Raw genomic sequence first — 144,179 nt, 5'->3', positions numbered from 1 at the left:
CACCAGTCATCAGCTTCTTCGGACAACATATGCGTACCATACCTCACTTTCAGGTTCTCACCATAATCAATGACTCTGAAAATCCGTTCGATCTCCTTCATCCACTTCTGAGCACCTTCAGGATCATGCGTACCCTTGACCAACGGAGGATTGTTCCTCTGAAAATTCCCCAGTTGTTTATCAGCACCAATCCCTGCTCCTCCGGCATTTCCTCCCAGCACACCAGCAATCATGCCCAGAGCCTCCGCGATAGCATCATCGTTTCTTCCTCCTCTTCCAGCCATTGCTCTGCTTAAGTCACAAACAATTTAATCAGAACAAAAGTATCGACAAGTTAACTCGTACTAGTCGCATACACATGAAAGACTGACACTAAGACTCTGGTCACAACGACCGACCAGGCTCTGATACCACTATTGTAATACCCTTCTAACCCCGCGGCAAATTAAATAAGTTTATTCAGAGTACATGAAAATAAGGGTGCCATAATTCAAAATAAATTAAAACATCATTCAGTCATGGCATGCATTCACTGAGGCAATCATCATCAAATAAACATTTCATGTCAACACAGCGGAAATTAAATCGTACAGATTAAGTTTTACATCTTTAAAACTAATCCTTCAAAACATCAAAACACAGCCAGAGTTATAAACCATAAACTCGAAAATATCGCGTCCCCAGTGTTACAAATATCATAGTATGACACTTGACGCTAACTACATAACTGACTCATGAGCTAATCCTCACCGAGTCGAACAGCCGCTATCCTCAATCTGAAAATGACAACATGTAAGGGTGAGTCTCATCATAATTAACAAATGTTATAAGGTTATAAATCAATAACACATCATAGCTGCATCGTTCACCCAATTGTTTCATAAACAGACATTCAGACAAGTTTCGTCATCACAAACAATCAACCAACACATCATCAATATTCATAACACTGGAATACATCCAATCATGTTATAAAAGTATGCATATGTATGAACTGACACTATTCATGTGGTACCAACATCATCAAATGGGAATAACCCATGACCGATCCAACATCATCAAGATACAGCCCTGCCAGCACAGATTCCACACAATGGGAATCATGCCCTTTATTGATCCAACACATCATCATGGATACAGCATCATCAATGAATATGAATGAATGCAATCATACATGAACATACTTATACCATCGTCAAGTCTATGAGTAACGTCATCAAATACTCATTTCATCATAATCATCATCATCATCATCAAGCATGTTATTATATATATATATGCATCATTCAATCACAATCACATCATTAATCATCAAATAGATTATTTTATAAGGTTCCTTTAGATCGAAGCAGCACACAAAACGGACCAACGGTTCAAAAGTTATGAACTATACAAGATACATCATTTTTCAAAAACCTTCAGTGGTAATCGGTTACCCAAAGGCCAGTAATCGGTTACCCTGACTCACGAAACACATCCCCCTGATTTTTGTATGGGTAATCGGTTACCCTGCTTTCAGTAACCGATTACCGGCTCCCAGAAAGCAATCTTTCTCCTTTTTCACTGCAGTAATCGGTTACCCTGCCCCCAGTAACCGGTTACTGCGTACCTGCAACCCTAAATTCTACAGAAAACAGCATTCTACACATTCCAAACTCACTCAAATCATATCAGTACGAACTTAAGGAAATGGAATGCACATACAACACGAAATACACATCATAATACACCAATTACACGTCAATTGAAGCCATAACAACACAAACATCATAGATTCAAACAGCAAGATCAATTATCATACAATTTAACTCAATCCCTAAATTTATCATATGACTCAATCGATTCGAATTCTACATCTATTCAGTACTATCAACCCTTAACCCGATAATATATGCTAATCAGATAAGTCCCCCCTTACCTTAGCCAAATTCTTGAATTGGTCTTCTCCTCTTTGGTTCTCCTTCACGTTCTTCAGCTCTCCCTCTTTCAGCTTCTCTTTTTCACGTTCTCCCTTCCTTTCTCTTGTTTCCCTTATTTTATGAAGAACATAAAATTAGAAATGGGCTCCTTCACAATTACACCCCCACATTACTAATTCCACCATATGGCCCAACAACTTAACATTTTATTTTTTTCCACATAATTTGATAAAATGCTAATTTCCAATAATTAATTTAGAACTTAATTAAATAAGAATTTTCGGGATGTTACATAGCTCAGCTGACACTTGCTTGTTGGGTTAAGGGAGTTGTTGGTCCAGGGTTCAAATCCTAACAACAACGTTTATTTGTAAACAAGTTGTTGATACTTATAAATCATTAACTTTCAAAAAAAAAAAAGAAGAAACGGGACAGCAATGATGCTCAACATGGAAACACACGGAAAATCAAGTCAAACACGCACAAACACGACAACAAAGTTCCACAATATAGTAAATTACAAGCATGCATGCATGAGGTGAATTTCAAATAACAAATTACACGTTTAAAGCACAACGGGACAACAATGACACCACTCATGGAAACTTACAGAAAACCGCGCCGAAACCGAAATTTAAGCACACAATTCACAATCAAATGTTTTATCAAATGCAAGTGAACACTCATCAATTTTGGAAAGTGAGGCATGGTATAAAATCCAATTTCGGGCAACAATGATGTGCTATAACAAAATCAACCGAAATCGACATTAACCTTCATAATTCTGTGCAAAAAGCTCAAGTAACGGTTCATGGAAAATTGTCCACAAATGCAAGCAAGTCGATAACACAAAAATTCACATGAAAAACAAGTTCAAGCATATTGATCATTTAATTCAAGAATGAACAATGATTCACAACAAATTTCACATATTCAAGAATCGGACGGATTCACATATTCAAGCAAAATCAACTCACGACTTCAAGCATTTTTCTAAGAGGCGACACGACAACACAATTGGTTCTCATCAAAATGATTCAACAACATCTCAATAACTATCAACAAACAAGCATTGATTATCAAGTAAAATCCATCATCAACAATAACAAAAAATTCACATCAAGACTTTAATTCCACGATTAAACATATTCAAGCAATTTGACACTATCACAATACCAACAACAATTATCAATAATTTCTCAAAACTCAAGTTCAAATAACGTCATCATCATCATCAATTAATAATAAAAATTGCATAAGATCATCCATTATCAACACTTTAGTTCTCATGTTATCATTAATTAATAACAACAACAACAAAATTCAAACAAGAATCAAGAATTATTTCATGTAACAACAATTATCTTCATCACAAAATTAATCATGATTCAAGAAGTTACCAGAGCAAAATCTAAGAGGAGATCGAAGGAGAAATGTCTACGGCTAAAATTTGCAATTGGAGAAGGGAAGAGCACCGTCGGAAATCGCAAAAAGGACGGGAGGCAGCTAGAAAACCCGCGGCGGAGTAGAGGACACGAACCGCAGCTTCGCGCGGCAAGGAGCGGTGGTGATCGGGAGTGTGTCGTCGGAGGGCTTGGTCACGGTGGAGGGAGGTGATCAGAAATGGAGGAGAAGATTTGAAGATCCTTGAGTTTTGATTTTAATTCTTGAGTTTGAATGTGTGTTCTTGATGAATTTTGGAAAAATGATATGAAGTTGTTGTTGTTCTTAGTGAAAGAGTGATTTGATTTGAGATAATGAAGAGAAAGAAGAGCGAATGTGTTTGTGAATTAGGGGAAAAGTGTGAATTAATGAGAAAAATGAGGGAAAAAAGATATTTATAGTGGGTTTGAATTTTGAATTCCAAATTTCCCTCCTAAACGCATTTTGAGCTAAAATATCAAGGAATCAATTTTTGGTGTGAAAGTCAGAATTGGGACCAACGACAAATCTAAGATGATGAAATTTGTGAACCGTTGCCGCCACAATAGACTCAATCCGATAAACGGTGAAGAAGTTATACGCGTCTGAAAGGTGAGAAATTCATCTAGTCATTTGAGGCGGAAAACTTAATTGTGCCGAATTTTCGTGCGTACCGCTCAAAGAACGCGATGAAACTCAATCTTCCGATAAAAATACGAATCCAAGATTTGAAGATAAATCGAAGCCGACCAAATTTGTGAAAGAATGCTACTGGAATGGGATCGATACGATAAAAAATGAGGGAGTTATGCAATTTTGAATCTTGTCACACAGTGCCCGAAAAACGCATTTCGACGGATAAATCATGATGCTTTTGCAATATTCAGCAATTTCTGGTGTAGAGTTGGCCTTAGGCCCCAACATACAAAATGTCAGGGACATCGAGACAGAATTTCTGTTAAAATTTCTACCAGATTGGATAAACTATGCAAGAGTTATGAATTTTTTATCATCCAGAAGGCAGCGGTTCAACACATTTTTTCATTGTAAAACTTCAAGTAAATTGCGAATTCGGGGATCTTCTTCACAGAAACAATTGTCGACCCCAGCACATGAAATGTGGTAGACATTAAGACAAAACTTTTGGCATATGGCTTGCTTCAAAATGACTCAATTGGCGGAAGTTATGAATTTTCAAACATCCGAAAGACAGTGGAACGGTAAATTCAAATCTCATGTAATTTGCACTTTCAGACATTTTCCTTAAAGAATTGGCTTCTGGCCCGATCACGAAAGACATAGAGAACGTTGAAACTATCCCGGTATTTCGATAACCAAGCCCATACGACATTTCATTCGGAAGTTACGAATTTTGCACTTACACCGTAAAAATAGACTTTGCACTAAACTGTCTTGAAACAGACTTATGCCCTGTTGTTAGCTTGGATTGGCGAATTGTTGAAGACTTATGCCCTGTTGTTTCCCAAATTGGCACTATAGAGAGAGCTTATGCTCTGTTGGTACCTCATGCATTGAATTGATGTTAGTCTCATAGCATGATATTGAAGAGTTGATATGATGTTGTGTTGTATGATTGAATTATAAATGGTGTGCCATGAAGTGATGAATTATTGTTGATAATATGCATTGTATATTCATCGCATACTTATGATTATATAATTTATTATATTGTTGTGATATCTCACCCTTTTGTTGGAAATGATGCTTTATACGGCATCATGCAGATAATCAGGAGTAGCTCGAGGTTGCAAAGTCTAGGAGAGGTTGCTCTTCTTGTTTTATGAGTAGTCGTCTGTGCTCTGATACGTTACACCAGAGGGGATGAACGCTTGTCTGTTTTTCACATGTTGACGTTTTAATTTTGTTTATTTGTTGGAGTATTAAGAACTCCCTTTTATTGAATAAGTGTTGCTATTGTATTGTTGAGAATTTTTAAGAGAATAATATGTTTATTTCTATTGCGTTAATGAAGCTAAAGTTGAGAACTATATAGAATTGTTATTGGTTCATCCAAATTGATGTGTTATGTATCTATCTATGCATGATTGAATGAGTTTTTATAAGTTTCAAGGTGTAGCATCCTAATTATTGTGTTTTAATTTATGAAATTAAATTACTCTAATTTTATTAATTTATTATTGGGGAATTAGAGTGTTACATTTGCCCGCGACAGCGAGAAACCATGTAGGTGGTGTTTTGAGGTAGTTTAGGAGTCCTGCTCATGTGAGGTGAGATGCTTTGATAGTGACAATCACTCGTGTGTTAGGAATTTAGTGAGTATGGTGCTCTTAGGGGTGTAGAGAATGTGTATGATTTAAGATGTGTCCTTCTCCCCTTTAGGAGATGCCTTTATAGAGGCCTTCAAGCCTAGGGTTTGAGTCCCCCTTAGTAGCATCAACCGCTCCCTTCTTATCAGGGGAAATTATTGACCATCTATCTTTCAGGAGTTAATAGAGACCCCCTCCTTCTTGATTGATGCGTTAAGGGTACCTCTGGATGGGTCTCCGATTTATCGCATGGGCAACATGATTCCAGGGCGAGGGCTCCCTTGTTTAGGACTTCCACAAATATAACACTACATAATCCCTCCAGCATGAGAGCTTTTCTAAGGACAAAATATTTTTAAACTCCTTTTATACTTAAAGCGTGCGCCTCTCCATATCAGTGATTTCTTTAGTCAAGGTGACCATGCTCAAGAGTAATCCCCTCAGCTAGGGCAAGTCCATCGATTGAAGGCACCAATATTTAAAGGGAGAGACCCTCATATAGGGGTGAGTCCCTCAGCTAAAGGCATTTATTAAAAGGGTGAATGGACTATGAAAGAACATGCCTACTTTTAGATGAGTTTCTGATTCGTCAAAACGTCAATCACTTCTGAAATCTTAAGTGGTTAAGTGGGAAAAAGGAATGGTGGCATTTAATGCACCTTAAAATGCAGCTTCATGGGGAAAACATTTCGTTTTAGTTCTTACACGTGTCTTCCAAGTGTGGAGACTTTCCCATTTCTTGTGGCAGTTCCCTTATTAGGTGAACATATAGCCACTTGTCTTTGGGATTCCCTATATTATTTTGCAAAAACCTTTTATTTTCCTTTTCCATTTCTCTTTTCATAGAAGCATTTCAGGGTTTAGACATTTGATTGTTTTTAACCTTTTCCTAAGGGTGTTTCTTGTCATGATTACCTGTATAGGCTGCGAGGATACCATTTTAAGGATCCAACGAATATGATCGCTTTAATGGGCGACAAGGATCCCACGATTTAATCGCCTCAATGGGCGGCAAGGATTCTACTTAAGGATCCATAATTTTTTATCGCCTCATTGGGTGACAAGGATGCCACTTAAGGATCCATCCATTTGATTTCCTCAATGGGAGACAAGGACCCCACATAAGTATCTGGCGTTTGATCACCTCTTTGGGTCATAAGGATATCCCACTTAAGGATCCATCAATTTAATAACCTCAATAGAAAGCAAAGATCTCACTCAAGAATCTAACAATTGATCGCCTTGTTGGGCTGCAAGGATCCCACTTAAGGATCTAGCAATTTGACCGCCTCATTGGGCGGCAATATCCCATTTAAGGATCCGGAAATTTGACCACCTCAATGAGAGGCAAAGATATTACTTAAGGATCCAGCAATTTGATCGCCTCGATGGGAGGCAAGGATCCCACTTAAGGATCCAAAGATTTATCACCTCATTGGCCATTAAGGATCTAGTCAATTATTTGCCTCATTAGACGACAAGGATCCCACTTAAGGATCAGATTATTGATCGCCTCATTGGGTGGCAAGGATCCTACTTAAGTATCCAACATTTGATTTTCTCTTTAGGTGGCAATTGTAACACCCTAATTTCCCCATCGATATTTAAATAAAAATCAGAGTAACTAAAATTTCAATCAACATGAATTAGGATGCTGCATCTTCAACATCAAACAATTTGCTTAAACATTCAACATCAAACAATTTGCTTAAACAATTTGCTTACTCAATTATCAAGTGTTAAGAGAAAGAGTTCGCTGAGAAATGTACGTATGACACCACACTTTAAAAATGTTTGTATTTCTATTTACAGAATCGAAATGTCTTTTAATTTCCTTTACTTTTTCGCCTAGTCTTTCTTTTGATTCAAGTGTCTTTATTTCTTTTGACAAGTTGTTACATTCTTGGACTTTACATTTCTGAAATTTACATTCTTTTACATCTTCGTCAAAGTTCTATTTACGTTTATAACAAGTTTATTTTCAGTTGTGTACTTTGTTAGTTTATTTCACAAGTTATTTATACGTTCATACCATAACCAAGTTTTCAAAGCGAAAAAAAAGACCAAAGAATATGAACCAAATTATCTTGAAAGACAACTCTTTGACTATGTTCTAGGATCAATCTAGTCGATCCTGCGAGTAACCAAACTATATTTATAGTTTGGAGGACTAGCAGTTGTTTATTGGAAATCACCGTAAACAAATTGGCACGCCCAGTGGGACAGTGTCAAAACGTTTGTCATTAATTTGTTGTTTGTTTTTGTTTAGAATATATCAAGACCTTGTATGAACCTTAGGAACGGTAAATTAACCAACAGTGCGCAACCGATTCCTAAACAAAGGTACAACAAGAAAATGGTCAATTCGACCAGTGGAAGGGGAAACCAAGATCCCCCACAAGGGTCAGGAACAGTAGCATCAAGTACTACAAAACGTTTCGACTTCTATGCCAGAAGCACAGGAGATAACCACTTCGACAGGGTCTGCGGCCATAAGTATTTCCCAGGCCATGCCCGAAAATACATCGGTGCCAACAGGGACAATGCCAGTCTCTAGTTCGACTACCGTGCCTCCCTTTACAGGCACAACTGAAATACCACATTTTTTGACAAATTTTGCAAGTCAATTACATACCCCAAGGCCATCAACAACATTCGAGAGTTGGAGACCTTGGTACCCTTATGGAATGCCACCATCATATATGGCATGATTACAAGGTGCAGGACCTACTTACACTCAACCTGGTACGGCGACATTTTCGCCTAATGCCGGTTCAGTAGGTCGAAGTGTACAAAATCCAGGCCCATTAGGCCAAATGCCTACCTTAACTACAAATAATCAAGAAGCATTTAGGCACGAGATGGATGCTAGCAATCACGATATGGTTGGTGTCCTTGCTCGAGAAATGGGTTCGATTTTTTCTCCCTTAATAACAAACATTGTCAGGACTAACCAGGATAACGTAGAAACATACCAAAAGGTATCTTCACAAATAGGACGTATGGCAGATTTCTTTGGAGCCCCTCAAACGTCTACTAGACGAAGGAATAACCAGGCTACCGTTCGAGAAGACGAACCAATCTTGACACCTGTTCAAGATTTAGTTCAGCCACCTAGGCAAAGACCCGGTGAAAGAAATCAAGTGATAGATTTAGAAAATCAAAACCGAAGGACCAATACTGGTCAACAAGAAGTTCTCGAAGAACAACCTAGGCTAGTCGTAGTTAATAGGGACAAACATCCAGATGAAGTATTACACAGGGTTAGGAGAGACAATATGGCGACAGAAAATAACCTAACCACCCTGATAGAAAGAATTATGTCCAATAATGGCCTTAATACTAGACTTCGACGTCCAAATTACACTTCCCCTGTAGCGGAGTATATTCTGCAGACTGAACTACCAAGGGGTACCAAAGTACCCAAATTTACAAAATTTTCAGGGGATACTAGTGAATCAAGTGTGGAACACAAAGTCCGATATTTGACAGAGGCTGGTGATTTAGCAGGTAACGAAAATTTGAGAATTAAATATTTCCCTAGTTCGCTAACAAAAAATGTTTTCACATGGTTCACCACCTTACCTCCAAATTCCATAGACGCTTGGGCACACTTGGAGAGGATGTTCCATGAACAATTCTACATGGGACAAACCAAGATTAGTTTGAAAGAGTTGGCTAGCATTAAGAGGAAATTCACAGAGCCTATAGACGACTACTTGAATAGGTTCCGTTTGCTGAAATCAAGATGCTTCACAGTTGTTCCGGAAAATGAATTAGTCGAAATGGCTGCAGGCGATTTGGACTACTCAATTAGAAAGAAATTGGATACTCAATATTTGAGAGATATGGCCCAGCTGGCAGATAGGGTTCGACAAGTCGAACGATTGAAAGCTGAAAAGGCCAGAGCAAACAAGAATTACAAGAAGGAGAGAGTAGCATATATTGAGGCTGAAGATGCTGAAGGTGAAACCTTCGAAGATTCATATGGTTTCGAAGAAGTCGAAATAGACTTAGCTGAATTAAAAGAAGCACCTCCATACTCTTGTAAACTGCTCACCCCTTCGAATGGGAAAAATCCTGTCAAAAATGACAAGAACGATAAATTCCCAAAGAAAACATACATTTTTGACGTCACTAAATGTGACGAAATCTTTGATTTATTAGTAAAAGATGGCCAGATGATAGTGCCTCCCAATTCCAAAGTTCCTCCATTGGAACAACAGAAGAAACGAGGTTTTTGTAAATATCATGGATTTCTAGGCCATAAAACCTCACAATGCTTTCTTTTCAGGGATCTAATTCAAAATGCTATAAAGGATGGTCGTTTGAAGTTCGCTGATAAAGGAAAGAACAACATGAAGGTCGATGTTGATCCCCTCAATGTCGCTGACACCAACTATGCTGAACCAGTCGACATCAATATGATGGATGTGTCTGAAGCTGACATCGCAGAATGGGAGATGATTTCGACAGGAAAACAAGCTACTGAGAGCCTAAGCAACAATGTAATCTTCAATACTGATGTTGAAGATTCATTCGAGTCAAATACCACTGAAGGTCTTAAAGAGAAAACTAGTGAGGCCACTGAAGACCTCAGGGTGAAGCTCCAAGAGATAATAATTTCTGAAGTTCCCCCAGCAGGAGTCAATATGGTGAACATTGGGCAACCTTTATCTGAAATCGAGGAACTAGAGAAGTGTCTGGTGAAAGAAAGAGAAAAAGGAAACTATGGAAATCCACGGGCAAATGAAAGGTTGAAAGATTATCTATAGAGGTGTCACGAGAAAAATGCTGGACGAATGCTAATGTGTCCAAGGTGCTCGATAATGCTGAATCGAAGGGTCCAAGCTAACTATGAAAGGGCCCAACGAAACAAGATGCAGGGGCACTGGAGGCACGGAAATCAGTTGCTGAAGGTTTGCCCAAGGCCTGGAGAAAGTATTGTAAGTTTCCTGGTTCGATGTCATAAGGCAAAGACATAAATCATTATGTGTCCCAGGTGTGGGGCAGTATATGATAATCTGATGGTGGAATCATTCGAAAGGATATCATTCTCTATAGGTTGGGATGTTCAAGGAGTCAATCCCAACATGTACATGTTCGACAATCGAACACCATCAAGAAGGCCTGATAGCCCTCATCCCAAGGCTCGCAGAGTGACATTCAAACTCCCCACAGAAGTACCCATGGATAGATGGACACAAGCTGGCGCAGGGAATAACAAATGGCAAAGCTGGGACCAAGGCGGACGAACTCCAATGGCTTATAGAAAGCAGTTCCAGACGTCAAATCGAGAGATGTACATGCTTGAGAATTACAAAGGTAGGAACCCGATGTCCAGATCTCAATGGAGGAGACACCAGAGAATGAAGAAAGCCCAGAAAGAATCCAAGACGAAGGATGTTAGAGAATCCAGCAGCACCAAAGTCCCAATGCAGGGGGCAAAGTCAAGCAAACCTCCGGTAGAACGCAAATTGTTCAGTTCTGAAAATGAAAAAGAAGAGGAAAATATGCAGTCTAGTCCTTGGAAAGAAGACGACAGGATGACTAATGATTTCGATTCAGACGGAGTGTCGTCTATAAATTTCAACTGCAATGTGGTGTCAGTCCTTCCCCATGAATTTTACCAAGAGACGGAAGTCGAAGATTGCGAGGAAGCTGACGAACAAGAAATGGCGAAACACAGACCAGTGTGTTACTATGTGCTAAATAATGGGGTTGTCGAAGAACAGAATGCGTTCTTTGAAAGACCCGATCAAGGTATGAGGAATCATCTGAAACCCCTTTACATAAGAGCCAAAATTGAAAATGTGGGCATTAACGAGGTCCTAGTTGATGGAGGGGCAGCAGTAAACCTAATGCCCCAATATATGCTGAAAAGGATTGGTATGTTCGTGTTATACCCCAAAATTTGCCCGCATCTTTTTTCAAGAAAACTCCAATCTGAAAATTAAGAGTCTCATATAATCATGGATTTTTATTTCAACAAATATCCTGACATATGAAATACTTAGTTTTTAGAATTTTTCTTATACAGTAATTTGGCTTGCAGTTGAATTTATTCTTACGCAAACGCCAAATACTGTTTATTACTTCACACATGCTATTTATTTATTTACAGATAAATAGTACTGACACAATTGGTACAGAGTTAAATCTTTTTGCAAGCGCAGAATCAGGAAACTCAGACTGTACTGGTAACAAGTAGATTATTATTATCTTTTGTTTCCCACTAATTTTTGTACTATATTCCCTTATTTTCAAAAATCTTTTCAAATCTCTTTTTCAAAAATCAAATCCTAACTTTATTCTCCACATCTCTCTTTTTCCCAACACTATCATACACTTTCTTTCAAATCTTACTTCCACTCAAAATTTTCCTTTTGTACGGAATCACATCATTCCCCAACGTCTCTATCCTCCTTTCCATTCTATAAATACCTCCCACTTTCTTCCATAAAATCTCACATCAAATTCTAATTCATCTCTCAAATTTCTACTTCATAATCCATCCTTTCTTCTTCCCCGACAAAATGGCGAAGCGGTGGGAAACGTGTTTTCTTATGGTCATCACCATTGCTACGGTGATCATGACTTTCTTCTGCCTGCATAGTCCTGAAGAGTGTGGACCTGCAATGGTTGCACTCCCAATCATCTACATGTTATTGTTCATAGCATGGGTCATTAACCGTCATTCTTAAAATTTGCCGTATTTCTTATTTCTTAAATGTACCGTTTATTCGTCGTACTGTTCAATGTAGTATGTAATATTTGTACTGTCAGTATTAAATGTTGTACTATTTGTCATAATATTGCTTAAATACTCAGATAATATTTTGTGTGTTTTCTGCCAGTCAAATATTCATTTTTCTGTGCATTAAATGATTTTCAGGGTTATTATCGGTAATTTTGCCCGCATACCGTAAATATTAGTTATCTATTATGTCTGTGTTTTTAACAAGTCATGTAAATAATTTTCATTTTTCACATAAAACAAAAACAACAAAAAAGAAAATTAACTTTGACTGTTGATTTTTCACTCTAACTGCTACGTCAATACCTGAACAGTCAGTCGACAACCAAACAGCTGGCAGTACAATTCTCAGTGTTTTGTACCATCAATCAAATCAATCTTTCACAATTCAAAATTCCAAGATTTTTTGTGCTAGAAGTCTTCTGAATATCACGCGATTAGCAGAAACTCAGCACTGCACAAAAATCAGGTACGCTTAACTGTCTCCTACATAAACAGTCCCTAACTACGGTTTTCTTGTTTTTACAGGAGAAACAAGTTTTTGAGAGCTCAAATGGATTTCATACACATCCATATATCTCAAAGTACCATCATACAAATTTTCAAACTTCAATTCGCTCAGACGCACCGTCAGCAGCTCAAACAGTCAACAGACGACCCGTTTGACCAAAAAAGTCAACAGACAGTCAAAAATGAAATTTTTTGTCAAAGTCCATATTTTGTCAAAGGATTCATCATTTGATCATTGGATGATCATAATTCATCAAGGAAAGATCAAAAATCAACAAAACCCTAAGATTCAAAATTAGGGTTTTTGCCTGAAAAGTCAACTCAACTTTGACTGATCATAACTCTCTCATCCTTCATCCAAAAAATTCAAACCAAAGCTTATTTTGAAGGAAATTCAATTATCTTTCAAATGCCATTGATCCCATGGTCATTGGATTCACCATTTGAAAAATATGACCAAAGACATTACAGGTCATTTTCAAAGTCAACAAAAAGACACTTTTTTCAAAAGGACACACAAGGAGCATCAAAAATCATTTTGACATGAGACCAAAGACATTGGTTAGAGGACTCTTTGAGGTTTCCAAAAAGTGCAAGATCTCCTTCATATGACAAAAATTGGGGGATTTACACCTTGTTGAAGTTGGCTAAATTTTGGGAAAATGCATGAAATCAACATTGCTCAAAAATGTATTTTTTCCAAATGGGGCCAAGTTTTCATGGTTCAAACATCTTTGCCATGTTATTATGGGCCTCCCACGACCAAGACAAGGCCCACACCTTTTTTATCCATTTTTGGCATAATTTTATCTTATTTTAAGATTAAATTAAAAGGAAAATGAATGGATAAAGAGTAGCTTACAAATCAAGCATGACTCACCCAAGGAATCTTCATTTTTCTGCAGCCAAATGAGGTACAAGGCAAGAGAAGTAAAGGAGAGGAAGACTTGGTTAATTATTCAAGGATTTTTAATATTTAAAAATCAAACTTTCAACCAAGCAATCAATGCTCTTAGCTTCACTTCCAAGCAGCCTTTGGCCTATAAATGAAGCTGAATACATCAACAACAAGGGACACACGAAAATATATCAAGAGCATAGCCATCAACTTCACAAAATTCTCAAAAAATCTCATAACTTATGTAATTTTCGTTTTCATATTTCCAGCCACTATCAATACAAAATAATCATCCTATTACTCTTGTATAACATCATAGGTAAGGATTGACTCATAACATGTGAATGAAACAACCTTAAACATGCTCACGATCATCTTCATGTTCATAACCATGTAGCTTTCGTTTTCGTGTGAATGCTTAACTATAATACAAACTAATCATTTGAATGGACTTATGGCATGACATAGAGTAGATTCGAACGATTACATGCAAGTTCTAACGTGGTTTTGAAGCTCTACCATTTTTGAGCTTCAAAGATGTAAACCTTTCGTTTTCTATGATAGAGGCCCCAAATGAAAAAACCAATACCACCAATGAACTCAGAACATCCTAATTAGGGGATCTGGGTTGCTTTTATTGTTTGGAACTAACGATTTTGCAGGTCTCTAAAAGTATGGAAAAAGCAAAGGAAATCCGCAGGTAATGTTGTAGGTAAATCCGCAGCAAATTCCATAGGTAAATTGAAGAAGATGATGAATAGTGATGAGGACCCTTTGACTGCACGCGTGGCCTGTCCTCATCTTTCTATTCGCCAGTCAACTGCACGTGGGTCCCACGCTGGACTCTCAAAGTCAGCATAATCACATGTTATTCCTCTAACCATGTGCATCATGTGATTTGCAATCTGAACCACAAGATCCACTAACCAGCTCATCCAACGCTCCAGACAAGTGATCCTCACCATGGACATCACTTAGTTTCCACACCTGATCGTATCCTTTTATTCTTTTTATTTCTATTTTAATTTTCTTTGCAAAATTATTTAAAAATAGTTTTAAAAATCCAAAAAATATACAAAAAATATTTTTAGACTTCTAAAATAATATATTATTTTCTGAAATAAAAATATTTTATTTTTCTTCATAATTTCAATATTTTGCATAATTAATTAGTATATATTTATATATTTGCTTTTTTAATTATTCTAACCAATCAAAAAATCATTAAAAAATTGTTCTTTATATAAAATATTGTTTATATATTATAAACTAATTTTGTACATATTTTGAATAATTTTCTCTTTAAGTTTTAATTACTTGTATAATTATTTGCATAATTATGTTTTAATTAACTTAAATCAATTTCAAATCAATTCCAAAAATTCCAAAAAAAATTAGTTTTGTTTTAAAATTAATTTAAAATATTTTGTACATATTTTAAACTTAATTTCTAGGTTTAAATCTATTTTCATCTTTTTTCTTCATTTTAATTTAATTAATCATGCATTAATTATAATTAAAATCAATCATAAAAAAATCCAAAAACATGCCTTTTATTTTTCTTGCAATTTCAATTCCTAGATAAATGTATAGGATGTCAAATTCATGTAAATAGGCTAGTTTACATTTCCTGCACAATCGATGTAATAGCGTAGATTTACTTTCCGCACTTTACATTTCCGCATTTTAATTTCCAGCAAAATATAAACTGCGTGTATGTCAAAGATAAAATTGAACCGTTAGATCACTAACTTCAAAGATAAAATATCTGAATCCAAACACAATCACACTTGCACCTCTTAAGGTAATCCCTTCTCATTCTTTTCAAAATCAAAGTCAAAATTCCACTGTTTTGAGTACAAAATCGAACCTTGCGTTTATATCCGGTGAAAGGATAGATTTTTAAAGGAAATAAGGATAAAGACCTTACAACTCAGGGTAGACCTCCTAGTTTGCTTGCTCAAATCAAAACAAACAAAATTCTCATACACTGTTGTTTTTCAAAACAAAACTTTCAAAAAAGACAATACTTTGTATACATCCAAACACGGATCATTACAAAGTTAACGTTCTTTTCAAAACATCTTTCGAAAGATAAACAAGCATTTTGTATACATCCACACACGGATCATTACAAAATTCAATTTACAAAAGTATTTGAAACCACCTATGAGCATTCTAAAGCAATTGAAAAGTGATCGAAAAACAAGTGAGCTAAGCAAACTTAAGAGCCCATGGATAACCATGGATACAAAGGGTGCTAACACCTTCCCTTTGTATAACCTACCCCCTTACCCAGAATTTCTTAAAGGTCTTTTTTCTGTTTCTTTTATAAACCTTTCCTTAATTGGATAAAATAAAAGGTCGGTGGCGACTCTGTGAATTTTCAAAAATGCGAAAGCATTAAGCGATAAAAAAGAGTCAGTTCACGTATCTCTACAGAACAGAGGTATGGCCCGGGATTAAAAAACGGAGGTCAACAGAACTGGCGACTCTGCTGGGGAAATACTTTCAAAAACAAAATGTTTTCAAAAGGGGTTACCTTAAGAGAATAGATCACTTCGATGTTTTCAATTGTTTGACTTGATTGCTCTATTTTTCAAAGGTTTGTTTGGGTATTTTGCTTGTGTGAAAGATTTTAACCCGAATCTCGAGATACCTTAAGTATATGACAATAGACCAAGGAAACTGTACGGCATGTACCGATACGGTTGATCTGGTAGTCATCGTTAGTGCGATACTTTGGTTTATACTGATGTCCCTTGAAAACGATCAAGGAGTATATTAGGCTTCCGAAATGTCATTAAAGACTAATTTGTCTCAGAACCTTTTTAGTTGAACTTGACTTGTGGCCTATTAAGTGGCTAGCTTTGAAATTGATCGAAGTTAGTTATCCTCGAGGAATATTTTGATCGGTCGCTCGAGCGCCGTATGGGACGTCAAAGTCTAGTTCATAGTCATTGACTGCCCCTCGATCTACCAATGTATCTTGGGACGTCCGACGCTGGCCGAGCTAATTGCAGTCCCTTCAACCGTGCATCTCAAGCTCAAGTACTACACAGCCAAAGGACAAGTTGCAACGCTCAACGATGACATCGAAGCGGCCAGAAGGTGTTACGAAGCCTTCGCCAAAGGCCTCAACTCTATAAAAGCTTCCTCCTAGGACAAAGCAGCATGCAATGCGGGTCCCTAGCCCAATAAATCTATGCCCCGCATCGACACCATCGACCTAGACAGCCGCTTCCACAAAGAATTTGAAAGAAAAGCAGATGCAAAGACACCAGAGGAAGGTCTCCGACCAGAGGATTTAAAGTCGGTACAGACCTGTCCAAACTAGCCAGAAGGCAACTCAAGGCCTGCCTCTGGGAGAACGCCGACCTCTTCGCATGGAGCGCGACCGAGATGCCCGGCCTCGATCCAGAAGTAGCGTGCCACCACCTGAAGATCGATCCTGCGTGCAAAGTTGTCGCCCAAAGGAGAAGAAAGCAATCCCCGGAAAAAACGGTTGCTGCCGAACTAGCTGTTAGGGACCTAAGAGGCTAAATTCATATCGGAAGCCAATTACACTACTTGGCTCTCCAATGTTGTACTTGTAAAGAAATCTAATGGAAAATGGCGCATGTGCATTGACTATACCGACCTTAATAGGGGTTTCCCTAAAGACGCTTAACCCCTGCCTAGCATAGATAAATTAGTCGATAATTCCGCAGGTTTCAAACTTTTATCATTCATGAACGCATATTCTGGGTACAACCAAATACCCATGTCTAAAACGGACAAGAAATACACGACTGTCATGACCGAGTCGAGCAACTACTACTATAACGTAATGCTCTTCGATCTGAAAAATGTCGGAGCTACATACCAACGAATGATGAACAAAGTATTCCAGGCTGAGATCGGCGACATGCTCGAAGTCTACATGGACAACATGATTGTCAAGTCCCAAGAGGAGACCGATGATGCCGCTCACCTCAAGAAGGTCTTCGAATAATCCCGGAAGTGCAAGATGAGGTTTAACCCCGAAAAATGCACCTTCGGAGTCCGAGCAGGAAAATTCCTCGGTTTTTACCTAACGGAACGAGGGATCGAGGCAAATCCGGACAAATGCAGAGCCTTCTCCGAGTTCCCAATGCCAAACTCCAAGAAATCCATCCAATCCCTAAACGGAATACTCACATCACTATCCAGATTCGCAGCCAAGTCGGCCCAGCATGCCCTCCCCCTTTTCAAACTCCTCTGAAAGGAGACAGCTTTCGAATGGACGGATGAATGCGAGCGCGCTTTGTCCCAACTCAAACAAGCCCTCTCACGTCCACCCGTACTCTCGAGACCCAAAACCGGGGAAATCCTCTATCTCTACCTGGCCGTCGCAATCGAGGCAGTCAGCGCCGCTCTCATCAGAGAAACCCCTGAAGACCAAAGGCCCATTTACTTTACGAGCAAAGCGCTCCAAGGCCCAGAAATCAGGTACCAGCAGATCGAGAAATTCGCCCTCGTACTGATCACAGCAGCCAGGAGGCTGAGGCACTACTTCTTGGCACACACCGTAGTCGTGGGCACTGAACAGTCCATAAAACAGCTGCTAGGTTGCCCCGATATGGCCGGAAGGATGCTCCGCTGGTCCCTAGAACTCTCAGAGTTCGATATAAAGTACGAGGGGAGAAAGGCGCTAAAAGCACAAGTCCTAGCGGACTTTGTAGCCGAAATGGCCTTCCCAGACACGTCAACATGCAGCGCTTAGAATGGACCTTATACATAGATGGGGCTTCCAGCTCATCCAGAAGCGAAGCAGGCATCATTTTTGAAAACGGAGAAGGAACGCTAATAGAAGTATCGCTATCGCTCTCTTTCCTGACCTCTAACAACCAAGCGGAATACGAAGCACTACTCGCAGGGCTACGTCTCGCTAATGATCTAGACGCCGAGGAGATCGAAGTGTTCACCAATTCCCAATTGGTAGTTCACACATCTCGAGAGAATACCAAGTCAAAAGCGACCATCTCGCCGAATACCTGAACCTCGTGCGCTGAAAGATGGCCCGGTTCAAAAGCGCCAAAGTACAACATATCCCGAGAGAACACAATTCTCTAGCGGATGTCCTGTCGAAACTAGCTAGCACGAGGAAGAAAGGGGGCAATAAATCCGTGATTTAGGAAATACTGCCCAGACCCAGCACCGAGCCTCCGGTCGAGATAACGCTCGTCAGCGCGATCGGAGACGCGTCTTGCTGGATGACCCCCGTGTACGATTATCTCACGAACGATCTCCTGTTGAGCGACCTTAAAGAAGCCTCTGTAATTAGGAGAAGAGCCTGCTCATACGTCCTAGTCGAGGACCGACTCTACCGACGAGGATTATCCATACCCCTCCTTAAATGCGTTGACGAGGGCAAGGCCCCCACATACTCCGAGAAATACACGAAGGAATCAACTCCAAACACCTGGGGGGAAGATCCCTCGCCAGGAAAACACTCTGAGCCGGATACTATTGGCCCTCCTTGCAGCATGACGCTAAAGAATACGTAAAGAAATGTGACAAGTGCCAATGCTTTGGGGACATGCACCTCGCGCCCCCCAACGAACTCAAGTCTTTGTTATCTCCCTGGCCGTTTGCTTAGTGGGGCATGGACCTCCTTGGCCCATTCATGACCGGAAGCAATCAGAACAAATACCTCATAGTTGCGGTCGACTACTTCACCAAATGGATCGAAGGCGAACCATTGGCCAAAATCACATCTCTAAATGTACTACGTTTCTACAAAAGAAACATCCTCGCCCGTTTCGGAATACCCCTAGCTATCATCACTAACAACGGCACCCAGTTCACCGACGGGTGCTTCCAGGAATTCGTGACGAAGTTAGGAACTAAGCAACACTTCGCATCAGTTGAACACCTCCAGACGAACGGGCAAGTCGAGACCGCTAACAGAGTTATTCTAAGAGGCATCAAAAGAAGACTGGACGAAATTAAAAAGGGATGGGTCGAGGAGCTACACAGCATCCTCTGAGCCTACCGCACCACCCCCCATTCCACAACCGGGGAGACTCCCCTTCGACTTACATACGGGACAGAGGCCGTAATCCCCGTTGAAGTACATGTGCCCACCAGGCGCATCGAAGAACCCCTCGAAATAGAGGGAAACCTCGAGGCAATTAGAGAAGAGCTCGACCTGGTCGAAAAAATCCGAGCAGGAGCCGCCATGCGTGAAGCTTCACTCAAACAAAAAATCGCCCTAAGACACGACGCAAAGGTCATTAAAAGGGAATTCGAGGTAGACAGCCTAGTGCTCAAAAGAAACCACAAAGATTCCCGAGAGGGCAAACTGGCCGCAAATTGGGGAGGCCCCTATCGTGTCCGGGCAAAGACCGAAAACGGGGCATATCATTTGGAAAATCTACAAGGAGAAGAACTCGCTCGACATTGGAACGCTGAAAAGTTCAAGCAATATTACAGCTGAAACACAGGTGCGGCCCGGGTACACGCCGAGCACCTCCAGATGAAACAAAAAGACAGACGCCCGCTCTCTTAATCGAGCAGACTCCTTGTCCTTCGGGGGCCACGAATACCGAGCGTTCCCGTCGTAAACAAGTACCATGGCGACAGAACGCCCCGATCGCGAGGGGACCGTTCATGCCATGAGGCTCAGAACTCAGCACAACGAGGTCTGAGACTCACCCTCGCCAGGCACATGTCCCCGGCAATCGACCACAGTTCCACACACTTGGCGATCAATACACTACAGTTGAGAAAATCTTCCAATTAGGCAAAAACAAATATTCACGCGAAAATCACAACATCAACAACAGTACTTTATTCATCATCCATGAGAGTTACAAAAGACACATCAAATAAAAGAAAAACGCATTATTCTTCCCGACGGGAGAACTCCTCCGAATGAAGGTACTGATACCAGTCCTCATCCCACTCAGTCTCAGAACCATCAACGTTGATCACGACTCTCACGCCTGAAGATTGAGCCTGTGCATCCGAGCCATGGTCCCCCTGGGGACGAGAAGCAGAACCGGTCGAAACCTTCTTCTTCTCCTTCATCGCCTTCACTCCGCGAGAGCATGAGGTTGAAGAAGCCTTTCTTCCCTTAGCACCACCCATTCCTGCGCAAAAATGAAGAAACAAAGGTCCATGAGACCTCCTTTTATAGAAGAAGAAAGGGGACAAAAACGATTGGGAAACGGTCAAGTCATTAAAGGACAAAGAAATTGGAAACCAGCGACACGCCGTCCAAGAAGTCAGAACGCATGCACATAAACTTCGAAGAAACGAGCACAATAAACAAAGGCGTTAAACATAAAGTACTTACAAATTAAAACGGACACGTAACCCGATAAGTGTGCCCGACTACGGCCGTGACGGCCAAGCCGGTAATATCATTACAAATCAAAAACGGGGATTCTTCAACTCCACCCCATAAGTGTGCCCGACTACGACCGTGATGGCCCGGTGCCCTCAGTCACCAACTCCACCCCAGGATTCTTCAACTTGAGCTGGGTCACGGTAGAGTTGTAGGTGTCTTCGGCAGCAGCAACACAGTCACCCCCCAAGACTCTCATATACTAGATCAAATCCGCCCGAGTCAAGAGGGCCCTCTCCTCCTCCGTCTCGTCCTCAGCAGGAGCATAAGACCGACAAAGGGAAGCCTCTTTCACCGAGGAAGACAGCATCGCTCCATACAGAGTCCGGGAGAGCAAAGTGTATTGGCCCTGCACGTCCGCCAGAGCGTCCTCCTTAGCACTCAACCGAGCCTTCACGGCCACCAGCTCCTCAGACTGCTCCTTCAACTCCCGATCTCGCTCCTCCAGGGCAGACGCCTTAGCCCTGGCCTCTTCCTCGAGCCTCCTCACAGCTTCCACGGACAAGGGTGCCGAACAGGCATAGAGAGTGGCAAGCTCGAGAACCCTGACCACAGCAGCAGCATCTTGCACCAAGAAACGTTGACGGACAGACGGATCCAGGCCTTCAATGTGGAGGGACTCCGCCCGAGGAATAGTTAGAGAAGGCCCTCCCTTGAAGAATCGGGGCTGAAGGAAACATGAGGGCAGAGTAAAGACATCTCCAGCCTTCTCCTGGGTCAAATCCACAGCCTCGACCCTCTGTCGCTTGTGACGGACCAGAGCATCTGGATCTGGCTGCTGACGAAGGGGAGAAGGAAGTACCACGACCGGCCTCAAAGATTCTCCCTGGTCGGAAGCCCGCAACAGAGACCCAGCGGCAGCCGGGGAGGAAGAGGAAGTGCCAGAGCCTATCATCGGGGACCTCTGCACAACGGCTAGATGAGGCCCCGCACTCTTCTTAACAGCCGCTTTAACCTTGCTCGCCTATTTGAGCATCCTCTCATGACGCGCCTTGTCCATCGATTCTGAAAAAGAAAAAGAAAACACGTCAAGACTCAGCCCGTCATAAATCATTACCATAAAGAGGGACTTGAACACAAAACTAAAAAGAAAAAGGGGAAGATACCTGTAGCAACCTGCCCTAAAAATTAAAATTTAGAGTCGCCACCTATTTTACCAGGGCGAATAGGAAACCCTACACAGTTAAGAGATTCGGGGTAAGTTATTATATTCGGGTCAAGGAAAGATGTTAGGCACCCTTAACCCTTTCCTAAGGTTTTGAGTTTAAGGCAAAGGTTTATGGCTAAAAGTGTTAAGGTTTATAGCTAAGAAAATTAATAGGGCGAAAAGTGAGATTTGAATTAATTGAGATTTTGGGGAAGGGGACTCGCCTTGGTTATCCAAGTGCCTACGTACCTCCTTATGGAGGATCAGAGTCAACGTAGTTCGGGGGCAGGGTTGTACGCCTTAGAATTAGTGTAACACCCTTCTAAACCCCGCGGAAAATTAATATTAAAATCAGAGTAAAACATGAAGAAGGGTATTACAACTCCAATAAAATAAATAAATATTCATGTCAAGCCATATAAGGAACGATAAACCAAAATTATTCAGGTAGCATGTTAACACAGCGGAATATTCTTAACAACTGAATAATCAAACAACCGGAGTCATAGACTCACAATTCATCCATAAACCATAAACAAACAGAAGTTTATCAAACAACTCTAAAATAACGTTCCCGGTGTTACACGACCAGAGCATGACACAGACCCAACTGACTCTAACGAGTTACTTGACGAGCTAATCCTCACCAAGTACACAAGCTACTCCTCAATCTGAAAAATAACAACAGTAAGGGTGAGTTTCATTCGCATTAACAAATGTTATAGGAATATAAACAATACAACTTCATCCATACGTTAATCACCCAAATCAATTATATTCCGATAGCATAGCAACATTTATCAAATACAGTCATTCATACCAAAATACACACAAATCGCAACATTGGACAACTTCCATTCATGTTACAATTATACACGACAACCTAATGCAATGCAACTAAATGCATGTGGTACCAATCATGGGATAACCCATCTCACCGATCCACCACCATAAAGATTCGGCTACTTCTCTCACCAATTCCACACAATGGGAATTAGCTACCGCTGTCCCACCACCATAAGGGATACAGCCCACAACATGATTATGAAATGCATGCATCACATACCGCATGCTAATCATCAACACCAAACAACTGAATAATCATAATCATCAATCAATGCAATAACAATATAAACCACCACAACCAGTTAAATCAAGTGTTTTAAATTAAATTCGAGTCACAACTCAACCACTATTTTATTGCATAAATCACTGAATTAGTCTCACTATGTTCGAAACGGCACATCAAACAGACTAACAGTTAAAAAGTTATACATCGTTAAACTTTAACCAAAATCCCAAATAGCACAGCACGCGGCGCCAACATCCACACGCGGCGCGAAGCGAGGAAAAGTTACGCCTTCGCGGCGCCAACACCTACACGCGGCGCGAAGCGAGGAAAAGTTACGCCTTCGCGGCGCCAACACAGGTACGCGGCGCGACCTGTGCGTATCAAAACATCCTGACATTCAGCCCACCTGTTCGCGGCGCCACCCTGTGCACGCGGCGCGAACCGGTGATTTTAGAACCCAACCTGCAGAAAACAGCATTCTATCCTTCCCAATTGCTCTCAAATCATACCAGTACGAATTTCGGAAAAATAAACCACACATACGACATAAATTGCACGTTTACACATACTTCTAATCATGTTTAACATCATTATTCTTCACCAATCATCATTCACAACCTAATTGAATCAAAGTTCTATAAACCCCAAAACCCCAAACCGACATATAATCCAATTCGAAATCCTAACATACAAATTCCATCGAATCATTCATACAACCCATAATAGAGGTTAATGAGAAGAATCCCCCCTTACCTCGATGTCGAATTCTTGGATGCTCTTTCTCTTCGCACTTGCTCTTCTCCTTCACGTTCAATCTTCTCTTCTTCCTTTTGGTTCTTTTTTCACAAAATACTCCTCTTTTCTATTTTTATGAAAATATAACTTTATTTTAGAAAAAGGGCTTTGCAACTGATACACCCCCCAACTGTTACTTACAACACTGGCCCATTAGCCTTATTTCATCCCTATTCTCAAATAATTCCATTTAATTCTAATATTTAATAAAAAATTAATTAAATTAAATAAAGAATTTTATGGGGTGTTCAACCCTCCCCCACTAGAAAAGTTTTCGTCCTCGAAAACATACCTTAGGCAAAGAGTTCTGGGTAGGAGTCCTTCATCTGGCTCTCCAATTCCCATGTAACATTTCCACCGGCTGGTCCTCCCCAAGCTACCCTGACCAACGCTATCTCCTTGCCACGCAATTGTTTCACCTTCCGATCTTCTATCCTCTTAGGCAAAGCTTCAACTGTCAGATTATCCTTTACTTGTACATCATCCACTTGGATGACATGTGACGGATCAGCAATGTATTTCCTCAACTGCGACACATGGAATACATCATGCAGATTCGCAAGTGTCGGTGGTAACGCAATGCGATACGCCACCTCTCCCACTCTTTCTGAAATCTGGAACGGACCAATAAAACGCGGAGTCAACTTCCTTGACTTTAGAGCTCGTCCGATACCAGTCATAGGTGTAACTCTCATAAACATGTGATCTCCTTCTTGAAACTCAAGAGTTCTCCGTCTCTTGTCATGATAACTCTTCTGACGACTCTGAGAAGCCTTCATCTTCTCCTGAATCATCTTAATCTTTTCTGTCGTTTCTTGAACAATCTCTGGTCCAATCACCGCACTTTCGCCAGATTCATACCAACATAAAGGCGTTCTACATCTCCGACCATACAAAGCTTCAAACGGAGCCATACCAATGCTCGAGTGAAAACTATTATTGTAGGTAAATTCGATCAAGGGTAGATAACTATCCCAAGTACCACCTCTTTCCAACACACAAGCACGCAATAAATCTTCTAGCGATTGAATAGTTCTTTCCGTCTGTCCATCCGTCTGCGGATGATAAGCAGAACTCAGTCTCAGCTTAGTACCCAAAGCCTTCTGCAACCCTTCCCAAAATTTGGATGTAAACCTTGGATCTCTATCTGACACGATACTCGAAGGAATACCATGTAAACTCACTATCTTCTCAATGTACAATTGAGCCAGCTTCTCCATTGAGTAATCCATTCTCATTGGTATAAAGTGAGCAGACTTAGTCAACCTATCCACTATGACCCAAATGGCTTCATAGTTCTTCACCGTTCTCGGCAATCCAGAAACAAAATCCATAGATATACTATCCCACTTCCATTCCGGAATAAATAACGGTTGCATAGCTCCATATGGTTTCTGATGCTCAACCTTCGACTTCTGACAAGTTAAACAAGCATAGACGAATTCAGCTATTTCTTTCTTCATTCCAGGCCACCAAAACAGCTTCTTCAAATCATGATACATCTTGGTCGCACCAGGATGTATGCTCAATCCACTACGATGTCCTTCTTCGAGAATACTCTTCCTCAATTCAGAAACATTAGGAACACAAACACGATTACCAAACCTTATAATACCATTCTCGTCGATTCTGAATTCACCTCCCTTGCCTTGGTTAATTAGAGTCAATTTATCCACTAACTCTACATCAACTTTCTGACCCTCTCGAATCTCTTCCAGAATGCCACTAGTCAACTTCAGCATGCCCAACTTAACACTGACAGGAGTGTCTTCGCATACTAAACTCAAATCTCGGAATTGTTCAATTAAATCCAATTCTCTCGCCATAAGCATAGACATATGCAAGGACTTCCTACTCAAAGCATCGGCAACCACGTTTGCTTTACCCGGATGGTAATTCAGCCCAAAATCATAATCCTTGAGGAACTCTAACCATCTCCTTTGCCTCATATTCAGCTCTTTTTGATCAAATAGATACTTCAGGCTCTTGTGGTCACTAAACACTTCAAACCTCGAACCATACAGATAGTGTCTCCACAATTTCAACACAAATACCACTGCTGCCAACTCTAAGTCATGAGTCGGATAGTTTCTCTCATGTACCTTGAGTTGCCTCGACGCATAAGCGACTACCTGTTGATTCTGCATTAGTACACCTCCTAATCCCAACAATGAAGCATCACAATATACAACAAAAGATTCTGCCGGATTCGGCAAAACCAAGATCGGCGTACTAGTCAATCTCCTTTTCAATTCTTGGAATCCTTCTTCACATTTCGAATTCCAGATGAATGCTTGACCCTTCCTAGTCAACTTAGTTAACGGTAACGCTAACTTCGAGAAACCTTCAATGAACTTTCTATAGTAACCCGCAAGACCAAGGAAACTACGGATTTCGGAAACTGACTTCGGAGCTTCCCATTGAGACACTGCTTCTACTTTCGTTGGGTCAACGGCAATACCATCTTTAGAAATTACATGCCCAAGAAAGCTTACTTCACTTAGCCAGAACTCACACTTTGACAGTTTCGCATAAAGTTTCTTTTCCTTCAGTAGTTCTAATACCACTCTCAGATGCTCTGCATGTTCTTCTTCACTCTTAGAATATATTAGAATATCATCGATAAATACCACCACAAACTGATCCAGATAAGGATGGAAGATCCTATTCATATACTCCATGAAAACCCCCGGCGCATTAGTTACTCCAAATGGCATCACTGTATACTCGTAATGACCATACCTTGTTCTAAATGCCGTTTTCTGAATATCGTCCGTCTTCACCCGAATCTGATGATATCCCGACCTCAAGTCAATTTTGCTAAACACACTCGCACCAACCAGTTGATCCATTAAATCATCAATCCTCGGTAATGGATACCGATTCTTGATAGTAACTTTATTCAGCTGTCTATAATCCACACACAGTCTCATAGAGCCTTCTTTCTTCTTTACCAACAACACCGGCGCACCCCACGGCGACACACTAGGACGAATGAATTCTTTTTCCAGTAACTCTTCCAGTTGACTCTTCAATTCTGCTAATTCGGATGCCGACATACGATACGGCGCCATCGACACCGGACTAGTTCCAGGAACTAACTCAATAGCAAATTCTACCTCCCTCTCTGGCGGTAACTCTCTTACATCTTCTGGAAAAACTTCTGGAGATTCACATACTACTGGTAAATCACTACTCACCGCTTTCTCCTTCACTTCCATGGATGCAATCAACATAAATACGGCGGCCCCGTCCTTCATGGCTTCATCCACTTGTTTAGCAGTCATTGCTAAATCCTCGACACTGACATCTTCAGGAAAAATAACTGTCTTCGTGAAACAGTTGATATGAACCCGATTAAATTGCAACCAATTCATACCCAGGATGACATCAAGTTGTTCCAACGGAAGGCATACTAAGTCCATTCCGAACTCTCTACCAAAAATATCAATTGGACAGTTCAAACAGGCAAACGAAGTAGTCACTGAACCCGACGCAGGAGTGTCAATGATCATACTTCCATGAATATCAGATATTTCCAAGTTCAGACGTTTAGCACAATCCAATGAAATAAACGAGTGAGTTGCTCCAGTATCTATTATTGCAATTAAAGGAGTGCCATGGATAAAACACGTACCTTTAATCAATCGATCATCTGGAGTAGTCTCTGAACCTGATAAAGCGAAAACTTTACCCCCATCTTGATTCTTCTTTGGCTTAGGACACTGTGGACTGATATGGCCCTCTTCACCACAATTATAAAAAGTCACCGTCCTTCCCTTGCAGTCAACAGCAATGTGGCCTGCTTTACCACACCTGTAGCACTTCTTCTCTTCGCTTTTGCACTCGTGAACACGATGTCCAGGTTCCCCACACTTAAAGCACTTAACAGGAGCACTAGAGTCTCCCCCACTAGGCTTCTTCCAACTTCCAGCTTTATAGTTACCTCTACCATATGGTTTACCACGGTCCATAGGCTTCTTCCCTTTCTTGTCAACTAACTCGCGAGAGTGAGATGACTTCAGCTTGAGGTTATCCTCTTCATAGATCCTACTACAGTCCACCAAATCTGTAAACCGACGAATCCTCTGGTACCTGATTCCCTGCTTAATTTCATCACGGAGACCATTCTCGAACTTAACACACTTCGAAAATTCGCTCGCTTCATCATTGTTATAGTGAACATAGTATTTGGCCAGCTCAACAAACTTTGAAGCATATTCCGGTACCGTCATGTTACCTTGTGTCAGCTCCAAAAACTCAACTTCTTTCTTGCCCCGAATATCCTCAGGAAAGTACCTCCTCAGGAATTCTTGCCTGAATACAGCCCAAGTAATCGCTACACCTGCAGATTCAAGTTCATCTCTACTAGCCAACCACCAATCATCAGCTTCTTCAGACAGCATGTGAGTCCCATACCTCACCTTCAGATTCTCAGCACAATCGATCACTCGGAAGATTCTTTCAATTTCCTTCAGCCACTTCTGAGCGCCTTCGGGATCGTGCGTGCCTTTGAACAAAGGAGGATTGTTCCTCTGAAAACTGTTCAGCTGCCTGTCAGCACCAATACCAGCTCCATTGGCATTCCCTCCCAACACACCAGCAATCATGCCTAGAGCCTCAGCGATCGCGTCGTCGTTTCTTCCTCCTCTTCCGGCCATTGTTCTGCTAAATATCAGACAATATTCATTAGAACAAGAAGTATCGACAGTGTCAACCTTACACTAGTCGTATACGAAGGATTAACCGACTCTAAGACTCTGACTCAAACGACCGACTATGCTCTGATACCACTATTGTAACACCCTTCTAAACCCCGCGGAAAATTAATATTAAAATCAGAGTAAAACATGAAGAAGGGTATTACAACTCCAATAAAATAAATAAATATTCATGTCACGCCATATAAGGAACGATAAACCAAAATTATTCAGGTAGCATGTTAACACAGCGGAATATTCTTAACAACTGAATAATCAAACAACCGGAGTCATAGACTCACAATTCATCCATAAACCATAAACAAACAGAAGTTTATCAAACAACTCTAAAATAACGTTCCCGGTGTTACACGACCAGAGCATGACACAGACCCAACTGACTCTAACGAGTTACTTGACGAGCTAATCCTCACCAAGTACACAAGCTACTCCTCAATCTGAAAAATAACAACAGTAAGGGTGAGTTTCATTCGCATTAACAAATGTTATAGGAATATAAACAATACAACTTCATCCATACGTTAATCACCCAAATCAATTATATTCCGATAGCATAGCAACATTTATCAAATACAGTCATTCATACCAAAATACACACAAATCGCAACATTGGACAACTTCCATTCATGTTACAATTATACACGACAACCTAATGCAATGCAACTAAATGCATGTGGTACCAATCATGGGATAACCCATCTCACCGATCCACCACCATAAAGATTCGGCTACTTCTCTCACCAATTCCACACAATGGGAATTAGCTACCGCTGTCCCACCACCATAAGGGATACAGCCCACAACATGATTATGAAATGCATGCATCACATACCGCATGCTAATCATCAACACCAAACAACTGAATAATCATAATCATCAACCAATGCAATAACAATATAAACCACCACAACCAGTTAAATCAAGTGTTTTAAATTAAATTCGAGTCACAACTCAACCACTATTTTATTGTATAAATCACTGAATTAGTCTCACTATGTTCGAAACGGCACATCAAACAGACTAACAGTTAAAAAGTTATACATCGTTAAACTTTAACAAAAATCCCAAACAGCACAGCACGCGGCGCCAACATCCACACGCGGCGCGAAGCGAGGAAAAGTTACGCCTTCGCGGCGCCAACACCTACACGCGGCGCGAAGCGAGGAAAAGTTACGCCTTCGCGGCGCCAACACCTACACGCGGCGCGAAGCGAGGAAAAGTTACGCCTTCGTGGCGCCAACACAGGTACGCGGCGCGACCTGTGCGTATCAAAACATCCTGACATTCAGCCCACCTGTTCGCGGCGCCACCCTGTGCACGCGGCGCGAACCGGTGATTTCAGAACCCAACCTGCAGAAAACAGCATTCTATCCTTCCCAATTGCTCTCAAATCATACCAGTACGAATTTCGGAAAAATAAACCACACATACGCCATAAATTGCACGTTTACACATACTTCTAATCATGTTTAACATCATTATTCTTCACCAATCATCATTCACAACCTAATTGAATCAAAGTTCTATAAACCCCAAAACCCCAAACCGACATATAATCCAATTCGAAATCCTAACATACAAATTCCATCGAATCATTCATACAACCCATAATAGAGGTTAATGAGAAGAATCCCCCCTTACCTCGATGTCGAATTCTTGGATGCTCTTTCTCTTCGCACTTGCTCTTCTCCCAATTTCACGTTCAATCTTCTCTTCTCCCTTTTGGTTCTTTTTTCACAAAATACTCCTCTTTTCTATTTTTATGAAAATATAACTTTATTTTAGAAAAAGGGCTTTGCAACTGATACACCCCCCAACTGTTACTTACAACACTGGCCCATTAGCCTTATTTCATCCCTATTCTCAAATAATTCCATTTAATTCTAATATTTAATAAAAAATTAATTAAATTAAATAAAGAATTTTATGGGGTGTTACAATTAGTATGAATGTGTTGAAGGTATTTTGAATTACCTTATCGTAGTTTTTGAAATTCGAAGTTTGCAAGGTATTTTGAATTACCTTATCGCAGTTTTGAAAATCCGTAGTTTGAAGATAAAAAAAGTGTTTTAAATATAGCGTACAACCCTGATTTTGATTTGTTCTATTAATCGCAATGATCAATAGGTTTGATCACCATAATTAACAGATTTAATGAAGGATTTCTAACAATTCTAATCGATAGATTCGATTATCACTAATAGCAAATAAGTGTATTTTAAATATTAAATTATTAATTTTATCGTTACTCCTCATAATCAATAGATTTGATTACAAATAATAACGAATTGATAAAGAGAAATATGCTAATTATCGTAACCAATAAGATGGTTAAAACCTTTTAGCAAAATAAAATCCTATTTAAATTTAATTAATTAAATAATTAGATAATCAATTATTACCCATCGCGATCAATAAATTTAATCAAAACGAATAATAAATTTAATTTTAATGTTTATCATATTTTAATATAATTAAAAAAATTAGATTATAAATATAAATAAACATTAAAAAGTTAATTAAATAATTATAGTTAAATAATTAAAATAAACTAGGAATTAGAGAATTGGATTCAGTGTGGTTAGCCTGTGGGTGCATGCTATGCACCCTTTAATCCTATATGTTAGATCTGAGTGGTTGGAGATCTAATGGATAGGTGCTGATGGTACATGGTGAACCATAGGGTTTAGGGCGCGCTGAATCAGGAAAGGTTTTTTTCAGTTAAAAAATAATACTGGAGGGAGGGTTCGAACCCATGACCTTCCCCTCCCATACGCTCCTTCTCACCATCCAACCAAACACGTTAATCTGTTTATAACACACGCTCATAACAAAATATAGAAAACATGATAACATTGGAAACGGACGCGCGCGAAATTCAAATAGACGAACCAGACGAGGACACCTCATCATCTTCCCCAAACAAACCTGTAAAATCCTGTAAATTTAGCTACGAATTCGCTAGGAATTTTCTTCGTAGAAATTCAACTTATTCACAACGAATAGCACATACGCGTAAATAAATATTTCGCGACCCCCTTATCCTCTTCGTCTGAACCCCCTGAACCCAAATATACCCCCAATTCCTTTGAATTTCACTCCTAATGAAAAACCCCAATTTCACACCCAAGAACCCTAATTCGGCCTTCAATGGCGAAACACGTTTGAACCATGTAAACTCCAATTGAACGATCCAGAAACATTCACAGCATTAAAACAAAGCATGACATACAATCAATTTCACCTAAAGATGCATGAATTACTCTAACCGATTCAAAGTTTAGAACGACATACCTGGGCTTATATGGAGGTTATCTGGGGGTGTTGATGCAGCGTGATGATCCAAACACCTTCAGAATCCTTCAAGGAACGTTTTGCAATCCTTAGATTCTCTTGCAACTGCTTAATTCTCAAAACTCGAAAGCAAGTTCTTGATGAATTTTTATCGTTCTTGAATATGATCACTGCCCAGAATTTCGTCCCCTAATCCTATGCCATGTCTTCACTACTTATAGAAGAGTGAATTAGGTTAAAAAACTGAGCCCAATCTCCATAATTCATGTGATTGATATTTGATTGGGATTTGAATAAAAATCTTTCTAAATTGGACTCATATTGCTTCTTCCCTTTCCAATCTTTTTATGAACGAATTTGTATTGAAAATATGCAATAAGTATTGATTGGAATTGGCCATTATGATTCCCATAATCAAATATTTGATTTTTCTTTGATTTATATAACTTTAAATCATTATTTAAATGAATAAAAATCATATAAAATCAAATAAAAATGCTATAATTCGTGGAAAATGAATTTGATAGCTTGGATAAGTTGTGGACCAAAATTAAACCTTAAAAAGTTAGGCCTATTAGCAAGAAAATCCAATTTGAATCCCTTTTACTTCACATTTTTCCTTCAAAATTGCCCAACTTTGACAAGGCATATCTCCCTCAATTTTTAAGATATGAAGGAGTTCTAGGACGTTTTGGAAACCTCAATATGTCCTCTACAAGCCACTTTGGAACATATTTTTCATTTGAGAATTTTATATTGATGATATGCCCTTTGACAAAAACTGCTTTTGGTTGACTTTTGAAAAGGACTTGTAATCTTTTGTACCATATCTCCCAAATGAAGCATTTATGGCCTTGGCATGTGAGACACAAAGTTGTAGAGAATCCAATTTCCTTCAAAATAGGCTTTGAGTGAGAAATTTCTGATGTTCCACGTGAAAGTTATGCCTGGTCAAAGTACATTTAACTTTTTAGACCAAAACCCTAATTTAGTAACTATGCCCTTGGTTGATTTTGAAGCTTTTCCTTGATGGATCAAATGATGAATGATACTTCATAATATTGTTGTTAACCAAAAATCAGGATATTTGACTATACTTTTACCATAGTTGACTTTTAGGTCAAACTAGTCGACTGTAGATCATCTGAGCCATTGAATGAGCAATCCTTGGAATTGAGACTTGACTTTTGACATGGAAATATCTTGAAGCATAATGAGCCATATGAGATCCATTGGGAACCTTGATTTATCACAGATACGGTCCTCCTCAGCAGGGATAAGGATCGACCACCCGTTCCTGGAGGCGTCCCCGGCTGGATCCACGTAACCCCCGATCTCCATGAAGATGTCCGAGCCATCCTCCACGAAATAAATTTCAATATCAAGTGCCTCTTGAAGCACCCAAGCCGACAAAGGCACCTCCTGCTGGGCCGGGGGAGTCGAGGACAACGAGCCCGACGTTGACGGACGCCCTACTTCGACCATGTTCACCTGAAAAACAGGGGAGAATAGTGAATTCGACAGTTCAATCAAATCCACCCTTCCACCACCGTTCAAAGTGAAAGGGCGCACCAACAGTCCGGGGGCCGAATGACCCCCCGACCTTGCCCTTCTCTAGGAAAACAGACGTCGAGCAGAAGAAGACTCGCGCCAAAGGGAAGGGCAAAAAACCACGCTACGTCACTATGATCCATTTTCTGGAAAAAACCTAAGGACACACTAACGCGTGATCAAAACTCCAAAACAACAATAAAAGAACCAGAAGACGGCTCTAAACAAAGGATTCAATCGCATACAACCGTCAACGACGGAGAAACCAGCCACCTCCGCCGTCTACCACCAACAAGCTCCTAAATCTTCCTCAAAATCATTCCTAAAAGTCTACCCTAACCACATGCAAACGATTTCTAAAAACAATCAAAGCATGGAAAGCTAAAAATAGAGGGAAAAACGAACTTACAAGTAGGATTCTGAAGGAAGAAATGGACATTGAAGAAGGAACGTTGCGGCGGGGCTCACGATCGGCGGAGAAGAGTAGAGAGCGAAGAAGAATTTGAAAATTTTGGGGAAAATGATAACCCTTGATATTTATAGGCAATTGAGAGCCTCACGTGCGCCGCGCTTCCTAACTCTCGACCTAATCCTTCTTATCCCCGGAAGCTCAGGACCGACCTCCCTCGGAAACGCCTAGCCCGCTCCCCCGGAAGGTCTCCTCGGACCCTCTAAAGTCGTCACTCCCACGAGCAGAAGCAACGACTTAGGGGGCTCCTGTTCTGGACCGGTCCAATCATTCTTATTGGGCCAATCCAGCCTTCGGCCCATGGTACTCTGGACGCGCGCAGCCTCCCCCGGTCAACCCCAGGCAAACACCAGACATAACCGAGCGCGGGAGAACCTCGTGCTCGGTAGCAGACAGCTCGTGCGTCGTCTAGATTCGCGCCTTGCAAAGCGGAGCCAATTTCGCTCAGGACAATCCTATAAATAGCCCTCTAACCTCAGAGGGCAAGGTAATCTTTTCTTACCCCAAAATCTCTCACTTTGTTGTAACTTGTGGATCACATACTTATTTTGGCAAATATAGAGAAAACATAATCAGAATTGAATCTTACAGCCATCAAATCCAACTAACTAGAACAATTGGTTGGCCTTTACATATAGCTACTACTTGAGCTTTGTGATATGAATCATACAGCTCAAGATATGAAAACTGAAACTGAAAAGAACTTGAATACCATGGGAGGAAGCCATAATGTTTACAGTTCAGAAGCATGAAAAATATCTGATTACTTAACAAGAAACAATTCAACTAGAAAAATGCAGCTTGATCTTGTGAAAGAAAATATACACAGACATACCGATGATACACCAACAAAAGAGACACTCTCTAAGAGATTTTCCTCAGCTACAACGTTAATATATCAAAAGTGGCTTAAATGAATCATCAACAAAGATATATGAAAACATGTTGAAATTCAAAAAGTACTATATTCCTTCAGTCAACGAGGTAATGAAAAATTCAAGGCATGCTGATTAGATTACTTCATGCATTGTATTTAAAGCATCATGCAACTTGGTAACCTCTTGTGCATCTTCCTCTTCCAAATCAGTCTATAATCAATTAAAATCTTATAAGCTTATGCTATTAAAAGTTGCAACAGTAAGCCAGCCATTAAAATGGTAATTGATAGATTTGATAATGAAACAAAAAGCAACACAATTATCATAACAAACACTAACAGTAAGTAGTTGCGGCAATTACATTTTACGCCAATCTCAACAAAACAAAAAGCAGACAATTATCAAAAGCAAAGTAGATACATAATGTTGTGCTTAGCAAGAAAATGTCATTGGCATTATCAAGAAAACCATCACGCTCTCCAATTCTGGCAGTTATTGTATCGCGCAAACCCTGAATACCCTGATGTGGAAAAAAGAACAATTTCAAGGCTCATCCAGTGTCCAGTGAAGGGATGATAATCAAATAAACCAAATTAGACAACCCCATAAATACCTGACTATGATTATAAGCACCAGTTGCTCTCCCAAGAATTTGATCCACAATCTGCCTAGCTCTATTGAGTCAGCACTGCGCAGAGAAGCTCCTTAATCCTTTTCTGTTCTTCTTCATCACCCAAGCAAGTGTTAAGAAGAAGTACATCTTGTCCCCTAAATGGCAGATAGAACCATTTATGTTCAAAATCAAGCCATGTGTACATTAAAGAGGAAAACTGGTAGATTTTATAAACAAAAAACTACAAATTTCAGTCAATGAAACTAGACTTACGCAGAGACTGCCAAAATATGAAAATCGGACAGAGGATTCCATGCAACACAACTTCGCCAACCTCCCACCGTCTCAAACATCGGCCTGTTTCAACCTCCCAGACACGGACTATTCCATCACTTGAACCTATGCCAACATCGAGAAAGTGAGGATACACACATCAATCATCTTCTTATCGAAACCAAAATAGGTTACCAACATCTTGAACCTAGAAACTTGTAGGTGAAGGATTTAGATACGTATGTATTAATAAAACAAGGAATAACCAACCTAGTTGTTAGAAGTAAGTGGGTCATACTTATTACTAACCTTGTATTTCTCATAAGTAGAGTCCTTTACTAAGACCCTCTAGCTTCTTCACTGCTATTGCGCTTGAATCAGCTAAAGTTCCTTTGTTGGAAAATGTTAGATTTGAAAATATGTCAGATTTGTATATAATATCCTTCTATTATCATGACAAGCAAAAGAAAAATACATGTTATAGCTGTTATGACAATCTATATGTTGATTCATTAGTTATGAGATATTGATGAAAATATTATACCTTAAAATTTACCAGTTATCACTAATGAGGTAACTGTTCTCCATCCCTTGATGCATCTTACTCTAATACGATTTGATCTTGATAAAACCATGGATACTTCAATGTGATGTTTCATGCTCTTTCAGGCTGGCATATTTTTTCTAAGGAATAATGATAAAAGAATTATTGTTACATCTATGTACAGTAGCGAGAGCCGTAACCAGAAAGAGAGAACCAACCATAGTTCCTGCTACTATTAAAAAAATGGAACCGACCAAATATGTATCAAATATCATTCCAAATGAAACTGATATGAGTATGAAAAAACAAAAGCCAAACTGAAACAAAACAAAAATTAAAAGAACTTGGTTGAGACTTTTCATCAAACACCTTGTGTGCAAGATGAAAAACTCTTTACTTTGAAAGCAATTAGTAGCAAGGACAGAGCACCAATCAACAATAATACCAACACAACAACAATTCTGCAACACAGAATCGAACAGAAGAGAAGAAGAGGGAAACTCTCAAAAAAATGAGAACTCACCAAAACACGCGAGAACAACCGGAAACGTTGCTACTGTGAGTCCACCACGCCAAGATCCACGCGTCTCTCTGTCTTGACAATTGTTTCTCTACCAATCGAGCACGCCGTCGGACACGCTTCCCTGACCAGAATTACGTCACCACTGCATTTTGGGGATGAAGAGAATCTGAGGGGTTTTGGGTGGAGGCGATTGAGTTTGAGAGGGAGGGTGAAGGTGGAAGATAGGGTTTTGGTTTTAGGAGATAAGAGGGATGTGGTATTTACCTTTTCAACGTTTTTTTTTTTTGTATTTAAAATAAATTAGAAAAAAATAATTAAGGAGAGGGAAACTTAAAAAAATAGAGGGAAGTTCTGGTGGGTATATTTTTTGAGTTTGGGCCACAGTTTTTAGTCAAAATTATAAGGCCGCGGTTTTCCTCTGCGGCTTAAAATATCCGCAGTTGTATAACCGTGGTAATTGAAGTAAAGGCCACAGTTTCATACTCCAGATTCAATATTTTATAACATAATTCTACGCTTTTAAAACCCTGGCCAAATCATATATGTGGCCACAGTTTCTGAGCTGTAGAAAATTTTAGCGCGGCCGTAGGTTAAAAATGTAGTAGTGACCACACCATTAACTTTAGGAGTTGCTTTCTTTCATTTCAATTTTGTACCCGATTTGTTAATTTCCGGCACATTTCTTATTTTTATTGTTTAGTTTGTTTAATTTAATTAACATGTGGTCTTTAATTGCAGTTACCATGTTTAATTTGTTTACGCTTAATTTCATGTTCGGTTAAATAGTTTAGAGTCTGGTACATGAGGACCGTCGTCTCCGACTAGACTCGGTAATTATTGTGTTGGCTTAATTATTATTATAAAATTATGTTTTGGTTTATGTTTTTAATATTAATTTAGGTAACCTTGTCACGAGAGTGAAAGGTTACCTACCACGATTTCGTCACGAGAGTGAGAGATCTATTAAGGTTCGAACCGACATTGCGAGAGCGTGGGGATCGAGCCAGATAGTAAAAACTATGCATTGATTCTAAACACAGCGAGAGCTCTTTAGGATTAATTTGAACTTGTTTAGTTTTTAAAACGCGTTCCTTGATTTAAATGGGCGAGCAAGAGCAAAATCCTACGGTTAAGGAGCGTGACTTTATTCAAAACCACGAGAGTGTGAGGTTTAGTCTTTAAGCTAATATTTTCTACTAAATATGTTTTTGATATTTTTATAAACCAACGAGCTACAGAGTCTCTGACGTACGCGGAATACACATTCTGGTCTCTCTTTTCTTATTATTCGTCTTAATCTTTATTTTATTTAAGTTTTAGTTATTAGTTTCCCCTTAATCATTTATTCATTATCCCTAGCTTTACAAAGCGACAATAGATTACAGTAGGTTGACTTTGGTCTCTGTGGGTTTGACAATCTTTTATATTACTTCGATACATCTGTGCGTTTGTGGACGCATGTTTTTGGCGCCGTAGCCGGGGACCAATTTAGTCAATTTCGTAACTCCGTTGTTACACCATATAGACTAAGGCATTATTAAAATTAAAAAAAAAATTTATATATATATATATATATATATATATATATATATATATATATATATATATATATATATATATATATATATAATTATCTTATAATCCTAGGTAGATGTATCACCCAAATTTTTTCTACAACTCCCACTCCCAATATCTTTAAGAACCGCACCCGAATTTCCCTTATGATTACCATTCCCAGTATCTCGAGGAATCACAAGAACCTCATAAATCCGACCTCGAAATACTAATGGAGGATTTCAAAGCGTCACTTACTCACTCTCACCCAAATATCAACCGGTACATATATTCTTCAATTAATGAGTTTATAATTATTAAATATTTTGACATCAAATATCAACTTCCTTCCGCACCTAAAATCTTAAAATTTAATTGGTGTTTTCCTAGTCATAATTGGATTAAGTGCAACACATATGAAGTTTCAAGAGGAAATCCTTAAATATCAATTAGTGGCGACATTTTTAAAAATAATTTAGGAACACTTTTTGGAGCTTTCTCAGACAAGACTGGAGTTTACACCTTCTTTCAAATTGAATTGCGTAGAATCATACTTGTTCTCAAATATGCTAATAGGAGGAATTAGAGAAAAAAATTCCTTGAAAATGATTCAATGCTAGTCATTCATGCATTTTTTAATGTGATATTATTCTTTGACATCTTTTAATTAAATAGAATAATACTTTATACATTATGTGCTTCTTTAGATTCAAGATACCTCCAATTTTTAGAGAGAAAAATGCGCGTGTAAATAAATTAGCGAATGCAAGTTTTTGAATGTTTATAGGGATCAAATTCACTTCTTATTTATGTTTTTGAATGTCTTTTCAGGATCGATTAACAATTATCATTTTTGCTAATTGTTTGATAGTTTAAATTTTATGTCAGTCTTTTTTATTTAATAATTTATTTTTATTAAAAAATACTTATAAAGATTAAATTTACATATGGGGACATTACAATTTTTTTTTTTTTTGCATATACATCCAATTGAATTATTCTAAAATGACCCTTTTTAGATTAGTTGAAAATATAACTCTAAATATAAATATTCTATTTGACACAATTTAACTGAATACATGTGAAAAAAATAGATATAATCCAAATTAATCTCTAATTATAAATTATAAACCAAATTAATCTCTAATTATAAATCATAAACCAAATTATTTGATGCAATCCAAACATTCAAATTATTTGATGTAATACAAACTGAACTTAATTTGAAATGACTTTTTGTTTAAGCTTAATACCCCACCCTCCAGTTAGACCCCAAGAACTAGATTGTCCATGAGTTTCATGTGGGGTTCATTCATAGAGTAGAATAACTACAAAGTCAAATTTGATGGTGCCAATTATTTATGCTTTTGAAAAAAAAATGCTTTTGGAAAAAAATAGATATAATTCTCTTTCTATTCACTTTAGAAATATTTTTTTTGGATGGGTTGAATATGTATTTTTTCTTTTATTGTTTGATAGGTTAGATTTTTAGAGGATCTCTATATAGAGTGAAAAACACATTTGAAAATTTTTAATATTTTTTAGATATGTATGTATTCAATTTTTAATTTGAAGTGTTTTCGAAAATGCATATTCAAAGTATTCCAATATTTTATTTTCAGGGATTTTCGAATATACATATCCGAAATAATTAATATTTTAAATTTTTTTTGATTTTATTTAAAAAATTTATTTATAATATAGTTATAATATAATTAAAGTGAGTTATTATTAATAAATAATAACTTAAATTTATAATTAAAAACTATATATTAAAGTAAATTTATGATATGAAATTAAACAATGAATTCAATAATTAAATAAATATTTTTATAAAATAAAATCAAAATAAAAAAAATTAGGATCTTGATTAGTGCAATTAATTAAACAATTAATATAATTGATTCACCTTTATTTTAATTTTTTATCAAATATTAAGTTATTTCGAAAATGCATATTTGAAAAATTCCAAGATTAAAATATTGGAATATTTCGAAAATGCATATATGAAAAAAAATTTGCAAATGAAATTGAATTTGGTGAATTCGGAGATATATCTTCGAAAAACACCTTTAAAAAAACGAAATGTGGGACATTAGGAGATGCATCTCCGAATTCTAAAAACAAAAGGGCTACACCATATTTTGCCCCAGGACGAATTAAAAAACAAGATACTAATGTGTTGGCTTTTTTCTATTTTTTATGATTACAAGAAAATGCCACAAAATTTTTAAAATTTTGTCAATAATGGATATTGAATACATGACCTTTAGCATGATAGTAGAAACTCTTACCACTAGACCGTTTGTTGTTGTTTATTTTTTTACTAGCTTGCATATAGATATATTATATAACTTCTATTTGTTTTCCAAATTAATTTTACACAATTTTTATTATACATGAGTATTATTTATTATTTATTACATGAGTCTTATTTTACATGTGTACTATTTATTCCAAAATAAATATGTTAATATTGTATAGTATATATTCAAAAAATTAAAACGTTAATTTATATAGTATATTATAATTTAATTGAAATTAAAAATTAAACAATTATTAAACATGTAAAATTATACAGTACTAAATTTACTGTAAAATATATTATAACAAACATTATTTACTGTACTAAACATGTAAAATTAAACATAGTATGTTATAACAAACATTATTTACTGTACTAATTTTTTTTTCAAATTGATTTAAACTACTGTACTAAATTTTTTTCAATTGAATTTAAGATTTAATTTCTTTACGTTATTGTTTATAGATATATTTTGTTTTAACTGAAAGTAAATAATTTTTAATTATATTAAACTGAAATATGCCAACTCAATTAATATATAACTTATTAACTAAACAAGTAATATACAACACTAAACAAATAAATAACATTAACTAATATATATATTACTTAATTTGTTTTCATTAACTATCATATTTATTTATTTATTAAATATTATATTAATAGTTATATTAACTAATATTAAAAGTTTTAAAAGATTGTAATATTGTAAAAGAAATAAATCTTAAAAAAATAGTAAAAAAATTATTTATAGTAAAGGAATTAATATATTTTAAATATATATTACATAACTACTATTTATTTTACAAATTAATTTTACATAAGAATTATTATACATGTTTTAAACATATATTATTTAAAAACTGAATATACATATATTAAATATGAGAATTAAATCATATTTTTAGTAATAGATTTCAGTTTAAATAATAAATTAATTTTAAAAATTATAATGAATATATGAAATATGGTTGAATAACTCATGTAAAATTAATTTAGGAAATAAATAGTTGTTATGTATTATATCCATTTTGATTTTGATGAAAGATATTAAACAAGTGATACAAATGGCTTATTGGTAGGGGATTATGCTACCAACCAAATGGTCATGGTTCATTGGTAGAGTTTTAAAATTTTTAACCTTTACAATTTCCAAAAGGTAAAAAAAAAAAAGTTTCCATACCTTAGAAAATAAAAAAAACCACGAAAAAAAGCAAAAAAAAAATCCACGTGGCAGAGTCTCCTAAAAATATATAGAGGTGAAAAAAAAAAAAATCCCTAGATTTTATACCTCATAACAATATTTTTTATATATAGATCCATTCTAAAATAACCCGTTTTTAAATTAGTTCATAAAATATCACTGTAAATATAATTATCTATTTGACACAGTTTAAATGAATACAATAGAAAAAAATAGATATAATCCAAATTGATCTCTAATTATAAATCATAAACCAAATTATTTGATGTAATGCAAACTGCAATTAACTTAGAATGACTTTTTGTTTAAATCTAATACCCCCAGTCTCAGACCCAAGAACTAGCTTGTGGGGTTCATGAGTTTAATATGGGGCTCATTTATATTAGGGTTGGACAATCGGTCGGGTTTGGTCAATTTCGAATTTAAAATTTAAATTTGACGCAAACTATAGTTTTATTTTTAAGGCCTAATTTCAATAAAGTTTCAGTTTTTGACGGATCAATAAAATCGGTTTGGCGGGTATATCGAATTGGTTTAATCAATTTAAATTATTTTAATAAATCTATAAAAATAACTTATCTTTTATAAAATTCACAAACATTTACTTTTTAATTTTTTAAAAATTATCAAAATTTTAAAATAATATAAAATATATATTTTTTATTATTGAAAGAAAGTTATTATTACATGATAATATTTTAAATATTTTTGACATTAATTTGATTATTATCATACTTTAAACCACAAATTAAATAGTATTCAAAACTTCATATTGCCTATGTATTATTGTGAGTACACAATGTCACAATATTGAGTAATTAGATAATAAAAACAAATACTCCCCCTATTCTAAAATATCTGTCACATTTGTAAAAATTATTAATATGTCACATTTTCAAAAATTATTTGTTCCAAAATAAGTGTCACTTTTAGTTCCCAATCCAATTTTAGTTTCCCTCTAATTAATATTCTTAATTTACTATTTCTCTCGCATTGTATTAATGATAATAAAAATACACCAATAACAAATAAGGATAATTTAGTAACATTCTCTCTTTTCTCTCTTTTATTTAGCACATGTTCTTAATCTCTGTGAAAGTATCAACTATGACACTTATTTTGGGACGGAGGGAGTATTAATTACGTTCGGTTGAGTTCAGTTTTTGACGGGTTTAAAATAATCATTCGAGTCCGACCTCGATTGAAACAACTCTATACTATCCGAATTAAACAGCCGAATCAACCCGACACCCGACCCAACCAAATAGAGATGACAATTTGGCTCATATCCTATGGATACCTACAAAAAAGACCTATAACAAATAGGGTAAAAAAACCCTGCAAAAACCCACCCCGTACATGCTTTACATATTTCTATAATATTATTTATATTATTCTGTAAAAATATACGTTTATCAATTTAAAAAAAAAAATATCGCTATTAAAGTATTCATCATTTGAATAAAAATGTTTATTTAATGCTTAATTCAACAATAACATCCATAATTTTTGTAATATTTTTTAAAAAAACTTAAATTATATGGTATCTTATAATTAATTGATTTAATTTTAGTACATATGCGGATAAACAAGTACGGATACAAATATGAACATTGATGTCCACACAGGTTTAAGACGGGTATTATTTTTTCAATCCGCGGATATAAGACGGGTATTATAGTACTCTGTCCATTGTCATCCTACGACCTAACCCGTTTGTACAAAAGAGACAATCGGTTTTAATCATACCGTTCAAATTTGTCCACCCCTATTTCATACGCGGTAGAATAGCTACAAAGTCAATTTTAATGGTGTCTAGGTTTTAACAAGAGCAAAAGTGCCAAGGGGAAGTAACATTTATAACAACTGACAATTGCTTCAAATTAACAATTGGATGGGGAATTTTTCAATCTCCATGAAGAAAAAGGGAATGTCTGCCATAAAACCTAACAGATGCATACATAGCTTGAGTCAAATGCATAAAATGTTTTTAGCCCCTAGAAGAAGCTGTACAACACACGCCACAACTACAACATAACAGAACCCATAAAAACTCAGCAGTTTTGCAGTCACACATTATGGTCCTCTCTTCCGCCGCTTAGGCTCCACCTGCAATTCAACACTTCAATATTATTAAATATTCAAAATGCAGAGGTGAATCAACTCACTCATATGGACCCTGAAGTTCCAACAAAAGCCACGCACTGGTCAAAAGAAACTAAATCTATGTGCTCTCATTTAAGAAATGCGGAGACTCCAATAAATATATATAAACTATCTTCAAGAACTTACTAAAATAACCTAAAATAAATTTACGACGGCATCACAAATTATTTCATACTCTTTTGGACTCTCTTTCACAAGTATTTATTAATGGTATATGATAAACCTAAATAAATTCTAACTAAGCATTTCAAAACAACCCATTTTCCATCAATAGAACAGTGAAGTTTTTAAAAGCCTCTATAATTGTATATAGTACAAGAAATCAAGCTCTTACTATCACCCCATACCATATTCAGTAGTGCAATATGCAAAGGATGCACCAAAGATAGAATTATACCTAGTTTAATGACTTCCAAGCAGACATAATTTGTTTTAAATAAACAATTTTATTTGCTATTCACAGACACACACACACAGAGCAAAACTTCACTACATAGCTTTAAATACATAGTTATTACATTTAAAAGAAAAAGTTATATAGCTAAATGTGACTAGAAATCTAACTTTATAATAGATACCTTGCATATACGTATGTTAAACAAATTAAACCAAGAACCAACTTAATGCCCCTAAGTATTAAAAGTGCGTGTGGGTAAGAGGTAAGTGGTTTGTAGTAGTCAAGTCATGATGGTGGAGATTTTATACTCACTTCACATAAATTCTTCTAGAGGCTAGTTTAAGTAACTATACAAACATATGAATGTGAGTTAAGTATTCGCAAAAAAGAATGAAAATTAGCTGATCAGTAATTTCAGCCTACAATAAGGCATGAGACAAACAGTGAGTATTTGAAATATTTCTAAGAACTCGTGAAAGTGGAAGGAAAAAGAACATGCCTACAGGCTACATCTACAACCCCGCACTCAAAATCTTGAAAAGAAGATAATAATTCGTAGCACAAATTTTTAAATATATAAATATATTAGTCACGTCAACATTTTTGTAGAAACCAAATCTTGATGAAACCGTAAAACCTCTACCAAAATTTATATGTAGTTATGTACATTTATTCATTTAAATTGTTTTTGGAAATTACCATATATACACAGGTTTATACCCAAGTAATAAAGGAAATATTAAGATTAATGTAGCAGAATAAAAGTGTGAACCTGAGTAAGCATGATAATAATAAGAGATACTAAGAAGTAAGCAGCCCTCAATTTGTTCATCAAAAGATAAGGAGGTTTCCAGCTTAATCCTTTGGAAACATTTGTTATGAGATTAGTTCCTCAAAGATTGAAAGGTCCACATTATTTCTCAATATGATTTTTCACCACACTAATTCGTCAAAATACAAATTGTCGTCAAATTCATCCTTTAATATAACCCTTTTGAATAGAAGAATTCAGTTACAATTGACAAACCAATGACTCAGACATATGCTGTGAAAACCAAGTAATAAGAACAAAGATGTAAAACGAAAATGAAACCACTAACTCTCAAATATGGTGTAAGGTTTCTCTCTTTTCCCCTCCCCTCCAAACTCCCAACTGAAACCTAAATGCTACACAAATGTTACACTACCCACTGTTACTCAATAATGTCCCCTCTTTGTCCTCTCTCACAACAGATGTCGGGGTAGGAACAATGGACATCAAGCTACTGACTCAGACATATGCTGTGAAAAACAAGTAATAAGAACAAAGGTGTAAAAAATTGTTACTGGATGGAAGAAATCACCTTGCTATCAGATCCAGGTGATGAAGAAAATGTAGTTTGCGGCTTCTTTATATCGTCATCCGATGAACATTCAGCACAAACAAAATGGTCCAATTTCTTTGCTTCTTCAATAGTCACGCCTACGCAAGCAGGATGGTACCTACAAGAAACCTACAAAGATTGAAATTTCTGTTTCATAAAAACAAGCAAATAAAGAAACACAATAACACGATTCTTGGACACACTACGTAGATTTAACACACTTTTCATTCACAATCTTATATGATATAGACAAATGTATCGGCAGATAACCTTCAGCGCTACTATCCATCTAATGAACACAAGGAACAAGCCATTCAATTTATATAGTCTCACTAGTAAACGAACAATTCTATACTCTCAATCAAAATGCTACACATTAAGACTATATATAGACCAAACAGAGACAATTACAGAAACTTAGCGCATAATAAGTCAAAACTATTCGACTAAAACATCTCAATTATTCTCCTTATCAACTTAGGACCAATAATGACCTCGAAAGTCTTAAAACCTTTTAGCCTGATTTCACATATGCTGCCAAAAACTACAATTAATTAGTATAGAAAAAGTAACCGCGAATACAATAGAGTGAATTTCGTTTACCAATCCTTGCACCCCTCGCATTGTACCATGAGATCATCCGGGTTATACGGCATTTCACATTTGCAATACCTTCAAAACACAAACCAAACAAACATAATTCAAAACCCATTACAGTTACAAAAAAAAGCGGTTACAAAAACAAAAGAAAACTCACACGGCAACACGGTCAGGAGTGAAAGCCCCAGTAGCAGCCTTATACTCAAATCTACAATAATAATCCTCAGACCCTACATTCTCAAGCTTAGTATAATTCTTAAAAGTGTGAACAACGCATTTGCCTTCAATAGTGTGCGCACTCTGAACATCATAATGGTCAGAAAGAAAAAGCTCTTTAGCACCATGAAACTGTCTCCGACCACCAATCGATTCCTCAGGTCTGTAATACCATCTCACGCGCACTCTCACATTGTTCCTGTTGTCTTGCTCGATCTTCTCTACGTGAGCTACGTACGGCGGTTTTGATGTGTCCGTAGGTCGCATCAGAACACATTCTCCGACTGAAAAAACAATACAAGATTAACAAGAAACGAAATCATGAAGAAACATAGGGTTTATTGTTGTTGGTGTTTTTGGTTACCTCTTACGATCTTGTTTGTGCCTCTGATTGTGTATGAGTCTAAATCCTTTTTGCCTGGTCTCGTTTTCGCCATGTGAAATGAAATGAATAAACAACTCTGTTTGATTTATTTTTTATTTTTCACTTTCCCCTTTCAATTTTTCAACAACAAGGGAAAAAGAACCCTAAGATATAGTGGTGTGTGTCATGTGATTGTGACGCTTCGCCTGAGTTTTTATTATTACAGATGGAACGCGGTTCTTCCCGTTGTATTATTTCACACCGTTTTAGATTTTGATAAGCAACGTTTCACCGTTTTCTAATTTCTTCTCCTTAGTTAGACTCAATGCAAACCACTTTGTTCATTCTTTTTACATGCTATCTTTTCTTGTATAAGATTTTTTTTACTCTATAGTTATAGGTTTTTTTTTTTTCTGTATTAGTTATAGATTTTTTTTTTGTATTTATAGGTTTCTTTTGGTTGTTGGTTAGATTTATATATTTCTAATTTCTAAGATTATTTTTTAATTGTTTGGGTTTCAAAATGCGAACGCGCATATTATATATTGAATCAATAAATTAAAGAGACGCCATCATTTTTGCTAAAAGAAATATTGGATCTTAATTTTTAGACTAATCGGGCGTATTGGTTGGGTATTTTCTATATTTTTTAAAGTGGGGAGAGTTGTAATGCCTAATTATTTGATTGTGAATTATTTGGTGAAATTGTGATTTATTTGTGAATTTGTGTTGTTCGAGGGGTGTATGTCTAAAAATGTAGGAACACGAGGGTGTGGCTAGACATTAGTGTTTATGCTATTTTATTAGAAGTTAAATAATAATAATAATAATAATAATAGAAAAAAAGATTAAATAATTACTTTGACCTATGTTAGTATAAGAAATAGTGGGAGTGTTATTTGTTAAGCCCATTAGTGAGGTATAAGTTAGTAAGGGGTTAACTAAAAGAGAAAAGAGAATTGGGAAGAGGGAAGTTAGACATAACATAAAAAAGAGAAGTTATCGTAGAAGGGGAGAAGAGGCACAAAGAGGTTGTTGCACCCTCAAATTTGCCCTCACATTTTAATGACAAATTGAGACAAGCTGTCTCCCCACACTCATAGGAGTCTCAAAAGCTCAAGGTTGTACAAGAGTTGAGCATATTTACACCATTCCTAGGCAATGGGCCTCTAGCTAGGGTTTTGGTTTCTCCCAAGAAAATGGAACTTCCAAGGCCTCAAGTGGACTTAATAGTGCTTCACATGTCTCAAAGTACCTCCATGCCAAGTTTCAAGCCTCACAGTGCAAGATTGCCCAGCCAATTGCTCAAATGATCGACAGTCGATTGTGTTGGACCCAAAGTCAACTATGGTCAATATAGAGTCAAACTTCATCATTTTTGGTCAACATCAAGGTTTTAAACTTATATTCATAATTTGATCAAGGGTTGATCATGATTCATTAAGAAAACCTCAAAGCTCATCAAAAGTCAAAGTTACTAAATTCGGGTTTTCTAAGGCAAAGTCAACTAAACTTTGACCACACATAACTTTCACATGCTTCATCATAAATTTCTCAACCAAAGCTCAATCTGAAGGAAATTTGATTCTCTACAACTTTGTCTCTCTAAAAGCAAGGCAAGAAATGCTTCATTTGAGAGATATAGGTCAAAACATTACATGTCATCTTAAAAATCAACAAAGACACATCTTTTGTCAAAGCAATTTACATGAAGGTAAAAGCTCCAAATGGGAAAGGGACCAACAAGAGGTTTTAGTAGACATCTTAAGGTTTCTAAAGAGCTCAAGATCACTTTCATATGATAAGAATTGACCAGGTTATAGTTGGTGCAAGTTAAGCTATTTTTGAGAAATGCATGAAACTTCAATTGTGCAATTGAGTTTCTTGACTAATGGGCCTAAGATTTGGATCTCAAACATGATCATAATTTAAATAAAGACCTCTAAATTCATCCTCATATTTTTGTGACCTTTATTTATATTTATTTGAATTTTTATTCAATTAAAAACCAAATAAATTAAATAAAATGCAAAATAAATGGATTAAATTGCATGGCTTTGTTTATAATCATATGGAGGCCCAAAGAATACATCTTGAAGTCTGAAAATTCGTTGGTTCATGTTATGAAGGGATATTATCCAAAATTAGAAAGAAATCATATAATTTTCAATCAAATTTTTATCTCTTCAATTACATGATATCCAAGCCCATGAATTAACCTGATCTCTCCTCCTATATATACTCAACATCATCAAAGGCAAAGACATGAATGCTAGCCAAGAGAATAGGGTTCTAAGAGAAGGAAAATTTCAAGAAACTAGGGCAAGTGGGAAATTTCTCCTCAGCAACTTTCAATCTCTTCCAGCCATCCCAATTCACTCCTGAGGTGTTAAAGGGTAAGATTGAACCAAGAACTAGGCTTTATAAAACCTGGAACATGCATATTGTGTTCATCATATCCATTCATGTTTTGATTTATGTATCTTACATTTTGTTGTGTTTTAATTCAAACTAACCATGTAATGGAGTTCCTGACACAGTTTAGAGAAGATTTGAATCATTGGTTTGAAGCTTTAACGCGTAGAACGTGAGTTGCCATTATTAGGGCAAGAAACCTTGCATTCTTCATATTCATATTTGCAGGCACTTTCAGGGAAAAACAATGCCACCATTGAACTTGCAGGGGTCGAATTAGTGGATCTGGGTTATTAGTTCATTCGTTTTGGTTGATTTTTGCAGGTTTCCAAGAATGAGCTCCTCAGAGGGGATAACCGGAACTGTAAAGTTCTGGTGGCTTTGTTTTGTTAACTTATTGACCTAATGCGTGGCACATACGCGTGTTCTGATTTGGCCACTCAATAGCGTTGGGGCCCAGTTTGACTCACTTTTCGAATTCACCAAATTAACACGCGTTTTCTTATTTATTGATTGGTTTTGGTTTAATATCAAGTAACAATTGCAACGCAAGTGGTAAGAGAGAAAGGCTATGACTATAAGGGCGTGGGTTCGATCCCAGCGTCCTTTGTTCTTGTTTTCACTCGAATTTTCTCACGTTTTCCTTTCTTCTTCTTCTTCTTTAATTAATTAACCTCTAATTGATTTTTAACCATTAATCAAACCATTAACAAAATAGGATTAGGGTTAATCAACCAATTAATTTTCCCTTCTAATTTTTTTTAATTAATTTTAATTGAATTAGTTAGGATATTTAATTAGTTTAATCATTAGAAAGTCATAAAAAAAATACAATAAAAATTAGGTTTTTTTAGGTGGTTTAATTAACTTATTTGACATAATTTCTTAATTAACTTAGTCATTAGGATTTCATTAGTTTTTAGGATTGTTAATTAAAATTAATTAGATATTAGGGTTTAATTATAGTCAATTAGGTTTAATTTATACATAATTAACTAATTAGGTAAACAATTAATTAGATTTAAGTTTATTTTTATAATTAACTTATAATTAGGGTTTTAATTAGTATTAACATTAGAATTCTCCTTAGCCCTAATTCTCCTTTCTTTCAAGACTTCAATCATCTCCCGACTTTTTAATTCATTTGCTATTTAAATTTCCTCGCATTTTTTTCATATAATGTAACTGCTTATGGGATGTAATAGTAATTAGGACTTTTACTTTTCGCACTTTATTTTTCCGCAAGGGTTTTTTGATTATGTATATGTCCCAAAGCCTTGTAATAGTAATTAGGGTTTACATTCCGCACTTTACTTTCTGTACTCTTTATAACTACTACATGTATGATTAATAAGACTGTATGACAAGACTAATAATTGAACATAGCTAACCATAATTCAAGATAAATAACTGAATCAACACACTTGCACACTTTCACCTTTAGGGTAGCCTCTTTGTTGCCTTACGATTAAAATGATCATGTCCCTCGAACGTAGGGATATCTTAGCAAAAGTTGCCCATGAATAATCATCATAGTCCCTTCGATATAAAGATCATAGTCCCTCAATAACCCTCTGAGTTGCCTTCACATCCAATAGATAGGATTTCCTACCAATTAATGTCATGGATAATACTATCTCCAAAAGAAAACATAATAAAATAGGAAAGACAATTACTTAGTGGGTAGGTGCTCCTAATTGCTTGCTCACACTCAAACTCATTTTCACACCTCACACTTTCAAAACAAATATTTTCATAAAATACTTTGTATACATTCTTGAGGAATGTTACAAGAATTATTACAAAGTATGCCTTACTATTACCCCCCAAACTCAAAATCTTTAAAAAAGGTTTTTCATGTTCTTTTATGTCTTTCCTAATGAAATTTGATAAAATAAAAGTCGGTGGCGACTCTTGCTAACCGCAACATGTTTTGTGAAAAATAAAACAAAAAGTCTGTTCTCCCACCGTATTATAGAGGCTATAGCAAGGAATTCATTGTAAGAGTAAGCAATCACCAATTCAAGGTAAGAGTGGGGTTCTAACTCTATAAGAATAGTTATGATGATTAGTAGATAGGAATGGTGTTTTGATATCTATGTTGATGTTCTTAGATTTTGAATAGGAAATCCATAGAATTGATAAAATGATGCATATTTGATGATAATTCCTTGTTGCTATGTGATGTATATGTGTTGCATGGTTTCTATCTCATGAAATTTGGCCTTGTTGTTGGTTTTCATAAAATTCCATGTTTTGACCAAAAATTCGGTGACGAAAGTGACGTCGTAGAATTGCGTTTATGATCCCAATTGATGTTATATGAATAGAGGAACATTAATATATGATTATTTTGTAAACATGACTATTTAAGATGGGTTTTTTGGGGGGGGGGGGAGTAGCTTGGACAGTAGTTATCCCGTAGCAGAAATTTTCTCCATAATCGCCATTTCGCTTAGCGAGCTAGCTTCGCATAGCGAGACTTGAGAGAGAAAATTTTATATTTTTCAAAACTGAATCGGGTCCTGTATACTAATGATTTATCATGAGTTTTAGAGAATTTTCCATAATTTTCTAGAATCGTTTGAATGGTCTTTGAGCCGAGTTTTATGAAAACCGAATACTTGAATTTTTTAAGTTTATGCATTAGAATGGATGATTGTGTTGAGAAAGACATTATGAACCCTGTTTGCTGACTTTTGTTTACAAGTATATGATGTGGTTGTATGATGACGATGAGCTGATGGCATATATTGGCGTTTGTAGAAGGCTTTTGCATTGTGGTTGCATAACTGTGTTGTTGCATGTCGGTGTCGCATACATTGCATTGTTGAGGGCCTATGCTTTATTGTTGGCCTTGGTGGGCAAGTTGTTGTGGGCTTATGCCTTGTTGCTGCCTCTATTTATTGGAATTATGTTGAGGGCTCATGCCCTGTTGGTACCACATGCATTTGAGTCGATGGTTGTCTCATTGTATTTTACAACAAATGAAGTGATAATAAGTTGTTTGTGTTGAATACTTGCATTCTACATGTTGATGGATGATGATAATTTTGTGAAGTTGGTGAGATGTGTATGACTTTATTCTTCATATGCTTTTTATGATATGCTTCTTTATATTATTATGATATCTCACCTCTTCTGTTTGAATGTTGTCTCTACGTGGATAACGTGCATGTGATCAGGAGTAAAGGATGGTTTCCTTCCGTTAGTTCAAGTCGGCGTCATTGCTCTAATACGTAACATTAGGGGGGTGAACGCTTGCTTGTTTCTTTGTTGAATTTTAAATTATTGTTGGAGCCATCTTGAATCTTGATGTTGGCAATTGTTGAATTAAGTTGTTATGTTGATTTAAATTGAATCATGAATATTTTTTGATGCGTAATAAAAGTTGTTTTGAAGACTATGTTATTTTGATTGGTTCATCTGACTTAAATGTGTTATGTATTCGTTAATAATTGCGAGCAAATGCCTATGTTTTGAAGAATGTGTCATCCTAGTTTTGTGATGAAATTTTTACTCTGATTTTATTATTATTTGCGGGGGTAAATTAGGGTGTTACAAAGGCCACATATGCCTTTTTTTGACACATCAGTGTCTCTAAAGGGAGAAAGTGGATGTAAGGACCAGTTTCATTGATTTGAAAAAGGCAGGACAATTTTCGTGAGTTGATTAAAACACGAGGACCAAAAGTCTATTTAAGCCTTTTTTTTACATGCTAACTTCTCTTGTATATAAATTATTATTGTTAATGCCTTGCATTATGTGATTGGCATTTATGTTTGGCTAAAATATAGTAGCAGCAATATGTAATAGGATGTATAGAACTTGCAAATATAAACATGTACAGAACAGGTACAACAGTAAGATGTTCTATGGAATATTGAGACATGCTCTGTGACAACATGTCTTATGAGATGTCATATGCAGAAACTCATGACATCGCGCCTGCTAATCTGAAATATGAAGATTCAATATGTAATCAACAGATGCAGAATATTCTATGGAATATTATGCAATCATATGTGGCGCAGATTTAAAGGTCAAGAGAATCAAGTCAAAATATTGAAGATTATGTAGTCTCTAATTATGGAGACAATTTAGGAAACTTATGATTAAAAACCTTTCTTTTGGAAGAAGTTTTCTGCTAATTTGTAACAGCAAATAAGGCTGTGATTGAAGCCCAAGTCCAGTTAGGAATAGGTTATAAATAGAATGCTTTGTAACCTAGTTTAATAAGCAAGCCAAGTATTGAAAAGATGTAATCATTAGGGTTTGTTAAGGTAGAGCACCCGAGTTGTGGGATGGCTGCCATGTCCTTCTTAAAACCTGTAGGTAAGAGAAGTATTGTCCTCACTCGAATCCTGTAGGTAAGAGTTGAGTGATTTTTTTCTTGATCAAAGCTGTTAAGCAAGATCAAGTTGTTTGTCTTGAAGTGTGTCTTCAGTTTCTTAGTTGGTGTTAGCACTGTTTGTGATTGAAGGGATTTGAGGGGGGCCTCATACCTAGGCGATTCTTAGGTAGAAGTATATCACGGGTAGTATTAAGTGATTAGATCGTAAACTGGTTGTTTGCTGAGGGTCTATGAATTGATTCTATTTAGTGGACTTGTCCCTGGCTTGGTAGCCCCCTGAGTAGGATTGTGAATCTGAACTGGGTAAATAATTCATTGTGTTATTTATTTTCTGCACTGATTTATTAATCTGTCCAGTAATGGATGTCATAACATCGAAGACGACATCAGGGATTACTTCCAGAGCCAGTGTGTTTATTGAACCACCCCAGATCAAAATTTGCATGTGATAACTGGGTTATGATTATGCATAAATGGTTCCAGAAAGTTTATGATCTGTTAGCATTCAAGTGTTGAACCAAAATTGAAGATGATCCTATTTTATCATTGTAGTTTGTATAACAGACTAGATGTCACGACATTCTATATGACATTTGGGTTCTATCATACCAGAATTTCAATTATCATTATTATTATCAAATAGTTTTTTTTACTCTATAGTTATAAGGTTTTTTTTGTATTAGTTATAGGTTTTTGCTTGGATGATTTTAAGTTAGGTGTTGTTTGTTAGATTTACGTCACACATTCTATAAAAAAATTAAAATATCTTTTGTATTGTTTGGATTTCAAAATGCGAACATGCATATTATACATTGAATCAATAAATTAAAGAGACACCATCATTTTTGCTAAATGAAAGATTGAATTTTAATTTTTAAACTAACTGTACGCATTATTTGTGTATTTTCTATATTTTATTATAATAGGGTGTTTTGTTTATGTATTTTCTGTGTTGTTATAAAAAGGTCTGAATTTTAATCTTAGGATTAATTCTGGGTAGTTTTTTCACATATAGTCAAATAAGTTAGAAGAAATTTTACATTTTTAATGAACCTTACATTATACGTCATTTAATAAATCAATCTCACAAGTATCATTTAAAAAAAGTCAATCTCACAATAAATCATACGCATCTGACATTCAATAATAAGATCAAATATTCAAACAAAAATGTTGTTCATAGAATACAACAAATCATAATACAAAATGTCATAATATTTATATTAAAATACAAAGTAAAATGCAATTATTGTGTATATATGATGTCCATGTTTCTCCTATGTCTCTTGTTCTACAACGCATGTCGTGCCTCTATTAGGATGACCTATAGAGTGACCCTTTCAAGAGATGCCTTCCTGAAATTTGCTCTTGGTTTGGGCCTCTCTCAATAGCCACAATACGTGACATGCAGGCAACACATCCACGACGTGGTCCCCCCTTGTCTGTTCCTTTTCTAGGATCTCCTGGTAAAATTATGTATGTATTAGTAGGTTTCTCAATTATACTTGAAATTATGTTAGTAATTTCTTAAGGATAAAGTAAATAGCAGCAGAAATAAAGACAATGAAATAAATATAAAAAATTAAAAAGGATAAGGGTTAGGGAGATTGTACCAAAGATTTATCCAGGTTCGGCCGAACGTTGGCCTACTCTTGTCCCCAAGATATCTTCTTGAGATTTCTACTATAACTTTGAGCTTTTACAAGTTATACCCCCGAACCTTAATACAATCCGATCTTAAGATTTTACGCAAGCTTATTCCCAATCAAAATGAAAGATTTTACTCGGGCTAAGCTAACAAATCATTTATAGATTTTCCAAACTTATATCAATAACCAAACAAAGCTTTTTTCGACAAAGTTCTAGAAACAAAAATAGAAATTTTATTACTGGTTTATCTCACAAACCAAACTCAATTTCTCAAGAGTATCGCACTCTTGAGAATTATAAAAACATCACAACCAATACAATTTCTTCCTTACAAACATTGTTTCAGTCAAAAACACCAAAGCAACTTTAATGAAATAAAATTATTTATATAGAGAGAAAGAGAGAAAATAGAGAGATAAATTTGAAAGAAAATGTAAAGCTTCAGAAAATTGCATGAAATGAATCAATCGTTGGTTGTTTGTCCTAATCGACTGGATGATCGAATTTAATCGATTACCTTTACCCAATATGAAAAGATTGGATAGCAAACTGTTATAAGTCATTAAGATGTTGGCCTAGCCGTTTTGGTTAATTATTTTCGACTCCTCTAATGGATTGGTTTAATGCCCCAATTGTTTGGTCAGATTAAAAAAGTATTTAAATCGATTGGTAAAAAGTATTTAAATCGATTGGTGTAATGTCCTAATTGATTGTATGGTTCAAAAAAGCCTTTAAAAAAATAGATAGTTTCTTAATCACCTGGCTTAATTTTGAAAATATTTTCAAGAAATAAAAGATGTTAAAAAAGACTTTAATATTTATTGTTTGCTTTCAAAATCTCATTTGAAATTTTAAATAATTTAAAATATAAAAATAAATAAAATATTTAACTTGATTGAAAACAAAAAAATTCCCCTCCACCAAGAAGGTTACATTGTATTAGATAAGATAATTGAAATTTGGTTAATTTTGGACAATAAAATTTATATTCAGAAAATGATACAAACAATATTTTATTTTTCATGAGCTAATTAATTATTCTATTATTTTATTTACTATCTTTTCACATCTATGTTACATCTTGTACTGGTTCTTTTTATTTTTAATTATGCACATAGAACTTTCACTCTCCATTGTTCAAATTTAGGCTTCCGAGAGATGTCTCAGGAATTGCAAAATGAGATTTCAAACCAATCCAACATTGGTAATAATCATGATCCAGGAACGGAGATTCGAGAGCCAATCGGCTGATACGGGGAATCAAACTCGATTCAAACATAAAAGCCATTGTGTCCGTGATCTTGTGAGGACCAACATCATTCCCACGCGCAATGGTGGCCTGTACAGAAGATAAACATATTCGAACATTGAATCCAAGGTTTTTTCAGTTGTGAGAATGAAAGGACAGAACCTACAAGTATGGTCTCAATGCCGATGGTTCGGAAAAGCCATACCTCATATGACTTGGTATCAGGACCATGAGGAGTCATGCAGTTATGAAGACTTGCACCACCAGGAAGAAATCCATCAACCTTTGCCTGTAAAAAACAAATATGCATATACAAGGTTTGCACTAATCGGTCAGGTTAGTTCTCATTACGGTCGTTTAGATTCAAATTTGATTGATAAATACACAATTAAAGAGTTAATATTGACAAGTCAAATGCCATTCAAAGCATTGATTAGAAGTCAAATTTGAATATAATATACCTCATAGTTACCATGAATGAGACCCATAAATTCACTCATGCAATTGCGATGATAATATGGCGGACGGAAGGTATGCTCAGCAACAAGCCACCTTGGTGGAAAAATAACAAAATCAAGCAATGCCACGCCAGGTTTATCGGTTGGTGCTGTCAACACTGTATAATACAACTATTACAAACAAACAGACAAAAGAATTTCTAGAAGAAAAGAGAAAGAAATGGGGTTAAGGGAAAGTTATTTTAAAATTTGCTTACCAGTATTAATTGATGGATCACCGTGATCGTACAGCACTGTATTATAAGGGCAAAATTTGCTTAGGTCATACTGCAAATGAAAAGAACAGTAGCCATAATGTAGAATTCATAAAATTTTTCTGAATATTATTTCTAAAGAACAATCACTAAATTGTTTGTTTAAGGTCTGATTAATATAGACCGAATATAATATGTACTTATAGTTACAAAATACACAATCATATCCACAACACATAACAATCACAATGGATAAATTTTTCACACGATACACGCATTATAGGATAACTATACGAGTCATTTTCTTGGTGCGCAATTTTGTTTGATGTGCTTGGATATAACAATATAAAATTAACTGCAATGTGCTCAGTAGAGTGCAATGGGTTGCACTAAGTCAAGGTAGGCTTCAAAAGGTAGAAAGTTTCCTAATTTCAAACTGAGGTTTCAGAAGATGCACCTTAAACTTGATATGTGGTTGGGAAGGAAGAAATTCAATGATTAGATTCTTGTCAATGAACCAATATGCTTGATTTGGAGAGGATGTGAGGGAGGGAGCTTCAACAGAGATTTCTAACAGCAAATTTTAGCAACCGACGAAAACAGGATGTAAGGAAATTTGGAAGTTGTTATTGTGACAAAGGGAAGAGGAAGTTGTAGCCGGTGATTATAGTTCAAGATGATATTCAAGTAAAAGGCATAATGGTTGTCACAACTGCAAGAGATTCGTCTGAAATGAAGGTGGACTACAAAGCCAATGAGGTGAAGCGAGTGACAGTAATCGAAATCTACTGCCTTATATGGCATAGTCATTATATTTAAACAGTACATGACTCACCTTATATGGAACATAATTACCATGCCAAGCAACAACATTGAAGGGAGAAAAATCTTGTACGGCAGTAAATAGTTCACCGCCAAACTTTTGCACTATAGTGTATCCAGGATATGATTTATCTTCAAACCATGCTGTAGGGGCAAGGAAGTCCCTTGGGGAAGCAAGACCATTAGCGCCTAAAATATAAACAAAATTCATTTTTAACTATACATATCATGCATTATTAAGCAACAAATATGCTTAAATTTATCAGCTTCGGAGAAGAATAGGTACCTATTGGTCCTAGATCAGGAAGTTGAAAATGAGTACCGAAAATTTCAGCTACATAGCCACGGGAGGGACCATCAGGCAGATCCACGCTGAAACGAAAACCTTGAGGTATTATAGCAATATCACCAGGGGAAACTTTCAACCTTCCACATTCAGTAGTGATGAAGAGTCCTGCAAATTCAGAAAAAGGTAATTCATATAAAGGAAGCACTAATAGTTCATTGAGTGCAGATCAACAGGGAAACAATACGATAAGAAGACAAGCACAGTGCAATAATCCCAAAGCCTAAAACACAATTTTCTCAGTTAAGAATCAATGAGGAAGCAATGTTGTGTTTACTTACTTCCTTGTTGGGGAACTATCAAGAAATCTCCATCAGCATTACAAAAGGCACAATTGTCCATTGATTTGTTAGCAGTGTACCTATAAGTGATACATTATTTCCCCATTTATAGAAGTTGCTAATGTTACTTTCAAAATTCAGTTTTATCATACTGAAAATTACTAGTGTCTTGCTTACACTAAGATACAGAAATTTATCATACCGAATCGAAAAAAGATTAATTAATTAATTAATTAAAGATAAACATAAAGAAGGTAATTAGTTACATGTGAATAGCATATCCATGGCGCATGAATGAACTGCCAGAACCACACACGGTAGATAAGCCATCAATGAAATCCGTGGGTAAATCAGGTATATCTGGTGGTTTCCATCGAAGCTGAGTTGGATTTGTAGAACTGTTTGAGTCATTGAACTCACTCAAAATTCTCCGATTAGTCGGAACCCGAGGTTTGAACGGTTCGTGAGTCACCGATGGTTTTATCCGATAAAGCCAACTAGATCACAAAAGGAAAAACTAAATTAATAATATGTGTAACTAAAAATAGAAATTAAAAAAATGTTGTGAAAGATGATTGAATTAACCTGAAGAGGTTGTGAGAACGAGGGGTAGTAAAGGAGGTGCCGGATATTTGTTCGGCGTAGAGGCCGAAAGGGCATAGGAGGGGGCTGTTTTGTTGAACTGGGAGAGCTCCGGCAATGGCCTCCGAGGAGAAGTGGTTGCTGAAGCCGGATTGGTAATTGAAGTCGTCGCCGGAGATCGAGTTCTCCATGTGAGAGAAGAAGTAAAGACAAGACGAGTTTGGATTAAGGATGCTGAGTGACGCTGCTCTGACTGAAACTAGTGTTTGTTTATTTGAAAAAGTTTGTTGCGTGATTCAAATACTTACTCAACTTCAAATCTTAGAACGTGAACTCGGTATTTGGATATTTTAAGACAAACATGGAACGGATTGGTGCAAAAGTTTCAATACTATTTTCAAACTTATCTTTATATATAATCTTATTGATAACATTGTTTATTAAGATAAATAATAATCCTTCCTTCTCATAAAAATTATAAAAATGTTCTTTAATAATTGTATTAGAAATCAAAATAAAAGAGTATAAAAAGGAAGATTAATAGTGATAGAGGGCATATTAAAAAAAATTGTATTAATGTTGCATTGATATTGTAAAATGACTTATAATTTGGGATAAATTTTTTCTGCGTCTTATAATTTGGAGCAGAGAGAGTAGGCTGGAAATGAGTAGAGTCGAGTCGTACTTGCCTCAGCTCAGTTCGACTCGTTAAGAATTGGCCGAGTTTGAGTTTATGACGAACTTTTTTTTCAGCTCAAACTCGACTCATTAAGAATTGACTGAATTCGAGTTCGAGTTTATCACGAACTTTTTTTCAGCTCAAACTCGACTTGTTAGAAGTTCATGAATATCTCGGTTCAACTCGTTAGGTTTATCTTGTTAGGTTCAACTCGCTTATTTCACGGACTTAAAAGTAATTTTTTTAAAATCTATTTATATATATATATATATATATATATATATATATATATATATATATATATATATATATATATATATATATGACATTTTAAATTAATATTTTTTAAATAGAAAATATTGAAACAAAATAAAAGTTATAAGATTGGAATTTATACGATGCTAATTTTATTTGTATAATTATTTGTAGAAATATTTTGCTCACTTGAGAATATAAATTATCAATTAAAACCATTAGATTAAAATAAAATATGACACTAAGATTTAGAGCAATTATGTAAACATACTCTTAAAGATAATATAATTTATCTCATATATAATCGAATTGACTCATGAATCGAACGAGTCGAACTACGTATAGTTCAAGTTCAGTTCATTTTGTTAACGAACTTAGTTTTTATCTCATACTCAATTCATTTGGTTCATGAAACTAGTTCAACGATTTAATCGATTGTGTGCAGGAGTTAGCTTGAGCTAAGTGGGGGAGAAGCTTTGCTTCTCGGATATGTTTCAGTTATAAGGTGTTGGTTCAGTGTGCTGCTGATGGAGACAGTGCATGTATCGTTGAGGTTTCGTTGTTTCCCGAATCCGAAGGTGACATGGATTCAAGATTTTGTGTGTCAATCAAGTCAGAGCTCCTCGAGGGAGGATGATCAAACATTGTTGATGTTTACTTCTCGGAGAGTGAAGAGCAATGTAACGGTTGTTGATATACGAGTAGAGTGTTAATCTCTGATGTTTCCTGAAAGTGATTGTTAAGTGAAAATGATAATTTTAGAAGATGAGATCTAGAAAGTTGCGAAGTTTCAGCGCTGTTTGTGGACTGTAGAGTTATCAGTTTGAGTAGCTCATGCGTATGATGTCGATGTTGAATGGTGGTAGAGTGATAGATTGTTGTAGACCTTGTCATGGGATCCTTATGAGGAATTGTAAAAGTTGTTGAAGTTGTTAGAATGTTTTGAATCGCGAGCTAGAACCAGAAATGCGAGGAGGTGAGTACGATTTCAATAATAGTAAGTGTTGGTACTAGTACAAAGGAATTTTATCCTGATGTTATCGTAAGGTGTAATAGTATGTTGCTGCATGACGTCGGTGTTTGCATTTTTGGATAACCCTGGAAATTTATATCTCATGTTTTGAGTATCAGATTGATGTTCTCTTTGAACCTGTGAAGAGATAAGAATATGGTCTATCCTATGAAGTGTTTCCAAATACAGTAGATGCATTCCTATATGGAGGAACTCTGAAGTTGGTTACAGAACTAGATGCTTTTGGGCATAAATGGTTGTTATCGCAGTCGTGCGAGACGAGGTCAAGTGTGAAAGTATTGGAGAAGCGTATAAAGATGCATCTAATGTTGATTAACAATGATAAGAATGAAGATGTCCTTTTAAGGGAAGATGCTTTAAGAAGAATTAGAGTCGTGTTTGTAAAGCCAAAGTGGTGACATGGATAAAAGAAGAATTTGGAGAGGTTCCATCATCAAACCAATGTGAAACGGCATTGTTGAGATTGCAATTGAAACGAGACGAAGGGTAATGTACTGGTATAGTAGTAATTTTTTAGTTGAAAAAGACTTAATTGAGTGTTGGTGTCTCATCGACAAGATCGAATGAGAGGAAAATTGTGGGAATATTTGTAAACCTCGAAGTAGATTATTGGATTATGGTGCTACAGGTGACTTGAATACCAGTTCTAAGAGAATGCTATTATAGTTTGGTAACGATGGTTTATGCTCTGTTATGGTTGTCGGCTATCTATTGACAAATTAAGGAACTGATCACCCTTAATCTCTTGTTGATAGTAGACGGGATCGTATTGGATAAGTTAGACTTGTCCTGCTATCATAATAGTATGTAAAGTGATTGAGGAATTATATCGTGAGGATAGTCGCTCATCAGTTGTGTGAATTAATGGAGAAGTGATTAGGAAGAATTGAGACGTATTGAACAATTCAGAGTAATGGGTTTATATGCGAGCGAATGTCGCCAAGTGAAAGATTGAGAATATCAAGTGAACAACGATTTTTATGGTAGATGTTAAAAAAAGTTTGAAACTAGATTGAAACTTGTAAACCAGATAGTTGACGGAAATTTGGACGAGGACGCGATTTAAGGTGGATGATCAGAGTTGCACAAGTGAAGCGTGATGTGGAATAGTTTCTATGAGTGTATGACTCATTAGAGGTGAAGGATTAAGATATTAGAAGCCTATGGGAAGGATATGTCTTGAACTACACGTTTGATTTGGTGGATTGTTGATATAAGAATGTTGTGTCAAGGCACTATGTTTCTAGTAAATAGTTGTTGATTTTATAAGAAGATTATGGTGGTTGTTGGTCGATGGTGAGCTATTGTTTACAATGATTTCTAGTAAAACAACCGCTAGTCTTCTAAATTATTAAATATATTCTGGTTACTTATAGGATCGACTAGATTGATCCTAGGACATGTGTCTTAAAGTTTATAGTCTTTATGGTTGAGTTCATATTGTAAATGTATGTGATCGGTCACCAATTCTACTTGTTTTCTATCTATCATTTGGCAAGAATCGATCACTTAGGTAACAATATGGTTTGTCTTTTCATTATTTACTTAAGTTATTTTATCGTTTTGTGAAGTTTTTTGTTTAAGTCTGTTATTTGAATTCAAGTGGAATAGTTGCCTTTAAATTCTTGGTTTGATAGTTGTTTGTGATTTCAGATGCAATTGAGGCGCACCAAAAGAAGTAGACGGAAAAATTCCATAAATTCGTGATTTTCCAAGACATCCCGTGTCAAGAAAAGATGAAAAAAACAAATGACACGGGCGCCCGTGTCAATTGACACGGCCGTGTCATTGTTGCTGATGGAAAACATGGAAGTAAAAGATTGGACAGAAGCTTACATGGGCACCCGTGTCAATTGACACGCCCGTGTCAATTTGGCTAGACAAAAGGATGAAAGGGCGTGTGGGGGCAAAAGCTGACACGGGCGCCCGTGTCAGCAGTTACGGATAGATTTTCAGCTTTTTCAGTTTTTGCAAATTTTGACTCATTAAGGGCATTTTTGACATTCTGCATCTCTAAAGAACAACCTAACACTATTTAGACCTAGTTTTTGAAAAGCATTAGGATTATCTTGGATCATATTGAAGATTTCTACGAAGAAGAGAAGAGCAATCAAGGGTTTGGAAAAGGGAGGTCATCAAGAGCAGAAGCAATTGAAGATTGAAGCAATCCTCATCTCTTGTAATGTTTAACTTTGAATTTGTATTTTCTTTGAATATTATGAGTAGCTAAACCCCCCAATGCTAGGGGGTGTCCCTGAATTGCCATTGTTATGAACCATATTTTCATTAGTTTATGTTATTGAAGTTTTATGAGTTTATCTTTATTGTGCAAAAGTCTTAATGCCTTTTCTATCGGACAAATAGTTTTCGGATTTACGGTTGAGATTTAGGTCGGACAAACCAACTCAACACAATTTGCACAATAATTCTATGGCAAAATTGCTTAGGAATGGGGATTTAATCATAGTAACCGTTTAATTCTTGATAAATATTATTATAGTGCTTGATGTTATCTCTAATAGCTAAGGAATTAGGATTAGAGATAAACACCAAAGATTTTCCGTTAAAGAATTAAGGAAAATAACCCTTAAGGTTCGGTAGTAAACTCTTATAACAACATTTCATAAATTGTGAAATAAAGGTTATCTCAAGGCAATTTAAACACCCAACCCTAGCATACTTCTTAATCTCTTTAAACCGTTATTTTATAATTGATTTTATTTGTTACCATTTAGTATAATTTCTAAACAAACACCAAAACCCCCATGATATTTTGTTCAATTGAATAATTAAGAAACTCGTATTTCCTACGCAGTCCTCGAGTTCGATACCTGGTATTAACCCCTTTTAAACTACATCGGTGAAAATAGTACGCTTGCTAATTTTTCGATCAGTATATTTTGAATGTGTAACAGACTTAAAGGCAATGCAAATTGTAAGAACAGAATCTGAATAAAAGACTTTAAAAGATTTCGATTGTAATGATAAAGGACAAAATAAAGGACTATATAAAGGACAAGATTCAAAAGAAAAAGAAAAGTATTTGTAAATGACGTAAATTTATAAAACTGAGACTGAATGTAAAAATGCAATTGGTGTTACACGTACATTCTCAATGAAACTCTTTCTCTTTCGCTTGGTACTTGAGTGATTTTTTGAATAATTTGTACAAAATGAACACCCCCCTGAATCCTACCACTAAGATCCTTATTTATACTAATTCGACCCTAACGGTCTTATGCTAATAGAATGCCACGTTGTCTCCTTGAATGCGTCTCGATTGTCTGATGTGTCCACGTGTCTTTCCAATCAAATCTAATATTTTGAAATTCAAAACGTTCCCGCTCGAAGCTTTAAAATGTGAAACAATGTGACTTTGCCAACACATATTTCTCAGAAATATTTCAAAATATTCTAAGTCTTTTCAACTTTTCGCTTTCGAGGATATTATAACTTCTGTCTTGCTTCGACTTAGGATAGACTTTAATCTTTTAAATAAACTTTAAAATGGCCTTTTAAAGCCATCCATCTTCGAAGTACACAGCTCCTTTTTAAAACATTTTACTGTCAAACCTTAAGATCACCAATCCTTTAACTGATGATCCTTTGTCTGATAATTTCTCGAGTGCGTATTTACTCGTTTCTTTTATTTATCTAGCAAAGGTTTTCTTTTGAAGGATAGAATTACAATTTCGATGGTTTTCTTTTTTGCAGTTCCTACTCAACAACAAGTGTCTCAACCTATTTTCTCAACCAACTCAGATGCTGAATGTGACGATGCTTTAGCGAAGGATCAAAAAGTTAGCTCTGACGAAGCAATACTTCCAAATCATGAAATAATACTTCGTGACGATTCATCTCCAGAAATCCTATATTCAGATCAAGATGTTGAGATGGAAGACAATCCACAATTATCTAATGTTGACGAAGGAGACGAACAGTCAACTGGGAGCAAGGAAAATGACCCTATCACCGAAGACAAAACTAATAATGAAGCTTCGAGTAAGCCCGAGACGACGGAGGAAATGAACCAACCTTTTGGCAAGATTACACAACCTGCAACAACGTTTGCCAACACTCCTCGAATTCCAACTCAGGCTGAGCTTGACAAACTCAAAGCTACAGACCCTGCAAGCTTTCTTAAAGCTATGTTGAGTGCAAGGAGCAACTCATCTGAAAAAGGTGGAGATTCCTCGACAACTTCAGGTGAAAAGACTTCAGAATCATCCAGCCAAAGCCTTCTTCATCAAATCAAAGAGAATGTTTTTGATGTGGGCTTGATTCATGCTGTGAGAAACAGCGTTAACATCTGTTTTGGCCTTAAAGACTTATTGAAGAAAATAGATGTGTTAACTATTTAGGAGGAGGTTTCTGAAGTGTTAATCTCACTGAGTTTTCTAATTGACCAACTTCAATCAGATCACCTTCGAAAACAAGATGTTTCCAACAAGATAGTTGATAGAACAAATGTTCAAACTTCTTCGTGGGATACTGCCAGCGCTTCGAATGCCAAAGTTGAGACTATGCAGATCCAAAAATCGAAGTATGAAGCATAACATGCAACTATTGAGAAGAATATTAAGTCATGGGAACAAAAAATCGAAGAATTGAAGCAAAAGATACAAGCTGGGAAGGATCGTCAGGAAGAGATCCGACAACTCTGCCATCAAGAGCTAGACAAAGAAGTACAAACTGGTATTCAACAAATCGAAAAGGCCCAACAATTGGAGACCGAAATCGAAGAGTTGAAGAAACAACATATTATAATCGAGTGTAACCTGGTTGTGTCTGCTTTATAATATGCTCAATTGAAAGCCAACCTCCCCAATGACTTTGATATTTAGACATCTAGTTTCCCTTTCAAACTTTTAAATTCCAAACTGGCTTTTGTGTCTTATCTTACTTTATGTTCGAATACTTTTGTGGATGAATTTTATTTTCTGGATTTGTAATATCGAAATATTGTCATTTTGGCACTTTTTCCTTAAAGTACACCATTTTGGCTGCGCACCACCTTACTGTTATTTCGCCATTATGCTAATTTCTTGCAGGAATGGTTTGTACTTCTTCAAGTACTTTCCATTTACTTTTAGGATCCTTCGATCCTTTGCTAATTCTTTTATCTCATATGTGTAGCAGTGAAATTGGTGAGACTAAAGCCATGGGAAAGACTTAGCTCATTTTGTTTCAAACAGAGTCGCCGTTGCGCTTTAATGTTTCCAAAAAGGAATAGGAGAAAGAGTGAATAAAACCCACAAAAGTTTTTAAAATCAAAACTAATAAACTTACCAGAGATTTGGGTAAGGGGGTTTGTTATACAAGGGGAAGGTTTTAAGCATCCTTCATATCCATGGTACTCCATGGTGTCATACTCCAAAATTTGTCCACACTTTTCGAAATTTCAAAACTATTTCGAAAAATTGAATTTTATAAAATTTCGGGTTCATTTAATTGACATCCTGAATTTTATAAATATTCAATTTAAAAGTCTATTTTAAAATATAATAGTTTACTCCTAAATTATTTATATTTTAATAAATAGCAAAGTGATGGCCGATAGGGGTGGACATGAAGTAATCACCCGATACTAACCGACCGAACCGAAAGCAAAATTTATCAATGGGTCGAGTTAGTTCGGGTGAACGGGTTGAGCGGGTGGTTTAAGTGGGTAATGTAAGGTAAGTTAGGTCGGATTCGGTTGAAATTTTTGGACCCGTCGGAATCCGAAACCGACCGATGCTATTTTATTACTACTGTTATACTCCTTCTTTCGATCCAAAATGTGAGACCCAATACTGGGATTTACAGCCCAATTATCTCAGTTAAAAGCTCTAAGTTCAGAGTTTTCTAAGTTCCTAACCTAACCCTAAATGGAAGATGCAAGCTTCGGCGGCCATCCTCTCCCTCGCTCACCCCCAAAAGTGAAACCCTTCTTCGATTCAAACCAACCCAACAACAAGTCTACGCCATCCTGAATCTGAATCTGGTAGGTATTCTAATATGTTCATATTTGTTCTTCTTTGTCTACTAAACCCTAAGTTACTGTATTTCTTATTTTTTTCTAATTTTCTTTCTAATCCTTTGAATGAAATTTGAACATTCAGGTTTTATGTTATTTCAAGAGTTCTTTGAGTCAGTTAAAGGTTAGTATTTTGGTTATGTTTTAAAAGCTTTATAGTCTTTTTATTATGTTCTAATAACTCCATTGTTGTTCTTTTTTATGGAGAAAACTAAGGAGCTGGAGAAATGCAAGGAGCTGGAGAGATTGAAGGAGCTTGAAATTTGCAAAATAACTGTAAGTTTATGTTTTAATTTATGAATGTTTATGTGTGTTTATTTTTGTGGCCAAGTAGCTTAATTTGTTTATGTTTCTGTAAGTTTATGAAACATTTTTGTATGGCACTAATATTTGGTGGACTTTTGTGAACCTTTAGGGTTAGCAAAGCCTAAGATTAAGATTAAGTCAGACCTGTTTTGATTTAATTTGTGCTTTTATTTCAAGGTTCAACAAAGTGTTTCAAGATTCAACAAAATGGTTTAATGAAGGGTGATTCCTCTTTCAAGGTAATAGTTGTTAAGGCTGTGAATCAACCTTTGATTGTTATCTTCTATAAGGTTCTGTTTATTCTCTCACAGTTGTTTTGTTTTATAGTTTGTATAATCTTGTTGCAGCTTGAAAGAGCACTAAAGTTTTCAGAAATTAAAGGCCTTTGAGGATGTTTCCTATTTCTTTGTCTGTTATGGTAGAACTTGTGTATTTTCCTCAGCTTGTTTGTAAATCTGGTTTACTATCACAATATTGTAGATTGACTATTGTCTTGTTCTCTATGCAGTAAAAACTTGTTTACGATGTGAGGGGTTTTCTGGTCAAAAGCCAATGACAGCAACTCACACCTCAGTAAGCTAACTTTTATACTGCAATTAGCTTATAGTTTATACATGTCCTAATCCCTATCACATTCCAAAGATCACTTTAGATCTTAAAGTGCTTTCTATTTCAATAATGTTGTTTGCATTTATCTAAATTGTATGATGAAAGCATGCTTAATGTGATTTTAATTATTCCATTGCAAGTGTTTCTTTGTTTATTATGCTTATTGCATGAATGTTTTCTTGTGTTTGTTATAGTACTTTTCCTTTTACCCATATCTCTTCCTAACAAGTTGTAGAATATGTTTCTGATAAACTACTTTAAAGAATTAGTAGTCCTAAAGCTGAAGAAATTATTAGAATTTTTTTCCACAATTGGGTTGTTTAGGTAAATTCAACTCTCCTCCTTTATTATTTTTTTAAGGTTTTAATTTGGCCTATTTTAATGACTTGTAAAATATTTTATTTCTTCATTTGGATTTATGGTTTTATGATAAACCAATAAAGATGTGTTTTTTTTCCTTATACGTTAATGGATGCTTTATAAGAATTTATGAGCTTTAATGATGGGGGTACTCAAATTAAATATTGGTAATTTATTCAATATAAATTTAGCATTTAACATAATTATTATTTTTTAATAAAAGTGTTATTATTACTATTGATCAGTCTCTATTTAACTTTTGAATTTTATCATTAATATTTGATCATTTACTCTACTAATTTATCATTGATATAATTATTATTTTTTTGTAACTTTTGAATTTTATTCATTATTGATTTATACTTTTGTTAACTATTATTTACTGATGTTAAAATTTTTTATGACAGGTATTGCATGAATGAGTTGGATGAATCATGGATAGAACATTTTATCTCACATTAGATTTTAATATCTTATGAATTGTAAATTGTAATAGTATTATAGACTTAAATATTATATTTTTACTATTTTTTCTAATGTTTAAATTAAAATAATTTTAGTTAAGGTTTTCTAGGTTTTATCAGATTTAAGAAAAAACATTAAATGAAAGTTTTAAAAAAATAGTTTAAATTCTTTTTATGATATTTTAGTCAAAATAATTTAATTACAAATTTTAACAATGCTTTGAGTTGGGCTAAAATTTTAAACCGGCCCAACAGTTGAAAGCAAAATTAACAAGTAAAAAATATAAAAAATTCAGATTGGGCTTAAAATTAAAAACGACCCAATAATAAATTAACCGAAAAAAACCGATATTGCTGCCCGAACCGCTTAAACCCGAACCCGAAAAAACCGATTGGACCAACGGTCGGAAGTTGGGCCCAACCATCTCACCCGTGGGTTGGTTCGGTTCAGGATTTTGGGCCCGAATCCGAACCGAACCGAACCGTTGTCCACCCCTAATGGCCGATACTTCATATACTTTCAATTGGTTTTTTTTTTTAATTTTGAACAAATAATATAGCACGATTGGTAAGAAAGTAAGGTTTGAAACTACATGGTCTCAGGTTCAAATCACACTTCTAACATTTTTTCTTTTATTTGCTTCTGACTTTAGTTTAATTTTATATTCAAAAAATCACAAAATTGTTTTTTTTATTAATTAAATTGAATTTTCGTTTTCTATTTTTAAGCTATTTGTAAATTATATTTTTTTCATTAAATCTTGATTTTATGCACTTTTATCATTAGTTAATTAAATCACAAAATACTAAAAAAGGTTGTTTCTTTTTTCTATGTTTAGAATATCATTGATTTTTTAAAATTGATTACTTTTTATCCCATTAATTTTCTTACCATTAATATTAACCTAATTGTTCATTCTAAATAGGTCCCAAAAAGAGACCGTTCAGACAACAATTAACCCTCATTCCTCCACCGTCAATTTTATTCTAACACTAACAATCAACCCGATTTCTAACCCTTACCACCTCACGCACAGGAACAACAAAAAAAAACACATTTATTTTCTCTAAAATCTCTCTCACACGGTACAACCTCCGCACACCAAAATAAACTTCTGTTACACCTTATTTCAATTGTTTCTCTGGTCAAAAGCAAATTGACATCCACTCTCACCAACATTTTAACATTTGTACATATTGTAACATATCCATAAAAAAACCTTGAAAAAAATCTCTTCATGTTGTCTTTACAATAACCCAAAAAAACCATCTTCATGACTCTATGGTCCTTCCCTTCAAACTATAGCCTTTATCATCACTCAACTGTCAAACAACTCAAACTCTCTCAAGTTTTCAAAACACTGCCAAACCATCAAATAAAATATGTATTAAAATAATATAACTTGTGCAAGTTTTGTTATTGTTATTTTCGCAGGAAGAAATAGAGGAAAAAAGATTCAAAGACTATGAAGCGCCGACACGCCATTCATAAGGCGTGTCGCCGCGTCGGACACGTGTCAGACACGGATATTCGTACGACACGCGTACGACACGTATCTGACACATTTTTGCAGTGTCCAATAAAAAATAATAATTTAATTATAGCGGACACAGATACGACACCTTGTTTTAAATAAAGGACACACCAAACTCAAAAAAAAATTAGATTTAAAAAAAAAAAAACTCAACTCAATAATTATCAGATTTTTATTTATAAAAATAATAGAGTTTTTTTTACCTTTCTTATTTCACTTCTCTACTATAAAATAACACAATTACGATTTCTTATTTTGTTCTTATTTCACGGTTTAGAGGTTGATTTTATCAATATGGAGTGACTATGATATGGTTTGTATTATTTTATTTTGGTGTATTTATGTTTTTTTTACTGAAAATACTAAGTTTAAATATATATAAATTTTGCTTCTCGTTTTAGACTTTTTATAAATTGTGCTCATATATTACATTATTATTATAATATATAAAATATATATAGTCGTGTCTGTGTCCTATGTTTCATATATTAGCGGGGTCTTCGTATTCGTATCCGTGTCGTATCCCGTGTCCGTGTCCGAACTTCATAGTTCAAAGATATCAAAAAAAAAAGGAGATAAATTCCTATAGGACTGCTCGCCGTTCAACAACTGCGGTGCCGTCCTCCAACACGCGGAGCCACCGCTCCGCAAGCGCTCAGCCTTGCCCTCACCCGATCACAACAGCTCACCCAAAACTTCAACAACCATCTCAATAATTTCACAAACCTTGAGATAACAACTAACAAGAACAGCGATGTATTTGTTTTAACTTGCTCCTAACATCATGACTCGTACAAAGTTTGTATTTTTGCAGAAAAAAGAGAAAAGGAGAAGGATATCACACATCCCTCCAACCACCGGATAACACTCTTCGACGAATTTACGGTCGATCGTCGACGACCACCCAGATCCGAAGCTGAGCCACCGAAGAAAACAGATCCGCACCCTTCAACAGCCATCGGACTAGCTCCTTCCGATCCCGAATCGCAGCACCAACATCCGGTTGCAGCCACCAAACAACTCTTCGCCGATCTCGGGTCCAAGCCACCATGAAAACACCGGTAATCCTCTTTCCATTTTTTTCGTTAAACCAGTTCCATGAGTTTTATTTGTTTTTGATATGTAAGAAATGGTTATGTGTGATTTGAGAAAGAAAAGCTGTGAGAGAGAAGAAGAAAGATCTAGAAAAATTCTACCTTTTGTTTCATGATTAGTTGTTCATGCTTGTGTTATATATATATATATATATATATATATATATATATATATATATATATATATATATATATATATATATATATATATATATATATATATATATATATATATATATATATATATATATATATATATATATATATATATATATATATTTGAAAAGTCAAAGATAATGGGTGGAAACGTGTGAAATTGAATGTCTCTTTACTACTTGTTACTAATCTTCTCTTCATGTTTTATTTCTACTATTATTTGAATTAATCTACTTTAATTAGTCCATGCATAAAGTGCTAAAAATATGTTCTTTTTAATTAGTTTTTATTAGTTTAACAAAAATCCAAAATATGCATTTAAGTCTTGTAAATAAAATCACATGTACATAAATTACTAATTGATTAACTAATAAATTAAAAAGACAAAAACATATTCTTTTTAAGTTAAAATTCACTCAACCAATCAAATTTCTTTCAATTTGAATTAAATATGATCATTATTTAGATTTTTTCGGTAATTTTAATCTATATTCGTATTTTTATCATTTTCTCATACATTATTTTGGTGTTTTATTACTAACTCTTTGTTTTGTATGCGAGGTACTATCGTCTTTGAACTATTGGACTATTTTATGGATATTTGCAAATTACGCCCAATGCTTGTATATTTTATTTTCTATTTGGGGTTTGTAATAATTTTTATCCCCGTTTGTTAAATTTGTAATCCCCTCCCCGAAGCCCTGTAATAGTTAGGATCTTTACTTTTCTGCCTTTATTTTTCTGCACTGTATTAATCGTATGCTTGTGTGTTAGTAAATTAGGGTGTGAAAGAACTTAAAATTTTGACTTAGATCACTAACCCCAAAAAGATAAAATACTCGAACATAATACACTCGCACACACTCACCTCTAGGGTACGCCCCTCTTGGTTGCCTTACGAATAATGGTCGTGTCCCTCGAATATAGAGGTACCTATAGCAAACGTCCCTAAATCAAAAAATCATCAAAGATCATGGTCCCGCGATGACCCTCGAAGTTGCCTACGAATACATGATCTTGACCCTTGATTGCTACCTACGAAAAAGATGATTTGTCCCTTCGAATTTGCTAAAGGTACCTCTATCATGTTGCCTTCAATGACCATCGATGTCCCTTAAACACGTCCAATAGATAGGACTACCTACCCACAAATGGTATGATTAGCCCTATCCCTTAAATGAAAGTAGAAAGTATAGGAAAGACCAAACATAGGGTAAGTAGCCCTTAATTTGCTTGCTCAACAAAACATCTTTTCTCACCACTTGATTTTTCAAACAAAATTTCAAAAATACTCCGCATACATCCTTGAGGACCGACACAAGGATCATTGCGAAATCTTGCCTTACTATTGGCACCTTTTGTCAAAGCGCACACACACATACACACTATGCTTTTTCAAGATTTTCAAACAAAACAAAACGAGCTAAGCAAACTAAGAGCCCGTAAATAACTACGGATGAAAAGGGTGCTACCACCTTCCCTTTTCATAACTTACCGCCCGAACTCAAACTCTTTTCTTAAAAGGTCTTTCCTGTACTTTTATACCTTTCCTAATAATTGGACAAAATAAAAGTCGGTGGCGACTCTTGCTCACCGCAACATTGTTTGCAAAAATTAAAGTCAGTTCTCCCACCGTGTTACAGAATTGGCCTCGGGAAACATTTAACTGCCGCGTGGTGTCATTAAGCACTAATTCGCTCCTACAACCCTAGTTGAATTTGACTTTAGCCAATAGGAAGTAGCGAGATGGCTGGCTTTGGTTCCGGCCGAAGTTGGTTGATACTCAAAGCTACACTCATATGGATCGGACTTTCAAGATGTTTTCGGTCGGTGATACGATTACTGAACTGAAATAATGCCTTCGAGAAAGATCAAGGATATGAGCTCCCTAGAACCCGATCTTTATTTAGGAAAGGTTGAGCCAACTAAACTTCAGTGGGGAGGGTACTTACCTATGGATTCCATGCAAGCCTTTAAACTTAAGGAAACTTGTTTGACTTGCTTGTGTGTGCTACTAACCCTTTGATTTCCTTGCAGGTTTTATTTGTAGGACTTACTTTTCCATACTACCTTATGCTTTTACATAACCTGTTGACTAAACTTTTTCAAGGATCTTAGGGATTTAGAACGCATAATTTCCAGGTACTATTATGGAAGGACTATCAAGAGCCTAAATTTTTATCAAGGGGCAAGAGGATTTATTTTCCTCTAGCCAGATGCTTTTCAAACTTGAAAGTAAAATAAACTTCTATCAAGGGGCAAGAGGATTCATTTTCCTCTAGCCAGATGCCTTCAAACTCAAAGGTACAGTTCTTATCAAGGGGCAAGAGGACTTATTTTCTTATAGCTATATGCCTTCAAACTCAAAAGTACCGTACCCCGAATCAGAGGCTATGACCCACTTGATATGGTGAGCTTGATTCTTATAGAAGGACGTTCAAAGACGAAAGTCAAAATTCTTCAGACAAATCTGCAACCAAGTTCAATCTTTAATGTTGCAAATTGGATTCCATAAAGATCCTTGGAAACATTGCATATGCATTTACATACATATAATTGCATAACAGGTTTCCAGATAACGAGTTTCTCATCTTCTTCCTCAAATCCCTAAAGCTGGATACTTACAACTCCTGCGTGGCTTCGTCGGTATCTTCCCTTAGGAATAATCCGCAGTTTCAAATACGAACGCTCGGTTTGTTTTTCAATATGGGGCACTTGGCCATTCGGTTGATGATTGTCAGCCATTCAGAGACAAGATTCAAGACATAATTGATGCAAATGTTATCACATTCACACCTGCAAGCCAGATTTGAAGTTCTCCTTCGACTCAACGGATCTTTTGAAGCAATAAGTACATACGGAGAAAATATCCCCAATGTTGAAAATCTCTATATCATCATGCATGTTCATGTGTAATATTTCTTGTTTTTGTTCAATACTATTTATATGCAATACTTGTTTGCTTTTGAACTATAATAATAATGCACTGTATATGTTTGTCTTGAAAAAAATCATTCGCTCTCGCTCTAATATGTTTTTCTTTGCTTGTGATGCCAAACTCTCGGCGATAAAGCATGATAACTCCGAAGAGAGAATGACGAACACATAATACCCATAACCTCAATTGGTGTGCTTTCGAGTAAAAACATGTTGATGATGTACAAGCATTGTTTCAAATCCCTAAACATTGGAGATATAAGGAAGTTAATCCCTTGTCAACCCCTTTGAGCCTTGAAGTAGGAGTTTCTTTTCTATATTAAAAACCCCCATATTTAACCTAGGGGCAGGGTAGTGTTCAGTTAACCTGATTGAGTGTTCAAAATTCATCAGGAGCTCGCATCTAAGGATACAACAATGGTTATCCTTTAAAAGATTGAGGAAAGTCAAAACCGCAATGGTTATCCCTCACATTAGGAGGTCAAAATATGACAATACCACAACGGCTATCCCTCGTCAACCAAGAAATGAGGCAGTCACATTCTTTCCAACAAATCAAAGACGACTCAGGATCATACGACTTGTTCAAAAAAAAGAAAAGAATGAAACAAAAAAATAAAGCCCGCTAAGTCAACAAACTTGAAAACAAGTGACTTAGGAAAAATATAGACATCCTGCTGGACTTCAAACCTGAAACTCAAAAGAATTTGTCCAAGCAAAAGTTAGGGAATAATGAAAGGATTGCGAAACAGAAAGATCCTTAACAAAAGAACAAAGTCATGTGACTATAAATTCAAGATCGTGTGATCAGACACCAAGAATAAAAAGTAAGTGACTGCCATGTCCAAACACCTCATTGGTTCCTCAATCATCTCAAACTCCCCTTGAAGGATGAATGCTCGCATCGAGTTAACTGAACTTAGGTTGGAGAATATCACGAAGGGGGTGGGCACCAATAAAATTTTGAGCCTAAAAATCCTTTTATCTAAAAAAACCGTGAACCTGGCCACGTTACAACTCTCAAAAGTCCTAATTGAAGCAGGGGTAATTCGAAAGCATTCTGTAACGAGAATACAGTAAACTGACTCCTATGAGTTTTTCTAAACATTTGAGTTGGTATCACACCACCTTTTACAAAAATCGATGCTTCGACATCCTTTCAAAAATTTCCTCTTTAAACTTCAAGACAAACATGGACTTTGCATTAAAAGTATATTTCTTATACTAAACATTCTTTGCATATGAACAAGTAATGGACACCAGGAAAGTTTACATCATGAGCTGCAGTTGAAAAGTTTAATCCTCTCAAGGGACAAGTTGTCTTCAGAACTCCATTGAGTTCGAGAGAGGATATCTCAAATTCTGATCACCCTCAGGGGCAAAAGCAGTTGAATACCCTTTTGAGTAAGAATTCATATATCCGGGGCAATCAGGTCAAGACTCGAAGACTCTCTTAGAAGTGTTGATTAATAAGGGGCATTGTTCCTAAACTCATGATACTGGGGCAGGTTGCTTATGATAGCACAAGACTCAGAAAGTCCTCCCGACAGACAAAGTCGCTTAAAAAATGCGTCAAAAGCAGAAATATTTCCCACCACTGACTCAGTTGGCTAAAACGCCAATATGTACAAAGGGCATGATGTGTTATTGTCCAATTCATCTGGGGCATTCAAGTCGAGATTCAAATAATCTCTCAAAGGCGTTGAACAGTCAGGGATTTATTTTTCCCGCAAAACACTTATACAATTTACTGTCATCATTAACAATATTTTGTATTCATACACCATATACCTCATAGCATATGCATAACATTCTCATTCATTTAAAAAAAACAGTCATCATGCAATTCATACATCATGACATTGCATAAAACTAACTTTGTCTTTCAGGTCGACCAATCGGTTAAGCAGGTATCACCAACAAATCAAATACAGCATAAATGTATGGCTTCTCCAAATATAGCCTAGTGTATAGCTCGCCTAATGTACGGCCTCTCCTTATGTAGCCTAATGTATGGCTCACCTAATGTATGGCACCTTCTGATACAGCCTAATGTATGGCTCGCCTAATGTATGGCCCCTTTTAAAATAGCCTAGTGCATGGCTCGCCTAATGTATGGCCTCTCCTTATGTAGCCTAAGGTATGGCTCGCCTAATGTACGACCTCTCCTAATGTAGCCTAATGTATGGCTCGCCTAATGTATGGCACCTTCTGATACAGCCTAATGTATGGCTCGCCTAATGTATGGCACCTTATGATACAACCTAATGTATGGCTCGCCTAATGTATGGCTCCTCTCGACATTTCCTAATGGACGACGCATTCTGGTATAGTCTAATGAATGACTCAGGCTAGTACAACCTGATGTAAGGTTCCTTCTTTTATTCTGACAAATGCCTAGTGTATGGCTCATCTTGACCTTCTGGAAGGTATGTCCCTTCAGACTTCTGACAAGTATCTCTTTTAGACGGCATCCGCAAGCCCGTCTCCGACAACATCTTATCAAACTCAATGAATGGCATCTTTAAGCCTATTCATACACCAACAATGGAGTCACAAATGATCATGACAATGGAGTCACAAATGATCATAACAATGGAGTCACAAATGATCACCGACAATGGAGTCACAAATTGATCATGACAATGGAGTCAAAATGATCACGCCAATGGAGCCACCGACAATGGAGTCACAATTGATCACGACAATGGAGTCAAAATGATCACGACAGTGGAGCCACCGACAATGGAGCTACCGACAATGGAGCCACAATTGATCACGACAATGGAGTCAAAGTGATCATGACAATAATGCCACCAATACAGTCCCGATTCTTAGTAACAAGAGGTGGTAAAGACAATGGAGTCAATGATGTAATCTTAAGACTTCGGCAATAGAGCCAACAATTCAATTCAGAAACAATTCAGAGGAGATTGAGGATAAGCAAGTCAGATACAGCCCAACAAACGGTTCATTCTGATGTTCTCGTATACTCATCATCTTCAGATGCAGTCTAATGTACGACTACACTCTGACCTTCATACTATCAAAAGACCTGTGGCATCTTTAAGCCCACCTCCAACAGCATCCTGTCAATCCAACTAATGGCATCTTTAAGCCCATTGAAACCATCAATAGCACTACTCCCTGCACCAGCAAGTGCAAATTTTTGGGTATTTTAGTGTTCAATCCTCTTTCACCTTTAGATCCCGAGTGGCGAATACGTCAATCTACATCTTCAGGTTTAAGAAGATTGAACAAGGGCAGTTCTCATACCCTAAAATTTGCCCACACTTTTATAAATTTCAAAACTATTTCAAAAAATTGAATTTTTATAAAATATCGGGTTCATTTAATTGACATCCTGAATTTAATAAATATTCAATTTAAAAGTCTATTTTAAAATATAATAGTTTACTCTTAAATTATTTATATTTTAATAAATAGCAAAATGCTGGCCGATACTTCATATACTTTCAAATGGCTTTTTATTTTGAACAAATAATATAGCATAATTGGTAAGAAAGTAAGGTTTGTAGTTACATGATCTCAGGTTCAAATCCCACTTCTAACATTTTTTCCTTTTATTTACTTCTGACTTTAGTTTAATTTTATATTCAAAAAATCACAAAATACTAAAAAATGTTGTTTCTTTTTTCTATGTTTAGAATATCATTGATTTTTTAAAATTGATTAGTTTTTATCCCATTAATTTTCTTACCATTAATATCAACCTAATTGTTCATTATAAATAGGTCCCAAAAAGAGGCCATTTAGACAACAATTAACCATCATTCCACCACCGTCAATTTCATTCTAACACTAACAATCAACCCTATTTCTAACCCTTACCTCCTCACACACAGGAACAACAAAAAAAACCTTTATTTTCTCTAAAATCTCTCTCACACGGTACAACCTCCGCACACCAAAATAAACTTCTGTTACACCTTGTTTCAATTGTTTCTCTGGTCAAAACCAAATTGACATCCACTCTCACCAACATTTTAACATTTGTACATATTGTAACATATCCATAAAAGAACCTTGAAAAAATCTCTCCATGTTGTCTTTACAATAACCGTGTTGGTGCACAATGAATAAAGATGATGACAAAGAGAATAACGGTGCAAAGATTAATGAGAGAGAATATTATTGTATATTCTACTTGCGTTCTCTACTATTAATGATAGCTACTACAAGACTACTTATACAAAAAGCAAATTGCCACCTCAACCCTAAAAGCTAAACTTAGTGTACAAGTTTAGGGTACAAACCATACAGTACTAGGAAATACTAAAGTACCCTTACTAAACTTAACAGCTACGCTAACAAACTCAACTCCAGAACATCAGAAGTTTTACTGCTTCTGACTAATAACAACTTTTGAATATTGAATTACTCTTCAATACCATCCCTTAATTCATATTCAGCTAGCCAAAATCTACAACACCAACTCCATCCCTCAAACGGATAAGGTGTTCAGTCTTGACATCCTTCATCAGAACATCTGCAAGTTTCTTCTGGTTGCTACAATGTGCAACTTCTGATACTCCATTTAGAATTGCAGATTTCTCCTTAAAAACCCATCTGACGCTGATGGTTTCCTTCTCCTTTAGAAGCTTAGTTAACTTCCAAGTCTTGTTTCCTTCTAAAGCCTCAAGTTCTTCTTTTATGGCATTCAGCCAACCTTTCTTCTCGAGTGCTTCTTCAATATCCAATAGTTCAGAATCTCCTTCTGATTCTGGAGCCATATCTCCTTCTGGATTTTCTTCGGAAGTTTGACTACCACCAGAAGTTCCACCTTTGTTAACTTCTGGGTCTTGTTCAAAACCACCACCTTTAGAAGTTGGATCGCCTTCAGAAGCTCTGCCTTCAGAAGTTCCAACTTCATAGTCTTTTCTTTCAGAATCATGACCACCGTCAGAAGCTGGACTACCTTCAGAAGCTCCGCTTTCAGAAGTTCCACCTTCAACGTCATGATTAACACCAGAAACATGATCATCTTTAGAAGCTTGTCCTCCAGACTCTACATCTTCAGAGTTTTCCCTTCCAGAAGCATGACCACCACCAGATTCTTGATCAAAATTTGGATCAGAATCAAATTCACCATCTGACTCATCTTCAGAGTCTCCAGAAGATTCTTCATCTTCTGACTCTAACTCTTCTTCAGAACTTTCAAGTTCTGACTCATCTTCAGAAGCAGAATCTTCTTCAGATTCTGACTCATCTTCTGATTCTCCCTCAGACTCAGAATCACCTTCAGAGTCTGACCCGCCTTCAGAACTTTCAAGTTCTGACTTATCTTCAGAAGCAAAATATTCTTCAGATTCTGGCTCATCTTCTGATTCTCCTGTCATACCCCAAATTTGTCCCACCCTTATTTATCTGGCTTATAATTCATATACATACATCACTTAGATCATGGCCCAATTCATGCATTCATATCATGATTACTGTTTCAAAAAAGGTGCTCCTGACGCAAAGAACTTCTGATTAAATATAAAGATCCGAGGTCTGGCCTTATGGCATTATTCTTCTAAGAGCACTCTTGAATCAGGGTTTCCTCACCTTCAAGTCAGAGCGTTGGTTAGAAAATACAAACCTACTGTTCATCTGATTATTCCAAATTAGGGTTTCTTGACCAAAGTCAACACAGTTGACTTTTTGGTCAACACACTGATCAAGAGTTGATTTTATGAAGAGAGATCGTATGATGACTGTGTGGAGGCGTTCAATTGATTTCCATTGGTCAGAAACTGATTAATTGGGAATGTCACTAAGATCGGAGAAAAATCAGAACAGTTGACTTTTGGGTCAAAATCGGGTTAATCACTCAAATATTGGCTTTTGGTGGAAAATCGGTCAAGAAAAGTCAAACGATGAATAAAATCAAGAGTTTGACAAAAGTTGCCAAAAATAGAAAAAATCAAAAATGGAAAGTTTCATACTTAGAAAATATTTTGGCTCTTAAAAGCATGATGAACAGTCCACTTCAGCCCTGATTTACACGTGTCAAAAGGCCTTATTTTAGAAAGCCCCCAACATAAAAAATGTTCAGATCATGGCATGCTACAATTCTCTAGTTGAAAGTTTTTTTCATTTGAATAATGGTTGAGAAGGTAAAGAGGTTTGAAGTTGGAACTTTTTCTTTTGAACCAAGTCACATTGCTGGGCAAGTTCCAGGCCACGCGTAAGCATTTTGACAAACATGTGGAGTGTCAACTTTGGAGCTGATTCCAGATAAATACGAGAGTCCATTGATTACAAACTTGACACCCATCAACTCTCCTACATGCCCTCTACACAATGAAACAAGAATTAAGTCGATTGAGTGGGTATTGAATCAATTTTGAAGCTTCAAAGTCGCACCCTCACACTGGCCAAGGTTCAGCATCTGGCAGGCCAAAATCCAGGTCACGCGCGTAGCATTGTGTCAAACACCTGGCGTACCATTTTGGATATCAATTTTAGGACTCTACAAATCTCCATTGGGATTCATCTTGGTATCAAATTTCTCCTTGACATGCCCTCTTTCCAAAGAGCTATGTATTGTGATAATTGAGTGCACATGAACCAAGATAGAGAGTTCTAAAGTCATGCCCTGGCCAAGCTGCGTGTCTGCCACCAATATGAAGCCAGGCTAAGACAAGCGCGCAGGTCCCATGATTAATTGTGTGTCATCATATTCCAGCTCACTTTTGAAGGGTTTGTGACCTTTGTCTTGCAATAGTTTCAACATGAAATTTGCCCTACCAAATTATCTCTTTACATTGATCCTAAACTTGAGTGGTTTTATGGCCCATGGAAGAAGTTCTAAGTATGCAAAGTGGGCTAGTTGGTTGACATGGTATGCTCAACATTAGCTACACACCATAGTTCTTATCTCACTACCATTTGCCATTTCAAGCCATGCACACTCTGTTCACGTGAAAATAAAAGGAAAATACTACACTGCAACAACACCACACCATAACACATGCACCCCATGCTCACTATATAAAAACGGAAACCTTCACAAATCAAAGGACTCTTTTTTTTCCTTCTCCATTTTTCTCAAAGCATTCTCTCCTCACCCTCCTTCCTCTCGGTTCTCTCCCTCTCTTCCATTTCTCACCTTCAAAAAGTTTGTTACACCTTGTAACAAACTTTAACAAACTCAACCATCAACCTCCATTGTTCTCCCTCCTTCAATCACCACCACCATAACCACCACTCTCCACCACCATCATCATCACCGTGGCCTAACTTCTCTCACAACGTCATCACCTTCACCTTGTAACCACCGTGGCAACAACCATCACTTCCATCATCATCATCAAGCACCTCTATCAATCTTCACCACTGCAAGCATAATCATCATCATTATCGTCCAAGAATCAAGAGTGGAGGCGAGCTTCGTAGATCTTTCTATTGCTTTGACTCAAGAACGCTCCAAGTAAGCTGCTACTATTCTCTCACATGTAGCTCTAGTTGTTAACAGCTTGTACGCATCTGTATGAGGCTCATAATGATTTTGCATCTTGATTCATTTTTCTTACTGAGTGCTGGTGATTTGGATGATTAGATCGTATAATTAAGAGCTGTGTGTTCCTGTGAACGTTTTGACATGCCTAGGTTTCGTTTTAGTGAAGAACGCTCAAGTTAGGGTTTTACATTTTGTTTCGGTTCATATGATAGAAAGGTTATTAGTGAAATTGGAGGCCAGATCCACGTTCTACACTAAAATCTGAGGGGGGCGGTGGTGGTTTGGTTAGGTTTTAGGCATGTGACGGCGGTTCGTGGCGGTGATTCCGCCGGAGAAGACGACCGGAGTGGTATCTCCGGCGTCTGAGTCTTCTGTCCTTTTCTATCCCAGATTGCGCGCGTGGCACTTCATCATTGGTTAAGTTTCCCAGCTTATTGCGTTTTGTCGTTTTCGATATGATTGGATCTGCATGTGTGGTTTTCTGATTGGCTTGTGAATGTTCTTTTGTCTTATTCATTTAAAATCCTTGTGACCAATTGATATTAACATTGCATGTAGGTCACGTTATAAAAAGCCATATAATAAATAACAGAACCATTGCGCTGAAATGAATAAATGCTGAATCAAGTGAATAAAAATAGAAGTAGGTGGAATAGATAGTATGGGCCACGAATTACATGGGCCTGGAACCTTTCTGAATCGTACCCCTCCCCTGCCGGCACACCTACAACCTTGTGAACATGAGCCTGAGCGCCTTGCTCTTTCCACCCCCTGTAATTAGGCCCAGATGCGCTCTTAACATAGTTTTAGTTCATTTTTCAATTTCTATTACACCTCCACCTGTTAGATTTAAATTTTACTTTGATTTTTGTTTTGCTTTTATTATAGTTCATAATTCCAATTTTAAATCAAATAAAAAATACATAAAAATTGTTTAGATATTTTAGGTTGATTAAATAATTGCCTTGATTTTTGTTAATTGTTCTTAATTGTTTTAATCCTTTTAATAAATCTTTTTCTTCAATATGTTTGAATTTCCTTTGATTAACACTTTTTGCAAATAATTCTTTAGTAGACTTAGGAATTACTTTTAGTCTCGATTTTTTTAGAACTAAGTGATATATGTGTGTTTGTGAATGCCAATTTGTTTGCTATAGTTCTCAATTTTATTTGTCGCATATTGATTTTCCTTTGCCTGTTCCATGTATAGTGTATAGTTCTTTTATTATTTTTGATCCCCTTGTATAGACAACTTAGATTAGAATTTAGAAATAGTTCCCTTCTTTCATTCTTTTTCTTTTCAGCTTTTAAAATACTTAATAAATACCGACAAGGATCATATCGTTGCTATCTTTCATAGTAGGAAAGAAATGATTGGGGCGTAGGCCTCGATGTATGTTCTTTTCTACTTAGCGGAAAAGAAATGATTGAGGTGTGAGGCCTCGGTGTATTTCTTTACCGCTATTTAGAGAAACGATTGTGGCGTAGGCCTCGATGTGCATTCTCTAAATATTCACAACAAAAAACTTCTTTTTGTTTTTCTTTTACTTAGCGGAAAAGAAATGATTGAGGTGTGAGACCTCGGTGTATTTCTTAGTCGCTATTTAGAGAAACGATTAAGGTGTAGGCCTTGATGTGCATTCTCTAAATACTCACAAAACAAAAACCCTTTTTTGGTATGATCTAAGTCACAAATAAATTCCCTTAAAAAACACCAACCAAAAACACTTAAAACACTAATGAATGGTTAGACTTAAAACAAAGTAAGGAAGTGATGCGAAGCCTTGTAGTGGGTCTTTGTCATCATGGAATTACCCTAAAAGATACAAACCAATCATTTCTTTTTCTTTTGCCTCGTTGGCATCTAAGGGCACTGTTAGTTCCGCTCGATCGCATCGTAGGTCGTCCCTTATGCAAGAACGCGAACGTTAATTCCGCCCAACTAAAAAACACAAAAACAAACAAAAAATCGTGAGCCGAGCTACGGTAACTCTGATTCCTGAAAAGGATACGTAGGCAGCGGGGTAGGGCCCGTGCGAGTACAATTCTTTATTTCCCCTACATTCTGCATTCATTCGCATATAGACATAGACATAGTACACACCCTTTAGATAGAAACAAACATAGGTGGATACCATCGAGTACGATGGGCGTGAGGGGTGCTAACACCTTCCCCTTGCGTAACCGACTCCAGTACCTTGATTCTCTGGTCGTAAGACCCTGTTCCTTCCTTTTCCAGGTTCTCTGATATTCCTTTCCCTTATGGGATAAATATATTGGTGGCGACTCTGTTCATTTTTCGCGAGCGTGCGACAGCTGGCGACTCTGCTGGGGATGTTGATAGACCTGTGCTGGTCCATTCTTAGCGAGTCAATCCTAGCCTTCGTTTGTTTCGTTTATTGGGTGTTTCTTTATTTACTTATGTGTTTGCTTCATTTGTATATATGCTTGCATATCATATTTATTTCTTGCTTGCATATCATGTTTACTTTCCGCATGCATCTGGACTATATTATGGGTCCCCGTGGGGGCCACATATTTTTCCTGATTTGTTTTACAGGTGGGGGGGTTTTTGTGAGGTAAAATGCCGACTACCCAGGCCAGTGATACTTAGGATTAGTGTGGATGCCCATGTCAACTCCCGTAGCGTTTGATACGATCGAGCTTGACATGGGGTACCACAACCAGGCGAGGTTCTTTCATGGAACATTGTGTCTGGCACGTTTGTGCCTCAAAAACATTGTACCCCATGGGAATCGTTAACCCTGGTGACCATTAGGAACCACTTGTCCGTGTCTAGACTTCATACCTGTGAAATTGGGGTGGGACAGGAAACCTTGGCTCCTACATACCATTGCTCCTTCATAGTTGAGGTCGGACCTTTATTTGGTCTGTTCTCATGGTTCTTGATATTCATGTGTTTCCAAAAAAGATGCCGGACCTTTGATCTTGTGACGCCCGATTCTGCTCAGAGACAACGCCACAAATCTCTTATGTTGGGAGAAACCCCATTGCATCATTTTCATCATGGCATATTTAATTTCCAAAAAAAAAGGAGTAGAAAAGATGTAAGAAAAAAAAAGCAACAAAAAAAAATAGTATTATCTCTCATATGCATGCCATTTTTCAGGGTATCTGAGGTTATTACTTTTCATTCAGGATGACTAACAACGTGACCGCTACCAGAGAAGCTACAAGGCGTACTCACACTTACAGTTTCCATCGTTAAGGCATGATTCAGTTGGGACAGTTAGGTGGATTAATTACTGGTCATAATAAAACAGTGTTCACTGAGAATTATGGCAACATCTTGACTCTTTTGTACTCACATGTCGACGAATGGGCTTTATCTACTCTTCTCCAGTTCTATGATCCCGACTTGCGTTGTTTCACCTTCTCAGGCTATCAGTTGGCTCCCACTCTCGAGGAGTACTCTCATTTTCTCAATATCAAGGTTCAACGCAAGGTTCCTTTTGTTTGTGTCCCAGAGGAGCCTGATTTGGATTACATTGCCAACGCTCTTTATTTGAGCATAGGAGACGTTCATGAAAATTGGAAGAAGAATGGTAACACTCATGGTTTCTATATGAGTTTCTTGATTGAAAAGGCCCAAGAGTTGGCTAACAAAAAGATGTGGGAAGCTTTCAACGCCCTTCTGGCCGTTCTGATTTATGGGATCGTGATGTTCCCTAACATTCACAAGTTCGTTGATTTGGCCGCTATATGTCTTTTTGTGGATAAGAATCCGGTCCCTACTCTGCTAGTCGATATGTACTATTCCATTCACTCTCGATATGGTAAAGGAGGAGCCATACGAAATTGTTTGTCGTTGTTATACACCTGGTTTAAGTCCCACTTACCTGCAAGTGGTCCTTTCGTTACTTCCACTCAAAAGTGGTCTCAAAGGATCATGGGGCTTACTGCAAACGACATTGTCTGAACCATTCTCTTGTCATACTTCTCCTTTCCCTTCTGATGTTTCTCCTCATCAGAATAGAAGACTTATGACTTCTGCGACCTACCATGTTTTTTTAGCTTCTGGTCCTTCTTGACAAAAGAAGCTTTCAGAGCTTGCTCAACTTCCCTTTCAGAAGTTCTTTCAGTCAGACGCAACTCTTACGCCTCTAGACTACTTTGCAGCTCTTCTATTCTCATGGTGTCCAGATCTTTAGAATGTTCAATGGCTACAACAGTGTAATCAAATAGAGGGGTCAATGATCTCAATACCTTCTCTATTATTACTTGTTCAGAAAGAGTTTCTCCACAAGCCTTCATCTCATTAGTGATCAAAATCACTCTAGAGATATACTCAGAAACTTTCTCATTGTTCTTCATGTTGAGATTCTCATATTGCTTTCTTAGGGATTGAAGCTTCACCTTCTTCACTGATACGTCACCACCGTAACACCTGACCAGTATATCCCACGCCTCCTTTGACGTCATAGAATCAGCAATCTTCTCAAACACATTCACATCCACACACTGATGGATGAAGAACAACGCCTTTTGATCTCTCTTCCTCGTTTCTCTTTGCGCATCTCTTTGTTCTTTTGTTGCATCCGCTGCAACCGGAACATATCCTTCAGTGACAAGATCTAGAACATCTTGAGCACCAAATAATACACGCATTTGAATCATCCATCTATTCCAGTTTTTGCCATCAAGAACTGGAAGTTTGGTATTCAAGTTGCTTCCACTCATCTTTAAACTTGTGCAGAAAAATAGATTTCACTCACACTCACACAGTGTTTCCCAACCCACAAACAACCAAGAAAAATGTGATTCAACACAACTTTGTTTCCCTGAAACAAAATCAATCACACAGTCACACAAACTCACGTTCACTCGTGTTTCCCTGTGTTTGGAACCGGAGCTCTAGATACCAATTGTTGGTGCACAATGAATAAAGATGATGACAAAGAGAATAACGGCGCAAAGATTAATGAGAGGGAATAATATTGTATATTCTACTTGCGTTCTCTACTATTAATGATAGCTACTACAAGACTATTTATACAAAAAGCAAATTGCCACCCCAGCCCTAAAAGCTAAACTTAGTGAACAAGTTTAGGGTACAAACCGTACCGTACTAAGAAATACTAAAGTACCCTTACTAAACTTAACAGCTACGCTAACTAACTCAACTCCAAAACATCAGAAGTTTTACTGCTTCTGACTAACAACATCTGAATATTGAATTACTCTTCAATAAACCGAAAAAAAACATCTTCATGACTCTATATGGTCCTTCCCTTCAAACTATAGCCTTTACCTTCACTAAATTATCAAACAACTCAAACTCTTTCAAGTTTTCAAAACACTGCCAAACCATCAAATAAAATATGTGTTAAAATAATATAACTTGTGCAAGTTTTGTTATTGTTATTTTTGCAGGAAGAAATAGAGGAAAAAAGATTCAAAGATATAAAAAAAAAAGAGATAAATTCCTACCGCACTGCTCATCGTTCAACCACTGCGGCGCCGTCCTCCAACACGCAGGGCCACCGCTCCGCAAGCGCTCAACCTTGCTCTCACTCGATCACAACAGCTCACCCAAAACTTCAATAACCATATCAATAATTCACAAACCTTGAAATAACAACAACTAACAAGAACAACATTGAATTTTTTTTACTTTCTCCTAACATCATGACTCGTACAACGTTTGTATTTTTGCAGAAAAAAGAGAAAAGGAGAAGGACGTCACACATCCCTCCAACCACCGGATAACACTCTCCGATGAAGTTACGGCCGACGACCACCCGGATCCGAAGCTGCACCACCGACGAAAACAGATCCGCACCCTCCACCAGCCATCGGACCAGCTCCTTCCGATCCCGAATCACCGCACCATCATCCGGTTGCAGCCACCAAACAACTCATCGTCGATCTCCGGTCCAAGCCACCATGAAAACACCGGTAATCCTCTTTCCATTTTTTCATTAAACCAGTGCCATGAGTTTTATTTGTTTTTGATATGTAAGAAATGGTTATGTGTGATTTGAGAGAGAAAAGCTGCGAGAGAGAAGAAGAAAGATCTAGAAAAATTCCACCTTTTGTTTCACGATTAGTTTTCATGCTTGTGTTATATATTTTTTATTTTTTTAATCAAATTGCCACGTGTCAGTCACTAAGTGGCTCTTGTCCAATTTTGAAAATTCAAAGATTATGGGGTGGAAACGTGTGAAATTGAATGTTTCTTTACTGCTTGTTACAAATCTTCTCTTCATGTTTTTTTTTGACACAAACAAAATCAACTCATATCATTAATCAACAAAGTAGCAATACAAGGAGGAATCACATTAAACCAACTACGCCTAGTCCAAGAATCGGCCGCCTTAGCTAAGGAATGGGCAACCGAGTTCGCTTGGCGTTTTACAAACTTAACCTCAAAGTTAGGAAAATTAAGCAACAAACTACGAATTGAAGAAATAATAAAACTAAATTCGGACAAACCAGAGATGCCCGAATGAATAGCTTGGATAGTACTTTGCGAATCACTCTCGAAGGTAACCTTTTCCATATGAAGGTCGATAACACTAAGGATAGCCTCTTTAATAGCCAATGCTTCCGCCTCAATAATAGGAAAAGATCCAAAATCCCATGCTGCTCCCCCACACACAAAGTTACCAAAGTGATTTCGAATACACCATCCTCTATTCGTAGTGCCCCTACTAGTATTAAAACCCGCATCAACATTGCACTTCATACTTGTAATACGGTGAACTGACTTTATATCGAAATGTATCGGATAGCAAGAGTCGCCACCGACTTTTATTTTATCCAATAAGAAAGGCTAAAAGAACAGGAAAAGACCTTTTGAAAAGATTTTGAGTTCGGGGGGTAAGTTATACAAAGGGAAGGTGTAAAGCACCCTTTGCATCCATGGTTATCCATGGGCTCTTAATTGCTTAGCTCACTTGTTCGTTTGAATTGTTTGAAATGTTTGAAAAGATTTTCGAAGAAGAACTTTAGCTTGCAAATAAGCGTAGTCTTTTGGAATTTGATTTTGAAAAGAGTGGGAAAAAGATTTTGAATTTAGAGCAAGCAATTAGTAGCAACTACCCTAAGTTTTGAAATTTGTCCTTTTAGCTTTTCAGGGCGAAAGAGTCTATCCATACCATAAGAGGGCAGGAAGTCTTTCAATTGGATGTACGGGTCATCGAGAATAATCGCTCGCCATAAGACTGTCCCATGCCATAAAGAGGGCAGGTAGTCTAAGGGAAGGATATAATAGTCATTTGATTTTCTTAGGCATCATGCGAGAACACCTTAGCAATTGGGACAATCATTTTATAAGGCAACATCTAGGGAGTTTCAATAGCTTTGAAGGCGACAGGCAACATTGCTTTAGGTATCCTCGGAATCGAGGGACTTGACTATTTAGTACACTTAGAGGCAACAGGCAACCATTAAGGCAACAACTAAGGCAACATTATAAGGCAACAAGAGGGGTTACCCTAAAGGTGTGTGGGTGCATAATCACGTGGTTCAGTTCGAATATTTAATCTTGTATGATTAGTGATCTAACGCTTGATTGATGACGTTGCACTCCCTAATTTACTAACCACGCAATTAAAATCACACGGAAATTAAAGGCGGAAAGATAAATGCCCTATGCTATTACAATAAACACCTGCGGGGAAGGGGAATGAAAGCAGAAAATAAGAGGGAATAATAATTAGTTTAAACATCTTGATCTTGAGCCTTGATCTTCCTCTAACCCTTGATTGACTCTGGTCATCTGAGAATTAATAGAAAATAATGGGGTGAGTGTAGAGCCAATTCATTAACAGATGAAGTAAAATCTAGTTGAACCTACAAGGCAAAGATTAAAATAAAACTTAAATAAAGGAAAGGATTGGAACTTAGATTTTCGATTGCCCTGGCGCGTAGTCGGAAGATTTTTAATTAACCCTAACAGTGATTAATGATCATGAAGAAATCAGGGTTTAAGGCATAAAATAAAATCAGGGTTTAAGAAATTTATTATTATAAAGAAAATTTGATATTACAAAAAAAAAAGTTTTCGATTAAATAATATAAATGGTTATAAAAATATTTTAATTACTGAACAACATATTAAAACTAAATTTATTAAAACAAAAAAAAGGAAAAAAGAAAAGATAAAGAGAAGAAATATAAATAAGTAGAAAATTAAATAAAAAAAATAAAAACTAAAACAAACTTAGCTGGGCGCGTGATCCAGTGTGAGAAGCATCTGAGGGTCTACCATGGACATCCTTTTCTGGGCGCTTGGATTTAAGCTTGTTGAAGATCTGATGGTGACGAGAAGAGATGCACCATAGGCGTGATTTGATGCGTTGCACTGGATTGTCAAGGAATGATTTTGAAAAAACTTGTCACGCAGAGGATTCGAACAAGGGTTCCTCCAGTCACCATGTTCTCCACTTTACCATCCAGGCTGTGCGTTTCAACTGTTAATAAAATAAACCAGACGAATAAAATATATATTAATTGGTGAATACCCAAAAGTCAAAGATCAGATGCGTGGGCCCCCCTGTAGTTGCGCGTGACCAATCAGAGTTGGCAAGAGAATCTGGTTCGTTGACCAACCAATGAGGGCGCTCCGTGTATGGTCAAAGAGTCTCCCCTTTACTGTTCACCTCCTTCATCGTTTGAGCACTAGGATTTGCTACGATTTTGTTGCGATTTAGCCATGGATTCTGCATCAAGTTTTCGTAGCCATTCCTGTAAAATTAAAAAAGCTCAAAGAACAACGTTAAACACAAAACCTATGCGCCCAGATCTCATATTCAAGGTCCCACGAGTTCATTAGAGGGATCGTTTTGGATTGAATCCGCTCATAACCTCCAGAACGCGAGCTTGACATAGTCTTGCCCTAACAATGGTGTCTCACCATTCCTACATGAAAGCTTGCGTATAATAGATCTAAATGCCTCCAAACATCATCACGAACACGTACAGATACATGAAATCAATTAAAATAGCGTCAGTTAAAAATTTGAATCTTAAAGAAGCTTGCAAACCGTGAGTTTGTTGGAGAGGACGATCTGGAACGCTTTGGCTATGGAAATCGATCCAATCTCACTCTATATCAGATCAGGAATACAATGCAAGGCTTGAGATTTCTTGAGGCAGGCTGCAAAGTAAAATTGGAGAGTGCAACTTTGAATGGAATTCTTTAACTTCAAACCCTAATGTTATGGCCTCTTTTCTCCAAGATTTTTTTTCTCCTCTCTCCTCTACTGATCTTAGGTATATATATGAGGACCAAATTAGGTAAAAAGTTTAAGGAAAGAATGGACTAATTTGTGAGGAAAAGATTGATTGGAAAAAATGCAAATTTGATTGAAATTTGATTTATATTCTTTCTAATTTTGGCCTTGAATGATCCAATCTCTCTCCATTTACCATGTGCACGAAATTTGATTGAGTTTTGGAGTAAATATAGATTGGATTTGATACCAAACAAATTTCTTTCAAATCTTTTTGATTTTCTTTAATTTTATTGAACTTTTAATGAATAAAAAATTCTATAAAATTAATTTAAACCAAATAAATTCGTGGCCAATGATTTATGGGCTCCTAATATCATAAGGAAGAAGTTTGGATCTCAAAAATATGGGCCCATTTCCAAAAAGTTTCAAGTTTTCTCCACATTTTCCCTCCAAAATGACCCAACTTTGACAGGGCATATCTCCCTCAATTTTTGAGGTATGGAAGTGTTCTAGGACTTTTTAGAAACCTTAGTGAGTCCTCTAACCAGTGCCTTTGGTGTTGCACCCCAAAATTTGCCCATCTAATTTTATTCTTTATCTGACCTATGGTTTCTCATTAATTTGCATATGCATCTCCATTAGGCCATTAACACATCATACATTCATTAATCAATAACTTGGTATTGGGATAAAAGATTTTGAATTATTAAGGCTTCATATTGATTTTGAGGTGTACATATCAAATAAAAACTGATTCATTTGGCTCTCCTCTGTGCTTTGAACTGGGACTTAGAGAGTTTATGGCTGTTCCTATGGATTAAGGGTTTTCATCATTATGTAAGGCCTAATTCATGTAAGTCTCGTTGAAGATTGAATTATCTGATTATTAGGACTACAAGACATATTTAAGAGGAAGATTGGAAACATGCAGGAACTTATGAATCGTTTCAAGCTAGAAGATATTTGATAGAATTGTTACTTTTTATCAAAGTCAATCATGGGAGGATGACTTTTCAAGCATAGTTCTTCTTAAGACTTATGGTTTTCATCATATTTGTTGATACTCATTCAAGGTTCTAAAGAACAAAAGAGAATTTGAATTTTGGAAGGAGGAAAATACATGTCCAAACGTCATGTTTGAGAAAGATAGCCTTGCATTACAAATTCAACACATTTCAAAGTTTTATTCCAATCCCATTACAAGATAAACTATTACATATTTTGGGTTTCAAATCTATTTCAGTACAAGGCCATTTCCAATATAAACATTTCCAAATATTACACCATCAAGACAAACTACACAAAATGCGCCCTTAGCCTACTGTCTCCAATCCTAAACTCCCATCAATTTTTGTGTTTGCCTCCTTGATTCCATCTTACAAGTCCTTTTTAAAACTCCAGGCCATGTTTCAACTAGAACCTGCAAAAAGAAACAATTAAACTACAAAACCACTTAACCAAAACATTCACTCAAAAAGACAAAACTTGCTGCATAAAACCAAACAGTCACAGTTCAATCATTCATCAAATTATTATCTATCAAAATACTAAGATCCACCGAAATTGAGAAGAAATCAATTACATGGTCAACTCTCAAGACATACATGCTGCCAGTTCACGATCAATAACCAGTGCATAACCTCACAAGTTCAGTACAGAATCTCATGTTTTAGACAATATCTCACATTCAGGAAAATTCATTTCACATGTTTAAGTATTCCTGATATCAAAGGTGTATATATCTAACAGCTTGCAGCAAAATCCAATATTCAAGGTTCAAAAGCAGAGAAAAATAATAACAGTTCCATTTCATAACTAACTTCCAAATTCACATTACCACCAGTTATGATTTACTAACGTTCCTAACTGTCATTTAAGCCATAACTAATTCCTAACAAATTAGTAACTAACCAACCATCCCCTAACAGATTTGTAACAACCTAGGACTTCCCTAACTATCAACTAACAGAAACCTAACTGACTAACCGAATCAGTTACTTCTCTATAACCTCCAACAGAATCTCTAACAGAATTACAACAAGAGGAGGAGAGTGGCAATTGAAACAGAAAGAGATAATTGAAAATCAGAAGGTATAATTAACCTGGAATCACAGAACCTTTCCTCAACCTCTATATATCATCAGCATCTCCACCATTTTTGGGCTCTCTCGACACCACTTCCACCTTGACTCAACCATTTTCTTCAATCTCTTCACTCTTCCCATTCAACCATTCTTCTCTCATCATTTCATCATTAGCTCCACAACCCTTCTTCAATCACATTCTTCACTTCTCAACTCCACGATTCTTGATTCATTCTCCATCTTCGGAGCCACTCACCAACATTCTTCACTTCCATTTTCCTTCACTTCACCATTTTCAATCTCTCCACGACTCCACACCATTATCTTCACCATATCTTCATCATCTTCGAATCTCCCTCACTTTCTCTGCATCTACACTTCAATCATCCTCTTCAAACCTCTTTCAACCAATTCTCAAAATCTCTCTGCAACAACATCATCACACCATCAATAATCATCACGGATTCAACATTCATCACACTCCCCATAACCATTCACTCTCCACGCTTCATACCTCACTTTCTTCCTCAATCTTCAGATACAGACTCAATCTTCACCTACAGAACCTTCAACCGTGCTTCAATCTTCATCATAACAACCACCTTCATCCCTCAACCTCGCGCACAACAGCAAGACAATTCAATAGAAGAAGCTCAAAGTAAGAGAAGAAGAGCTGAACAAGAAAGAAAGAGGGAGTTTCAGAGGTCACCTGAAGAACTTCACCGAGCCCTCGCGTCGTTCTTTGCCCTCGCGTCGTTCTTCGCCCATCGCCAAAACGCAACTCAGTAATTCCCAGTGCAAGCTCATCAATCATCATCACTGATTCAGATTCGCCTCAATCATCGACATCCTCTATCGGCCATCAGTGTAGTTGAAACTCCATCTCACTTCAAGACTCCGCAAAGCCATACGGGTTCATCTTCAATCGTTGTTCATCGATCGGCACAAGCGTTGTAACACTCGAAGAATGAATACGCGTAAGAGATGAGTGGAGACGAGCGATTGAGAGAGGGAGACTCGAGAGGCAGTGCGATTGAGAGTCTAGACGGAGAGCAATTTGAGCGGAGGAACGAAAGATAGAGAACTATGGCCGGGATTTCGATCGAAAAAGGACATCACCGCCGCGCCGCCGTCGGAGGGAACGAGAGAAAGAGAACGAGAGTGAGGGAGTTGAATCTGTGGAAGGCGAAAGGTCATACACTAACCCTAATTTCCCTTTTTCCTATTTTTTATTTTATTAAATTCATTTCTTTTTAATAAAACCAATAATTAAAAGCTGAATAAATGTAACTTGGATCAACACTATAATCACTATGGGCCATACGATATGCTTATCTTCACCCCACTGGCCTATTGCACCCCTTCTCTTTAAAACAAAAATCTGTAACAAAAACTATTGGGCTTCTCTTCATGGGCCTTGCACCCAACTTACTATTCACGCCCCTGTATTCATTTTACACCCTCCTGATTCACATAATTAACTAGCAATTTAGTATTTTTACTTAGATTCTTTCATTGTTTCTTTTAGGTAATAAAATGCTGGCTTTTCCCTATTAATCCTTAGATTCTAATACAACTTTTTTGACATAAAAAATGTATATAAAAAATAATAGTTTAGGCTTTTATTTCATTTCTTTTTGCTTGATTAAAATCATGTACTTTTGTCATAAAAAAACCATAAAAAATAAATAGCCCTTTTAATTCGATTTCGCACTGTTTTTTGCATCGTTCGCCTTCATGTCTTGTACCATGTTTTCAAGTGTTTATGTTAGCCACTTTACATTAATTTTGGTATCGTTATTTACTTGTAATTTCGATCTCCGCTTATGCTTATATTTTCATGCCGCTTTTTGCTCCTAACCATTAGGTAGAAACCATGACAACATTAAGACTTAGAAGTTCCCTTCATCATATTAGGCTAGTTTTCATCTTAGGCTAGTTTTGTTTCCTTTTTTCTCTTTCGACTTTAAAGTACTTAACAAAGGAAGAGGCGAATCACATTAAAAGTGGGAGAGAAACGAGTGGGATTTATTCCCTAATCTGTTTCTCGAACACTTAGTGAAAGAGAAATGAGTGGGATTAATTCCCTAATCTGTTTCTCGATCACTACTTAGAGAAATGAGTGGGATTCATTCCCTAATCTGTTTCTTAATCAATAGAGAAATGAGTGGGATTCATTCCCTAATCTGTTTCTCGGTTATGCAGAGAAATGAGTGGGATTCATTCCCTAATCTGTTTCTCTGACATCATACATTCTATGTGATTCAACTCGCAGATTAAAATCCCTTAAAAAACACTCAACCAAAAACATTTAAAACACTTAATAAAGGCTCAGACCTAAACAAAGTAATGAAGTGGTGCGAAGCCTTGTATTGGGTTTTGTTCATCACGAAGTTACATAAAAAACACAAACCAATATTCTCTTCTCTCTCTTGCCTCCGAGGCATTCTTTCTCTTGCCTTCAGGGCATTCTTTCTCCTAATCGGACACGTTATTTCCGCTCCATTCCCAGCTTAAGACTCCAGAGGTCGAGCAGCGGAGTGCGAATGTAACTTCGTCCACTAAAAAACACAAAAACAAACAAAAACTAAAGAGCCGAACTACGGCGCTCTGATTCCTGAAAAGGATACGTAGGCATTGGGTCGCGGGGCCTAAGCGAGCACAATTATTTATAAACCTTATTTCCCCCGTGTTTCTTTTCTTTCATTTGCATGCATTCCCTTAGCAATTAAGCTTTAGATTTATACACCCTTTAGATAGCAACAAACATAGGTGGATACCATCGAGTACGATGGGCGTGAGGGGTGCTAGCACCTTCCCCTTGCGTAACCGACTCCCGTACCCTATCTCTGGTCGAAAGACCTCGTTCTTATTCATCTTAGGTTTTCTGATATTCCTTTCCCTCTTTGGGATAAATATATTGGTGGCGACTCTGTTCATCATTTCGCGAGCGTGCGACAGCTGGCGACTCTGCTGGGGATGTGATAGACCTGTGCTGGTCCATCCTTAGCGAGTCGATCCTAGCCTATCCGTTTGTTTGCTTATTCATTGGGTGTGCTATATTTTGTCTATGCGTTGCATTTATTTACTTTATATTTGCATGTCATGATTATTTCCTGCTTGCATATCATATTTACCTTCCCGCATTCTGGACTGGATTTAGGCCCCCATCGGGGTCACATATTTTCTCTGTTTGCAGGTTGGGTGGGATGTTTCTATGAGGTAAAAGGCCCAATACCCAGGCCAGAGTTGACACATAGGACACCTAGGATAGAGTGGATAGTCATGACGCCAACAGAATGTCAGGTTCTGTTGATTGCGATCATGAGACCCACGACCAGCCGAGGTTCAAATGAGATACCGTTGTTGGCATGTATTTGCGACAATGATGGTGTTTCAGGAGAACTGATAACGCTGGAAGCCATTGACCTACCTGGACCTAGATTCACCTGTGAGTGGGGTGGGATATACATAACAGGTACCGTTGGTGACTATTCATGTTCTGTTGGTGACTATTGGTTCTCTTGGTATTTAAAAAGGCGTCGAACCTTTGATCCCGAGACATTTGACTTATACAGAAGCTATACATCAGTTATATATCAGAATCAACGTCGAACCTCTGAATCTGGAGGGTTCAACCACCTTTGACTTATACAGAAGTTCTACATCAGTCATCTATCAGAATCAACGTCGAACCTCTGAATCTGGAGGGTTCGACCATCTTTGACTTATGCACCGCCTATTTATCCAGAAAGCAACGTTGAACCTCTGAATCTGGAGGGTTCGACCATATCTTATTGACCATGAGAAGCTGCTATCCAAGAGGCCATGATCCTTGATCCTGATTTATGATACATTTGCATCATCATTAACATTTTGCATTCATGCATATGCATCCATGGTTACCAATACTCTTACATTCTTCCTCTCCATCAAATCAGACAAGACAATTCCTCCACACCGATATCTGACGAGAGCTCATAGAAAAAGAATCATGGAGAATTACAAACAAGATCAATCTACTATCAGAAAACCCCATGCCTCCTAAAGGGGCACCTTCCACCGTTGAAGCCTAAAGACTTTGTGTTCGTCAGGGAACATTTCATTTGCATCAAAATAAGGCCAAGCTTGCCATTGTATATATTTCTCAAGCACTTTCAAATGTATTACTTTTGTTGTTATCAAGTACTTTTCATTGTAAGAAATTCATTCTGTTTGAATATATAAAAATAATGTAATATACATGTTTTACTCAAATCATTTCATCTTTGTCATTATGTTCACTGATACTTCACTCATTTGTCTTAAGCAACTAAAAAAGGAGAATGATGAAAAATCAAAAACACATGAACTACTAACTGTATGCTTTTGGAACAAGATCCTGCTGAGGATGTACAGGCATTGTTTCAATTCCTAAACACCGGAGTTATAAGGGAGTGAAACCTTCGTAAACCCCTTTGAGCCTATGGAGTAGTAGTTTCTTTTCAAAAAATGCAAAACCCTCAATCTTTACCAGGGGCAGGGTAGTATTCAGTTAGTGCGACCGAGCGCTCAACTTTCAGGTATTCCATCAGAGGATCAATCATATTCTATTTCTCACAACAAAGAAGAAGAGCATAATCCACAATGGATGTCTCTCATTCACTGAGAAGAAGGCAGTCACAACCTTTTCATCAAGTCAATCATCAAAGTCATACAACTTGTTCCCGAACGAGACAAAAAGAATAAAAAAAGAAAGTTATGAATCATGATCAAAAGGAAAAAAAGAAAGAAGCAATAGCCCGCTAAGTCAAAAAAAATAATAAAGCTTTGAAGCAAATGACTTAGGCAAAAATTAGGGCATATCCCGCTGGACAACGAAAACCCAAAATCAAGAGAAACTTTTGTCCAGGCAAAAATTAGGGAAAGCAAAAGAACAAAAATCCTCCAAGGGACAAGTTGTCATGATCATCAACGAAAGCACCAAAGGGTGGCTGCCATCTCCATCAAAGTTGCAAAAGATCCTCATCCATTACAATCCTTCCTGAAAGGTGAACATTCGTGTCAAGCTAACTGAACGTAGGACTGGAGAACATCACGAAGAGGGTTGGGTTAAGTAGAACTTGAGCCTTTATCCTTTGTTTCTTAAACCGTGAACCCGACCACGTTACAACCCTCAAAAGTCCTAATTGAAGTAGGGTTCGTTCCGAAAGCATACAAACTGTAAAATCATGTCAAACTGACTCCTAATGTTGCTGTGTCATTTGTGTTAGTATCAGTACAACCTTTTGACAAATAAAATTCTTTCCTTTGAGATTAACATGTGCATTGCATTCTCATTATCCTTTTCAAAACAGAATTGTCTCTAAACTTGAAAATAAGTACTTGATACCAAGGAAAGTTCAACATTGAAATTCCATCGAGTAATCCTACAAAGGCAAAGGTTGGTCATCCAAAGGCAAATACTTGAAGCATCCATCTGGTGGAACAATTCCTTTCAATCTGGGGCAATCATTCCATGATCAACACTGGGGCAGACCATTGCACATCTCCATGATTCAAGCATTATCAAAGTTCTATCTCAAGGGATCTTACAAGCTGGGGCAAGATAGTAACAATTCATCTCTTCATCTTCAACCAAGTGTCAGATATCGAGACAAGTGTCGAGGGGTCAATCCAAACACCTCACCTTCACCAACAATTTCGCAAGCAACGAAATTCCCATAAAGGCATCCTCCACTCACTCCTTGTATCTTGGAAACAATCATTCCATTCATAATCATACATACATCATGCATAATCATTGCATTTTCATTATCATTTCATCCGCATGATCCGATCATCAACAAAACAGGTGCATCCACCCTATCTTGAATCAAGCTGAGTTGAGAACTCCACCTGATCTATTCCACGCAAAGCAGAAACCCTGAACAATCGATCAGTACACTACATATAGAATTCATTGCATTGCATCTCCAAAAGTGCATGAGATAAATCAAACATTTGCATGTGAAGCATAAGCCAAGTTACTCACCAGATGAGATCCCTATAAAGCGTTCAATTGATAGTCCACTGGATCACTCAGAGTTACCATTGTGGTGTCATCTCCCAAAGTCAATCATGTTCATCATTCTTCAACCCAGAGTTGATGTTTTTGTGTTCAACCCAGAGTTGACTCTCCTTTCATCTTTTAACCCCGAGTTAATTATCTTTTCCCACTTAACCCAGAGTTGACGGTTATCTTTTATTCAACCCAGAGTTGATCCTTTTCCCACTCAACCCAGAGTTGACGGTTATCTTTTTGTTTTCTCTCAACCCAGAGTTGACGATTATCTTTTGTATTTCTCACTCAACCCAGAGTTGACGGTCATCTTTTCTCTTTCCCACTCAACCCAGAGTTGACGGTTATTTCTTATTGACTTCTCTTTTCCCGCTCAACCCAGAGTTGACGGTTACCTTTTGTCTTTTCCCACTCAACCCAGAGTTGACGGTTATCTTTTATTCAATCCAGAATTGATTTCTTCTTTTCCCACTCAACCCAGAGTTGACAGTCACCTTTTGTTTTTCCCACTCAACCCAGAGTTGACGGTTATCTTTTCTTTTGTTCAACCCAGAGTTGATCTTTCTTTTCCTCCTCAACCCAGAGTTGACGGTTATCTTTTATTCAACCCAGAGTTGATCCTTGTCTTTCTTTCCCACTCAACCCAGAGTTGATCCTTGTCTTCCTTTCCCACTCAACCCAGAGTTGACGGTTATCTTTTCTCTTTCCCACTCAACCAAGAGTTGACGGTCATCCTTTGTTCAATCAAGAATTGACTTCTTTGCCTTTTCCCACTCAACCCAGAGTTGACGGTTATCTTTTATTCAACCCAGAGTTGATCCTTTTCCCACTCAACCCAGAGTTGACGGTTATCTTTTTGTTTTCTCTCAACCCAGAGTTGACGATTATCTTTTGTATTTCTCACTCAACCCAGAGTTGACGGTCATCTTTTCTCTTTCCCACTCAACCCAGAGTTGACGGTTATTTCTTATTGACTTCTCTTTTCCCGCTCAACCCAGAGTTGACGGAAATCTTTTGTCTTTCCCACTCAACCCAGAGTTGACGGTTATCTTTTGTCTTTTCCCACTCAACCCAGAGTTGACGGTTATCTTTTTCCTTTTCCCACTCAACCCAGAGTTGACGGTCATCCTTTGTTCAATTCAGAATTGACTTCTCTTGTCTTTCCCACTCAACCCAGAGTTGACGGTTATCTTTTCTCTTTTCTCACTCAACCCAGAGTTGACGGTTATCTTTTGTCCTTCCCACTCAACCCAGAGTTGACGGTTATCTTTTATCATTTCCCACTCAACCCAGAGTTGACGGTTATTTCTAATTGTTCATATTTCCCTTTTTCAACCCAGAGCTGATGTTCTTACTTTCTTTCTCAACCCAGAGTTGATGCCTATATCTTGTCCCACTAATACTAATTTCCCTTTCCGTTCTCAACCCAGAGTCGATATTTACCTCTTATTCAACCCCGAGTTGACTTCCCTTTATTCTTCAACCCAGAGTTGACCCACTTTTCTTCTTCAACCCAGAGTTGAGTTCTATTTCATTTCTAACCCAGAGTTAATTTATTCAATCCAGAATTGATACACTTTTCCTCAGGGGAGTTGACACCATTTCTTCCCCAGTGGGTTCTATCTCTCATCAGGCAAATTTTCAGGTTCTCTTGATATTTAATCTTCTTCTACCTTGAACGCTCGAAAGGCTAGCGCCAATCTCTCTTTCAGGTTCAAGATGATTAAATAGGGGCAGCTGTTGCACCCCAAAATTTGCCCATCTAATTTTATTCTTTATCTGACCTATGGTTTCTCATTAATTTGCATATGCATCTCCATTAGGCCATTAACACATCATACATTCATTAATCAATAACTTGGTATTGGGATAAAAGATTTTGAATTATTAAGGCTTCATATTGATTTTGAGGTGTACATATCAAATAAAAACTGATTCATTTGGCTCTCCTCTGTGCTTTGAACTGGGACTTAGAGAGTTTATGGCTGTTCCTATGGATTAAGGGTTTTCATCATTATGTAAGGCCTAATTCATGTAAGTCTCGTTGAAGATTGAATTATCTGATTATTAGGACTACAAGACATATTTAAGAGGAAGATTGGAAACATGCAGGAACTTATGAATCGTTTCAAGCTAGAAGATATTTGATAGAATTGTTACTTTTTATCAAAGTCAATCATGGGAGGATGACTTTTCAAGCATAGTTCTTCTTAAGACTTATGGTTTTCATCATATTTGTTGATACTCATTCAAGGTTCTAAAGAACAAAAGAGAATTTGAATTTTGGAAGGAGGAAAATACATGTCCAAACGTCATGTTTGAGAAAGATAGCCTTGCATTACAAATTCAACACATTTCAAAGTTTTATTCCAATCCCATTACAAGATAAACTATTACATATTTTGGGTTTCAAATCTATTTCAGTACAAGGCCATTTCCAATATAAACATTTCCAAATATTACACCATCAAGACAAACTACACAAAATGCGCCCTTAGCCTACTGTCTCCAATCCTAAACTCCCATCAATTTTTGTGTTTGCCTCCTTGATTCCATCTTACAAGTCCTTTTTAAAACTCCAGGCCATGTTTCAACTAGAACCTGCAAAAAGAAACAATTAAACTACAAAACCACTTAACCAAAACATTCACTCAAAAAGACAAAACTTGCTGCATAAAACCAAACAGGAGGTCGTCAAATCAATATACTGGCTCGTAGCAGAAAGTAAGCCTGCAAAAACAGAAAGCTAGTTTGTAGTAAGAAATGTCACAAGTAAGTTAAAAATATAGGAGGTCTTAAAAAGTCTTATTATAATTTTAAAACGTCTTACTTATCATCATACACAACTATTATACAATAGATTGCCTTATATTAAAAGACAAAATACTAACCAAATTTTCCCATGCTGATACATATTCAAATCAAAGTTATAAATAGAATATAATAGAATAGCAGCTCAAACCAATCATTTAATAAGCTGGAGTTAGTCAACTTAAGCAGGCGTATTTAGTTGTAGTTAAGCTTGATAGTTAACTTTCATTCCATTTTCTTAAGATTCAAATCAAAGTTTCATAAAACACTGGTTATAATTTTGATATCATAATCAACATGGATATAAGAAATTGGTGAAGAAGTGACATTAAAATGAACAAACCTTGATAAGAGTATCTTGATCTGAATTACATAGAATACCCCTGCTAGCTATTTATCACTCCTTGAAATGAAAAACTATAAATAGGATGAAAAAGAGCATGATTCATTAGTAAATGATGAAGGATGAAAAATCAAGATTTCATATGCAGATGGTTGTTGATCTTTTCCTGAGCCTGATTTATATTATGTCTTGAATATTAAATTCTTAAAATGGTCTATAAATTTAAACCATTTTCCTCATCAGCATTTTCATTCAAAATGCAAATACATTTCCTTTTTAACAATTTTTTTGAAGATATTTATGATGCACAAGAACATTATTATTACTTTTAAGAAAGTAATTTAAAAGGAACTCTTAGTATTATGAATATTGAGTGACAAAATTGAAATGCAGCAGCAAGAGACTAAAGTGCAATACTAATGGAATGCTCACAATTCTCTAAACATATTTTACAACAATTAACATCACAAAAATAAAAATCACAATGAGAGGGAGGGAGAAAAACCGTGAGAGTAATATTTCTCCTCATTTCATCCACTGCCTGCAAGTAGAAAGCATGAAAAACCCATATTGTAAGTTGATTATTACAAAAAGAAGACATTTTTATAAACCAAAATGAAATAAAAACGCATGGTTATACGACATTAAACACAAAGTTTTGATTTTTAACCACATAAAAAGCATGGTTAGAAACATAAAAGTAAAAACTTTTAAATTTGGATTAAATAATGTTGAAAGAAGATATAATGTTACAACAAAAAAGAAGTACAAAACTGGTACATAACACTGCCATCTAAAAAACCCGTAAACTTTTTGCTAAGACAATGTATTACAAATGTAAACACATGCCTTGGCAGCTCTAGTTCTGCTAGGAATGATGTTGAAGAACAACTTTCTTTGGACAGAAAAAACAACTTTCTTGGCACCACCTTATTCACAACCACAAACACAAATTACACATTGTCCAAATCATTAATCAATTAGATTCTAAATAACTTCTTACCCTTCAATATGAAATCATTCAAAAATGATGCGATTAATTAATAATAAAGAAAATAATTGTGAGTGATAGATCAATGTAATAAACGTGCATGTCCTAATTCTACTACCAACTAACATCCTTGCTTGCTGAAGGTGAAGAACTATAAAGGGAAAATGGGAAAGGGAAAAAATAAATAAAACTTGCTATAACGTATTTATTTTCATGTTTATATGGCAACATACTATTTTGTTACTTTTATGAATACCCAAAACCTTCTCAAAGGTATAACTATTCTTCACCCAATATCAGATACAAAAAATATCAATACAAAACTAAATCACATAATAAAATTGATTCCAGAACCAAAACACAAACTTGCAACAAAATTTTCAAGAATTAAAATTCAGGAACTTACGTGTTCTTAATGGTCTAAACCTCTTCCATTTGCTTTCCCTTAACCCATTCAGTAGCTGCAAACTAAGAAACTAAGAATTAGAATCATAATAATCAATAATAATTTACAATATCATTAGTCGCAACCATCAAAATCCAGAAGGAAGAACGGAAAATTAGATTAAAAAAACACCACAATAGGAACAAACCTAAACCCTAAATACAAAACGAATGAAGAAGCGGTGGTGGATCCGCATCCAAAGGTTTTAAAGCGAGCATCGATGATTTTTCCGGCGACCTCATCAACCTTAATTTGGAGCTTCATAACATCACCACACGCGGGAGCTCCGACAAGACCGGTACCTACCGCTGGGTCGTTCTTGTCGAAGGATCCTGAAGGATAGAAAAACACTTAGAAAGGGGGGGGGGATTGAATAAGTGTGACTTTAAATCTTGGACGATAAAAATAAATTGCACAATTATTTTTATCCTGGTTCGCTGTTAACGAAGCTACTCCAGTCCACCCCCGCAGAGATGATTTACCTCAACTGAGGATTTAATCCACTAATCGCACGGATTACAATGGTTTTCCACTTAGTCCGCAACTAAGTCTTCCAGAGTCTTCTGATCACACACTGATCACTCCAGGAACAACTGCTTAGATACCCTCTAAGACTTTCTCTAGAGTCTACTGATCAACACGATCACTCTAGTTACAAACTGCTTAGTTCACTCCTAAGACTTCCTAGAGTATACTGATCAACACGATCACTCTAGTTCCTTACAACTTAATGTAATCAATTCTAAGAGTTTACAAATGCTTCTTAAAAGCGGTAATCACAACTGTGATATTTCTCTTAACGTTTAAGCTTAATCTCACTAAAATATTACAACAGCAATGTAGTGAGTTGATGAAGATTCTGAGCTTTGATTGAATAGCGTTTCAGCAAGTTAATTTGAGTTGTTTTGGAGCAGAATCGTTAACCTTGCTTCTCATCAGAACTTCATATTTATAGACGTTGAGAAGATGACCGTTGAGTGCATTTAATGCTTTGCGTGTTCCGTACAGCATTGCATTTAATGTTATACGCTTTTGTCAACTACCTCGAGCCTTGTTCACGCTGTGTCTACTGACGTTGCCTTTAGTAGCTTTAACGTTCCTTTTGTCAGTCAGCGTAGTCTGCCACCTGTACTTCCTTCTGATCTGATGTTTGTGAATACGACGTTTGAATATCATCAGAGTCAAACAGCTTGGTGCATAGCATCTTCTGATCTTCTGACCTTGAAGTGCTTCTGTTTCGTGATACCATCTTCTGATCTTCAGTGCTTCTGATCTCATGTTCTTCTGATGCTTTCATAGACCCATGTTCTGATTCTGCTTCGACCATCTTCTGATGTCTTGCCAGATCATGTTCTGATGTTGCATGCTGAACCATTTGAGACACAACTTCTGAGCGCTGAATTATGCGTACTCTTTATATATTTCCTGAAAGGGAAATTGCATTGGATTAGAGTACCATATTATCTTAAGCAAAATTCATATTATTGTTATCATCAAAACTAAGATAATTGATAAGAACAAATCTTGTTCTAACAATCTCCCCCTTTTTGATGATGACAAAAACATATATAAATGATATGAATTTGCGATCAGAAAGAGTAGACGGCAAAAGACAAATTACACAGCTATAGCATAAGCATATGAATATGTCTCCCCCTGAGATTAACAATCTCCCCCTGAGATAAATAATCTCCCCCTGAAATAAATACTCGAAGAACTTTAATAAAAGACTTCCCTGATTATTTCGGTAGAGACGATCATATAAGCTTCTGCCTTCAGAGAATTCATAGCTTCTGACTTCTGCTTCCATTGGACAGCTTCAGAACTTGAATTTCTTTAGATCCTTAGAACACTCACAGCTTCTGATTCCTGCTTCCATCGTGGACAGCTTCAGAACTTGAATTTCTTTGATCTTCAGAACATTCACAGCTTCTGATTCCTGCTTCCATCGTGGATAGCTTCAGAACTTGAATTTCTTTGATCTTCAGAACATTCACAGCTTCTGACTTCTGCTTCCATTCAGGACAGCTTCAGAACTTGAATTTCTTTGATCTTCAGAACATTCACAGCTTCTGATTTCTGCTTCCATTCAGGACAGCTTCAGAACTTGAGTTTTCTGGATCTTTTAGAACATTCACATCTTCTGATTTCTGCTTCCCTCGGATAGCTTCAGAACTTTGAATGTCTACCAACATCACTTCATGCTAGATTTGTATCAGAACATTGTTGAATGTACCAGAGCATCATCAGAGCATCTCTACATCCTGAAATGTTACAGAACAAAAACTAAACGACAAAAGTCAGCATGAACGAGTTAGAACATAAAATGTATGTTTGAACACATTATATGTATCAGAGCCATATAGGCTGAAATAATGTGTCAGAGCAAATAATGTATCAGAGCCATAACATTATATGTATCAGAGCAAATAGAATTTTGTCAGAACAGGATAGACAATGATATTCAAATTCTATTATCAGTGCTTCTGATTCATTCTTCTTTCTTGCTTCTGATCTCTGAAGCTTGACAGCACTCAGCTTGCTTCAGTTTCCAAGAGCTTATTCCTTTTACAGAATAACGCTTCTTATGGTTTTGCTTCTAGTGTTTGCTTCTGAAGATTCACTTCACTTCTCTGTACCTGCAAAACACTTAAACCATATAGAACTTGCAGTTCTTGTTAGTGAATGTGTGGGAGCCTTTACCCAGCAACTGATAGATTTAATCAAATCATTTATCATTTATCTTCTCCCCCTTTTTGTCATAACATCAAAAAGAATATTTCAAAAGATTCAGATGCAAAAGACAAATAGAAACACTGGAATGTAAAACAAAAGGAAACTTTTCATTGATAATCAAAAAAGTTTACAAGACAGGAATGCAGGAAAACAGATGCAACAAGGAAGGGAAACAACAAAGACCAAAAGACTAAGATCCTAGCCTACGCAAAATCCGCGCCAGAACATCATGAATCCCGTCAGTGCTTGTAGCTTGCCTTGTCATGAAGGAACGAAACTCAGCATTGGCTGCTTCTTGCGCGTCCAAACGAGAAGCCAGCATAGCTTGATTCTGATGAAGAGTTTCCAAGGTCTCCATCAGAGCTGAGGTTTCACCAGAAGAAGAAGCACCAGTATTACTGCCCAGAGGGACAGCAATCTCAGCAGGGTGATCTTCTGGAAGATCTTCAGCTTGTGCATATTCCATTTCCTCATCTGAGTCTGACTCAGAAGGAGCCTTGGCATATTCTGGTTCAGGCAGCTCAGAAGTTCCATCTTCCAATGCTTGAAGAATAGCTGCTAGGTTTGTTGGAGGAGTAGGACCAGCAACTTCAGCACGATAAACCACTACTGGAAAGACCATGAGAGGTGCTTTTTCAGAAGGGTTCATTCTGAACCAGTTGAACAGCCACTGAAAATCTCCAGTCAGCACAGGAAACCAGAGCACAGAAGACCGGGGTTTCCACACCACGATATCTCTGCAGAGATTTTCTTCTTCCAACTCATCTGCAGGTATCTTCTCTTCAAGAACGCTTCTGTTCCTGATGAGACAGTGGTGGCTGCTTTCACCCACTTCCAACTGACGACCACGAGGACCAGGAGCTTCAGACAAGATCCTTCTCTTAGTGTCAGTAGCCTTCACCAGAAAGTCCTGAAGAAAGGTATCCCAGAGGTTGCTCATAGCATACATATCCAGATGGTTAAGGTAGGCAGCACCCAGGATCTCCAACCAGCCGTTTACATCAGAATGTAAACGCTCCAGAGAGGATTGAGTAGAAGGGGTTGGAGGGATTATGGTGAATCTGAAGTCTGGACGAACAACACTATAGGGATTAGGTGTTCTGGTGGGAAAAGGGTGTGAGAGAGGTGAAGAAATATCGGATGGAAGGGTTGAAGGAGAGGAGATATCAGATGGTGAAGAAGGTGGTTCTGAGAGGATGAATGAGGAGGAAGAGGTGGTGGAGGTCTTTGAAGAGGAGGTTGATTGAGGGGAACCGTCAAGGGGTTGATACACTTTGAGAGGGTCATAGGAGATCCTAAATCTTTTAGGTTTGGTTTCTGGTTCAGCAGATGCCTTTCTCTTTTGTTTCCTATCATTGTCTTGATTCCCAGAGCTTGACGATGGATTCATGATGAATTTTCAGATATTGGAAACTGCTAGGGTTTATGATATGAAAAGAGAGAGAGAGACGAAAAAGAAACCGAATGCAGAGAGAGAGAAATATGAGAGGGAAAAGAAACGTTTGAAGAGTATAAAAAGAAAACTGAAAGAGAGTAAATGATGAAAAGCATTTAATGTTACGTGACTTGAGGAGAGATAATAATGACAAAAGATGTGATTTGCACAGTTACCTAAGTAGACGTCCCCTCAACTGCACACACGCTTGTCCAGAAATAGTGAACACGTGTTTACCATTTGGATAGCCAGTTATAGCTGTCTTGCTTTTAAAGAGATTCTGAATCAACTTAGACAATAAAACGTTAGTAATAACTGAATCACAATTTCTAATTGATTTCAACCAGAACTTCTTATAAAAAAAATTTCATTTCAGAAGATACTCATATATAAGAGTATCTTATCTTCTCATTTTGGGCTTGTTTCTGAAGATTTATTTTGTCCCGATTATATTGAATCCATCTGGTCTAGGAACAAGATCCCAAACATCATTCCTTGTAAACTGATTTAGTTCTTCTTGCATAGCAATTATCCAGTCTGGATCTTCTAGAGCATGATCAACAGAAGTTGGCTCGATCAAAGATACAAGACCTAATTGACAGTCTGCATTGTTCTTAAGGAATGCTCTTGTTCTGATTGGATCATCCTTCTTTCCAAGAATGACATCTTCTGAATGACCAGAGATGAGTCTGGATGATCTTCTGACAGATGGCTCTTCAGAAATGCTTAGATCCTCCAGAGAAGCTGATACTTGATCTTCCGATTCTTTGCTTCTGAGAGGTTCTGCTTCTGATGCGTTGCTTCTTGGCTCATCAACTTCTGATATGTCAATATCACAATCTGCAAAATTATCAAACTGCTTTGGTTTTTCAGAACCAAGCTTATCATCAAACCTGATATTGATTGATTCTTCTACAACCAATGTTTCAGTATTGTATACTCTGTAGCCTTTTGAGCGTTCAGAATATCCAAGAAGGAAACATTTTTGTGCTTTGGAATCAAACTTACCAAGATGATCTTTAGTGTTCAGAATAAAACATACACATCCAAAAGGATGGAAATATGAAATGTTGGGCTTTCTATTCTTCCACAATTCATAGGGAGTCTTATTTAGAATAGGTCTGATAGAGATTCTATTCTGAATATAACATGCAGTGTTTATTGCTTCTGCCCAGAAATGCTTAGCCATATTGGTTTCATTGATCATGGTTCTGGCCATTTCTTGCAGAGTCCTATTCTTTCGTTCTACAACCCCATTTTGCTGTGGAGTTCTAGGACAAGAGAAATCATGGGCAATACCATTTTCTTTGAAGAACTCTTCAAAGGATCTGTTCTCAAATTCACCACCATGATCACTTCTGACCTTTATGATTTTACACTCTTTTTCAGATTGAATCTGAATGCAGAAATCAAAGAACACTGAATGAGTCTCATCCTTGTGTTTCAAGAATTTTACCCAAGTCCAGCGACTATAATCATCTACGATGACTAATCCATATTTCTTTCCTCTGACAGATGCTGTTTTGACTGGTCCAAACAGATCAATGTGCAAGAGTTCTAAAGGCCTTGAGGTAGAAACAACATTCTTAGACTTGAATGCAGGTTTGGAGAACTTGCCCTTCTGACATGCTTCACAAAGAGCATCTGATTGGAATTTCAGATTAGGGAGTCCTCTGACAAGATTTAGTTTGTTAATCTGAGAGATCTTTCTCAAACTAGCATGACCTAATCTCCTGTGCCAGACCCACTGCTCGTCAGAAACAGACATAAGACAAGTCACCTTCTGACTCATAAGATCTTGCAGATCTGTCTTATAAATGTTGTTCTTCCTCTTGCCTGTAAATAGGATTGAGCCATCCTTCTGATTTACAGCCTTGCAAGACTCTTGATTAAAGATTATATCATAACCATTGTCACTTAATTGACTGATAGATAAGAGGTTATGAGTTAAACCTTCTACAAGAAGTACATTAGAAATGGAAGGAGAGTTACCAGACTTTATAGTTCCAGAGCCAATTATCTTGCCCTTCTGATCTCCTCCGAACTTGACTTCTCCTCCAGCCTTAAGCACCAGGTCTTGGAACATAGACCTTCTTCCTGTCATGTGTCGCGAGCATCCAGAGTCCAGGTACCATGACATGTTGTGCTTTGTCCTTCTTGCAGCCAAGGATATCTGCAATAGGAATAATCTTATCCTTAGGTACCCACATCTTTTTGGGTCCTTTCTTGTTAGATTTTCTCAAGTTCTGATTGAACTTGGATTTAACATTGTAAGCAATAGGAGGAACAGCATGATAATTCTTAATGTGAGTTTCATGATATTTCCTAGGTTGTGCCACATGCTTCTTAGTGTGTGTAATGTGAAAACTTTGAGCATGTGAAGTGTGCCTAATATCATGTGAGTGGCCATACTTGAACTGATCATACAATGGCTTGTATGTGATTTTCATCTCATCAACAGGTTCAAGTTTGTATGGGATTTCACCCTCAAAACCAATGCCGACTCTTTTGTTTCCAGACACAGCATATATCATAGAAGCTAGCTGACTTCTGCCAATACTTCTAGATAAGAACTTCCTGAAACTTAAATCATATTCTTTCAGAATATGGTTTAGACTGGGAGTGGATTTTTCTGAATCAGAAGGAGATCCAACATTATTGGATAATTTTAAAAGTTTTTCTTTTAATTCAGAATTTTCCAATTCAAGCCTCTTTGTTTCAAATTCAAATAGCTTTTTCAGCTTTTTGTATTTAATACAAATCTGAGACTTGGATTCCAGAAGTTCAGTTAATCCGGAAACTAACTCATCTCTAGTAAGTTCAGAAAATACCTCTTCAGAATCTGATTCTGATGTAGATTCTGATCCGTCATCTTCTGTCGCCATCAGCGCACAGTTGGCCTGCTCATCTTCTGAATCATCTTCTGACTCATCCCAGGTTGCCATAAGACCTTTCTTCTTATGAAATTTTTTCTTGGGACTTTCCTTCTGAAGATTTGGACATTCATTCTTGTAGTGTCCAGGCTCATTGCATTCATAGCACATGACCTTCTTCTTGTCAAATCTTCTTTCATCAGAAGATTCTCCACGTTCAAATTTCCTTGAACTTCTGAAGCCTCTGAACTTCCTTTGCTTGGTCTTCCAGAGTTGATTTAGCCTTCTGGAAATCATGGACAGTTCATCTTCTTCTTCAGATTCTGATTCTTCAGGATCTTCTTCTTTGGCCTGAAAAGCGTTAGTGCATTTCTTGATATTTGATTTTAATGCAATAGACTTACCTTTCTTTTGAGGCTCATTTGCGTCCAGCTCTATTTCATGACTTCTCAAGGCGCTGATAAGCTCTTCCAGAGAAACTTCATTCAGATTCTTTGCAATCTTGAATGCAGTCACCATAGGACCCCATCTTCTGGGTAAGCTTCTGATGATCTTCTTTACATGATCAGCCTTGGTGTATCCTTTGTCAAGAACTCTCAATCCAGCAGTCAGAGTTTGAAATCTCGAAAACATCTTTTCAATGTCTTCATCATCCTCCATCTTGAAGGCTTCATACTTCTGGATTAAGGCTAGAGCTTTAGTCTCCTTGACTTGAGCATTTCCCTCATGAGTCATTTTCAAGGACTCATATATATCATAGGCCGTTTCCCTGTTAGATATCTTCTCATACTCAGCATGAGAGATAGCATTCAGCAAAACAGTTCTGCATTTATGATGATTCCTGAAAAGCTTCTTTTGATCATCATTCATTTCTTGCCTTGACAGCTTTGCGCCACTGGCATTTACTGGATGTTTGTAACCATCCATCAGAAGATCCCATAGATCACCATCTAGACCCAGAAAGTAACTTTCTAGTTTATCTTTCCAGTATTCAAAGTTTTCACCATCAAATACCGGCGGTCTAGTATAACCATTGTTACCGTTGTATTGCTCAGCAGAGCCAGATGTAGATGCAGGTGTAGGTGTAGTCTTTTCACTTTCATCAACCATCTTTTACTGAAGCGTTTTTCTCTTCCTGAATCTTTTCTAAACACGGTTAAGTGCTTGCACCTTAGAACCGGCGCTCTGATGCCAATTGAAGGATAGAAAAACACTTAGAAAGGGGGGGGGGGATTGAATAAGTGTGACTTTAAATCTTGGACGATAAAAATAAATTGCACAATTATTTTTATCCTGGTTCGCTGTTAACGAAGCTACTCCAGTCCACCCCCGCAGAGATGATTTACCTCAACTGAGGATTTAATCCACTAATCGCACGGATTACAATGGTTTTCCACTTAGTCCGCAACTAAGTCTTCCAGAGTCTTCTGATCACACACTGATCACTCCAGGAACAACTGCTTAGATACCCTCTAAGACTTTCTCTAGAGTCTACTGATCAACACGATCACTCTAGTTACAAACTGCTTAGTTCACTCCTAAGACTTCCTAGAGTATACTGATCAACACGATCACTCTAGTTCCTTACAACTTAATGTAATCAATTCTAAGAGTTTACAAATGCTTCTTAAAAGCGGTAATCACAACTGTGATATTTCTCTTAACGTTTAAGCTTAATCTCACTAAAATATTACAACAGCAATGTAGTGAGTTGATGAAGATTCTGAGCTTTGATTGAATAGCGTTTCAGCAAGTTAATTTGAGTTGTTTTGGAGCAGAATCGTTAACCTTGCTTCTCATCAGAACTTCATATTTATAGGCGTTGAGAAGATGACCGTTGAGTGCATTTAATGCTTTGCGTGTTCCGTACAGCATTGCATTTAATGTTATACGCTTTTGTCAACTACCTCGAGCCTTGTTCACGCTGTGTCTACTGACGTTGCCTTTAGTAGCTTTAACGTTCCTTTTGTCAGTCAGCGTAGTCTGCCACCTGTACTTCCTTCTGATCTGATGTTTGTGAATACGACGTTTGAATATCATCAGAGTCAAACAGCTTGGTGCATAGCATCTTCTGATCTTCTGACCTTGAAGTGCTTCTGTTTCGTGATACCATCTTCTGATCTTCAGTGCTTCTGATCTCATGTTCTTCTGATGCTTTCATAGACCCATGTTCTGATTCTGCTTCGACCATCTTCTGATGTCTTGCCAGATCATGTTCTGATGTTGCATGCTGAACCATTTGAGACACAACTTCTGAGCGCTGAATTATGCGTACTCTTTATATATTTCCTGAAAGGGAAATTGCATTGGATTAGAGTACCATATTATCTTAAGCAAAATTCATATTATTGTTATCATCAAAACTAAGATAATTGATAAGAACAAATCTTGTTCTAACAATCTCCCCCTTTTTGATGATGACAAAAACATATATAAATGATATGAATTTGCGATCAGAAAGAGTAGACGGCAAAAGACAAATTACACAGCTATAGCATAAGCATATGAATATGTCTCCCCCTGAGATTAACAATCTCCCCCTGAGATAAATAATCTCCCCCTGAAATAAATACTCGAAGAACTTTAATAAAAGACTTCCCTGATTATTTCGGTAGAGACGATCATATAAGCTTCTGCCTTCAGAGAATTCATAGCTTCTGACTTCTGCTTCCATTGGACAGCTTCAGAACTTGAATTTCTTTAGATCCTTAGAACACTCACAGCTTCTGATTCCTGCTTCCATCGTGGACAGCTTCAGAACTTGAATTTCTTTGATCTTCAGAACATTCACAGCTTCTGATTCCTGCTTCCATCGTGGATAGCTTCAGAACTTGAATTTCTTTGATCTTCAGAACATTCACAGCTTCTGACTTCTGCTTCCATTCAGGACAGCTTCAGAACTTGAATTTCTTTGATCTTCAGAACATTCACAGCTTCTGATTTCTGCTTCCATTCAGGACAGCTTCAGAACTTGAGTTTTCTGGATCTTTTAGAACATTCACATCTTCTGATTTCTGCTTCCCTCGGATAGCTTCAGAACTTTGAATGTCTACCAACATCACTTCATGCTAGATTTGTATCAGAACATTGTTGAATGTACCAGAGCATCATCAGAGCATCTCTACATCCTGAAATGTTACAGAACAAAAACTAAACGACAAAAGTCAGCATGAACGAGTTAGAACATAAAATGTATGTTTGAACACATTATATGTATCAGAGCCATATAGGCTGAAATAATGTGTCAGAGCAAATAATGTATCAGAGCCATAACATTATATGTATCAGAGCAAATAGAATTTTGTCAGAACAGGATAGACAATGATATTCAAATTCTATTATCAGTGCTTCTGATTCATTCTTCTTTCTTGCTTCTGATCTCTGAAGCTTGACAGCACTCAGCTTGCTTCAGTTTCCAAGAGCTTATTCCTTTTACAGAATAACGCTTCTTATGGTTTTGCTTCTAGTGTTTGCTTCTGAAGATTCACTTCACTTCTCTGTACCTGCAAAACACTTAAACCATATAGAACTTGCAGTTCTTGTTAGTGAATGTGTGGGAGCCTTTACCCAGCAACTGATAGATTTAATCAAATCATTTATCATTTATCTTCTCCCCCTTTTTGTCATAACATCAAAAAGAATATTTCAAAAGATTCAGATGCAAAAGACAAATAGAAACACTGGAATGTAAAACAAAAGGAAACTTTTCATTGATAATCAAAAAAGTTTACAAGACAGGAATGCAGGAAAACAGATGCAACAAGGAAGGGAAACAACAAAGACCAAAAGACTAAGATCCTAGCCTACGCAAAATCCGCGCCAGAACATCATGAATCCCGTCAGTGCTTGTAGCTTGCCTTGTCATGAAGGAACGAAACTCAGCATTGGCTGCTTCTTGCGCGTCCAAACGAGAAGCCAGCATAGCTTGATTCTGATGAAGAGTTTCCAAGGTCTCCATCAGAGCTGAGGTTTCACCAGAAGAAGAAGCACCAGTATTACTGCCCAGAGGGACAGCAATCTCAGCAGGGTGATCTTCTGGAAGATCTTCAGCTTGTGCATATTCCATTTCCTCATCTGAGTCTGACTCAGAAGGAGCCTTGGCATATTCTGGTTCAGGCAGCTCAGAAGTTCCATCTTCCAATGCTTGAAGAATAGCTGCTAGGTTTGTTGGAGGAGTAGGACCAGCAACTTCAGCACGATAAACCACTACTGGAAAGACCATGAGAGGTGCTTTTTCAGAAGGGTTCATTCTGAACCAGTTGAACAGCCACTGAAAATCTCCAGTCAGCACAGGAAACCAGAGCACAGAAGACCGGGGTTTCCACACCACGATATCTCTGCAGAGATTTTCTTCTTCCAACTCATCTGCAGGTATCTTCTCTTCAAGAACGCTTCTGTTCCTGATGAGACAGTGGTGGCTGCTTTCACCCACTTCCAACTGACGACCACGAGGACCAGGAGCTTCAGACAAGATCCTTCTCTTAGTGTCAGTAGCCTTCACCAGAAAGTCCTGAAGAAAGGTATCCCAGAGGTTGCTCATAGCATACATATCCAGATGGTTAAGGTAGGCAGCACCCAGGATCTCCAACCAGCCGTTTACATCAGAATGTAAACGCTCCAGAGAGGATTGAGTAGAAGGGGTTGGAGGGATTATGGTGAATCTGAAGTCTGGACGAACAACACTATAGGGATTAGGTGTTCTGGTGGGAAAAGGGTGTGAGAGAGGTGAAGAAATATCGGATGGAAGGGTTGAAGGAGAGGAGATATCAGATGGTGAAGAAGGTGGTTCTGAGAGGATGAATGAGGAGGAAGAGGTGGTGGAGGTCTTTGAAGAGGAGGTTGATTGAGGGGAACCGTCAAGGGGTTGATACACTTTGAGAGGGTCATAGGAAATCCTAACTCTTTTAGGTTTGGTTTCTGGTTCAGCAGATGCCTTTCTCTTTTGTTTCCTATCATTGTCTTGATTCCCAGAGCTTGACGATGGATTCATGATGAATTTTCAGATATTGGAAACTGCTAGGGTTTATGATATGAAAAGAGAGAGAGAGACGAAAAAGAAACCGAATGCAGAGAGAGAGAAATATGAGAGGGAAAAGAAACGTTTGAAGAGTATAAAAAGAAAACTGAAAGAGAGTAAATGATGAAAAGCATTTAATGTTACGTGACTTGAGGAGAGATAATAATGACAAAAGATGTGATTTGCACAGTTACCTAAGTAGACGTCCCCTCAACTGCACACACGCTTGTCCAGAAATAGTGAACACGTGTTTACCATTTGGATAGCCAGTTATAGCTGTCTTGCTTTTAAAGAGATTCTGAATCAACTTAGACAATAAAACGTTAGTAATAACTGAATCACAATTTCTAATTGATTTCAACCAGAACTTCTTATAAAAAAAATTTCATTTCAGAAGATACTCATATATAAGAGTATCTTATCTTCTCATTTTGGGCTTGTTTCTGAAGATTTATTTTGTCCCGATTATATTGAATCCATCTGGTCTAGGAACAAGATCCCAAACATCATTCCTTGTAAACTGATTTAGTTCTTCTTGCATAGCAATTATCCAGTCTGGATCTTCTAGAGCATGATCAACAGAAGTTGGCTCGATCAAAGATACAAGACCTAATTGACAGTCTGCATTGTTCTTAAGGAATGCTCTTGTTCTGATTGGATCATCCTTCTTTCCAAGAATGACATCTTCTAAATGACCAGAGATGAGTCTGGATGATCTTCTGACAGATGGCTCTTCAGAAATGCTTAGATCCTCCAGAGAAGCTGATACTTGATCTTCCGATTCTTTGCTTCTGAGAGGTTCTGCTTCTGATGCGTTGCTTCTTGGCTCATCAACTTCTGATATGTCAATATCACAATCTGCAAAATTATCAAACTGCTTTGGTTTTTCAGAACCAAGCTTATCATCAAACCTGATATTGATTGATTCTTCTACAACCAATGTTTCAGTATTGTATACTCTGTAGCCTTTTGAGCGTTCAGAATATCCAAGAAGGAAACATTTTTGTGCTTTGGAATCAAACTTACCAAGATGATCTTTAGTGTTCAGAATAAAACATACACATCCAAAAGGATGGAAATATGAAATGTTGGGCTTTCTATTCTTCCACAATTCATAGGGAGTCTTATTTAGAATAGGTCTGATAGAGATTCTATTCTGAATATAACATGCAGTGTTTATTGCTTCTGCCCAGAAATGCTTAGCCATATTGGTTTCATTGATCATGGTTCTGGCCATTTCTTGCAGAGTCCTATTCTTTCGTTCTACAACCCCATTTTGCTGTGGAGTTCTAGGACAAGAGAAATCATGGGCAATACCATTTTCTTTGAAGAACTCTTCAAAGGATCTGTTCTCAAATTCACCACCATGATCACTTCTGACCTTTATGATTTTACACTCTTTTTCAGATTGAATCTGAATGCAGAAATCAAAGAACACTGAATGAGTCTCATCCTTGTGTTTCAAGAATTTTACCCAAGTCCAGCGACTATAATCATCTACGATGACTAATTCATATTTCTTTCCTCTGACAGATGCTGTTTTGACTGGTCCAAACAGATCAATGTGCAAGAGTTCTAAAGGCCTTGAGGTAGAAACAACATTCTTAGACTTGAATGCAGGTTTGGAGAACTTGCCCTTCTGACATGCTTCACAAAGAGCATCTGATTGGAATTTCAGATTAGGGAGTCCTCTGACAAGATTTAGTTTGTTAATCTGAGAGATCTTTCTCAAACTAGCATGACCTAATCTCCTGTGCCAGACCCACTGCTCGTCAGAAACAGACATAAGACAAGTCACCTTCTGACTCATAAGATCTTGCAGATCTGTCTTATAAATGTTGTTCTTCCTCTTGCCTGTAAATAGGATTGAGCCATCCTTCTGATTTACAGCCTTGCAAGACTCTTGATTAAAGATTATATCATAACCATTGTCACTTAATTGACTGATAGATAAGAGGTTATGAGTTAAACCTTCTACAAGAAGTACATTAGAAATGGAAGGAGAGTTACCAGACTTTATAGTTCCAGAGCCAATTATCTTGCCCTTCTGATCTCCTCCGAACTTGACTTCTCCTCCAGCCTTAAGCACCAGGTCTTGGAACATAGACCTTCTTCCTGTCATGTGTCGCGAGCATCCAGAGTCCAGGTACCATGACATGTTGTGCTTTGTCCTTCTTGCAGCCAAGGATATCTGCAATAGGAATAATCTTATCCTTAGGTACCCACATCTTTTTGGGTCCTTTCTTGTTAGATTTTCTCAAGTTCTGATTGAACTTGGATTTAACATTGTAAGCAATAGGAGGAACAGCATGATAATTCTTAATGTGAGTTTCATGATATTTCCTAGGTTGTGCCACATGCTTCTTAGTGTGTGTAATGTGAAAACTTTGAGCATGTGAAGTGTGCCTAATATCATGTGAGTGGCCATACTTGAACTGATCATACAATGGCTTGTATGTGATTTTCATCTCATCAACAGGTTCAAGTTTGTATGGGATTTCACCCTCAAAACCAATGCCGACTCTTTTGTTTCCAGACACAACATATATCATAGAAGCTAGCTGACTTCTGCCAATACTTCTAGATAAGAACTTCCTGAAACTTAAATCATATTCTTTCAGAATATGGTTTAGACTGGGAGTGGATTTTTCTGAATCAGAAGGAGATCCAACATTATTGGATAATTTTAAAAGTTTTTCTTTTAATTCAGAATTTTCCAATTCAAGCCTCTTTGTTTCAAATTCAAATAGCTTTTTCAGCTTTTTGTATTTAATACAAATCTGAGACTTGGATTCCAGAAGTTCAGTTAATCCGGAAACTAACTCATCTCTAGTAAGTTCAGAAAATACCTCTTCAGAATCTGATTCTGATGTAGATTCTGATCCGTCATCTTCTGTCGCCATCAGCGCACAGTTGGCCTGCTCATCTTCTGAATCATCTTCTGACTCATCCCAGGTTGCCATAAGACCTTTCTTCTTATGAAATTTTTTCTTGGGACTTTCCTTCTGAAGATTTGGACATTCATTCTTGTAGTGTCCAGGCTCATTGCATTCATAGCACATGACCTTCTTCTTGTCAAATCTTCTTTCATCAGAAGATTCTCCACGTTCAAATTTCCTTGAACTTCTGAAGCCTCTGAACTTCCTTTGCTTGGTCTTCCAGAGTTGATTTAGCCTTCTGGAAATCATGGACAGTTCATCTTCTTCTTCAGATTCTGATTCTTCAGGATCTTCTTCTTTGGCCTGAAAAGCGTTAGTGCATTTCTTGATATTTGATTTTAATGCAATAGACTTACCTTTCTTTTGAGGCTCATTTGCGTCCAGCTCTATTTCATGACTTCTCAAGGCGCTGATAAGCTCTTCCAGAGAAACTTCATTCAGATTCTTTGCAATCTTGAATGCAGTCACCATAGGACCCCATCTTCTGGGTAAGCTTCTGATGATCTTCTTTACATGATCAGCCTTGGTGTATCCTTTGTCAAGAACTCTCAATCCAGCAGTCAGAGTTTGAAATCTCGAAAACATCTTTTCAATGTCTTCATCATCCTCCATCTTGAAGGCTTCATACTTCTGGATTAAGGCTAGAGCTTTAGTCTCCTTGACTTGAGCATTTCCCTCATGAGTCATTTTCAAGGACTCATATATATCATAGGCCGTTTCCCTGTTAGATATCTTCTCATACTCAGCATGAGAGATAGCATTCAGCAAAACAGTTCTGCATTTATGATGATTCCTGAAAAGCTTCTTTTGATCATCATTCATTTCTTGCCTTGACAGCTTTGCGCCACTGGCATTTACTGGATGTTTGTAACCATCCATCAGAAGATCCCATAGATCACCATCTAGACCCAGAAAGTAACTTTCTAGTTTATCTTTCCAGTATTCAAAGTTTTCACCATCAAATACCGGCGGTCTAGTATAACCATTGTTACCGTTGTATTGCTCAGCAGAGCCAGATGTAGATGCAGGTGTAGGTGTAGTCTTTTCACTTTCATCAACCATCTTTTACTGAAGCGTTTTTCTCTTCCTGAATCTTTTCTAAACACGGTTAAGTGCTTGCACCTTAGAACCGGCGCTCTGATGCCAATTGAAGGATAGAAAAACACTTAGAAAGGGGGGGGGGGATTGAATAAGTGTGACTTTAAATCTTGGACGATAAAAATAAATTGCACAATTATTTTTATCCTGGTTCGCTGTTAACGAAGCTACTCCAGTCCACCCCCGCAGAGATGATTTACCTCAACTGAGGATTTAATCCACTAATCGCACGGATTACAATGGTTTTCCACTTAGTCCGCAACTAAGTCTTCCAGAGTCTTCTGATCACACACTGATCACTCCAGGAACAACTGCTTAGATACCCTCTAAGACTTTCTCTAGAGTCTACTGATCAACACGATCACTCTAGTTACAAACTGCTTAGTTCACTCCTAAGACTTCCTAGAGTATACTGATCAACACGATCACTCTAGTTCCTTACAACTTAATGTAATCAATTCTAAGAGTTTACAAATGCTTCTTAAAAGCGGTAATCACAACTGTGATATTTCTCTTAACGTTTAAGCTTAATCTCACTAAAATATTACAACAGCAATGTAGTGAGTTGATGAAGATTCTGAGCTTTGATTGAATAGCGTTTCAGCAAGTTAATTTGAGTTGTTTTGGAGCAGAATCGTTAACCTTGCTTCTCATCAGAACTTCATATTTATAGGCGTTGAGAAGATGACCGTTGAGTGCATTTAATGCTTTGCGTGTTCCGTACAGCATTGCATTTAATGTTATACGCTTTTGTCAACTACCTCGAGCCTTGTTCACGCTGTGTCTACTGACGTTGCCTTTAGTAGCTTTAACGTTCCTTTTGTCAGTCAGCGTAGTCTGCCACCTGTACTTCCTTCTGATCTGATGTTTGTGAATACGACGTTTGAATATCATCAGAGTCAAACAGCTTGGTGCATAGCATCTTCTGATCTTCTGACCTTGAAGTGCTTCTGTTTCGTGATACCATCTTCTGATCTTCAGTGCTTCTGATCTCATGTTCTTCTGATGCTTTCATAGACCCATGTTCTGATTCTGCTTCGACCATCTTCTGATGTCTTGCCAGATCATGTTCTGATGTTGCATGCTGAACCATTTGAGACACAACTTCTGAGCGCTGAATTATGCGTACTCTTTATATATTTCCTGAAAGGGAAATTGCATTGGATTAGAGTACCATATTATCTTAAGCAAAATTCATATTATTGTTATCATCAAAACTAAGATAATTGATAAGAACAAATCTTGTTCTAACAGATCCAACATTTCGGGGATTGTCGTAAAGATCCACCACCCTCTCGTGGTAGAATCGTGGAAGAACCCTAACGGCAGGAATCGGCGTTTCAAACGACACCGTTCCCACGAGTCTCTTTGCGCATGCTGCGATTCTTAGCATTTTTTCTAAAAGAAAGAGGAAGAGGAGCAACTCAGTGGAAGGGAAAGCGGAAGAAACAATGGTAAAGCTTTACCTGAAAATCTGGATGAAGCAACGGATAGAGGAAGGAAATGTGGGTGAAAGAAGACAGAAAGCGGATGAGAGAATAGAGAAAGAGTGAGAGAACTTGATATGAGGAAGGAGAGAGAAAGAGTAGGGAGAATGAGTGGGAAATGTGTTGAAATGGTGTGTTTTGTTTATCTACTGGGTAATGTAAGGACATATTACAAAACTATAGCAAATAAAGGGTGAAAGAAAAGTTGGATAACATTGTATATTGGGTAAATCAAAAGTACTTCACAATTTGAAAAATGTGTGCCACTTGGAAGAATGGGATAATATCATTGGTTGATTAATTTCATTGAATTAGCAAGTTACCAAAATGCCCTTATTTTAGTGCAAATTTATTTTTCATTAAGGGTGTTTTAGGGTGTTTAGTGGCATGTCTTATTATTAGTTAGGTAGTTGATTAAGATCTTGACAAAAAATCAGGAGTTTTGACTTTACTTTGCCCACAGTTGACTTTTAGGTCAACCCAGTCGACTGTTGACTTTCTGAATATTTGAGTGATCAATCTTTTAAGCTGAGACTTGATACTTGTCATAGAGGTAATGTGAGATACTTTGAGCCATATGGGATGTCTTGGAGCCATTGATTTATTGATTTTCCTTTGAACAAACCAAACCCTAGTTTCTGAGCCTTGTATAGGAGAATGTGTCTTGGAGCTTTATGTATTGATTTGAATTTGTATAAGAGAAATTGTATGGGCAAATTTTGGGGTATGACAGCTGCCCCTGTTCAATTTTCTTATATCTGAAGATGTAGAGTGGTTTGTGCGCCAGTACCGTTCGTAGTAACTGAATTAGATTTTTGAAGATTAGAGATTTCGTTTATCTGTTTGTACCTGTATTCTGAAAAAAGGTAAAGTTAATCTTTATGCAATGTCATGATGCATGTGTTATGTAATGAGTCCCTCAAAATAAATGAGAAGCTTTGTATGTTATGCATGCGTTCATTATGAGGTAATGTATGCGATGTATGAATATGTGATATGTGAATATGATTTATGTTGTCTTGATTGAGAAACTAAATCTCCATGTCCTTGTAATTTTGTTGTCTGATCTTGTCTTAAAGATGCTCAGCTGGGGATTTATGGTTTTTGTTTGGGGATGATCAGTAACTTGATGTACCCTGATTGGGGATTAGAGATATTAATACACCATGTTGGAGAAGAGCAAAGTTTTGGAGAACCGGTAGTGTTGAAGATGTAAACTCTGTTGGGGAGCCATATCTTTGTCGGGTCGAGGACATTTGAAAATGATTATTTTGTGGGGATATGATCTTGTGAACCCGGCTCTGTGAGGAGACATGGGTGTCTTGAAAGATGCCCCCAGTATTATAGTAACTATCATTCCTGGATTTGACTCGGACACACCATTGAGTATTGATCAAGATGTCAAACTGGACTTGCATAGATTTGCCCCTGCTAGTAGGAACTTTGGAAAGATTCGCCTCGCGAGGACCTTATGAGATGCGTACTCTGGGTGACATGCCCCTAGTACTTAGTATGATGCCCCTGACTGATCGGGAAATAGCTTCGGACCCACTTGGGTGCATGCCCCTGATTTTTGATGCTTCTGAGAGATTTTTGAAACTTGACCTGGTCGTCCCAAATTGATCGGGAGATAGTTTGAAATCCATTTGGGGATGTATGCCTTCGACTGTTTGGCCTTTTGAAAGATTCTTGGAATCTTGACTTGACTGCCCCAGATTGATTGGGCAATGCGTGCCATGCCCCTTGTATACGTAGGAGACATTGCTTCTCGGAGTAATCTTGTCTGTCGGGATAACTTCCAGTCATTAGTTGTACCCTGTGCAAGTTCTTTCTGATGCTAACATTTGAAATTATGTAGCAGAATATGTTTAATAATGAATTCCTGAGATGCAATGCATACGTTTGTCTTGAGTTTTTTTTGAAAAAACATTAAAGCAAGAGATGTAAAATCATGATATTTGTAAAAACATGCTATTTTTGTAGAAGCGAAATATCGACTCAGCATTTTAGTAAACCTTAAGGAGTCGGGATACCTTTTTGATGACAGTATGCTTTCGAACTAACCATGCTTCAATTAGGACTTTCAAAGGTTGTAGCGTGGCTTGGTTCACGGTTTAAGAAACAAAGGATAAAGGCTCAAAGTTTATTTGTACCCACCCCTCTTCGTGATGATCTTCAGTACTAAGTTCAATTAATTCAACTTATGCATTCAGGTTCCAAGAGACTTTTGGGTTTGCACCTTTGATAATACTGATAGTTCACAAGCAAAGAGAACTTTTGAGATGGCAGACACTTCTTCCTTTTGGTAGTCACAACATTGTGTTGTTCAGGAATTTATTGACTTCTCTTCTTTCATCTTTTTGATATCCCTAACTTTTGCCTGAACTGTCTATTTTGAGCTTACAGTCAGCGGGATGCCTTGATTTTTGCCTAAGTCTTCTTTTTTATTTTTTGACTTAGCAGGCTTTTCTTTGTATGTATGTTTTTCATCATTTTTTTGAAAGATATTGACTGCCTTGCTTAATGATTGATGAACCATCATTGGCTTTTGATTGACCAACACTTCTTTGATGTGTGCGGATGAACGCTTGTGATTGAAACCTTTGTTGAAAGGTGTACTGAATGATTCTCTTAAAATAGAATGCACAGCCAAATTAATTGAGAACTACCCTGCCCCAGGTTATCATCAAGGGTTTTAATTAGTACAAGAAAGAAACTTCTACTTCTTAGGCTCAAAGGGGTTGACGAGGGATTAACATCCTTATATCTCCACTGTTTAGGAACTGAAACAATGCCTGTACATCGTCAGCATAGTCCGCTCAAAAGCATACTGTATGAGGTTGCGGTATCGTTTTCGTCATCCTCCCTTAAAAGGCATACAGCTTTAGCAGGAGTCGAGTATCACAAAACATATGCAAAGTAAATATGCAATTTAAATGGGTGATAGCGAAATAATTTATTCAAGATAAACATATGCAATGCACTGATGATGATTATTAAAACAGATGATGTCTATCATGAGTCGAATGTTTAAACAAACAGAAAAGAAAATTGCAAATGAAAGTAGATCTAATGATCCAAAATTCCGTCCGTCTAGACGTCAATTAGTCTTGTTGTGACTAGGCATATGAGCGGTGATCACCATAGGAGTTTCAGAAGGGTTGAATTTGATTTCCCCGTCATCGACCAGATCTTGAATCGTACTCTTGAATGTCCAGCAATTGTTTGTGTAATGTCCAGGACTGTGGGAATGGTACGCGCACCTCGCATTGAGTTTATAGCCAGGAGTGGAGGTGTTAGGAGTCTTAGGAGGGTCCCTCAGAGTAATCAATTTGATCTTTAACAGATGTTGTAATGCTTGAGCCAATGACACATTAATCTTGGTGAATTAACGCTTAGGTGCATATGGCTTGTGTCGTTGTTGTGGAATTGGTGTAGAGATCAGAATTGTCCCCACAGATTGGTTGCATTTATTACGACCTTTCTGATTGTACACAACATTCGCCATATGAGGTTCCTCAGGTGAGTTGAAGTCAATGATCTCGTCGTCGATTAAATCTTGGATCCTATGCTTCAACGGTCCACAATCTTTTGTATAGTGACCAGGACTATTTGAATGATAGGCACATCTCGCATGATACTTGTACCCAGGAACACGTTTAGCAGGAAATAAATATGGAGGTAATAGAGTTATCAAGTTCTGATTGAGCAGTTGTTGCAGAACTTGAGACAGCGGCATGGGTAACAGAGAAAATGATCGCTTAGGCTTGGATCTCTGATTATTTTGACCACTTTGATGCTTATGTTGATTCTTCTCCTTCTCGATCAGAAGTGTGATCGGTCACCATTTCTACCTAATTTCTGTCATGTATTCGGTCTAAATTTGTCGATTCAGTAACACTTTGATCAATGTTTTATTGCTTTTGTTTAAGTATTTCATGTTTGATTGTTTTTATGTTTACTTTGCATTATGTTTTAATTTAAGTTATTTAGATGCTTTTGATGTCGTTTGGTTAGTTTTGTACAAATTTAAGCTTTGAACAAGTCATCTTAAATGTCGAATCAACCATGAAGGAAGGAGAAGCAAGAGAAAGATGAAAATTCAAGGTTCTGGGGTCAAACACGGCCGCCCGTGCTTCCACGCACGGCCCGTGTCAGGTGATCAACTCTCCTCCATACAAAATCCAGGGGCGACACACGGCCGCCCGTGCTTCCACGCACGGCCCGTGTCAGGATGGCTGGGAGCAAAAATAAAAATAAAGAGCAACACGGCCACCCGTGCGTCCAAGCACGGCCAGTGCTGCTGAGAGCGTGAAAACTTCCAATTTTAGGGCTTTTTCATTAAATCTCCACCTTGAGGGCACTTTAGACATTGCATTTGGCTGAGATTTGTACCTAGACTATTTAGTTGAGTTTGAGAGAATTATTGAGGGGCTTTTGCATCATACGATAGAAAATCACAGAGGAGAGAGGATAGCTTCATCAGGAGTTTTGGAGACTAAGAGATTTAAGGGTTTCCACCATTGAAGATCAAAGGCACCATTATTTTTTAGTAATGTCTACATTCTTTATTATGTCTTTCTTGAATATTATGAGAGGCTAAACCCCCCAATGCTAGGGGGTGGTCCTGATTTGGTTTTTGTAATAACGGTGAATTTGTGATTTCGTCAATACATTGGTTTATATTATTCAGTTAAATTATGCAATGTTCTTCTTGTTTTCTTTATCGGTCAAATAAGGATTAATCTAAGGCTAACAAATACAGGACTGTAGTTGTTAGGGTTTGTGCATAATTTGATTATAGTAGATATCACCTAGGACTTGGGATACCCTATAATTACCACATAATCTTGATTATATAAAAGCTTGGTTTCAATTTAGGTTCCTAAGGACTTAGGATTTAGGTTGGAAGACCAAAGGTTTCCTCACTAAGGACTTAGGAGGAAACACCCTAAGGATGTGGTAACTGAATGTTATGAACTTGTTGAAGAAATCTTAATTCTGAGTGTTACATGCCAAATCAACCACTCACCCTAGCATCTCATATATTTGATAACAAAAATCAATTTATTTTTCTCATTATTTTTCTTTGCAAGGATTTAATCCCCCAAAACCAAAACATTAATGTTTTGTTCAATTGAATCATATTTTACGAATCTTTATTTCCCACGTAGTCCTTGAGATCGACATTCGGGGAATTTCCCCTATTATTACTACAGAGGCAAAAATAGTACACTTGCTATTTTTCCGATCAAGTTTTTGGCGCCGTTGCCGGGGACTGCCAAAATACAGATTTTTAACTTAAGTTCAATTGAAATTTTGTTGCTTTGCGACTAAAATTTTATTTTCTGCACTTTTTATTTTTATTTTTTTTCTTATTCTAAAAATTGTCTAATCTATTTATGCGAGGTAAGGCCTCAGCTGAATTTCTTTATGACGCAGAAATCGAAAGAACTTTGCACGCAAGGCGCAGACAAGCTCGTCGAGAAAATCTGGAATCTGAAGAAGAAATTATTTCAGTTCATTCTGGTTTAGATTCTGAAAGTGAAGGAGAAGTCATGGGAGAGAATCCACCAGCGTCGGAAAGACTCCTTGGTGACTACGATGCTACAAACACGCCGGGAGGTAGACTGACAATTGTCAAGCAACCGGTAAATGCGGCTAACTTTCAATTGCATCCGAGCACAATAAATCAGCTGGAAAGAAAACCTTTCACCGGAAAGGTTAATGAAGATGCAAACAAGCACCTACAGAGGTTTCTTACCATGAGTACGACTTTAAAAATTGAAGGGCATACCGAAGAGGCAAAGAAGCTGAGAATGTTCCCGTTCACCTTGGCCGAAGAAGCAGAAGAATGGTTCTATTCTCTTCCAGCGGGCAGTATCACGTCATGGGAAGAGATGGAGAAGGCTTTCTTGAATGAGTATTTCCCCGCTTCGGTCTTTATAAGGAAGAGGTATGATATTTTGAATTTCAAACAACAGGAGGGTGAACTCTTAGGAGATGCTTATAAAAGATTCAAAAGGATCCTAGTGGCATGTCCCACTCACAACATGGACAAAACTGACCAAATGCAGATATTTGTGAATGGGCTCAAAATGAAAACAAAGCAGTTGATCGATACAGCAGCTGGAGGCTCAACAAATTTCACAAAAGCCTCCGGAATTATCAAGATCATTGAAGCGATAGCTGCAAATGAGCATCTGGAGTTGTATGACAGGTGTACCAATAAACCTGAAAGAGTTATTGATCTGAAGTTGTAAACCTCAAAAATTCGGGTTGAAGATGCTATAGCTGCAGAGGTAGAAAAGAGATTAAAGGCTATGAATATAGGTACTCAACAGGTTGCTCAAGTCCAACAAGCTCAACCTGTAATTTGTGAAATTTGCCAAGGTCCTCACCAAACTGTATACTGTGTTGCTACTCCCAAGCAGATTGAAGAAATCAAATTCCTGAGGCAAAACAATCCGTATTCTAACACCTACAATCCAGGGTGGAAGAATCATCCAAATTTTGCTTGGAAAGAAAACCAACAACAAGGCCCTCAGAAGGCGGAATGGGAAGTGGCTATCGAGAGATTGGCTGGACAATGCCTTTAGTTTCAAGAAGAAACCAGAAACAACCACAGGAACACTACAACTTCGATAAAAAATTTAGAAGTTCAAGTGGGTCAAATAGCACAACATCTCACTCTACAGGCACAAGGTAACTTTCCAAGCGCAAGTGTGAAAAATCCAAAAGATCAAGAGAAGATTAATGCTGTTACAACAAGGAGTAAAAAGGTTTTAGAATCGGAAAAGGAAAAAGAGGAAATAGATGACCCTATGGTAATAGAGGTGGATCTGGAAATAAGAGAGAATCCGAAAGAGCCAGAAGTTGTGATACCACCGGTTAAACCAGTTGAAGAAAAAAATAATAAGAAAGATGCTGAACCGGTGATCAAACTACCCTTCCCTTCCAGAGTGACAAAGAAGAATTCAAAAGAGAAAGACTTTCAGAAGTTCACTAAATTGTTCAAAAAGCTAGAGGTAAATCTACCATTCTTTGAAGCACTTGAGCACATGCCCTTGTATAAGAAATTTATGAAGGAGGTGTTGGCGAAAAAGAGATCACTGGGAGGAGAATCAAAAATTGAAACTGAGAAGTGTGGAATAGTCTCGTCAGCAAGAAAGATCCCAATAAAGAGGAAAGATCCTGGAGCGGTGGCGATACCATGCACTATCAAGAATATAACATTTAAAAAGGTACTCCTCGATTCTGGTTCTAGTGTGAGTTTAATGCCGTTGTGCATTTTCAAAAAGCTTGAATTGGAAAAGATTAGTGAAAGTAAGACACAATTAAGGTTCGCCGATCACACCGTTAAGAAATCATATGGGGTAGCTGAAGATGTACTAGTGGAAGTTGATAAGTTTGTATTCCCTGTTGACTTCCACATCATGGACATTCCGGAAGACGAAGAAACTCCTATCCTTCTTGGGAGACCATTTTTGTCGACAGGCTGCTGCAACCTCGACATTGAAAAAGGGACACTAACACTGAGATCTTTTGATGAAGAAGTAACCTTGAAGATGTTAGGAGTTAAGAAACATAGGGCGGTTGTAAATGATCAAACTTCTGGTGGTATGATAGAAAGTGAGGAAAAATACAAAAAGCCTAAACAGCTCCAAGAAAACGTTTCAAGCATAGCCTCTCGGGTGGAACCAACTTATGTAGCTGTCAAAAGTCCTAAGAAAGCTAAGGAAGTCAAGAAGAATTTGGGAAGTAAATTGAAGAGAAAAGTTATCCGTGCTTTTCATCTTCATGAGTTCGTGGTTGCGGAAGTGAAAAGAAACAAGGTTTGGAAAAGGAAATACCCTCTATAATAAAGGGTAATGGACCGTCGAGCCATGCGACGTTAAACGAAGCGCTTCGTGGGAGGCAACCCACGGTTTTAATAATTAATTTCTTTGTTTGTTTGTTTTATTTTCAGGAAATAAAAGAGAGCATCTCTAGTGGAAGCTAGGAAGTGATCATTGGAATGCAATACCTCTGTAAGCAACCTCTCCAAGGCTGGTTCTAAAACATTTAGGACAATGTTTAGTTCAAGTGTGGGAGGGGTTCTTTTCATTTGCTTTTAGTTGTTTTCCATTTTTGTTTTTGTTTGTGTGTTATGTTGACATTGTGTTATAGATTGACTTATGGATGCCTAATGAATGATGAATGGTATTTAGTGGATGATAGGTGCAACCTGAACCTATTCCCCCGAGGCACCCTGGAAGTTGATGCAGCCGAAAGAAAAGTAATTGTTGGACGCGACTTGCTGATACTGGACCAAGAGGATTGTATGGTATACTTGCGCTGGAAAAGAGCCACATGACACGAGGAGTGCTTTGGAACCTGTAAGCTTACCCAACATGGTGAGGTTATAAAAAGCCAAACACAACAGATTATCATCATGAGAGTTCATTCAGGTATGACTTTATCATTCTGATTTTGCGTATGTTCTACTGACACAGCATAATATGAGGACACACTCTGAGGCATTTGTTTGTTTTACCACCTGAGCCTTTCTAGCCATCCTAAATTATATGTTTATCCGTTGTTACCCCAGTTGAGCCATATCCTTTTGTTTGTTATAACCATATCTGTAACCCGCAGCCAAACACTTCCAACCCTTGCTCGGCATAAATGTTGTGGTTTTCAGAGTTGTGCTAAAATCTAAGTTTGGAGTAGTAATCATCAAAGAAGAGGGCAAGTAAAAAATAAATATATGAAAATCAAAATTTTGAGACATATGAATGTATGTCCCACAAAAAAAAAGAGAAAAACTTGCCCGAATGAAAGACTCTGTTACATTAAGCACTCACGGAAGAATGAGTGAAGCAAAAGAGTCTAAGTCGAATAAATTCCCAGTATAACAAGTTGAGCACAATTACGAGAAACACAACATGAATTTCGAACCCAAAACCAATTGTTATTCCATTTCCTTGTGTATCCCACCGTACCTAAACCCCATTACAACCCAAAAGACCTCGAAAAGTGTGTGAACTTTGTTAGTGTAGTGAAGGTAGAATTTATTCAAAATTAAGAGTTGATATTGCATACCTTTATTTCGTGAGTGCAAAACACTTTAACCCTGAGAGATTTGGTGAGAAGTGTGAAAAATCTTGCAGGTAAAAAGGTACTCTGATGTAGAAGTGTGGTAGAAAGTTCGGTTCGGCAAGCCAGAGGTTCTATCAGAAAGGTAGATGCAAGTTGCGAATAACATCGGCAGTGTTGTGGAAAGAAAAATCCAGGGTGACCTCTGTTTGGTCTCTTGCATCACTTGAGGACAAGCAATGAGATAAGTTTGAGGTTGTGATCGGTCACCATTTCTACCTAATTTCTGTCATGTATTCGGTCTAAATTTTTCGATTCAGTAACACTTTGATCAATGTTTTATTGCTTTTGTTTAAGTATTTCATGTTTGATTGTTTTTATGTTTACTTTGCATTATGTTTTAATTTAAGTTATTTAGATGCTTTTGATGCCGTTTGGTTAGTTGTGTACAAATTTCAGCTTTGAACAAGTCATCTTAAATGTCGAAGCAACCATGAAGGAAGGAGAAGCAAGAGAAAGATGAAAATTCAAGGTTCTGGGGTCAAACACGGCCGCCCGTGCTTCCACGCACGGCCCGTGTCAGATGATCAACTCTCCTCCATACAAAATCCAGGGGCGACACACGGCCGCCCGTGCTTCCACGCACGTCCCGTGTCAGGATGGCTGGGAGCAAAAATAAAAATAAAGAGCAACACGGCCACCCGTGCGTCCAAGCACGGCCAGTGCTGCTGAGAGCGTGAAAACTTCCAATTTTAGGGCTTTTTCATTAAATCTCCACCTTGAGGGCACTTTAGACATTGCATTTGGCTGAGATTTGTACCTAGACTATTTAGTTGAGTTTGAGAGAATTATTGAGGGACTTTTGCATCATACGATAGAAAATCACAGAGGAGAGAGGATAGCTTCATTAGGAGTTTTGGAGACTGAGAGATTCAAAGGTTTCCACCGTTGAAGATCAAAGTCACCATTATTTTTGAGTAATGTCTACATTCTTTATTATGTCTTTCTTGAATATTATGAGAGGCTAAACCCCCCAATGCTAGGGGGTGGTCCTGATTTGGTTTTTGTAATAACGATGAATTTGTGATTTCGTCAATACATTGGTTTATATTATTCAGTTAAATTATGCAATGTTCTTCTTATTTTATTTATCGGTCAAATAAGGATTAATCTATGGCTAACAAATACAGGACTGTAGTTGTTAGGGTTTGTGCATAATATAGTAGATATCACCTAGGACTAGGGATACCCTATAATTACCACATAATCTTGATTATATAAAAGCTTGGTTTCAATTTAGGTTCCTAAGGACTTAGGATTTAGGTTGGAAGACCAAAGGTTTCCTCACTAAGGACTTAGGAGGAAACACCCTAAGGATGTGGTAACTGAATGTTATGAACTTGTTGAAGAAATCTTAATTCTGAGTGTTACATGCCAAATCAACCACTCACCCTAGCATCTCATATATTTGATAACAAAAATCAATTTATTTTTCTCATTATTTTTCTTTGCAAGGATTTAATCCCCCAAAACCAAAACATTAATCTTTTGTTCAATTGAATCATATTTTACGAATCTTTATTTCCCACGCAGTCCTTGAGATCGACATTCGGGGAATTTCCCCTATTATTACTACAGAGGCAAAAATAGTACACTTGCTATTTTTCCGATCAAAGTGCCTTCAATTCTTCTTGCCCCTTGGACAAGTTCAAGATCAAGGCTTGAAATTCAGCGTTCTGAGCTTGGAGATTCTTGACAGATTGTTCGAGATCCATCTTTCTTACTGAAATAAACAGCGGAAAGATGAGGCATTTGTTTTTATGAAACCTGTGATGCGATGTTTATGAATGATATGATTATGCATATGCAATGTTTTCAAGGATCTTTGGGAATTTAGTTAGCAACATTAGAAATGATTTGGTCGCATCTTCGTTTGAAGACTTTTGAATTTTGTCTTTGGACGTCTTTGAGAACCAAGCTCACCATATCGAGTGGGTCATCGCTCTGATTCGGGATACTTCTGAATTTTGAAGATACATGGCCAGAGGAAAATAAATCCTCTTGCCCCTTGATAGGTATCGAGTCTCTGAATTGGAAGGCATGTGGCCAGAGGAAAATAAATCCTCTTGCCCCTTGATAGGGATTCAGTCTTTGATAAGGACACCTGAAATTGTGCGCCCTAAATCCCTAAGATCCTTGAAAGGGTTAGTTAAATCATGTTATGTTTATGATATCATGATGTCATGCGAATGCAATGCATCAGACAAAACGTAAGGTAATAAGGACAAGTGAGTCCCACAAGAAAAACCTGCAAGAAAACCAAAGGGTTAGTAGCAAGCACAGACAAGTCACACAAGTGTCCTTAAGTTTAAAGGCTTGCGTGAAGTTCGTAGGTAAGTACCCTCCCCACTGAAGTTTAGTTGGTTCAAACCTGTCCTAGAATAGTAACCGGGTTCTATGGTGCTCATATCCCTGATCTTTCTCGCGGGCATTGTCTCAACATGGCACTCGGTCGGCCAGCCAAAAGCATCCCTAGAGTCTAATCTCAATGAGTGTAGCATCGAGTATCAACCGGCTTCAGTCAGGAATCCAAAGCCAGCTATCTTGCTACTTCCTATAGGCCAAAGTCAAGTTCAACTAAGGTTCTAAGGGCGAATTAGTGCTTGTGACACCACGCGGTAGCCAAATGTCTCCTCGATCATATTCAAGGGCCATCAGGACAAACCAAAGCGTCGCACTAACGGTGGCCACCAGTTCAACCATAACGATACATGTCGTACAGCCTCTCTGGTCTAATGCCACATACCTAAGGTACACTAGATCCGGGTGTAGGATCTTACACACAGCAGAATACCCAAAACAGCTTTTAAAGATAAAGCAAACAAGTCAAACAAATTTAAAGTGATCCTAGCTCTAAGGTAACCCCTCTTTTATTCGAAAGTATCCCCAGCAGAGTCGCCAGTTCTGTAATACGGTGAACTGACTTTATATCGAAATGTAGCGGATAGCAAGAGTCGCCACCGACTTTTATTTTATCCAATAAGAAAGGCTAAAAGAACAGGAAAAGACCTTTTGAAAAGATTTTGAGTTCGGGGGGTAAGTTATACAAAGGGAAGGTGTAAAGCACCCTTTGCATCCATGGTTATCCATGGGCTCTTAATTGCTTAGCTCACTTGTTCGTTTGAATTGTTTGAAATGTTTGAAAAGATTTTCGAAGAAGAACTTTAGCTTGCAAATAAGCGTAGTCTTTTGGAATTTGATTTTGAAAAGAGTGGGAAAAAGATTTTGAATTTAGAGCAAGCAATTAGTAGCAACTACCCTAAGTTTTGAAATTTGTCCTTTTAGCTTTTCAGGGCGAAAGAGTCTATCCATACCATAAGAGGGCAGGAAGTCTTTCAATTGGATGTACGGGTCATCGAGAATAATCGCTCGCCATAAGACTGTCCCATGCCATAAAGAGGGCAGGTAGTCTAAGGGAAGGATATAATAGTCATTTGATTTTCTTAGGCATCATGCGAGGACACCTTAGAAATTGGGACAATCATTTTATAAGGCAACATCTAGGGAGTTTCAATAGCTTTAAAGGCGACAGGCAACATTGCTTTAGGTATCCTCGGAATCGAGGGACTTGACTATTTAGTACACTTAGAGGCAACAGGCAACAATTAAGGCAACATTATAAGGCAACAAGAGGGGTTACCCTAAAGGTGTGTGGGTGCACAATCACGTGGCTCAGTTCGAATATTTAATCTTGTATGATTAGTGATCTAACGCTTGATTGATGACCTTGCACTCCCTAATTTACTAACCACGCAATTAAAATCACACAGAAATTAAAGGCGGAAAGATAAATGCCCTATGCTATTACAATAAACACCTGCGGGGAAGGGGAATGAAAGCAGAAAATAAGAGGGAATAATAATTAGTTTAAACATCTTGATCTTGAGCCTTGATCTTCCTCTAACCCTTGATTGACTCTAGTCATCTGAGAATTAATAGAAAATAATGGGGTGAGTGTAGAGCCAATTCATTAACAGATGAAGTAAAATCTAGTTGAACCTACAAGGCAAAGATTAAAATAAAACTTAAATAAAGGAAAGGATTGGAACTTAACTTTTCGATTGCCCTGGCGCGTAGTCGGAAGATTTTCGATTAACCCTAACAGTGATTAATGATCATGAAGAAATCAGGGTTTAAGACATAAAATAAAATCAGGGATTAAGAAATTTATTATTGTAAAGAAAATTTGATATTACGAAAAAAACAAGTTTTCGATTAAATAATATAAATGGTTATAAAAATATTTTAATTACTGAACAACATATTAAAACTAAATTTATTAAAACAAAAAAAAAAGGAAAAAAGAAAAGATAAAGAGAAGAAATATAAATAAGTAGAAAATTAAATAAAAAAAATAAAAAACTAAAACAAACTTAGCTGGGCGCGTGATCCAGTGTGAGAAGCATCTGAGGGTCTACCATGGACATCCTTTTCTGGGCGCTTGGATTTAAGCTTGTTGAAGATCTGATGGTGACGAGAAGAGATGCACCGTAGGCGTGATTTGATGCGTTGCACTGGATTGTCAAGGAATGATTTTGAAAAAACTTGTCACGCAGGGGATTCGAACCAGGGTTCCTCCAGTCACCATGTTCTCCACTTTACCATCCAGGCTGTGCGTTTCAACTGTTAATAAAACAAACCAAACGAATAAAATATATATTAATTGGTGAATACCCAAAAGTCAAAGATCAGATGCGTGGGCCCCCCTGTAGTTGCGCGTGACCAATCAGAGTTGGCAAGAGAATCTGGTTCGTTGACCAACCAATGAGGGCGCTCCGTGTATGGTCAAAGAGTCTCCCCTTTACTGTGCATCTCCTTCATCGTTTGAGCACTAGGATTTACTACGATTTTGTTGCGATTTAGCCATGGATTCTGCATCAAGTTTTCGTAGCCATTCCTGTAAAATTAAAAAAGCTCAAAGAACAACGTTAAACACAAAACCTATGCGCCTAGATCTCATATTCAAGGTCCCACGAGTTCATTAGAGGGATCGTTTTGGATTGAATTCGCTCATAACCTCCAGAACGCGAGCTTGACATAGTCTTGCCCTAACAATGGTGTCTCACCATTCCTACATGAAAGCTTGCACATAATAGATCTAAATGCCTCCAAACATCACCACGAACACGTACAGATACATGAAATCAATTAAAATAGCGTCAGTTAAAAATTTGAATCTTAAAGAAGCTTGCAAACCGTGAGTTTGTTGGAGAGGACGATCTGGAACGCTTTGGCTATGGAAATCGATCCAATCTCACTCTATATCAGATCAGGAATACAATGCAAGGCTTGAGATTTCTTGAGGCAGGCTGCAAAGTAAAATTGGAGAGTGCAACTTTGAATGGAATTCTTTAACTTCAAACCCTAATGTTATGGCCTCTTTTCTCCAAGATTTTTTTTCTCCTCTCTCCTCTACTGATCTTAGGTATATATATGAGGACCAAATTAGGTTAAAAGTTTAAGGAAAGAATGGACTAATTTGTGAGGAAAAGATTGATTGGAAAAAATGCAAATTTGATTGAAATTTGATTTATATTCTTTCTAATTTTGGCCTTGAATGATCCAATCTCTCTCCATTTACCATGTGCACGAAATTTGATTGAGTTTTGGAGTAAATATAGATTGGATTTGATACCAAACAAATTTCTTTCAAATCTTTTTGATTTTCTTTAATTTTATTGAACTTTTAATGAATAAAAAATTCTATAAAATTAATTTAAACCAAATAAATTCGTGGCCAATGATTTATGGGCTCCTAATATCATAAGGAAGAAGTTTGGATCTCAAAAATATGGGCCCATTTGCAAAAAGTTTCAAGTTTTCTTCACATTTTCCCTCCAAAATGATCCAACTTTGACAGAGCATATCTCCCTCAATTTTTGAGGTATGGAAGTTTTCTAAGACTTTTTAGAAACCTTAGTGAGTCCTCTAACCATTGTATTTGGTCTCATATCAAAATGATTTTTCATGCTCCTTGTGTGTTCTTTTGAAAAAAGTGTCTTTTTGTTGACTTTTGAAAAGGACCTATAATGTTTTGGTCCATATCTATCAAATGAAGCATTTTTAGACTTGGCATGTGAGAGACAAAATTGTAGAGAATCAAATTTCCTTCAAAATAAGCTTTGGATGGAAAATTTATGATGTTCCATGTGAGAGTTATGGCTGGTCAAAGTTCAGTTGACTTTCTCCTATACAAACCCTAATTTAGAAACTCTTTGAATTGTTGATTTTTGATCGTTCCTTGATGAACCATGATCAATACTTGATCAAATGGTGAATGATACTTCAATATTAAGATCTTGACAAAAAATCAGGAGTTTTGACTTTACTTTGCCCACAGTTGACTTTTAGGTCAACCTAGTCGACTGTTGACTTTTTGAATATTTGAGTGATCAATCTTTTAAGCTGAGACTTGATACTTGTCATAGAGGTAATGTGAGATACTTTGAGCCATATGGGATGTCTTGGAGCCATTGATTTATTGATTTTCCTTTGAACAAACCAAACCCTAGTTTCTGAGCCTTGTATAGGAGAATGTGTCTTGGAGCTTTATGTATTGATTTGAATTTGTATAAGAGAAATTGTATGGGCAAATTTTGGGGTATGACAATACTCCCTTCCACCGGGGGATTCCATCTAACCGACATAGGAGGAATATGCTCATGGCTAATATTAATCTGAGCCTTAAACCAATCCTGCCAAACACAAAGAGCGTGAGAACCAAGAATAGAATAACCCTCGCTTTCATTATTCCAAACCATATTATTACGATTTTTCCACAAGATATCCATCATAACCGCTACCCTTCCGGCCACCATAGGATTCTCTTCATGTTTTATTACTATTATTATGTGAATTAATCTACTTTAATTAGTCCATGCATAAAATGCTAAAAATATGTTCTTTTTAATTATTTTTTATTAGTTTAACAAAAATCCAAAATATGTATTTAAGTCTTGTAAATAAAATCACATGTACATAAATTACTATTTGATTAACTAATAAATTAAAAAGACAAAAACATTTTCTTTTTAAGTTAAAATTCACTCAACCAATCAAATTTCTCTTAATTCGAATTTAATATGATCATTATTTAGATTCTTTCGGTAATTTTAATCTATATTTGTATTTTTACCATTTTCTCATACATTATTTTGGTGTTTTATTACTAACTCTTTGTTTTGTTTGCAAGGTACTACCGCCTTTGAACAATTGGACTATTTTATGGATATTCGCAAATTACACCTAATGCTTATATATTTTATTTTCTATTTGGGGTTTGTAATAATTTTTATCCCCGTTTGTTAAATTTGTAATCCCCCTCCCCGAAGCCCTGTAATAGTTAGGATCTTTACTTTTCTGCTTTTATTTTCCTGCACTGTATTAATTGTATGCCTGTGTGTGTTAGTAAATTAGGGTGTGAAAGAACTTAAAATTTTGACTTAGATCACTAACCACTAAAAGATAAAATACTCGAACATAATACACTAGCACACACTCACCTCTAGGGTACGCCCCTCTTGGTTGCCTTACGAATAATGGTCGTGTCCCTCGAATATAGAGGTACCTATAGCAAACGTCCCTCAATGAAAAAATGAGGGACGTTTGATTGCCTATGAATACAAGATCTTGACCCATGATTGCTGCCTACGAAAAAGATGATTTATCCCTTCGAATTTGCTAAAGGTACCTCTATCATGTTGCCTTCAACGACCATTGATGACCCTTCGATGTCTCTTAAACACGTCCAATAGATAGGACTACCTACCCACAAATGGTATGGTTAGTGTGGACCTCCGATTTTTTTAATCCCGGGCCATACCTCTGTTCTGTAGAGATACGTGAACTGACTCTTTTTTATCGCTTAATGCTTTCGCATTTTTGAAAATTCACAGAGTCGCCACCGACCTTTTATTTTATCCAATTAAGGAAAGGTTTATAAAAGAAACAGAAAAAAGACCTTTAAGAAATTCTGGGTAAGGGGGTAGGTTATACAAAGGGAAGGTGTTAGCACCCTTTGTATCCATGGTTATCCATGGGCTCTTAAGTTTGCTTAGCTCACTTGTTTTTCGATCACTTTTCAATTGCTCTGAAATTGCTCATATGTGGTTTCAAATACCTTTGTAATTTGAATTTTGTAATGATCCGTGTGTGGATGTATACAAAATGCTTGTTTATCTTTCGAAAGATGTTTTGAAAAGAATGTTAACTTTGTAATAATCCGTGTCTGGATGTATACAAAGTATTGTCTTTTTGGAAAGTTTTGTTTTGAAAAACAACAGTGTATGAGAATTTTGTTTGTTTTGATTTGAGCAAGCAAACTAGGAGGTCTACCCTGAGTTGTAAGGTCTTTATCCTATTTCCTTTAAAAATCTATCTTTTCACCGGATACAAACGCAAGGTTCGATTTTGTACTCAAAACAGTGGAATTTTGACTTTGATTTTGAAAAGAATGAGAAGGGATTTACCTTAAGAGGTGCAAGTGTGATTGTGATTGGATTCAGATATTTTATCTTTGAAGTTAGTGATCTAACAGTTCAATTTTATCTTTGACATACACGCAGTTTATATGTGCAGGAAATTAAAATGCGGAAATGTAAAGTGCGGAAAGTAAATCTACGCTATTACATCGATTGTGCAGGAAATGTAAACTAGCCTATTTACATGAATTTGACATCCTATACATTTATCTAGGAATTTTAAATTGCAAGAAAAATAAAAGGCATGTTTTTTGGATTTTTTATGATTGATTTTAATTATAATTAATGCATAATTAATTAAATTAAAATGAAGAAAAAGATGAAAATAGATTTAAACCTAGAAATTAAGTTTAAAATATGTGCACAATATTTGTCAATTAATTTTAAAACAAAACTAATTTTTTTGGAATTTTTGAAATTGATTTAAGTTAATTAAAACATAATTATGTAAATAATTATACAAATAATTAAAACTTAAAGATAAAATTATTCAAAATATGTACAAAATTAGTTTATAATATATAAACAATATTTTATATAAAGAACAAATTTTTTATGATTTTTTGATTGGTTAGAATAATTAAAAAGCAAATATATAAATATATACTAATTAATTATGCAAAATATTGAAATTTTAAAGAAAAATAAAATATTTTTATTTTTGAAAATAATATATTATTTTAGAAGTCTAAAAATATTTTTTGTGTATTTTTTGGATTTTTAAAACTATTTTTAATTAATTTTGTAAAGAAATTAAAATAAAATAGAAAATAAAATAGAAAATAAAAGGATACTGATCCTGTGTGGAAATTTATGAGGGAGTATAATGTGCACGCGTGATCTGGAGCGTTGGATGACTCATTAAATGAAATCAAGTGGTCCAGAAATTGAGGCTCATGGGACACGCTGCACCTGCAAAGCACAGGATTAGAGGAAAATTTAAAAACACGCGTGCTGCTGAACCAATGAGGGGGAGACACCTCATCGTCTTCAACCTTCAGCCAGGGGTTTTTACAGCGCTTTTATGAAACATGCGCTGTAATTGATGAACCTCAAACCTGCAAAATAGCGAATAGGGGTAAACAAGCACATAAGTTTGGCGCGATGGTACCATTCAACTCGTTTTGTCCATACGAATCTAATGGTGCTATTTAGAACCTCTAATTTTGCCTAATTTGGAAAGCCCTAATTTTGAAGCTATGAACCCTAAAATGGTAGTTTCGTTTATACGTGTCCAAACTTCAATTAAGTTTCCAGAAATGATCTACACCTCAAACCAAACTTAATAGTATGTCTACATCTTGTTAAACATGTGTAAATAACCAGATACGAATTGATTTTAGTTTGAACAAATTTGGACCTGTATAGCTCGATTCAGTGAGCTTCAAGGCTTGTAACTGATTGGGATAGTTTCAGTGATGTTCAAGGAAGGTGTATGAATGCTTAGTTTGTATTGAAATGGACTGAAATTACAAATTCGAATTTGAGTTTTCTTTGAATTTTTTTTCAACTGATTACAAGTGTTATGAGCTTATGTATGCTTCTGAACTCGCCTCTTTTTTGTTACTGAACTATGATAGCTTATTTATAAGCATTGAGTGCTTACAATTGAAGCTAAGAAGTGTCTTTAGTTGCCTTTGTTGAAACTTTGGTTTTTTAATATTAAAAACCTTGAATTCTTGACCAAGTCATCTTGCCTTCAATGCACCTGCCTTGCCCTTCAATTCTCTGCAGAAAGATGAAGATTCTTTGAGGTGAGTCATGCTTGATTTGTAAGCTAACCATTATCCATGCATTTTCCTTTTAATTTTAATCTTAAAATAAGATAAAATCATGCAAAAATGGATAAAAAAAGGTATGGGCTTAGTCTTGGTCGTGGGAGGCCCATAACATCATGGAAATGATGTTTGAATGCTGAAAACTTGGCCCCATTTGGAAAAAATACATTTTTGAGCAATGTTGATTTCATGTATTTTCCCAAAATTTAGCCAACTTCAACAAGGTGTAAATCCTTCAATTTTTGTCATATGAAGGAGATCTTGCACTTTTTGGAAACCTCAAAGAGTCCTCTAACCAATTCCTTTGGTCTCATGTCAAAATGATTTTTGAAACTCCTTGTGTGTCCTTTTGAAAAAAGTGTCTTTTTGTTGACTTTGAAAATGACCTGTAATGTCTTTGGTCATATTTTTCAAATGGTGAATCCAATGACCATGGGATCAATGGCATTTGAAAGATAATTGAATTTCCTTCAAGATGAGCTTTGGTTTGAATTTTTTGGATGAAGGATGAGAGAGTTATGATCAGTCAAAGTTGAGTTGACTTTTCAGGCAAAAATCCTAATTTTGAATCTTAGAGTTTTGTTGATTTTTGATCTTTCCTTGATGAATTATGATCATCCAATGATCAAATGATGAATCCTTTGACAAAATATGGACTTTGACAAAAAATTTCATTTTTGACTGTCTGTTGACTTTTTTGGTCAAACGGGTCGTCTGTTGACTGTTTGAGCTGCTGACGGTGCGTCTGAGTGAATTGAAGTTTGAAAATTTGTATGATGGTACTTTGAGATATATGGATGTGTATGAAATCCATTTGAGCTCTCAAAAACTTGTTGCTCCTGTAAAAACAAGAAAAACCCTGATTAGGGACTGTTTGTGTAGGAGACAGTTAAGCGTACCTGATTTTTGTGCAGTGTTGAGTCTCTGCTAATCGCGTGATATTCAGAAGACTTCTAGAACAAAAATCTTGGAATTTTGAATTGTGAAAGATTGATTTGATTGATGGTACAAAACACTGAGAATTGTATTGCCAGCAGTTTGGCTGTCAACTGACTGTTCAGGTATTGACGTAGCAGTTAGAGTGAAAAATCAACAGTCAAAGTTAATTTTCTTTTTTTTTTTTTGTTGTTTTTGTTTTATGTGAAAAATGAAAGTTTATTTACATGACTTGTTAAAAAAAACATAGACATAATAAATAACTAATATTTACGGTATGCGGGCAAAATTACCGATAATAACCCTGAAAATCATTTAATGCACAGAAATAGGAATATTTGACTGGCAGAAAACACGCAAAATATTATCTTAGTAATTAAGCAATATTATGACAAATAGTACAACATTTAATACTGACAGTACAAATATCACATACTATATTGAACAGTACGACGAATAAACGGTACATTTAAGAAATAAGAAATACGGCAAATTTTAAGAATGACGGTTAATGACCCATGCTATGAACAATAACATGTAGATGATTGGGAGTGCAACCATTGCAGGTCCACACTCTTCAGGACTATGCAGGCAGAAGAAAGTCATGATCACCGTAGCAATGGTGATGACTGTAAGAAACAGTGTCTCTATCCACTTTGCCATTCTTGTCAGGGAAGAAGAGAAAACAGATATGAGGTAGGAATTTGAAAGATGAGTTGGAATTTGATGTGAGATTTTATGGAAGAAAATGAGAGGTATTTATAGAATGGAAAGAAGGAAAGAGACGTTGGGGAATGATGTGATTCCGTACAAAAGGAAAATTTGAGTGGAAGTAAGATTTGAAAGAAAGTGGATGATAGTGTTGGGAAAAAGAGAGATTTGATTTTTGAAAAAGAGATTTGAAAAGATTTTTGAAAATAATGGAATATAGTACAAAAACTAGTGGGAAACAAAAGATAATAATAATCTACTTGTTACCAGTACAGTCTGAGTTTCCTGATTCTGCGCCTGCAAAAAAGATTTAACTCTGTACCAATTGTGTCAGTACTATTTATCTGTAAATAAATAAATAGCATGTGTGAAGTAATAAACAGTATTTGGCGTTTGCGTAAGAATAAATTCAACTGCAGGCCAATTTACTGTATAAGAAAAATTCTAAAAACTAAGTGTTTCATATGTTAGGATATTTGTTGAAATAATCCATAATTATATGAGACTTTTAATTTTCAGATTGGAGTTTTCTTGAAAAATATGTGGGCAAATTTTGGGGTATAACAGTTGCCCCTATTCAATCTTCTTAAACCTGAAGAGATTGTCTGAAATCTGAAGGTAGAAGATGATTGAATATTTAGATGCCCTGAAAATTTGCACTTACCTTGATCAGAAGAGATGTTGGAAGTTGCATTTGAATGTCGTCTGCGAAATGTTGTTGGCAGATTGGATCATTACCTGAGATGGGCTTTCAGATGCCACCTGGAATATGTGTTGATGGTCTGTTCATCAGAATGAATCCATTGATTATATCTTGATGAAGGATTTGAAAGTCTTTGTGTTGACTGTTTCGGAACCGTCCAAGGTTACCGCTTTAAGTCTTGGAAGATAATCGTTACGGAACTTGTCCAAAGTTTTTTTCTGCTTCAGATTTTGAAAGTTGATCATTGTGGAACCGTTTGAGGTATCAGCTTTAGATCTGCAATGTTAGATCGTTCTGGAACCGTCTGAGGTATCGCTTTAGATCTGCAATGTTAGATCGTTCTGGAACCGTCTGAGGTATCGCTTTAGATCTGCAATGTTAGATCGTTC

The 144,179-nt window shown here is 36.9% G+C and overlaps 4 protein-coding genes, 1 long non-coding RNA gene and 1 pseudogene across 5 annotated transcripts; 1 reads left to right on the top strand and 5 right to left on the bottom strand.

Annotated features, from left to right (window-relative positions):
• Window positions 1–43,947: 43,947 nt before the first annotated feature.
• Window positions 43,948–47,532, bottom strand: LOC131631834 (chromatin remodeling protein EBS-like). The gene is made up of 5 exons (XM_058902606.1): window positions 47,217–47,532; window positions 46,794–47,136; window positions 46,640–46,708; window positions 46,016–46,154; window positions 43,948–44,218 (listed from the first exon to the last, which is right to left on the bottom strand). The coding sequence occupies exons 1-5, from the start codon at window positions 47,287–47,289 to the stop codon at window positions 44,186–44,188; spliced, it is 657 nt and encodes a 218-aa protein (XP_058758589.1). The 5' UTR covers window positions 47,290–47,532; the 3' UTR covers window positions 43,948–44,185.
• Window positions 47,533–56,530: 8,998 nt separating this feature from the next.
• Window positions 56,531–59,990, bottom strand: LOC131631832 (homogentisate 1,2-dioxygenase-like). Its single transcript, XM_058902602.1, has 9 exons — window positions 59,631–59,990; window positions 59,312–59,542; window positions 59,046–59,125; window positions 58,705–58,872; window positions 58,432–58,607; window positions 57,600–57,669; window positions 57,346–57,500; window positions 57,090–57,173; window positions 56,531–56,974 (listed from the first exon to the last, which is right to left on the bottom strand). Exons 1-9 carry the CDS (start codon window positions 59,816–59,818, stop codon window positions 56,759–56,761), a joined length of 1,368 nt encoding a protein of 455 aa, XP_058758585.1. The 5' UTR covers window positions 59,819–59,990; the 3' UTR covers window positions 56,531–56,758.
• Window positions 59,991–85,774: 25,784 nt separating this feature from the next.
• Window positions 85,775–86,482, top strand: LOC131631827 (uncharacterized). The gene has a single exon (XM_058902599.1). The coding sequence runs from the start codon at window positions 85,775–85,777 to the stop codon at window positions 86,480–86,482; it is 708 nt and encodes a 235-aa protein (XP_058758582.1).
• A 2,313-nt stretch (window positions 86,483–88,795) lies between these two features.
• LOC131631826 (uncharacterized) lies at window positions 88,796–89,251 on the bottom strand. The gene has a single exon (XM_058902598.1). It carries the CDS (start codon window positions 89,249–89,251, stop codon window positions 88,796–88,798), a length of 456 nt encoding a protein of 151 aa, XP_058758581.1.
• A 13,302-nt stretch (window positions 89,252–102,553) lies between these two features.
• Window positions 102,554–104,413, bottom strand: LOC131631824 (uncharacterized). Its single transcript, XR_009292831.1, has 3 exons — window positions 103,869–104,413; window positions 103,024–103,560; window positions 102,554–102,599 (listed from the first exon to the last, which is right to left on the bottom strand). It is a non-coding gene; the product is annotated as an uncharacterized LOC131631824 (long non-coding RNA).
• A 3-nt stretch (window positions 104,414–104,416) lies between these two features.
• LOC131631836 (iron-sulfur cluster assembly protein 1-like) lies at window positions 104,417–104,791 on the bottom strand (annotated as a pseudogene).
• Window positions 104,792–144,179: the final 39,388 nt, after the last annotated feature.

Source organism: Vicia villosa, unplaced genomic scaffold, assembly GCF_029867415.1.
Source record: "Vicia villosa cultivar HV-30 ecotype Madison, WI unplaced genomic scaffold, Vvil1.0 ctg.000867F_1_1, whole genome shotgun sequence".
NCBI lineage: Eukaryota > Viridiplantae > Streptophyta > Magnoliopsida > Fabales > Fabaceae > Vicia > Vicia villosa.
The sequence above is the reverse complement of the archived record's forward strand: the minus strand, read 5'-3'. Positions and strand labels throughout refer to the sequence as shown.

Bases quoted from the DNA above. Each gene is read 5' to 3' on its own strand.
- LOC131631834 (XM_058902606.1), bottom strand. From the start codon at position 47,289: ATGGCGAAAACGAGACCAGGCAAAAAGGATTTAGACTCATACACAATC. The intron at 46,709-46,793 runs GTGAGTTTTCTT...TGTGTTTTGAAG, and splicing joins ACTCCTGACCGTGTTGCCGT to GTATTGCAAATGTGAAATGC. The intron at 44,219-46,015 runs GTGATTTCTTCC...GTTGAATTGCAG, and splicing joins CACCTGGATCTGATAGCAAG to GTGGAGCCTAAGCGGCGGAA.
- LOC131631826 (XM_058902598.1), bottom strand. From the start codon at position 89,251: ATGAAGTGCAATGTTGATGCGGGTTTTAATACTAGTAGGGGCACTACG.
- LOC131631832 (XM_058902602.1), bottom strand. From the start codon at position 59,818: ATGGAGAACTCGATCTCCGGCGACGACTTCAATTACCAATCCGGCTTC. The intron at 57,670-58,431 runs GTGAGTCATGTA...TTTCATTTGCAG, and splicing joins GTAATTATGTTCCATATAAG to TATGACCTAAGCAAATTTTG. The intron at 57,174-57,345 runs GTATATTATATT...TGTTTTTTACAG, and splicing joins TCATTCATGGTAACTATGAG to GCAAAGGTTGATGGATTTCT.
- LOC131631827 (XM_058902599.1), top strand. From the start codon at position 85,775: ATGATTCAGTTGGGACAGTTAGGTGGATTAATTACTGGTCATAATAAA.